This window comes from Oncorhynchus tshawytscha, linkage group LG06 (genome assembly GCF_018296145.1).
Source record: "Oncorhynchus tshawytscha isolate Ot180627B linkage group LG06, Otsh_v2.0, whole genome shotgun sequence".
In the NCBI taxonomy this organism is placed as follows: domain Eukaryota; kingdom Metazoa; phylum Chordata; class Actinopteri; order Salmoniformes; family Salmonidae; genus Oncorhynchus; species Oncorhynchus tshawytscha.
The window spans coordinates 51,916,661-52,051,000 of NC_056434.1; the positions used below are offsets into that span (position 1 = coordinate 51,916,661).

Sequence of the window (134,340 nt, forward strand, 5' to 3'; positions counted from 1 at the left end):
TGGATGAGTTGCAGAAAAAAAGAGATTGCGGTTGGAGACTGCAGTTGGAGTTGGCTGAGTAGAACAGGGTAAACAGGTCCTGAGGGAAACCCAAGGTAGTGGTGGTGAGTAAAATCCAGAGCAAGGTAGTTGGGTGGTGAGATGTGGAACTGGATGTGAACTGGAGCCAGAGACAGAGCGGTAACTGCAATGAGAGGATAAACGGTGTCAGGCAGGGAAACAGGCACAGCAGTGTAACAGGATCTTGAATAATCATAAATGGCTAGAATCATGAACTGACTGAGCAGAGATTACAATCTGGCAGAGTGGAAGTGGCAGGACTGAGTATTTGTAGAGGTCTTGATTATGGAACGAGTTGCAGCTGGTAAGGATCTGCTCTGACTCCAGCACACCTGTCTCCAACCACACAATCACACAGAGAGGGAGAGGGAGACCGAGAGAGAGTGTACAGGGGGAGTAACTGCAGGTCAAGAAGACACCGGATGAACACCAGAGGGCATAGCAGGGGCATATGTGACAAAACCATGAACAACAGTCCCAGACCATTATTCCTCTTCCACCAAACTTTACAGTTGGCACTATATATTGGGGCAGGTAGCATTCTCCAGGCATCCACCAAACCCAGATTCGTGTGTCAGACTGCCAGATAGTGAAGCGGTACTCATCACTCCAGAGAATGTGTTTCCACTGCTCCAATGGCTGCAAGCTTTACACCACTCCAGCTGACGCTTGGCATTGCACATGGTGATCTTAGGCTTGTGTACAGCTGCTCGGCCATTTCATGAAGCTCCCGACGAACCCGGTAGTGAGTGTTGCAACTGAGGACAGATTGTTGCACACTACCCGCTTCAGCACTCGGCAGTCCCAATCTGTGAGCTTCGCAGCTGAGCCGTTGTTGCTTCTAGACATTTCCGCTTCACAACTGTAATAGCACCTACAGATGGCCGGGACAGTTCTAGCAGTGCAGAAATTTGACGAACTGTCTTGTTTGAAAGGTGGCATCCTATGACGGCGCTACGTTAAATAACTGAGCCCTTAAGTAAGGCCATTCTACTGCCAATGTTTGTCTACAGAGATTGCATGGCTGTGTGCTCGATTTTATACACCTGTCACCAATGGGTGTGGCCAAATCCACTAATTTGAAGGGGTGTCCACATGCTTTTGCATATATAGTGTACTGTATGTGTGTGATCAGAGGCTTAGGGCACAGGCATTCAGACCTGGACTATTAAAAATGATTTAAACAAATGTATCTGCTCTTAATTGAGCTTGCCTGCTGCAATGGAACCAATAGAAAAGGCCCAAAGTGCAAACCCCCACCCACATGGCACCTCAGGTAGGTGAAAGCAACTGTTCAAAGTATTTGAAATATTTGAAATAGTATTTGAACCCAGGTCTGAACCATCTTCAGACACCCAGAGATGTCTGTCCCAGCCTTTAGGCTTCCTATGTGGATTAAGGAGACACCCTAGGTCCCCAAGCCAAGCTCTATGCCAGTTCGTGGGGAGGGTTTGATGGCCGCGCACCCATTTTAGAAGGCTGTTATCTAACGTTGATGGCCCTGGTTTCACTGATAAGTAACTAACCAACCGGGCATGGAGCAAAAGGAGGCTGAAACCCGACACTGTGGGTTCCTCCTCGAAATATCCTCCTCTGCATTCTACATTCTATCTCCTCCTCAGAGCATGATTTCACTGCTTGATTATATCAAGCCCTTTGCCCTTTTTTAGTAGACAGCATTGGCAGTCGGAAACTTCCAATACAAGCAAACCTGGGTTCAAATACTATTTAAAATATTTTCAAAAACATTATCTATGCTTGACTGAGCTTGTCTGGCTTTAATGGAGCAAAATAATATTTCCAAAACTGCAAATGCAACTCATCTCACTCTACAGGCAGGTTAAAGCAAATGCTCAAAGTATTCAAAAGATATCAAATATTATTTAAACCCAGATCTGAATCCAAGCCCTGCCTGGCATCTGTAAGTGGATCAGTTCCAGGACTGAGACGCTGTCCTCTTCACAGTTGTTAATCAGGGGGGGACATCAAAGGTCTTCGAGAATGTTCTTTTTTATTTGAGTAATAACTCATGTGTAGCCAAGTATCTAAACTCAGCAAAAAAAGAAACATCCCTTTTTCAGGACCCTGTCTTTCAAAGATAATTCGTAAAAATCCAAATAACAGATCTTCATTGTAAAGGGTTTAAACACTGTTTCCCATGCTTGTTCAATGAACCATAAGCAATTAATGAACATGCACCTGTGGAACGGTCATTCAGACACTAACAGCTTACAGACGGTAGGCAATTAAGGTCACAGTTATGAAAACATAGAACACTAAAGAGGCCTTTCTACTGACTCTGAAAAACACCAAAAGAAATATGCTCAGGGTCCCTGCTCATCTGTGTGATCTTGCCTTTAGGCATGCTGCAAGGAGGCATGAGGACTGCAGATGTGGCCAGGGCAATACATTGCAATGTCCGTACTGTGGGACACCTGAGACAGCGCTACAGGGAGACAGGATGGACAACTGACCGTCCTCGCAGTGACAGACCACGTGTAACAACACCTGCACAGGATCGGTACATCCGAACATCACACCTGCAAGACAGGTACAGGATGGCAACACCAACTGCCTGAGTTACACCAGGAACGCACAATCCTTCCATCAGTGCTCAGACTGTCCTCAATAGGCTGAAAGAGGCTGGACTGAGGGCTTGTAGGCCTGTTGTGAGGCAGGTCCTCACCAGACATCACCGGCAACGACGTCACATATGGGCACAAACCCATGATAGCTGGACCAGACAGGACTGGCAAAAAGTGCTCTTCACTGACGAGTCGCGGTTTTGTCTCACCAGGGAAGATGGTTGGATTCGCATTTATCTCAAAGGAATGAGCGTTACACCGAGGCCTGTACTCTGGAACGGGATCGATTTGGAGGTGGAGGGTCCGTCATGGTCTGGGATCTAAACTTGTTCCGTTTATGTCTCAGAGTAAATGTATCGTTAGTAAGCCACTAGAATAACTTATATTGAATAGACAATATTGTCCTTGTACAGCTCTGAAATTGACTTTGTGCTCTACTGTACATTCCCTATTTCTAAACAACAAAAGTGTGGAGAAGATACAATCCAAAATCTCACTGTCCACATCCAGGTCATGATTTAACTTTTGTAAAATTGCCCCAGTTTCAGTAACACTCTGCTTGTTTCTCCCACAACCATGTTGGTTCAAGTATTTATAGACAGTATGTCTAGTTTTCTCCAGTTGCAAACAGTGGGTTAATTGCCCGCATGTTTTAAATGTACTGTTGTCTGGCAACACAGCATCACATCAATGTGTACAGTCTGCACCTGAACACATCTTGTGCATACATGGGATCTGTATAGTAACACCACCAATACATGTGTAACAATGTTGCTTCCGTCCCTCTCCTCGCCCCAACCTTGGCTTGAACCAGGGACCCTCTCAACACATCGACAACAGTCACCCTCGAAGCATCATTACCTATCGCTCCACAAAAGCCAAGGGAAACAACAACTTCAAAGTCTCTATGCTCGCTCACCATAAAAAAAATACATTGTTTTATTTGACAAGTTTAAAAGATTGATGTTTCGGCCTTCAATGGCCTTCTTCAGAACAACTTGCAAACAATTGCCCATTCCTATAAGTGAGTACTATACTGAACAAAAATATAGACACAACCTGTGAAGTGTTGGTCCATACACACAAAAAGCTTATTTCTCGAAAATGTCGTGCACAAATTTCTTTACATCCCTGTTAGTGATAATCTATCCACCTGACAGGTGTGGCACTTTAAGAAGCTGATTAAACAGCATGATCATTACACAGGTGCACATTGTGCTGGGGACAATAAAAAGTCACTAAAATGTGCAGTTCTTCACACAACACAATGATCTTATATGAACTGTAACTCAGTAAAATCGTAGAAATTGTTGCATGTTGCATTTATATTTTTGTTTGGTGTATTTTAATAATATGTTAAAAAATAATACACCATGGCTGTTAAGTCAATTATACTTCATGACCGTTGCCTCCCGTTTTAGTTTATTGTGATGGTAGTCTTTAAAAAAAAAATAGTATAAGGCTGCGTGATGGAAATGTTTATGTTTGCGCTTTTCTAATAACCCATTTCTGTGTTCTATTCATGTGCTTTTCTAATAACCAATTTCTGTGTTCATGCAAGTGACTGATTGAACGAATCCTCACTATCAGTATTGGTATAATTCAGTTTCAAGGTCTCATCTTAGAGAGAAGAAGCCTCGTGGGGTATTGGTCATGCATGACCCAGTATTGCATGACCTAGTATTGTTTGTCACATGAATGAAGCAAATGTTAATGATTCATTAATTATGAATTATGAATAAGCTGAATCATGCAAATATAACTTATCTGTATATAAAAGAACTAACAGGACTTCCCCGTGTAGAGCTCCTGATCAACATGTGTACTTGAGTTTGTTGGAACCTCTCCAGCTTGCTGATAATTAACAGTGATTCATTTAAGATTGACTTCGAGTGTCTTTGTGTAGAATATCCATGACAATTTGGTGTCGTAAACATCATGATTGATTCTTCCTGCGGAGCTTTCCAGTGGTGGTCTGCGAGGAAAACCGGTGGCGCCTTTTATGAAATGTGAGGGAAATTCCAGTCTAACTAAAAGACGACGAGACCTGCCCATACCAGACCCTTACTGTGAGCTGCCCAGGAGGAGACACATCACCCGAAAACAACTGAGGGACTGAAACTGATTTCAGTAAGTCAATTTAAACGAATTATTTATGATAAAACCATTAAAATGAAGGCAATTAACGCATAAAAAGATACCCATAGTCTTATAGAGAGGAGGCTATACACTAGTCTTATGAGAAGACTAGAGCAAGGGTGTAACGGTATCATGGAAAGCCCCACTGACAGCTGTCTGTAGGCATTTATAAGAAGTGTCTACGTGGTCTGCAGCCACTAACAATAACACTTGGTGTTATTATATATGTACAGGAGATACATATGGTGCATAGCATATGGTGCATAGCAAGATGCACATGGGATAACAAGGGAGATTACTGAGTGTGTTAGGGAATAGTACTATTAACCTTTTCACACGTACCAACAAACGGGTGTGATCATTCTACAGTGGTGCCTGTAGCATACGCTCAAACCGGTGTGATTAGAACGCTTGATTAGAATGCTTATTTATAACGTCCAGTTTCGCTTGACACAACAATCAGCATTTGAGCTGGTCACACTGTTTTTTCACAGAAGTATTTTGCACAAACACAGTCCTTACAAAGTTATGTCCAGAATGTGACCAGTTTATTTTTGGAATCAATGTTCAGACATTCACAGAACTAGGTACAGCATAACACAATCATCCAAACTGGAAAATGTAAACAACCTTTGTCCTAGCGCTAACTGAGGAAAGATTAACGTAACACAAGTGGTCATATTTTTAGGTCATACTCTCAGCTGACAAAAACTACACTATGAATTAGCTAATAGCAATTACTATTTATAATGAATCACATCACAGCTGAGCTCACCATTGATCAAAAATATTTGAGTAAAACACTTTCTAGAAATCGGATGTAATCCGACGATATGTAGTTTGTGCACGCCGCCATGTCTGTTTTTTCGCATCAACCAAAGATAATAAGAGGAGACCAGATGAATTTGGTCTATAGTATGCATGTTGAAGGGGATGTGTCGTGTACCATTGTTCACATCACATCATTCACTTTCGGAAGATTATTCGAAAAATGAGTGAACCCTTCCTCACTTCATTTTGTTATAACATCTTTGGTCTGACAGACGTTTACGTGAAACCCATAATGCATTGTATGTCAACAAACATGGCTCCACACATAGCTAGAATTAGCTTAGCTCATCATAATCAGTACAACCTTCAAACAAGTATTTTACACACATAATATGTGTCCATTACAATCTATGCAAGAATCGGAATGCATGATTTGTCACCAGTACTTGAAAACGTGAATAAAACAGTAAATAAATAAATAATTACCACACAAAACACTTTCTGATGGTGATTTATTGATACAAGTGGTGTGTGCCGGCAGTCAATCATGTAACCTCTCACTCCCACTCTGAGCCATTCAGTGTTGTTGTTTATGTATGTAGCTAGTGAGCTAAGCTGTAGCATTAGCAATGTCTTCAAAAGGAGACAACTCATAAATGCGGAAATTCTGGAGATTTTTAAAATAAATTCTGACGATGAGTCTGAGTATGAAAGTCAGAAATTCAATTCTGACAGTGACAGTGAGGAGCTGCCCCCCAACCTTGTAGCCATTTAGAACTCTGAATCTGAGGCCCCCTTGTCCACTTGACGAAGTCCCAGGTCCATTTGAAGATGCTGGTGGTGATGGAGGCAGACCAACAGTGGATGCAGTACAGTACAGTGGAGTTCTGTGATAGCTGGAAGGACGCCAGCCATTTCACCCCTCCTGGCCCTGCTGTTTGCTTTGATGAGTCCCAGTCTGGAGTGCAAATCCCCTTGCCATTTTCCTCTGAGGCAGAGTGCTTCAAGCTGTTTCTGACAGAGGAGCTGGTGGGAGACATAGTAGAGGAGATTAATAACTATGCCTTGAAGCTACAGGAGAAGAGAGAGCCAGGAGTGAGGGGGAAACTCGCTAAATGGGAGACAACCACTATTAGTGAAATGTGTACCTTCCTGGTGACAGTCCTTCTCATGGGAATAGTAAAGAAGAACTCCCTGACAGAATACTGGAGCACAGATCCTATGTTTGCAACTCCCTTCTTTGCCACCCTCTTTTCCCCAAATTAAAAAGCTGCTTCGCCCACCCACTGGAGCAGGTTGTTCGTCGACTGTCAGATAAGAAATAACACAGAAGAATGATCACCTCAAAAGCACGGACCATTCCTTAATGGGCTGGCAGTGAAAAATCAGTATGAGTTTTACTTTGGAGAATTTACTGTGAAAAGGACAGAGGGAGACAACTGTGTCCTGTTACAAAACCAGGACATTGCTGTTGTACAGAATGTGGTCGTCAATGAAATGGGCAACACTTTCGTAGTCTACAAGAGGTTCAGGAAAATGGTTGATTTCTTCACCTACCCCTTTGCCGTCTTCCAAGATAGGCATTTTTCACCTCTCTGGATTATCAGATAATCTCCTCTTCACCAACGCTACGAATGTGCTGAAGAATTCTTCTTCCTTGCCAGAATGGATAAGCTGGCTTTCCATTGAGCCACTTGTAGACATGGCATAGCCCTGTTTGTTTCTGTTCGCCCCTCACAAGGTAAATATCTTAGGTTTTCACTGGGTATTGTGTGATTGGAGTGTAAATTATTATTTTTGATTGTAAGTGGTCTCTATGCTTAGTTTTCCCTCATTCTCTCCTGTCTTTAGATCAAGAAGTTTGCTGTAATTCAGTTCCTGGATGAAAAGAACGAGCCATATGCAGTAGCTCTACAAGTATGTATCAAAGACGACATCTGTTATTGGCCACCACTCAGCCTCAGAAAAAATAACAAAAGTAACAATTTAGCCATCGAGTGTACTCCACCAGACAGCACCTGAAAAAAAAGTTGCTTTAAGATCATGAAGGGAGCAGGTAATTTTGCCTAATTTATGTCTCTGATATGCTCTCATTTGAACTGTTAGTGTAATTAACTTGTCTGATGTGACAGTCTGTGTTTTGCAGAATGAATCATTCCTCTACCTTGTTATTCACTGGTCTAGACAATTAGGAAATGGCACAAATGTGATGTGAAAACATTGAGGTGCTAGTGGACAGTAGAGTTGGTATGTTAAAAAGCTTCACACCGCGAAAACATTGCAGTGCCAGCAGACTTTAGAGCTGGTATGTAAAATAGATTTTTTTAAATGCTTGATTGTATGCAAAGTTCCATTTCTGAACCATAATCAGCTTTCATGGTCAATTTCCAAAAGTATTTATGTATTTTTGTATTCTTAGAACTAGTTGTCTCCCCTATAACACATATTAGGGAAGCATTATTCATTCAAAAATCCATTGGAGGATATATCCTGTCCTGCTAAATGAACGTGGTACATTCAGGCGTTTGGAAATTGCTTCCAAGGATGAAACAGACTTGTGGATGTCTGCAATTTTTTTCTGAGGTCTTGGCTGATTTCTTTTGATTTTCCCATGATGTCAAGCAAAGAGACATTGAGTTTGAAGGTGGGCCTTGAGATACATCCAGAGGTACACCTTCAATTGACTCAAATTATGTCAATTAGCCTATCAGAAGCTTCTAAAGCCATCGCATCATTTTCTGGAATATTCCAGGCTGTTTATAGGTACAGTCAACTTAGTGTATGTGGACTTCTGACACACTGGAATTGTGATACAGTGAATTATAAGTGAAATAATCTGTCTGTAAACAATTGTTGGAAAAATTACTTGTGTCATAAACAAAGTACATGTCCTAACCAACTTGCCAAAACTATAGTTCATTAACAAGTATTTGTGGAGTGGTGGAAAAACAAGTTTTAATGATAACCTAAGTGTATGTAAACTTCTGACTTCAACTGTACTACATTTACACTACCTCTATCAGATTGGGGAGGGGGGCAATGTAGTATATTGTTTTTGACCCCCCCCACTTTGGTTCTGAAGTCACCATCACCTACTAATTAACTTGTCATTGTTGTAGATTAAGTGTTTGAGCTATTAATATATCAATATTTATCATTTACAAATTAGCTATGACATAGCCAATGACTATATAACACGATTTTGGATTTCACCCCCATTCCACAGGCCTAATGGAATGGTTTAAACCAGTTGGACATGTTTATGGAGTGAGTTTATTTTCTTCTCCCGCTTAGACCATGCACATTGCAAAAGTGGATTGCTGTGGATTGCAAAAGTGCAAAAGTGGATTGCAAAAGTGGATTGCAAAAGTGGATTGCATTGTCATGGAAGTATCAACTTTACCCTGTATATCTAAAAAATAACCATATACAGTACATAGATTTTTTTAAGCAAAACTACCAAAAATATTGCTGATGTGAACCTGAACAATCGAAATCAAATCCATTGTAAACCATGTCCACCAGGTATTGCCAGATTAGTTGTTTCTACTTTTATTCTGGTAAAACACAATTTTCAACAGCCCTTAGATAACTTATGTCATTTGCTAGGTTATTATTGTTGTCACTCAACTAATAAAGCCTAATAACACAAAAGCCATTTTAGCATTTGAAGGATGAAGGTGCTGCACAGATGTGCAAGAACAGGCCGCCTACCTCCCGGTGGCCAGCGTGCGAAGCTGGGCACAGTGCACAGTTTGACTGCAGTAGACCACTGATATCGCCTGGGGTTGCTAGGCATGCAAAAGGTCTTGTAGATCAATGACTGGGTGTTCCCTACATGTGTTCGTGCGTGCATGCGTGCGTGTGTACACTGCGAAGATGTTGCTGTGTTTTCGGCGTCCACCAGAGCAGTAGGTGTAACTCAATCCAGCTCAGAGAGCAAATGTCTGCTAGGGAACCTTAGAGGCACCTATAAATAAACACAGATGCATACCCCTCCAACGTTCCGTTGCACCAACGCTGGTCTTAGTGGCCTATATGCGCTCATGAGCTCATGGCAACAGGCGTCTTCTGATCCTGTGGGGGTGTATCTACATAGTCTGATCCTAACCGAATTGTTCCGTTTCACTTAATCATGAAGCAATTTGGTTTGGTTCCATGCTAGAATGTTAATGGTTCACTGTAAATTAAACGAATGCCAAGTAGGTTAATTCATAGGCTATTACGGCGTAATTACCATTTTACTAGGTGCCATAGGCTAAATACCTGGTCATATATTTTCCAACCCTGGGATAAGTGTTCTGAGAAGAGGTAGATCTTGTTACAAATAAAATTAATAACATCAACATCAATCATATATAATGGTGCAAGTTACATACAATATAGGTGTGTGTGCATGTGTCCAATGCAGTTGTCTTCAATTCCCTCCATATGACCTTTTCTCCTCGTGGCTCAAGACCCCTGTCAACAAAATGTTCCCTGCCACCTGGCAGGTCATTGCAGACCATTTCAAAATGAACAATGTATATGATATCTAGCGTGAAAGCAGCAGTGCATGATGAACAGGAGTGCCTCACGCCACAAGAGATAATGAAGGTAAGAGATGAATGAAGGTGATGTCGGTAAGAGTGTTCTAACGTTACCCTTTTTTTTGTCTGTAGCAAATGACTCTCTCTCTTTACCCTCCCTTGACACTTGACATTATGCACTTGGTTCAGAGCCAGCCAGTAGGTCTTGTAGTGTGGTTGAGAATTGACCACAAAGTTCCAGCAAACAATCCAAATACCTCAATGAAAATATGTGTTGGAAAAGGGAAACTTTTATCAGTTACCAGTTTTATCATTGGAATGTGATACAAAACGAGGTAATGGTGTGCTTTAGGACCGAGCGGTCGGGTAAGCTGTTTGGAGTGTTTATCCAACTGCATAGTTTTTTCTTTATTTCCCCCCGACTTCTAAAACTGAAGTTGCGCCCCGTCAACAATACATATTTAGCTATATCCCTCTCAACATGAAAGAGAGTCATAAATGAGAGTTGAGTGATACAGAATAAACGTGTAATTTTGCATGTTGTAACGGTTAATAATATTGGCTGCTGGCTCTCAGTCCGTCTGACCATGCACAGGAGCGCAGATTTGAAAAAACACTGGTGGTTCTATGGCACAAAGTTGCTTTGGCGTTCTTAGGTTGAGCTTCTGAATGAACTGGAATTGTGGGTGTTTTTCATTCAGGAAGGGATATTAGCATATTTTCCTAGTGCAACACTTGCTTGTTGGACCATATTTCAGGCTTGTCAGCACGCTAGTGCCAGCAGCATGTTGGACACTATGGATTATAATCACGAAAGCCAGCTCTGTCTACTGGTACATTTTTATACAGTAGAGTAACCTACATGCTTGTTGTAGGCTACAAGCAAACGAGAACCAATTTTCTGATACTGACAGATGGAAGGGTGGCTGGCCCAGCAGCTGCTTGAGAACTTTCAGATAGAGCACGTCTTGCGTCTGGCCTGGGTTTGTTTACATAGTCTTTTCTGGGTTTGTCGCCCTGACAGTTTAATATTTCATTATCACAAATGACATAATGAGATTTATTGAGTCTGGCTATAATGTCATAGAAATAACAAATGAATAGAAAGGCGTCTCCGTTCAAGTCAGTGGTGGCATAATGGGTGGACTGGCAGCCATTTTGAGTGTACCCATCCCAGGAAGTAAAATCAGGAAATGTACCCTTCAATTTGTGCTGTGATTTCAACTGACATGACAAAAACTGCATTCCATTGCATGAGCCACATCACTTAGCATCATTTGAATTAACATTCTGCATTACCATGGCAATCCAGCATCAGCTGTATTCCAAAATACCATGGCAATTATTGCATCACAATAGCAGGCAGCCATTGCCAGTGTACCCGTCAGTTTACCAGTCGATTGCCAGGGTTAGAGCTTCCAAGTCCGTTCTATTCATTCTTATTTCTCTTGTTAATGTGCTGTGCATGTTCTCAACCAGGTGGACAGGCCTGTGCTGGGTTTGATAAATTTTTCATGAAGCTATCATGCATTTCTATACATAAATAACAATGTGATACTTGTAACTTCATAGTCTTGTTGTTCTTATGCATTAACATCTTGATTGATACTTGTGTGCTTAGAACTAGCGGCAACATGGCGTCTTTCGATGTGACATCAGAAGATTGTGGGGGATTTCGCGCCATGTTGGTTTTCACTGTGGCCGTGTAAACGGTTCACTTTCCACTTGGAGGGTAGGTGCGTCCCAAAGATGCCGACTCTTTCCACTTCATATTTTTTAGCGTTTTAGTAATTTAGCAGACGCTCTTATCCAAGATGACTTTTAAGAGAAATTAGGTTGAAGTGCTTAGTCCAAAGCTCTTAACCGCTAGTCTTCACCTGAAACACAACACTCTGCCCATGATGCTGTTGCAGACGACAAACTGAGAGGCATGAATGATGATTTATTTCTATTATGCCGTAGATAGTGAATGCATAGGAACATATATTGACAGCTAGATAGACAGCTAAGTAGTTTCAGGCTAACCAAACAGTAACAAAGAAGATAGCTAGGTAGCTAGCAAGTTAGCGGCTAACCACAGATAGAGTAATGAGTTATAAATAATATACATTTGACTTAAAGTTAGCTGACTTGCCACTGAATGTGTGTTGTGTTGTTTGACAGGTGACAGCAGATGTTTACAAAATCCTGTATGAATTACATTTTTAGCTAAATTTACATGGTTGCCTTCTTGAATGGTTGGTTTAACCAATGAAACCTAGCTATCACAATATTAATGCATTTAAATCTAAGTTTTTGTTAGAAATAAGCTTTATTTTGCTAATTTCATAAGTAGCTACATGAAATCACAGGAAAACGATTGTCTGTTTAGCCTCTATCTGGAAAGTCTGGCTGGTCTTTTTGAATGTCAGTGCTCCAAAGTGAGATCAGGCCAGCAGGTTTTAACTGACGGGGTGCATTTCTGTGTAGTCAGGTGGAATTACAGTCAGGCTGGCAGCAGCATACTGAGTCCCAGTTAGCAATGAGCAATCGGGAGGCCAGCGTCCCTCCAGAGTGGTCGTGCACCTCGCAATTTCTTTTATTATTTAACATACATTGAATGCCATGTCCATTTGAAAAACGGTTTGTGATTTCCTATAAGTATTTACAAGTACTATAAATGATTGTGTGTGCGAAACATATCCAATTATGAGGGCCAGTCCTGGTTCACCAGATCAACAGGTGACCAGAAATAAATCCAGTCAAATCAAATGGAATCAAAGTGACATTGTAAAGGAATCAAATAAGTGACATTGAAAATATACTAAAAAATAACACTAAACTAAATCAAGTACAAAAGAAACATGCAGATCAAAGAAATAAGATGAAACAAAAATAGCCTAAAGGCATATAGTATGGAAATAGTTTACCAATGTGCAAAATAACTTCAGTGCATTAGCAGGATAGAATTATAATTAAAGTATATCTACATAGTGCAGTTAGGTGACATAACTATTGCACTAAAGGGATTTAAGTGTCTCTATTTATAAATGGTAAGTGTGTAGTAGGGTGCAATAGTCAGCCCAGGGTTGAGCTGTTAGATCAGTCTTGTGGCTTGGGGGTAGAGGCTGGCTTAGAGATAGGTGATCCAAGACTTGATGTTGAACCTCACTGTACATAGAAGTGTTTTGGAAATGTTGAATGGTTTGTGAGTGTCTGATTGAAACATATATATTTTTTAAAATGTTTTGATTAAAAAATAAAATAAATACTCCAGTCTGAATTTACATGACTAAAACCAGGTAGAAAGTGTGTAGAAATTATAATAAACCTATACATTTTTTAAATAATTTAGCCTCAGAACTGTTTTTCATCCTTCACAATATTTTCAATATAGAGTGTGCTATTTAGTGGATTTTGTTGATTTTGTGGTGTCAAACCAGTGAGCTTAACATTCTTCATCCAGAATATGAACAAAACTTAATTATTGACAATGAAATAGGTGGGATTAATTTATGACAGTTCTATATGTAGAAACAGTTCTGACGGACATGCATCTGCGATGAAAGGACGTATCCTCTCTGCAACAGGCAATATGAGGGTTAGAGTACTATCTTAATAGAGAGATTTTAACATAGAATTCATGCATGTTTATGAAAGCTAGCAATCTGGGTGAGTAACATTACCTTTATGTACATTAAAATTGAGATATAGTATCCTGTCATTCCAGAGGATGTGCTGGGGATGACAATGAGATGAGGGACGACATTCATGGGGGAACATACCACTGCTCTTTCAACAACGCATCTTTTAAAGATGAAGAGGAGGAGAAGGTGGATAAAGAACAGATGAAGACACCGGCAGTTTGATGTTGAGTAGTATTCACACAAGACTGGAAGTCAGATATAATCCAAGTACAGATGAACACAGCACCAACCATAGCTTGCTTGTTAGTTTTGATTGTCAGAGGTAAAGCTTGACATTTTTTGGTGTGTATTGTATCATTTAAGTTTCAGAGAACAATTAAACCACTGAATTAGCTACATGGTTTGGTAATTAGTTAAACTAACTTCCACCAAACCAATAAAAAAAATGATGTTCAACTTGTAGCTACTTCCGAAACTGCCGACCATGTTGGCTTAAACCCAAACGTCTTCCACACCAATGTGTGAGGTGTTTCTCCACTACCCAGAAGCACCCAGGGGGTATTTGAGATCCAGTCAGGAAGGGCTGTGCCTCGCCTGTGGGAGTCACGCTACCTGTATGGTGTGTCTGGACATGTGTCCCAAACACTCCCATGCTTGCCCCACGAGTGTGAGGTCATCCCGGGGGAAATACAGTATATTGGTGAGCCGGTTTCCTGTTTCATGTTCTCATCACAAGCTTTTTAGTTCAGGAGTAGACTTAATGAAAGCTAGACTTTATACCATAGAGCATTTAATGCCTGGAAAAAGCCATTTTGGATCCAAAGAGCACCTTTTTACATAAAAATGTTCAATTTTCCCTATTCTCTCTCATCTTTCCTGTGCTCCCGGGATGGGCTCCTCCCTCCCCAGAGCCCCTGTGCCCTCAGATGAGCACCAACGAGCAGCTTGGACCAGAGTCTGAGTATCTTGTTGTCTACGATACACAGAGAGGTATAGAAAGTGTCAATCACTGAGCGGCTCTTGCCTGGCACAGATATAGCATACAGTATGTTTTAATATGAAGGACTGCTTTCACGAACACAGATTAAATCTAGTCCTGGACTAAGATACACTTTCAATTGAGATTCTCCAGCGAGCAGGATTTAAGTCCAGGACGAGGCTTACTCTGTTTCTACTATGGCAGTGGTTCTCAAAGTGGGGTCCGTGGACCTCTGGGGCCAGATGTCAAAATACATTATTTTTTATATATATTTTTTTTACATCAGATTTAAAAAAAAAATGTTTTACTAATAACAGATTAAACAAGTTTTGGCCAAGAGATACTTGAAATAAATTTAGAGGGTATAATACAATATAATATGATTCATCTCCAATTTAGATTCTTATCCCTGGGCAGGCTCACAGGAATATTGGTATCCACAGTACTCCACCAATTATACATTTCTTCCCTGACCCCTGCTGCTGTCTCTTTCTCTGGGGCTGATGACACCACTCTGCTGTTCGAGGGACGCTTCGAGTGTGGCAACTTGCTGAAAGCAACAAGAGTGTGAGTACATAACATCCATAAGTATTGTCAAACCTCTCACACTGTCATTCAAAGTTCTGAGTGATTTACAATTTTTATTCTGTGTTGTGTGATTTAATTTCAATCCTCTAATATTGTCACTCATCCCAGTCATGAGTGAATGAATGCCCACAGCCATTTACATTCTGTCTAATCTTATTTAATTGAATTTGAGTGGTAAATTTAATTACGAGCTCTCTCTGCGCACCAACCTGTACACAGAGAAGCACACTCAGTGGTTCTACTTCCAGGTGAGGAACACCCGTGTGTAGGTGCGTTACCGCTTCAACATCGCCAAACTGCTGAAGGTAGGTTGTTATTACCATTTTTACTGTGACTCTTTTCCCTCTCCACTTTGGATTTTTTGTTGTTGTTGTGTTTTACCAGATTGTCATGTGATATAGCTAAGACTTTAAATACATTTTGATTTGAAGGTGACCAGCCTGTATGAGGAGGGGAAGCTGCCCCTGCTCTACTCTGAGGAGAAGGCCCAGGTCCAGGGGGTGGGCTGGCATCTTGTGGGTCAACAGGCCTCCTACCAATGTAACGGGTGCCAGCACAACAACCAGCCCAGCTACACCCTCTCCTGGATCTTCTGCTTCCCTTACTGCCAGGTAAAGAACATGAGAGAACGTGCTCTAGCACTCGAGCACCAAAAGGCAAGCACTCCCTTGATTGTAAATTGCAATTAAAGCTTTGTCTAAAGGCCCAGGCCCAAATGAGATTTTACTGTGTTTTACTGTGCTCTTTTGCTAAGAAGCTTTTTTTTTTTTTTTACATTTTTTTTTTTCTTCTAAACACGGTAAGGTACTTAATTGTTACCCAGAAATGTTATGATATTGAGATAGAACAGCTGCATTGGACCTTTAAATTCTTTTTCTTTATCTTATTCAAGCAACATGTCTTTAATACACAAAAATGTGTATACATTTTTCCCTTACAACCAGGATGCCTGCTACCTTTCCCACTGCTAGCCCTACACCAACCTGTGGGTCCACCCTAGGTTGTGTGAGGAGCGTAAGTTGCTGCTGTACTTTGATCTCCATACTCCTCCTTATTGTCTCTGTGTTTTATCCCCCTCCAGTCAAAGCCAGGGCCCATATCAACAAAGCATCTCAGAGTAGGCGTGCTGATCTAGGATAAGGTCGTCCCTGTCCATGTAATTGTATACATTAGGATCTAAAAGGCAAAACTGATCCTAGATCAGAACTTCTACTCTGAGATGCTTTGTAAATACCAGCCCAATTGAGATGAAACAGCCAACAGAAGATCAGACCGTTAAGCAGTTTGAGAATACATTTTCCTTGATTTGAACTGCCTAGCTTTTTCTCATATTGGCTGCCAGGGTTTCCAAGATTCAACTAATCTTAGCAAAAGACTGGCCTCTCAAACATCCGATATTTGTATGTCCTCCCCACAAGAAAAAATATTATAGCATACTATAGTATAAATACTATAGTACTAACTGTAGTGTTTTTGCAGACTTTACTGCAATTATACTGTAATATTTACAGTTAACTATAGTAAAAGAAAACTATATAGTAAAAAAATCCCTGTCTTAGGTCAGTTAGGATCACCACTTTATTTTAAGAATGTGAAATGTCAGAATAGTAGACAGAATAATATATTTCAGCTTTTATTTCTTTCATCACATTCCCAGAGGGTCAGAAGTTGACATATACTCAATTAGTATTTGGTAGCATTCCCTTTAAAATGTTTAACTTGGGTCAAACGTTTCAGGTAGCCTTCCACAAGCTTCCCACAATAAGTTTGGTGAGTTTTAGCCCCTTCCTCATGACAGAGCTGGTGTAACTCAGTCAGGTTTGTAAGGCCTCCTTGCTTGCACATGCTTTTTCAGTTCTGCCCACACATTTTCTATAGAATTGAGGTCAGGGCTTTGTGATGGCCACTCCAATACCTTGACTTTGTTGTCCTTAAGCTATTTTGCCACAACTTTGGAAGTATGCTTGGGGTCATTGTCCATTCGGAAGACCCATTTGGGACCAAGCTTTAACTTCCTGACTGATGTCTTGAGATGTTGCTTCAATATATTCACGTAATTTTCCTACCTCATGATGCCATCTATTTTGGGAAGTGCAGCAGTCCCTCCTGCAGCAAAGCACCCCCACAACATGATGCTGCCACCCCCGTGCTTCAAAGTAAGGATGGTGTTCTTCGGCTTGCAAGCCTCACCCTTTTTCCTCCAAGCATAACAATGGTCATTATGGCCAAACAATTCTATTTTTGTTTCATCAGACCAGAGGACATGTCTCCAAAAAGTACGATCTTTGTCCCCATGTGCAGTTGCAAACCATAGTCTGGCTTTTTCATGGCGGTTTTGGAGCAGTTGCTTCTTCCTTGCTGAGCAGCCTTTCAGGTTATGTCGATATAGCACTCATTTTACTGTGGATATACATACTTTTGTACCTGTTTCCTCCAGCATCTTCACAAGGTCCTTTGCTGTTGTTCTGGGATTGATTTGCACTTTTCACACCAAAGTACATTGATCTCAAGGAGACAGAACACTTCTCCTTCTTGAGCGGTATGACAGCTAGTGGTCCCATGGTGTTTATACTTGCATACTATTGTTTGTACAGATGAACGTGGTACCTTCAGGTGTTTGGAAATTGCTCCCAAGGATGAATCAGACTTGTGGACGTCTTTTGATTTCCCCATGATGTCAAGCAAATAGGCACTGAGTTTGAAGGTAGGCCTTGAAATACATCCACAGGTACACCTCCAATTGACTCAAATTATGTCAATTCGCCTATCAGAAGCTTCTAAAGCCATGACATAATTTTCTGGAATTTTCCAAGCTGTTTAAAGGCACAGTCGACTTAGTGTATGTAAACTTCTGACCCACTGGAATTGTGATACAGTGAATTATAAGTTAAATAATCTGTAAACAATTGTTGGAAAAATTACTTCTGTCATGCACAAAGTAGATGTTCTAACTGACTTGCCAAAACTGTACTTTGTGAACAAGAAATTTGTGGAGTGGTTGAAAAACGAGTTTTAATGACTCCAACCTAAGTGTATATGTTGTATTTTGCAGACTGTAGTATACTATAGTATTTACTGTAGGTTTTATGCAGACTGTACTATACTGTAAAAACAGACAGAGGCACCAGTCTCACCCGTCTGTAATGTTTTTCCTGTACATGTGTGAGAGAGTACGTGTGTGAGAGAGCTGCAGGAGATTATGACATCGGAGGCAGGTCTGCCCATAGACACAGAACCAACTGATACCTCACTGACTGACCATGAGGCCAGCCACAGGCTACCCCATTCACCACAGAACTTCCTTTAGGGCCCGATTCAGAGCGGAGTTAATCACGCACAATTTGGATTTTGGCATAAATCATTAATTGACAAGTATAGTTGTGTTTCAGCACCAGTGGATCCAACAGTTTAGAGTCAGATGGACCTCCTCCTCACCTCCAGGCCTTCAACAAGGTAGTAACAGTGGTAGTAAGAACTAACAGTAGTGTTATTGTATCATCAACAAAAAGTACTGTATCTAGTCTGATAAAAAGGAAAGCATGTCAGGTGAATCAGGAGCTAGCGGACAAACACGCTTGCACTGCTCTCCGACCAGGGAGAGATCTAAACGAGTGGTGTCACTTTCACTCCACCCTCTCTCTCTAGCCCCATACACACTTTGCAGACGTTGTTTTGCATAATCATTGTGTTTTGTCTCCACTACAGTTCTGTTAACATTTTTTTGTGCAAACTGCAAAAAAATGTGTTATCAAGCATTGTGTCAAATGCATTGTACAGTTGTAGAACCTGTTTGTGTTCCAGCTGATGGCTCCTCCAGCAGCACCCAGGAGGGAGCCTCCCAAATGGAGAGAGATACAAGTCCCCCCAGAGCCCAGCCTTCCAGTTAAGGTAGTCTGTTGTGGTAGTCTAAAGAGGGAGTCTTAGCAAGGCTACATTTCATAATTCTCTTACCTCCCTCAAGTGGTGTAGGAGAATACTGCATCTTCACATGCCCACAATGTGACACCATGTTAATTTAAATCCCTGAATGAATTAAATCCCTGCATGAATCTCTGAACATTCCTTGAAGCATTCAGCATGTTCAGGGCCTGTATCGCTGTTTTCTCCAGGTGTCTGTCCTATACCTGTTCTTCGACACAGAGAGGGGCCACGAAATCGAAGGTATATCCTCCTCTATGTTTTACAGTGTAGCATCGCTACTAAATAAATGTTGTTATTGTGAAAAGGGTTCTGAGTTTGAAACCCGGGTTGGGAAAACTGATTATTTGTTTGTCTTGTTTGCAGTCAGAGTAACTGCAGCAACTGATGGCAGAGTACGTGAGCAGCAGGAAGCAGTTGACCCTCGGCCCGACCCTCAATGGTAGAGTAATTAACTTTAGTAGACATAATTTCCGTAGCTTATAGCCCTCAAGGTTGCTTGTCCTCTCTTCTCTTCTCTCCTCTCCTCTCTTCTCTTTAATGCATAAAATATTCTAAACTCACGCAGAAACAGAAATGTCCCCTTTTCAGGACCCTGTCTTTCAAAGATAATTTGTAAAAATCCAAATAACTTCACAGATCTTCATTGTAAAGGGTTTAAAACCGTTTCCCATGCTTGTTCAAAGAACCATAAGCAATTAATGAACATGCACCTGTGGAACGGTCGTTAAGACACTAACAATTTACAGACGGTAGGCAATTAAGGTCACAGTTATGAAAACCTAGGACACTGAAGAGGCCTTTCTACTGACACCAAAAGAAAGATGCCCAGTGTCCCCGCTCATCTGTGTGAATGTGCTTTAGGCATGCTGCAAGGAGGCATGAGGACTGCAGATGTGGCAAGGGCAATAAATTGCAATGTCCGTACTGTGAGATGCCTGAGACAGCGCCACAGGGAGACATGATGGACAGCTGATCGTCCTCGCAATGGCAGACCATGTGTAACAACACCTGCACAGGATCGGTACATCCGAACATCACACCTGTGGGACAGGTACAGGATAGCAACAACAACTGCCCGAGTTATACCAGGAACGCACAATCCCTCCATCAGTGCTCAGACTGTCCGCAATAGGCTGAGAGAGGCTGGACTGAGGGCTTGTAGGCCTGTTGTAAAGGCAGGTCCTCACCAGACATCACAGGCAACAACGTCGATTATGGGCACAAACCCACCGTCGCTGGACCAGACAGGACTGGCAAAAAAGTGCTCTTCACTGACGAGTCGCGGTTTTGTCTCACCAGGGGTGATTGACAGATTCACGTTTATCGACGAAGGAATGAGCGTTACACCGAGGCCTGTACTCTGGAGCGGGATTGATTTGGAGGTGGAGGGTCCGTCATGGTCTGGAGTGGTGTGTCACAGCATCATTGCAGGCAATCTCAATGCTGTGCGTTACAGGGAAGACATCCTCCTCCGTCATGTGGTACTGCTCATTCTGTGCGTGATTTCCTGCAGGACAGGAATGTCAGTGTTCTGCCATGGCCAGCGAAGAGCCCGTATCTCAAACCCATTGAGCACATCTGGGACCTGTTGGATCAGAGGGTGAGGGCTAGGGCCATTCCCCCCAGAAATGTCTGGGAACTTGCAGGTGCCTTGGTGTAAGAGTAGGGTAACATCTCACAGCAAGAACGGGCAAATCTGGTGGAGTCCATGAGGAGGAGATGCACTGCAGTACTTAATGCAGCTCGTGGCCACACCAGATACTGACTGTTACTGTTGATTTTGACCCCCCCTTCGTTCAGGGACACATTATTCCATGTCTGTTAGTCACATGTCTGTGGAACTTGTTCATTTTATGTCTCAGTTGTTGAATCTTGTTATGTTCGTACAAATATTTACACATATTAAGTTTGCTGAAAATAAACGCAGTTGACAGTGAGAGGACGTTTCTTTTTTTGCTGAGTTTATGAGTGCCTAAAATCACCTTATTTCTCTGAAATACAACATACACACTTATTAGCGCATCATGTATCTCTTCCTGTACATGTTGTAACCTAGGCTATGACTGGGGCCCTGTTCAGTGCCCCCAGGCTGCCCCCACCCTACCATGTGCCCTTCTTCATGCATCCCACCGTGACCACTTCACAGCTGCCCAGGGACAGCAGGGACAGGGAGCGCCTTCCCAGTCATCCTCAGCGACTGCCTGGCCTGGCTGCAGGAGACAGGACCACCGGAAGGCTCTCCCCAGTCCAGTGTAAGCAGAACACTGAGCATGGACTTGGTTACTGGTACAGTTACTAGTACTGGTCTGAAACTGGCTGGCCTTAACTAATTATGTCTAAGATTAAGCAGATAGCAGCTATTTTGAAGGCTTTTACTTGCAATTATCGTAATATGATGTTGGATTAGCTACTTTAGTTGAATGCACTTATTGTGAGTCTCACTGGTTAAGAGTGTCTGCTAAAAGCGTGTTCTTCTTCTGAACAGGGAGAGGGCCACATTTCTATACTGCCCCTGCCAGTATCCAACCGGTAAGAAAAACACAACATAAACTAGGTTTCCATACAACCTTTTTATTGGAGTAAAGTACAATGTCGGATAAAAAAAATATATGTAATGACAGGCCTGAGGGAAACAGAAGATGTGTGTGGAAACTAAACATACTAGACAAGGTGTCGGTGAAATGTATTATTCGAGAAATGTCCATGGAAACGCTGATAAGTGCAAATATTGATATAATAACCATCATAACAAAGTAAACTTGGTGTCACGCGATGACATGCTGTGTGGTGGTCCTCCCACAAACACTCGTTGTTACAGCATACAGTTTATTAGGCTACAGATTAAATACATTATGATGAATTTAACAGGGTGGTGAAAGTCGAGGGTCTTTTTCTGGTGACTTGATCATCTTGCTCATTTGTCCATAATTATTGGATCATGTAGGCTATACCCGCACTGTATCTGCGATCTGTTGGCTAGAGCGCAGGTGCCAATACCAGAGTGGGCACACTCGCTATATAATGCAACATTCTTTGTGAGAAAAGCATCAGTAGAGTTTTAAATGCCATGGAGAGAAACAATTCTGGTAAATGGGAATTTAACCGCAAAAGGTGTTTTTATGTGCACTACGTCATCACGCACAGCATTTTATCCCCAACAAGTTAATTTGATGGAACCGTCTCTGGTGGGAAAATGTGCCTATTATTCTTTGCTGATTTTAGAATATTCGCATGAAAATCTGTCGCCAATTGGATGGAAACCTAGCTACTGACTAGATATTGATCATTATGCTGTAGATATGGATAGATGTACAAACAGACAGATGGTGTACCTAAACATACAATATGGTAGACATTATAGATCCGTTGAAATCACACACTGACTAAATCAATGTAGTGTCACCAATGTGTGTGTTTGTGTATGTGTGTGTGTGTGTGTCTGTGTGAGTCAGTACAGCTCAGTATACAAAACATTAAGAACACCTGCTTTTTCCATGACATAGACTGATCAGGTGAATCCAGGTGAAAGCTATGATCCCTTATTGATATCACTTGTTAAATCCACTTAAATCAGTGTAGATGAAGGGGAAGTGACCGGTTAAAGAAGGATTTTTAAGCCTTGAGACAATTGAAACATGGATTGTGTGTGTGTGTGCCATTCAGAGGGTGAATGGGCAAGACAAAAAATGTAAGTGCCATTGAACAGAGTATGATAGTAGGTGCAAGATTTGTCAAGAACGGAGTATGGTAGTAGGCACACCGGTTTGTCAAGAACATGGACATGCCCTGTCAAATTGAGGCTGTTCTGAGGGCAAAAGGGGTTGCGACTCAATATTAGGAAGGGGTTCCTAATGTTTTGTACACTCAGTGTATTATATTACATTACTCTAAAACATTTCTAGGATGCCCAACCTCTTTCCCTCTTGGGTGCATAGCCAATATTTGACCTGACTTCAACTTTCCCAAAAATACTGTGCTGCAGGATGACACGCACTCTAAAGTGCAGTCATGCACAGCAAAAAAAACGTTAGGACCTTTTAAAATTTGTTTGTATTTTTTGCGTATTTGTGTTTTTTCCCTCCAAATAAAACTTTCTCTGATTAGTTTTTCCAGGTTTCTCAAAATAACATTAGTTTTAAACCACATCAGGTGACTTTTGAGGTCTGCCAAAAATCTAAGAAACTTTGATTTTTTTGTGTCGTTGCCCTCTAATTCAGAGCACCTGCACTGTTTTTCGGTTAGCGGTGTTTCTGTAGCGAAGTAAGTGCACGTGATGGAGATCGCAAATCAAATGCTTGTCATGCTAAATAGTGTCCCCTTGACAAAAAGTGCCCTCCCCAGCATCACAATGGGATTCTGTAAACTATTAGCGTCCATCAGCTATCTCAATGGTGTGATGACCTAATGTGTAGAATTTTGGAAATCATTACAGCCTAAATTACATTATTTTCATCCCAGCTATACAAACAAAGCTGATTTCCACAGATCATTTTGCTGTTTGAACGAGTTTTGTTTTGCTAAAAATATTGAAATATTAAATGATAATTTCTACAACATGAAATCAATGTCTTGAATGTTGCTACGTTTCGGAAATGACAAAGAAAACCTCTGTTTGGCACATTGCTACTTACCTTGCAGATCACAAAGTCAGCTAATTTCCACTCAATTCATTTGCAAATACGATCGATTCATACGCTGGCTTGTCGGGTTGGCATGTTTTTATTTTTTAACTGCCCTTCCCTTATCTACACTGAAATAATATTACTTCAGTCTTCCTCTATTATGATTTTTTTTTAAGTGTCTGTCTCGCATAGCTCATTAGTACACCCATGTGGTTGAATATATATCTAGCCTCTCTATTGTAGGTCCTAGGAAACTAAATACAATCAAGGGATTCCTTACAATTTAGTCAGTACTTTGTTGAAGCACCTTTAGCAGAGATTACAGCTTCAAGTCTTCTTTGGTATGACGCTACAAGCTTGGCACACTTGGGGAGTTTCTCCCATTCTTCTCTGCAGATCCTCTCAAGTTCTGTCAGGTTGGATGTGGAGCATCACTGCGCAGCTATTTTCAGGTCTCTCCAGAGACTGGGCCACTCAAGGGCATTCAGAGACTTGTCCCAAAGCCACTCCTATGTTGTCTTGGCTGTGTGTTTAGGGTTGTTGTCCTTTTGGAAAGGTGAACATTCACCCCAGTCTGAGGTCCTGAGGTCTCTGGAGTAGGTTTTTATCAAGAATCTCTCTGTACTTTGCTCTGTTCAGCTTTCCCTCGATCCTGATTAGTCTCCCAGTCCCTGCCGCTGAAAAACATCCCCACAGCATGATGCTGCCACCACCATGCTTCACCGTAGGGATGGTGCCAGGTTTCCTCCAGATGTGACTCTTGGCATTCAGGCCAAAGAGTTCAATCTTGGTTTCATAAGTTTGCCTTTTGGCAAACTCCAATCCGGCTGTCATGTGCCTTTTACTGAGGAGTGGCTTCCGTCTGGCCACTCTACCATAAAGGCCTGATTGATGGAGTGCTGCAGAGATGGTTGTCCTTCTGGAAGGTTCTCCCATCTCCAAAGAAGAACTCTGGAGCTCTGTCAGAGTGACCATCGGGTTCTTGGTCACCTCCCTGACTAAAGCCCTTCTCCCCCGATTGCTCAGTTTGGCCGGGTGGCCAGCTCTAGGAAAAGTCTAGGTGGTTCCAAACTTCTGCCACTTAAGAATGATGGAGCACAATGTGTTATTGGGGACCTTTAATGCTGCAGAAATGTTTTGGTACCCTTCCCCAGATCTGTGCCTCGTCACAATCCTGTTTCGGAGCTCTACAGATAATTCCTTCAACCTCATGGCTTGGTTTCTGCTCTGGCATGCACTGTCAACTGTGGGACCCCAAGTGTGGGACCTTGGGCTCCCGAGTGGAGCAGCGGTCTAAGGCACTGCATCTCAGTTGCTAGAGGCATCACTACAGACCCTAGTTCGATTCCAGGCTGTATCACAACCGGCCGTGATTGGGAGTCCCATAGGGCGGCGCACAATTGGCCCAGCGTCGTGCAGGTTTTGCCAGGGTAGGCCATCATTGTAAAAAATAATTTGTTCTTAACTGGCTTGACTAGTTAAATCTAAATTTAAAAATATAGACAGGTGTGTGCCTTTTCAAATCATGTCCAATCAATTGAATTTACCATAGGTGGACTCCAATCAAGTTGTAGAAACATCTCAAGGATGATCAATGGAAACAGGATGCATCGGAGCTCGATTTCGAGTCTCATAGCAAAGGGTTTACAGAAATGTATAAAAACCTGTTGTCACTTTGTCATTGTGAGGTATTGTGTGTAGATTGATGAGGAATTTGTTTAATTTAATCAATTTTATAATAAGCCTGTAATGTAACAAAATGTGGAAAAAGTCAAGGGGTCTGAATACTTTCCGAATGCACTGTATGTTTATTGGAGGGCCAGAAAATAAATTAACAGAGGACAATCATTTTTACCTGGTCAAAAACCTCCACATCCTTCTCAGCCCATGGCTGAAGGTGGTACTCAAATGTTTTCTGGTCTGGTTTGACAACTTCCAGCACATCAGGTGGTTTCAGTGATCTGAAAGTACCTTATACAAAAATACCAATAGACAAACAACAACACTAAGTAAATCACAAATTTGAAAGACTACAGTATATGCAATAATACATTATGTACAATTACATCGTTTACCACAGTCAACAGCTGTGGCTCCCGTCCGTACAGCAGGCGATAGGGCGAGTACTCAGTGGAGGCCTGGACGCTGCTGTTGTGTGCAAAAATAATTACCTTCAGGTTGTCCTCCCACCGTTCCTGGTCCCCGTCCAGGGACTTGCCCATGGCAGTCTTGAGAGCGTCTGGTTGGTCCATTCATCCAAACCTGGAATAGGGGGTAGGAAAGGGATATCTATTGACAATGTAAGATATTGAAATATGTACCATGGAAAAACAAAACATTAGTGACAGAATATAACCTATAACATCCGTACCTTGTTCCGGAGTTCACAACCTTGGTCACTCAAGATGACCTCAGGAGAACCATGTGTTGAAGATGTCCATCAGCTTGGAGTTGGCATCGCCAGACATGTCCTTGATGGGTAAGCATACAAAACTAAAATAAATGTTTGGGTTACAGAAGGGAATTTAGAGTTAAGCACATTCTCTTCCTTCACTGGCCTTAAAAATGTCTTAAGGATTGTACCTTTTTTTTCAACTTCCGCCTAAAATTACCCAAATCAAACTGCTCAGGAGCAAGGATATGAATATTCTTGATAACATTTGACAGGAAACACTTTGAAGTTTGTGGATATGTAAAATGAATGTAGGAAAATATAACACATTAGATCTGGAAAAAGATAATACAAACAAAAACATTTTTTTGTGTTTTAAATATTTTTGAAACGCAAGAGAAAGGTCAAATAATCAGATAGGAGTTCAGGTGCAATTTAGATGTTGGCCACCAGATAGCAGCAATGTGTGTGCAACGTTTCAGACTGATTCAGTGAAGCACTCCATTACTACACTATATTTTGTATCAAGTCCGCCAGGAGTTTTTCCAAATGAGCCGAATTGGTCAATTGATACATTTTCAAGTACATAACTATAGAGAACATACAATAATGCTATGGTAATAACAATTTAAGTTTACACACTCCCAGGAATGTCATACATGATGGACAATTAGCTTCCCTACAGAAAAGACACTAACCATCTCTGGGACCCTCAGGATGACAAGTCAGAGTAAGATTACTGAATGTAAGTATATTATTTACCCGTCAGAGGTTAATGTATCAAACCAGTTGCCATGATTAAAGAGTTTTGTTGTTGTGCACTCTCCTCAAACAATAGCATGGTATTTTTTCACTGTAATAGCTACTGTAAAATGGATAGTGCAGTTAGATTAACAATAATTTAAGCTTTCTGCCCATATAAGACATGTTTATGTCCTGGAAAGTTTGCTGTTACGTCATTCTAGTCACATTAGCGCACGTTAGCTACAACTGTCCCGGTTTAGGGACACCGACCCTGTAAATGTTAATGGGTATTGCCTCTACCCACTTGGTAAAATCTGTCGCCATCAAATACAAGCTGTTGCGATTCCTGGATTTTGTGAAGGGTCCGATGGGGTCCACACCTAACATTTAAAGTGTTGAGAGAGGATTACTTCATACTTACTCGTACTTATCATACCTTATGTAAGGATACTATACACACACACACACACACACACACACACTATAATAATGTTGTCCTCCCCTCAGCAGCCTCCACTGAACTATATGTATAGCTAGCAACTAACTAAGGTTAGATGAGAATGGTTGTTGAAAAATGGTTATGTAGCTAAATCTGTCCAGTTATCTAATTGAAGCTAACTGCTTAACGTTACCCTGAATTTTGAATTTCTCTGAATGTTGCGCCTCTTGTCGAGATTAGTGATGACTTCATAGTACTTTGCCTGGATGGAAAGATCAAAGGCATCCCTAGAGGAGATTTTATTTTAAGTGCAAGCTACATACAAACAGAAAGGTGAAATAACAGTTACAGTAGCTTGCTTGTTAGCTAATGTAAACTCACCCCATTCCGTACAAATGTGCGTAACCGTAACATTCAAACGAGGCTACAAAGAAAACTAATGGGACTGTGTTGACTGTGTTGACTTCAAAATCAGGGGTGTGAACTACGTTTCTATTCAAGCGTTGATCGACATGGTGATGGCTCTATAGTATTGGAGAAATGTTGAAAAAAACTGACCCTCCGTTACATCGTGACATGTCATGTCGTAACGTACAGAACGCATAAAGCAACTATTTCTGTCTTACAATCTCTCTCCACCAGGTGTAGCACTTCTCTCATCCTTTAAAAACAAGAAAAGGACAGTGACGGGGTAAGAGGGGGATACCTAGTCATTTTTGCGTCATCATTGCAATGCGATCATCAATCTCAAAGCCGCTGTTTACTTCTAAGATCACTTTAGCACCGCCCTAAAAACCCGATGCAAATTCGACACAAACCTTCAAATAGGTATGTAATGACACATTATATAAACTCTTTATAGTGTTTTATTTACATTTTAGAGGCGATAAGGTGATAAGTTGGACAGATCGAGTGAAAAAAAGCAATTTTCCCACACAACATCGCTCCTTCTCACTATCACGCATTAGTTTCGCTTCCTCACCCGCAATTTTAAAAAAAGACCCGACTGTAACGTTTGTCGTCGGAATTAGACCAAGGTGCAGCGTGGTAAGTGTTCATGATTCTTTAATTACTCAGAACACCAAACAAAAACAACAAAAGAATAATGAACGTCACGTTCTGCAGGCTTCACAGAGCTAACACAAAACAAGATCCCACAAACACCAAAAGGAGAATGACAACTTATATGTGATCCCCAATCAGAGACAACAATTAAACAGCTGCCTCTGATTGGGAACCACACTCGGCAAAAACAAAGAAATAGAAAACATAGAAATAAAGAAACTAGAATGCCCACCCTAGTCACACCCTGGCCTAACCAAAATAGAGAATAAAAGCCTCTCTATGGCCAGGGAGTGACACAGACAGTGCTCATTACCTTCTTGAATCATGCTGAAACGGGCAGCGTGGGGGTCATGTAATTGATTCTGTTGGAAAGGGGAGAAATTGTGCTTTACAATGGTATTGACATTACAGTTAATCTGGAAGTATTACGTTTTTGGGGCGCTAAAATAAGGTCAATTGTACGAACAAAGGCGATGTACAAAAGTAAGTGAGTTTACGTTAGCTAGCTAACATTAGCTAAATCAAACTGTCTGGCTAGCTGACTAGGCAGGCTGGGGTATGTGGGGCAAAAAAGTATTTAGTCAGCCACCAATTGTGCAAGTTCTCCCACTTAAAAAGATGAGAGAGGCCTGTAATTTTCATCATAGGTACACTTCAACTATGACAGACAAAATGAGAAGAAAAATCCAGAAAATCACATTGTAGGATTTTTAATGAATTTATTTGCAAATTATGGTGGAAAATAAGTATTTGGTCAATAACAAAAGTTTATCTCAATACTTTGTTATATACCCTTTGTTGGCAATGACAGAGGTCAAACGTTTTCTGTAAGTCTTCACAAAGTTTTCACACACTGTTGCACGATTTAGCCAATTTGACTTTGTGGCTGAGCTATCTAGTGGACTCCCCCGATCATACTCCGACCTAGTGGGTTATGTCACATTATATTATAGATGCTTTGTAACATTTATGTAGTGCTTATAAAAGGCACTATGAAGGCTTTATGAAGGCTTTCTAAGCCGAACGTAATTTAAAGCGAGACCGGTTAGGGTCAAGGTTTTTAAATAACTTTTTCTTTAATAAGAAATAATAACACTTAGTTTATTTAGGGTTAACTTTTTTGAACTCGAACCACAAATAGGATAAATGTAAATTAATTTCCTTAGGCATTAATCATGCAAACCTATTCGTTTTTTATTGTGACATGGCCTCAGTGAGATTCCAACCTATCATTTTCTGTCGTTTATCCATGAAATTAGTCCACTTCGCCACCAGGAAGGAGCTAGCGTTCCATGATTTTTCATACATGCAAAGCTGTAAATTTTAGTCTATTCAAATAGACCCCATTTCAAAGTAAACAAGCACTCATTCAGTTTAGGTGCGGCCAATTAGTGGGTGTGGCCAACACACCTGAACACACTTAATGGATTTCCCCTTTTGAGTTGTCTCAGTGAAATCTTCTTACTCTTTCAAATGACTGCTCAACTTGTTGACTGCTTGATCCACACAGCAGACATTGTGGGCTAGGTTAGGGATGCTGTGTTGCACGTGTAGCGCTACATTTTACGTGGCGTCATTACATCATGTACCTACGTTAGATTGGTATGCACGTCAGCTTTGACATCGGTTTTTAATATCGGCGTTAAACTAGACATCGCGCCGATACCGATGTTGGCATTTTTAGCTAATATCAGCCGATTCCGATATGTTCACCGATATATCATGCATCCCTAATAGAGAGAGCTTTGTTGATGCTGAGAATGGAATGTATACATTTTTAAATAACATTCTTAAAACGTTCTCTTTTGGTTTTTATGGAAAGTTTTAACGTTCTTGGAACAATTTGAGAATGTGACTTTAAATAGGACGATGAGTAAACCTGTATGATATGTTATCTCGAAGTACTGAAATTCCTACAGAAGATTGTTGTATCTTAACGTTCTTGGAACAATTTCAGAGCATTCCCAATGTCAAACTAGTTGGAGAACATTCCTAGAATCATGTAACCATGTTTGAACTATAAGGAAACGTTCTGTTAAAGTAATGAAATACCAACAAAATAACGTTTTTTAAGTTGCTTAAATTTGCTGAGAATGTTCCAACGCCAAGCAACTGTTTTGCACCACTCCCAGAAAGTTGTGGGAAGGTTGTATGCAAAATAACCATAGGTCAACCACGCTCTCACCAAGCTCTAAGAAACTAATGGTTCACAGAATGTTATATGCTAATGTGACCTTCCTGGTCCCATCCCTCAAGTCAGTGAGTCAACACAGGAAGGAGCAATGGATGAATAGTACATTTATTTCCAAAGCTGCAATCATTACTCGACAGAATATAAATAGCACTCCCACAGCAAATCTCCATAAATCTGCTGTCTGACATACTAACAACAATAAAAAACTATCAATGTCTAGTGGATAACAATTTCCAATCATTCTTAATTTAATACAAATAAATACATTGTTTCCATGTGCAATCTGATATTTATAACATCAGAATAAACTATAATCTATTTTATTATTCAAAATATATCAAATTATCCCGAAATTACTCAATGTCACACTCTCGTGGCGAAGAAATATAATACACCTGGAATGTACCACATATTTTCCTAAACTAACAAAACCAGGCTAATACGCTGGCTGGTGCTTATGAGTTTATAAAACATATTCTTTACACATGTCATCAATTACCTGCAATGATGGGACACACACACTATAGATGAATGCTCATTCGTCGACGGGGTAATAAATAGCACTCCTAAAGAACATGCATTTTTGAGTTAGCTACCAACTTCAGAGGGAACTTTATTTAGCTAGCATAAAATCCACATGGAAAACTGAGATTCGGCAAATGACGCCAAACCAACATCAGTTGCTACTAATAACATAAATTGCTAATGTACGGTGTAAAATGTGGATTTTATGATGTAATGCCAACTTTTTACATTTCTATCCCGGGACCATTCAATTTTCAATTTACCCCCAGCAATTCTCAATAAATCTGCTCTGGATCACCCAGAATCCCATACCTTTATCACAGAGTGTGTTAGACAATGTAAACACACTAATCTACCAGGAGGTGGCATATACCCATTTTTATGCAAGAATTTAACAATGTAATTACACTGTTACACTAGCTGGGGAATTCAATAGTCTGGTCCCAGATCTCGTTGTGTTCTAAAAGTAATTTCTGCATAAAAAAACCATCTGAAAATCAGTCATAAATCATTGAAATGTTTTTTTGGGGAAAAAGTTTTAATTCATTAATCGAAATAATGTTTTTTTTTTTATCCCTGATTGTTTGAACACAATGGAATTTCAATTAAATTTTTTTTGTCCTAAATGACAAAGTACAGAATATCAGACAACAGAAAATAAAACAATTTTAACATTAAAACAATAACATTTTACTCGCTTTTTATCCTGCATACAGTACATGTCAATCTGTTCCTGCAAGAATGAAACACAAAAAGAAGAAGCGGAAAGTAACTGTACAAACTAAAATAAACAGATCGGTAAAACACCAACACAAAAAGACTGCATCAGGAACCTCACAGATGAATGTGAGCTAATGTACTGCACTGCAATGTAATGTGCTGTATTCATATTCAGACAGTATCAACATCATCCAATAATACGCACACCATATTTCGTCCTGGGTGGCGAGATTAGGCTTTCCACCATCTCAAAGCAAAGCCAGCTCCCCTCGTGACCAGTGCGTCTACACAGTCTCTGTAGTGATGCTGACAACCTGCGGCTGCACCCTATTCCTGTTGCAGTTAAACAACCAGGCACTCCTGCGGTGGCGGTACCTCTTGGACAGCAGCACATAGAGCACAGGGTTAACACAGGGATGGAGGTACTGAAGCACGGTGCAGATGAAGTAGAACATCTCCCAGGACTGGCCGTGGCGGTAGAGCCCAAGGTACACACACAGCTCCAGGATGTACCTAATAATGAAGACGAGTAAGGAGAAGAGGTATAAACAAGAACAAGTGTTAGAATTTCCCCTAACGTATACAATAAAGTTGTCATCATCTTCCTCATCCTTTTCATCATCGTCATCATACCCGGGAAGCCAGCAGATGGAGAAGGTCCCGGCCGCCAGGAACACCATAAAGGAGGCTCGGCGTGTGTTGCGGGCACTGGCCACAGACATGACTGGGCTCTTGTGGAGGAAGCAGGCCAACCGGACGTAGTTGAAGGCGATCACCAGCATAGGGACGAAGTAGTAGAGCATGAACTGGCTGAGGACCACCTGGTGGAGGAATGGATGGATGAATGGATTCAAAATGTTGTGTTTTCTCACATCAATTGGACACCATTTTCTTTCAGCGAATGAAAGTAACTGTCTTTTTTTTTTTTACAGACCTGGTTACTTCCAGTGACATTATTTTAACTAAACTTAATACCTTTTGTTACACATTGTGTGCATCTCAAATGGCACCCTATTCCCTCTAGTACAGCAGGTCAAGAGATGTGAACTATATAGCAAACAGAGTACAATTTCAGACCAAGCCATTGTTACCTGATAGTGGTGTTCCTGTATGGTGGGCAGGCAGAAAGTAAAATTACCCAAGCCGGGGCTCAGGCTCTCCTTGGTGGCGAAGATCCTCAGAGGCAGGCTGATGAAGAAGGCTGATGCCCAGACCAAGACGAACATCAGGACCACCAGGTCCATGGTAGGAGGATGGTAGGGGTTGGTGATGATCATGGCTCGTGTCATGGACACGGCACACAGGCTGTAGGTGCTGGCTGCCAGGGAGAAGGCCAGAAAGAACTGGTACACCTTGCAGGAGGTGTCCCCCAGCGGCCACGAGTAGCTGAAGAAGACGATAGGAGATGATGAAAGATTATAAGATTATTGTCACAGAGAGATGGTAATCCTACTTCTGCTTTCATACCAAATACTCAGAGACAAACACAGCGCTCATATCCCACAAGATTCTTCTGTTTGTCAAACATGGGATTCGATCTGCTGGCAACACTCCAGGTCCAGTGGCCCCTCTAACCTCTATGGCTATTGGCTAGGCTACCTGACAGTTGAGTAAACTAGCACAACTGATTCAACTAGTCAAGGGCATGATAATTAGACTACAAGGTGAATCAGATGTGCTAGGTCTTTAATAGCTTAGATAAAATACATGGCACAGATAGGGGTCCCCGAGAAGAGGTTTGCTACCTGACAACGGAGTGCAAGGTGAATGGTATCAGCAACAGGGTGAGGAAGTCTTCCAGGGCCATGCTCTAACCTCTAACCTACCTGACAGCAGAGTGCAAGGTGAAGGGGATGAGCAGCAGGATGAGGAAGTCTGCCAGAGCCAGGATCTCTGATCTCTAACCTCTAACCTACCTGACGGCAGAGTGCAGAGTGAAGGGGATGAGCAGCAGGATGAGGAAGTCTGCCAGAGCCAGGATCTCTGATCTCTAACCTCTAACCTACCTGACGGCAGAGTGCAGAGTGAAGGGGATGAGCAGCAGGATGTGGAAGTCTGCCATAGCCAGGATCTCTGATCTCTAACCTCTAACCTACCTGACAGCAGAGTGCAAGGTGAAGGGGATGAGCAGCAGGATGCAGAAGTCTGCCAGAGCCAGGATCTCTGATCTCTAACCTCTAACCTACCTGACAGCAGAAGGCAAGGTGAAGGGGATGAGCAGCAGGATGAGGAAGTCTGCCAGAGCCAGGATCTCTGATCTCTAACCTCTAACCTACCTGACGGCAGAGTGCAGAGTGAAGGGGATGAGCAGCAGGGTGAGGAAGACTGCCAGAGCCAGGATCTCTGATCTCTAACCTACCTGATGGCAGAGTGCAGGGTGAAGGGGATGAGCAGCAGGGTGAGGAAGTCTGCCAGAGCCATGCTGAGCAGCAGGATGTCCAGACAGTTCTTCCTCAGGGTGTTGTACTTGGCAAACAGAGAGAACACCAGTAGGTTGGCACAGAAACCGATGCCCAGGATCACCCCGCAGGTACAGGCAAAGATCAGGGAAAACATGTTGGGGACAGCCTGTTGTGTGATCAAAGATTTAGATATAATCTCAATCTCAAAACAGTTAGATAATCTCAGTTCTTGGAAACGTTTAAATATAGTTTAATTTATATCAAATTTGCCAATCCACTTTTTATCAGTGGAGGCTTTTTAGGGGACGAAGGGGAGGACCGTCCTACTCAGGGAATTTCATAAAAATACAAATAGTGAAACATAAAATATATTCAAATGTCACCAAATAACTGATTAAAACACACTGTTTTGCAATGAAGGTCTACAGTAGCCTCAACAACACCCTCTAGGGTAGCACCATGGTGTAGCCGGAGGACAGCTATTTTCCATCCTCCTCTGGGTACATTGACTTCGATACAAAACATAGGAGGCTCATGGTTTTCACCCCTTCCATAGAGTTGCACAGTATTTATGGTGACCTCCAGAGAACGTCCTCAAAACTCTTGCAATATGAACTGAGCACATCTAATAAAAGAATCAGAGACTGAATCTTGTACTGAAAGCATAAGCTACAGCTAGCTAGCACTGCAGTGCATGCTGACTCAAAGAGAGAGAAAGACAATAGTTGAACCCTTTTGAACAAATTCATTTCTTGAAAAAAAATGAAGGAGAACCAGCAGAGAGAGCGAGAGAGAAAGAGCTAACTATTTTCTTAGTTTACCTTTCACTTAGCAAATGCAGCTAAATTAGCCTACTCAACAACCTGACTCAGAGAGGAATGCTATTTATGTTAGCTAGTTAGCTAGCTGGCTAAGGCTATCCAACACTGCAACTCTTCCAACTGTTAAACTGCTTGCTGTACATTGTACTCTGTGATTGTACACATGGATTAGATTGTGGGTTTACTAACTCATTAGTTATAGTTTGTTGACTCTAACGTTAATACGGTGACAACGAAGTAGGCTGTTTTGTAGTTAGCGGTTATGATATGAAGGTTTGGCTTGGAGGTTTTTGCGCCTGGTCACAGACTGCTGTTGTGTTTTGCTCTGAAGCCTACAATGCGAAGGGAAAAGGTGAGAGGAGGACAGCGTGTAGATGTGAGAACGGAATTATACAACGAGCAAAGTGATGATGCTGTTTATGAAAGTGAACAGTGTGTGCGGGTGGTCAGGGGTGTATTTATTTAGCCATTTCTGTTGCAAAACGTTTCTTCAACAGAAGCAAACAGAATGAAACAGGGAGGGACTTACCTAAATTTGTCCAAAGAAACTCTTGTTTTTCTTTTTGGACAAAATGACTACACCCCAGATCAGCTATATGCAGGCAAGAGTGTGCAAGGCGGTATTGAATCACGTTGATTACTTCAATTTGTCTTCGGCATGTGCATTATAAACTTTCATTTGTAGGCTAGGTTGATGTTAAATTGAGCTGGGTGAGTGGAATATGATTGACAGTAATAGAAATAAGGCCATACTCCTCCCCCCAAAAAATTGTCCCAATCTTAAACGGCATTACCGCCACTGAGTTTTATATACATTACATACATATACATCAAGCTTGATCTAGATTTTATAACCACAAATAGCTAACAAAATTATTATTAGTGTTATTATTGTATTTAAAAAGTTTACCTACTACTGGACTACAACTGACTTGCTCTGTACCTGAAATAATTATTTGGATGACCCTGTTTAGCCCTGTGTGTTACTTACCATACTCTTGGGTTATTGAGTGAAGTATCCTCATGTGTACCAAGATAAACAGCATTATTCTCCGTCATGGGTAAATCCGTCAGCCATTCTTTGAATTTTAGAGTATCCCCATAATGAAAACTGTTAAAAGTGGCTTGCATGTGACTCTTAGTTTTTGTTTGCTGACTATAGAGAATGGCAAACATCACTCACTCAGGTCAAATTGATTCTGGTTGGATGAGTTTAAAGGGAGAGTACTCACATCTGACTCTGAATTTAGCACAGTTACAGTTTTTGAAGTACTGCGGTGTATGGCTATGTTCATTCATGTTGTCTGTGTTGTTGTTGTATCTTGTAGTTTTCCAGAGAATGTGTTTTTGGCAATTCCAATGGTTATTATTATGTAATGTACATACAGTAGCTTCTGAATGGAAGTGCGTGGGTTTATCACAAGAAGTGAAAAACCTGTCACAGACCTTTTCTGCCCTTTCACATGAGTAAAACGTAGACATTAGAGAGAGATAATCTATATTTTATTGATGTGTGTTCTGTGGTGGTTTCCATACAGTATGTGTTATGTTCAGCATATTTAACCCCCATGCAAACAGACCCTACTCGCAAAAGAAAACGTTCCACTTTCCTTTCCGTGTATTGTTTTCCTGTTGATTGTCTCCCACCCTCTCTCTCTCAGTGAGTTATTAATGCCTTTTCCATTGTTCCATTGATTTCTTCAGCACAGTAGTGTGGAACGCCAGTCTTCTGATGGGGTCTTTATCAGACCATTCCACTGTGTTTATGACTCTGGCTCTGGCTAATGGCCTCAGTACCGGCTCTTAGGACAGGATGTAGCTGCAGTACTAACGCTGCTGCCTGGTGCATTTACTCTCTCCCCTCCCAGCAGGTCCATAGAGTGTGTGACCCAAATGGCACCCTATTCCCTACATAGTGCACTAATGTTGACGGGCTCGCGCTGGTCAAAAGTAGTGCACTATATAGGGAATAGGGTGCCATTTTGGACATGTCCATTCAGTCAGAGACGGGTTAAAACACACCACATGGTTCTCTAGTGTGACATTAACAACCTTATAAGGTCCCTTGTTCATGCTGAATAGTCAACAAATAGGCTATATTGATGACTTTCTCATTGGTGATAGGCTACGGTAACTCTATGTAACTCATTGGCGCAATAATTGAATTTCTATAAGAAAATGGTATGGTACAGTATTTGATTGGACTACATTGTCTGTAGAGAGAACACAATGTATTCATGAAGCTTTAATGGTTTGTTTGTTGTTGTTGTTGAAATTATGGTGCTCTCAGTGCAAGTGCTTAAACTTGAAACAAGTCTGTGATTATACCAGCAGTTTAAACTCTGTCTTCTTTGATCAAAAATAGTTTCTAAAACTGGAGAGAGGGAGTTTGATGGAACAATCCAATAACATACAAGTCAATGAGGTGATAATGGGCAGTACTATAAATGGAAGAAAACAAAAATAAATACAAAATAAAAATGAAGCATTTATCAACAGGAAGGAAGGAACATTTTTCAAAAAACAAAAAATCAACCACAAAGGAGAACACTTGTGTAACTTAACAAAAACATAAGGATATCATCATTATATCTAAAGTGCATTATATTGTTATGATAAAATGACCGAAAGTCAGCAGCACCGTAATACATTCACAAAATAAATACACAGTTCAAATGAAATAAATTATGGGAGAAATATTTGTTATGGATGCTAAATACAGATTTTAAAAAATATTCACAAGAGCCACCAAGCATTAAAAAGAATAGTCCTCCCTAATTTTGTGAATTTAAGTATGTATAGTCAACAAATATTTTATGTGTAACGTTTACCGCGTAGCCTATGCTCTACTTTACATATGGGCATCTGGTTTGATGAGTGTGTGATCAGCCCCTGGAAGGCACCTGTCGTACATCGTTTTCTCACGAATTATAAAGGAGAAGGAGTAAAGCATAGTTTGTCATTTGACATATCTCAAAATCTGCATATTATTCACCTAATAAATACGAATACAAAAGTAATATGTGTTGTTATAAAGTATGAAAACACCTCTGATCTCTGGATATATAAAAGTACTTTATATCAAGGCAAAAAAAATAGAAAAAGCAGCTGATTAAAACAAGAAAGGCAAAGAACAATGTCCACTATGGTATGGGGAGACTGTTTCAGTTATTTGCTTGAGAGTCGTTGAGATCTCAATCAGTCATGCTGGAACTTCTCTGTCTGTCAGAGTTATTAGTTCAGCGCCACCCAAAGGCTACATGATGTGGTCTGTCTAGCGTCCTCTGTGACTCCCTATATGTCTCCCATGTCATGACAAGGGTTGTGTCGCGAGCCCGCCGCCTCCTCTTCTCGCTCTCCCTCCGTCTCCCTCTCTCTCCCTTCACCTTCTTTTTCCTTTTGGTGGACACCTTCAGCGGCTGGTCCTTGTAGGCCACAGACTTGTTGGTCTCCTGGGGGAGGTTGCCCACCTCCCCTCCCAGCTGGAAACTCAGAGGGAGGTTCTTGGTCCCTCCGGGGGGTTTGGGGGGGCGTAGGGCGCTCCCGCTGAAGGTGATGTGGCCCCCGTTGGCGTTGTTCCTACTCTGGGGAGGTGGGGCTCGCTCGCTGTCGGCTGTGTGGACTTTATCTAGTAGCCCTTGGAGCCAGAGCCGTCTCTTGAACTCCTCCAGAGACCGGCCCTTGTCGTGCATCAACTGGGCGTGACTCACTGACCTCCTCCTGAAGGGGGAGAGGAGAAGGAGATTGTCAATGAGTGTTTTAAACTGGACTCACTCTCTTTGTAAGAGTAGATGGTAAAGAAAAATAGTATCTTTGTGCCACACCACATCAGAAGCTCCATAGTGGTGCAGAGCCTGTGGCCAAGCGGTAACACAGGCTCTTTTCATTTAAAAAAATAACTACTTTTAACTACTCTTTAAGAGAGTAGTCCACCTTTCCCACTATCCTCTCCTGATCTATCTCCAAACAACCTATCATTTTCTCTTATAGCTATTATTTTGTGGCACCTACAGTATAGTCTAGTACAGTATAAACCTGACAGTACAGTGACTGACTAAACCTACTTGTGAGGTGTTGATAATTGAATGACAGCCAAGGTCATGTTCCAGTAGATCTCAATAGGTGGCAGCATAAACAAAGGCATGTAGTGCCTGGGAGAGCTCAAGGCTATCCATGTTACTGTATGAATGCTGTGTGAAGCCATCTGACCACCACAAAATGTACAAGAGAAACATAAGCTAACAAGCCACATATTCAACCACAAAGCATGTCACCTGGGCCACAAAAGTCAATCAAAACCTTGCCATGCACAGGGCTGAGTTTGACAGATGTTTTGTAGGTGTAATGCAAATCTATGTTCTTTATTAAAGGCTAACAATGTTTTACATGAGAAAACACAAATCCATGCTGGTCAAAAATATGTACAATTGACCCATTTTTGCTTGGTTTATTCTACATAATTTCAGCATAAAACTGAATGTAACAGAACTACAAAACGTAGTACTGTAGTGTGTCGTTTTATCTGTAGTTACTTTTGATTTTAGGTTTTTCATTATTTATACCATTGACATCCGTATCTACATCGATACCACGGTATACTTTTCAGAATATCGAGACCTCTTTTCCCAAATCATCAAACAGCAGTACATCAACCTTAGATGTGATTCAAGTGATCATGGTTTACACGTGACCATTGATTGATACACTGCCATTATTACCAGCCTTTTCCGGTGCTATGCAACATTCAACAATGGGAAAACCATGATGCTATACCAAAGGGTTTCTTAGTTGGTGCGTAAAACCATTTTTTTTCCAGAACATAGACTTACATTCTGTTAGTGAGAGCATCGATGGGTCTCCCGTAGAGTGGCACTGGGGAGCACAGCAGGAACACAACTAGACTCAACTGCTGGAACATGCCTCTGGGACACAGCATTCTGGAACAGTAACTCTGGAACACCCAACAGACAACGTTCTGTCATTCATTGTATCGCCATTCGCCAGGAACCATATGTACATAGTACATTAATGATGATTTACTTGAAACTGACCACCTGCAAACTTACATTAAAAACAACAACAAAAACATTGAAATGGAAGATGCAATGCCTATTTCATTGAGATCTAATACATTGAAGAACAAGGTTAAATGAGGTACTGTAGGTGGTACAGTAGGTCCTCAGAGAGTTGCAGCTTACCTTACTGCTACTTATCTAGTGGTTTTACTTGGCAGCATAGATACAGTTGCTGACAAACTAGACTTCTTTCTGAGCCCCCCTTGATTCCTTCGCCTGACATAATTTGTATCTACTGAACAAGACCACCTGGTAATACTGAAATACCAAGAAAAATACTGAAATATCAACAACAGAAATATCATGCAAGTAAAGAATCCATCGTTGCACAGAGATAGGCTTTTCTGGTACTTCCAAATACACATCAAATACACAATACAAAAATACTTACATGGAGTAGATTCCCAAAACAAGTTATCCACCAAAAGGTTTGGTTTAAGTCCACAAATTCCCCAAAAGAGATATCTTTCAAACTTTCCAAGATCCCAAAATGAGATCTCTACAATATAAAAAAAGAACAAACTCACATTTATTCTGCCAAATTCTATTTGGTTCAGAGTCAGACTTAAAAAGAAATCTGTCTGTCCGTTAGCGAGAGACAAGAGAATAACATGGGGAAACCCCCTTGAGACAGGTCCAGCCAGAGATCTCCCGATACCGCATGTATATTTAGTTATTTATTTCTCTCAAATCCCAATGAAAAAGGAGAGGGAATATGAAGCAAAAAGTGAGGCACAGACTGCAGCACATCAGCTTCTCTTATGCTGATAGCTCCTGTAACAATCTTGTGAAGTGCTCTCCTGCAGCATCATGTCTGTATGGCTCGAGCAGGAGCAGGGGAGGTGAGAAAGTGTGAAGCATGCTGCTGCATTGCCTGACCACTCCAAGCGACCGTGTGTGTGAGCGTGTGTATGTGAGTGAGGTGAGAGTGCTCCTCAGTGTGTAAAGCTGCAAACACTGCCCTTGCCCCTGCCCATCTCGGTCCAGACCTCCTGACACCCCCGTACACAGACACACACACACACACACACACACACACACACACACACACACACACACACACACACACACACACACACAAACAGACCACAATTGACAAGAAGGTGGCGATCATGCAACACTCGTAACAAAGAATAGAGGATATTAACAGCAGAAGAGTTCATTGGTGTAATTGTGTTATATGACAGCCTTATGGCATTTTAAAAAGGTGGACTTCAAAACTCTTGTCATCTCTGTCCCTTATTATCTAAATTGTTGGCTAAATAGTTGGTAACCAGTATGTAATATAATGGATTCTGATGACACTGCTGCATTTGTTCATAGAGACATGTCATCTCATGATGTGGTTTAAAAAGCAAGGTATCAGGTGCAACAACAGAAGCCCCCATGCGGAAGCCCCCCTTTGCTTCCGAGGTAAACAAACAGGCCTCAGGCCCTCACCACTGTCCCCTGGGAACATGACCGTAACCTCAGAGAAACCCAACCACACACTACATCTGACTACAGGCCTTCATGTCAGTAAACCAGACTGCCACATAATGGTCACAGTGGCCAGGGAGGTATCTTGTCTTTATTCCGTAGTGTAGACCACAAGGTTGGGGTCAATTCTATTTCAATTCAGAGAGTTTCATTTTGTGTCCTGAATCGACTGAGTTGAACTGGAATTGACCCCAAACCAAGACTCAAGATCCTAAGACTACACTCTTCGAAAAAAGGGTTCCAAATGGGTTCTGTGGCTGACCCCATAGAATAACCATTTTTGTTTCTAGGTACAACTTTAGACCCTCCGTGGAAAGGGTTTTACATGGAACCCAAAAGTGTTCTACCTGGAACCAAAAAGGTTCTACCTGGAACCAAAAGCGGTTAGTCAAAAGGTTCTCTTATGAGAAAAACAGAACAAACCTTAAATGTAAAAATCCAGGTATTTCTCTGTCAGAAATTTGTTGAAATCTATTACAGATTTTTGCTAGATGTCAGGTCTGCTACAAAGGCAGCATTGATCAGAAACTTGTAAAGGCTCAGTGACCTCAGCATCCAAATATTGCAATCATTCAATCAGTTTTATTACGGCATGAACACAAGTATATAAAAATATTATATAGATAAAATATAGAGGCGTTATAAATCGGTGTAGTATATTTTACCAGATGAAAATAGAAGGGTATACATTCGAGCTCAGCAAGTTCCAAATATATTGCTAGTCGCACATATAAAACATAGCATCAAATATGTCAACATGCAGCCTGATATTGCCCAAAATCTGGATTTTATAACATGCATCTCTTCATGTATAAAACTCATAAACCTGAATTTTGTAAGTGCTTTAGCTAAGTGAACATTAGTAAAAAGAAACACACGAGGGTATGTTCCCGGTGGGTGGTGGATTACTTAATACATTTTACAAGCAACCAATTCAGCAAGGGGTCCTACTATAAAGTAAGTTAAATTGGGGACAAAACAGAATTATGTTAAAGTAGGACTCCACTCCCATCCTCCCCAAAAATCAACTTGCTATAGTTTCCAACTGGTCTGCCTCCCCAACCCTAACTAATAACACTTTCACATTCGGTAGGAAAAAATACCTCATTTGATTCCATTCTGTAAAGTCCAACTTTTACCTGCAAAAAATATGAAAAAAATCTTCCCATTTCCTGGCAGACTCAGACCAGCATGCAAAATCTGAGCCAGGAAAGCTGCTTTTGATTCAGGCTAAATTGCTCGCTCAACACAGAACATCATTAGGTAGCTGTACGTTCTTCATCCTACAGTTCTTGAACAACACTTTTCCTTCCCACTTTTACACTCACCCACGTACAGTTCAGACGGGAACACACACACAAACACACTTCTCTCACCCTATTCAAAATAATGATATTCATTTTACTTCTGTGCTTTTCCAAAACAGCTCATACCCCATGTTGAAGCCAAAGTAACACCCTCATTTTATTCAGCACTTAATCCAGTCATCATTTTTATTTTGGGACCTGCTCTAATCTGGAATATATTTGTATACTTGTATACTTTCTCTGCACTGTCCTATATCTGGAGCACACATTGTATCCTAAATCCTAGCTTTGCTCGTTGTATGCGTTCTATAGTCCACCTTCTGCGGTTGAACTTTAACCAGATACATTTGCGAGCTCCATATCTTTTTATTGTGTCTCCTCGCCTGACTGACTGAAGTACCAAGCGGTTCTTCTTCTTCTTCACATATACAGTTGGTTTGCATGTCAGTTTGTCTTTAAAAAAAACAACGATTACACTCATTCGCAATGTTTAATCTAACCACTGTGTACATAGAGGTTATGGTGTGTTTGATTAAGGTTCATTTATGGTTTCGTCTGTGCTTCAATGGCTTGCCATTTATATGCATATTAACTCCTGGTTTGTTAGTTTGGAAAACCTTAATGTGAAAAATGGGTTTTGCAGAGGACTTTTACTTTACTTTCCCTCTCAGTGGTCTCTCAGAAATAAATTATAGGCAACTATAACTTAGTTCATTTGAGGTAAGCTGCTGTACTGTACAATGTCTCACTATGGCAGTAAGAATAACGTTTTGCTGCTCCTGCTCTACAAATCATTCACACCCATCACTCTTAGCTTTCAACTGGCAAAATCTATTTCTTTTTTTTATCTAAAAGAAATGTCTGTACTGTATTCCCCCTTGGCCTCTTGCAACTGCTCTCTATTCCAACCCTTCAACAACTGCCCTCTATTCCAACCCTTCAACAACTTTGTAATTATATCTCCAACATGTTTATCCTGAGACATTGGCATTGTGGTACCTAATCTATAGTGTACTTTCTAACGTATGGATTTAAATCTACCATAAAAATGGTACTTTGACATGTTTCAATGTTCCCTGACAGCATTTCAGTGGGAACAGCAATGACTTTCTTTATGTTCTTTCTCTTCCTCTTCTGACAAAACCAACTCAAAATAATCTAGCAGACAATGAACTTTACGTACTGTAATAGGAACAACTTATTCTGTCCATACTTTCTCTATTACATGACAAGAGTTTACCTGAGTTTTAGGGAAAGAATATTTGAACATATTCCAAGATACTGTAGCACTTTGACAATTCTTTCTCGATCTCACACACACACACACACACACGCACACTCTTAATTCATTACTTTTGGTACGATCGATATAACATCCACAGAATGTCATTCATTTCAGTGTGTTTTACCTAAAATTACAACAGGTTACAATACACAATGGGCTGACTTGGCAGTCCAGGATGTCAAAAGCAGGTCACTCTTCTAGTCTCACTCTGAAGCTCTGAAAGCCTTATATCCTGAACATTACGTAATGCCTGTTCAGGGTTACCATAACATGAGCTACGTCCTAAATGGCACCATGTTCCCTATACTTTACAATGTTCTATACATGCACTGTACATGTATGGACTACACATATACGGTGCATTCAAAAGTATTCAGACTCTTTGACTTTTTCCACATTTTGTTACGTTAAAGCCTTATTCTAAAATGGATTAAATAGTTTTCCCCCCTCATCAATCTACCTACAATACCCCATAATGACAAAGCAAAAATAGGTTTTTAGACATTTTTACAAATTTATTACAAATAAAAAAATGGAAATATCACATTTACATAAGTATTCAGACCCTTTACTCAGTACTTTGTTGAAGCACCTCTAGCAGCACACCTGTGTTTGGGGAGTTTCTTCCATTCTTCTCTGCAGATCCTCTCAGGCTCTATGAGGTTGGATGGGGAGCATCGCTGCACAGCTACTTTCAGGTCTCTCCAGAGATCGGGTTCAAGTCGGGGCTCTGTCTGGGCCACTCAAGGACATTCAGAGACTTGTCCCGAAGCCACTCCTGCGTTGTCTTGGCTGTGTGCGAAGGGTTGTTGTCCTGTTGGAATGTGAACCTTCACCCCAGTCTGAGGTCCCGAGCACTCTGGAGCAGGTTCTCATCAAAGATCTCTCTGTACTTTGCTTCGTTCATCTTTCCCTTGATCCTGACTAGTCTCACAGTCCCTACCACTGAAAAGCATTCTCACAGCATGATGCTGCCACCACCATGCTTCACCGTAGGGATGGTGCCAGGTTTCCTCCAGACGTGACGTTTGGCATTCAGGCCAACGAGTTCAATCTTGGTTTCATCAGACCAGAGAATCTTGTTTCTCATGGTCTGAGAGTCTTGAGGTGCCTTTGGCAAACTCCAAGCAGGCTGTCATGTGCCTTTTACTGAGGAGTGGCTTCCATCTGCCCACTCCACCATAAAGGCCTGATTGGTCAAGTGCTGAGAGATGGTTGTCCTTCTGGAATGTTCTTCCATCTCCACAGAGGAACTCTGGAGCTCTGTCAGAGTGACCATCGGGGTTCTTGGTCACCTCCCTGACCAAGGCCCTTCTCCCCTGATTGCTCAGTTTGGCCAGGCGGCTAGCTCTTGGAAGAGTCTTGGTGGTTACAAACTTCTTCCATTTAAGAATGATGGAGGACACAGGATGCACCTAAACTCAATTTCGAATCTCATAGCAAACGGTCTGAATACTTATATAAATGAGGTATCTGTTGTTGTTTTTTTTATAAACTAGCAAACATTTCTAAAAAACTTATTTTCGCTTTGTCCTTATGGGGTATTGTGTGTAGATTGATGCGGGGAAAAAATAATGTAATCAAATTTCATAATAAAGCTGTAACATAACAAAATGTGGAAAAAGGGAAGGGGTCTGAATACTTTACAAATGCACTGTATAGGGAATAGGGTACAATTTGGTTTGCAGCCATACACTCCTCTATAACTCATTCTACTGATCTGCAGTAGCTGGGCATGGGTTTTGTGGTTTCTCCTTTATGTCTTTGCTATTTGATGTATAAATTATCAGTTGTATGTAAGGCAATACTCTGAGGCCGATTTCTCATTTCTAGCTTCTATGTGAATTTGTTTTACGTTGTCGTAAATGTCAGGCTATTGGAGACAGTAAGCCGAGGAGGTCTTAGTGGGACAAAAGCATGTTGTTCAGAATCAGACCGGTGTAGAGCCCAGGCAGCACAGACAGGTACATTATATCCATATCGGCCATGGGACATTTCGCCTGTAAAATGTTTGGTTAAGAAAGAGTAGGATATTTACTGTATTTAAGATAAAAGGTATTCCAGGCAGGAATAATCTCTTCTCCTATGATTCATAGGCTTAAAAAATGTTTGGTTTCACCTTAAATTAAGTAGTATCAATAGACTGAGATTGTAGGCTAAAAGTGTATTGTTCACCCTATCATGTCTTCAAAAAGCACTGATCCACCCATGCATTTTTGCAAAGAAACCTCTTTGTAGTTGGTAAAAGCACCAACAACATGGCTTGGATTGGAAAATGATGTCTGCTATTTAATGCGTCCAAGCTTGTCATCAGACCAAGCTCAGATGAAATATTCTCTGTTTTGACTGCTGTTGAATGTAGCTTCCACCCAGTAAGTGGACTGGGACAGGGCAGAGAGAGGAAAGACGTCTTGCAGTGAGTCGTTCAGGTTCTATAGCTCATCTCAGCAGGCTATCAGGCTTTTGCCACTGGAGGATGGAGAGCACAGGAGCTGAAACCCTTCCTGCTGCTTTTATGGAGCACAGTAAAAGGACTGGTGTTTCTTCTGGCCATTCTCTTTCCTTCTCAATCCAATCTCTCTCTCTCAGCTGAAGTGAAATACATGGGCATAGTATATTTATTTTATAGCAATTCGCTCACTCACTGTATAGATGTAACCCTAACCCAATCGCCAATCCACGATCCATCCATTCTTCCAGTAAACTCTTCCAGCCGGTCTTTCATTCATTCTACTGTAGAATGCTGTACGGTGTTGCTTTGTTATAATGTACTATGCTTTCCTGCCCTACGCTATTCTTGGTCCTCCATCCCCAAGTCCACCAATTATTCCAGTCGCAGGGCTCCGCAGGCCGCAAACCTAAACACTCCCCAAACACTCTTACCTCCGAGTCAAGCCACAAAAGGAGCTCAACCCCTTCTTTATCAAAACACACTGTAAAGGTTTTAGAAAAATGGCACTGGGCTCCAAGAGACAAAGCCAACTTTACCACTGAAAAAGATTTCAATACATTTTTATGTCCACAGCTACTGTCCCCCATATTCCATAATGGTAATGAATTAGCAAACAAAAGCCTCAAAAAGAAAATGGGAATTCTCTTCAGTTTTTCTTTCTTCAATGAAATACCATCAACCACACAAGGAAAACAAAGGGGCCTAGTTTATTTTTGTGTGGTTTATCCATTTTCTTAAAGGACCAGTGCAGTCAAAATTCTGTGTTTCCTGTGTTTTGAATCATATTGTAACAAAGGCTGATGAAACTAAACTGTAAAAGTGTGAAACAATTTGGTCAGTGTTATTTCCTGATAGTTGCTGGTTAAAGTACAATCTACACAGGACCTTCTAATCAGCATGTTTGCGGGCAGTAGTTCCGGCTTTCTGTGGTGACGGAATAGACCATTAACAAAGAGCGTTCCGAACCCCCCCTATTTTTGCCCATTTTAACAGAACTCTATTACGCGCTTTTCAGTCAGCCAGCGGAATATTTAAGAGTACCCCGCCGAGTACACAACTTGTCCCTCTAGTCAAAGCGGCTAGTGCCTTACACACAAGGGTGACAGCCCACAGTCTAGCCGGCGGTGATCATAGCAACGAAGTAAACAAACTATCGACATGCGAAAACATTATAAACACCTAAACACCTTAAGCATGCAGAAAAACACATATACATGCAACAGAATGATTCATCCAAAAATGGATTAGAAAACAACTATTTTTATTGTCAGACGTGACTCTGTAAACTGATTGTGTTAGCCAAGTTATCTGTTCCTGCTGTTGGACGTATCAACACGCAGGAAACGTTTTCTGCTGTGATTGGTCAACAACGACAGCCCCTCTTCAAAATAGAGCAGAATCCTATTTTCTCCACCTCGGCTGAGCGGCTTTGCTGACCTCACGCTTGGATAGAATTTCACACCCCGCCTAGGCTTCATTGAAGATGAATGGTCAACCCCGTCCACCATGCACTGTCTGTCAGTGCCTTTACAGTAAGGTACTTCATTTCTTACCCAGAAATGATTTGATATTGATATAAAAAAGGCTGCATTGGGCCTTTAATTGGGGTTATTCACTGACACCACCGTCAAGTCTGCATCAATCAATGGTTTTCAAGCATTGATTACAGAAAATAAATTATAAGATTATATTCTTAAGAAATCTGCAGTTTGCAGAATAATGTTTTGATTTCCCTTTTACCAATCTGCACAATGTAAAGCTCAACGCAATCAATAGCACCATGGGTGATGTGATGCTGGTGAAATGGGTTTTACACAGAGAGATGGGGATGATTGTGACTTTTTGTGACCAATTGATTGTGGGCTACAATTTTATACAGCAAATTGTATGTGTGCCTGTGAGATTTAGAGTCAGAGAGTGCGTGTTGTGTGAGAGACAGAGTGGGTGTATATGTGTGTATAAGTGGCCTGTGTGTGGCCGGTTGGCTGGACTCAGCAGCCCTCTCTAGGCTGATCTTGGCCCCTGGCTGTTGCTTGGCATTCAGCTTGTCTGTAAAGAAACAGCTGGAGGCAAAGCCAACACCAGTCCCACTATGTGAGCGCCCTGCCAGCAGTGACAGATTCCAGAACTTTCCATGGTACTGCGTCGCCATGCCAACAGGGCTTTGGCAAGCCACTCGCCCGTCCTGATCTGCACACCTGGCCCACCTAGAGTCCAGAATCACCTCCCCTGTCACTGCCTGATGAACAGGTCATTTACAACCCAAGTGTTTGTGTGTTTTTAAGAGTTATGGGCCCAGGGAAAGAAAACAGTGTGGTTGCAGGACCTCCTGTGTGTTAGGCCCTAATCAAACAGGGTGGGAGAACCTGATAGAATAGCTGTATGAAACTTTAGGGCCAGAGTCAAGCAAACCTGCAATTCACAAATTCAGAGCATTTTATTCCACAGGATTGGGCAGTATACCGCATCCCTGGGTATTTTGAAATCACATGAGTTTGGTGGCACCTTAAGGAGCCTTTTGGACCTAGACTTGGCGCTCTGGTACCGCTTAGCATGCGGTAGCAGAGAAAACAGTCTATGACTTGGGTGACTAGAGTCTTTGACCATTTTTTTGGGCCTTCCTCTGACAACACCTTGTATATAGGTCCTGGATGGCAGGAAGCTTGGCCCCAGTGATGTACTGGCCACCTCCCTATAGACTGTCTCATCATTGTCGGTGATCAGGCCTACCACTGTTGTGTCATCAGCAAACTTAATGATGATGTTGGAGTCATGCTTGGCCACGTAGTGGTGTGTGAACAGGGAGTACAGTAGGGGACTAAGCACCCTCCCAGAGGGGCCCCCGTGTTGAGGATCAGCGTGGCAGATGTGTTGTTGCTTACCTTTACCACCTGGGGGCGGCCCATCGGGAAGTCCAGGATCCAGTTACAGAGGGAGGTGTTTAGTCCCAGGGTCCTTAGCTTAGTGATGAGCTTTGAGGTCACTATGGTGTTGAATGCTGAGCTGTAGTCAATGAACAGTAGTTTCACATAGGTGTTCCTTTTGTCCAGGTGGCAAAGGGCCGTGTGGAGTGTGATTGAGATTGCGTCATCTATGGATGGATCTGTTGCGGCGGTATGCAAATTGGAGTGGGTCTAGGGTTTCCGGGATTATGTTGTTGATGTGAGTCATGACCAGCCTTTCAAATCTCTTCAGGACGGGGCGGTAGTCATTTAGTCAGGTTACCTTAGCTTTCTTGGGCACAGGGATTATGGTGGTCTGTTTGAAACATGTAGGTATTACAGACTCGGACAGGGAGAGGTTGAAAATGTCAGTGAAGACACTTGCCAGTTGGTCCGCGCATGCTCTGAGTACACGTCCTTGTAATCCGTCTGGCCCCGCCACCTTGTGAATGCTGACCTGTTTAAAGGTCTTGATCACATCAGCTATGGAGAGCGTGATTACACAGTTGTCCAGAACAGCTGATGCTCTCATGCATGCTTCAATTTTGCTTGCCTCGAAGCGAGCATAAAAGGCATTTAGCTCATCTAGTAGGCTCTGTGCAGCTCGCGGCTGAGTTTACCTTTCTTAGTCCATAATAGTTTGCAAGCCCTGCCACATCCGACGAGCGTCAGAGCCGGTGTAGTACGATTCAATCTTAGTACTGTATTGACACATTGCCTGTTTGATGGTTTGTCTGAGGGCATAGCGTGATTTCTTATAAGTGTCCGGATTAGTGCCCCCCTCCTTGAACGCGGCAGCTCTAGCCTTTAGCTCAGTGCGGATGGTGCCTGTAATCCATGGCTTCTGGTTGGGATATGTACATACGGTCACTGTGGGGACAACATCGTCGATGCACTTATTGATGAAGCCAGCGACTGAGGTGATATAGTCCTCAATGCCATTGGACGAATCCCGGAACATATGTGCTAGCAAAACAGTCCTGTAGCGTAGCATCCGCATCATCTGACTACTTCTATATTGAGTGAGTCACTGGTTCTTTCTGCTTTAGTTTTTGCTTGTACGCAGAAATCAGGAGGATAGAAATATGGTCAGATTTTCCAAATAGAGGGCGAGGGAGAGCTTTGTATGAGTCTCTGTGTGTGGAGTAAAGGTGGTCTAGATTTTTTCCCCCTCTGATTGCACATGTGACATGCTGGTAGCAATGAGGTAAAACAGATTTAATTCTGCCTGCAATAAACTCCACCGCCACTAGGAGCGCCGCTTCTGGATGAGCATTTTTTTGGTTTGCTTATGGCCTTCTACAGCTCGTTGAGTGTGGTCTTAGTGCCAGATTCGGTTTGTGGTGGTAAATAGACGGCTATAAAAAATATAGATGAAACTCTCTTGGTAGATAGTGTGGTTTACAACTTATCATGAGGTACTCGACCTTAAGCAAAGTCTCGAGCAATACCTCGAGACTTCCTTAATATTAGACATCGAGCACCAGCTGTTATTGTCTTACCAGACATAGCTGTTCTGTCCTGTCGATGCACGGAAAACCCAGCCAGCTGGATAATATTCATGTCGTTGTTCAGCCACGACTCGGTGAAACATAAGATATTACAGTATTTAATGTCCCGTTGGTAGGATAGTCTCGAACAGAGATCCTCCAGTTTATTCTACAGTGATTGCACATTGGTGAATAGAACGGATGGTAGAGGCGGGTTACCCACTCACCAATGAATTCTCACAAGGCACCCTGATCTCCACCCCCTGTATTTCTGTCTTTACTTCATGCGAATTACGGGGATCTGGGCCTGGTCACAGAGAAGCAGTATATCCTTTGCGTTCAAGGTGAATAACAGCTGTTCTGCTATCCAAAAGCTCTTTTCAGTCACAAGAGATGGTAGCAGCAACATTATGTACAAAATAAGTTACAAACAATGTGAAAAAACACACAAAATAGCACAGCTGGTTAGGAGCCCGTTAAACGGCAGCCATCCACTCCAGCGCCACTCTTCCCCTCAGCAGCCTCCACTGTTTGAAATACCCTGGATATGATTTTATATTAGCGTCAGTATAATTTTTGTAATACATTTTTATATTTGTGCTTGTTAATAAATACCTGCAGTCAACTTGTGCACAAGGTAATAGATAAAGCAGATCGCAATCATAATTTTGCCTGTTAGATTATTTTTTATAATGAAGTTTACCGGTACTAGTTTCCCAAAACAGCTGTTTGAGCCAGTCACAGGTGTTTGTTTACAAAGAAGCACAATTGAGCTAAATGGGAGCTTCGTGAGGTAAGTCACTCCTGCAGCGCAACTTACTTTCCTTTACTGACTTTATTGTCCCCATGCAGAGTTGTTGTTGCAGTGTCATGTACACATTTAAAATGGCATTTAAATACAAAACTTTCATAACAGTTACATACCATTAAAAAGAGACTAGCCGGCTGACCTTACTGGGTCGATAGGAACATTAGCCCGAGCTATTTAGGAGGGATATCACACCTGGCACAAATTATTGTCTAGTTCTGTTTTTCCTCCAGAGGTGTGCCCTATACCTGTGCCTAGAGGGGAGTAGTTCAAAGTCCGGGTACAGGGATGGCTTGGGTCTAAAATTATTTTGTAAGCCTTGCAGAGGGCTCCAACCTTAAAGTCTCATCCAGGCCTGTCTGTTTGACTCCAAGTACCTTGCTTGCGGTGATAATCCTTCTCATCATATTTCTCTTGCTGACAGTGACATTGCCAAACCAACAAACAATACAAAAAGTTTAAAACTCTCAATGAAAGATTTGTAAAACAGAGTCAGTAACGAGGTGTCTGTCAGGATGGGAACTAGTACAACAACTATTAGTGTACAAGATGTACAGGAGTTGGGAGAGAACACATCCCTGAGGAGAGTTACACTTGTATGAAATTCACTACTAATGTTTGCCAGCTATATATCTTATGACTATTAAGGTAACTATCTAAGATGTGCCAAATAAATTCTCGTCAGCTGGGTTTCGCTAACTTGCTAACATTAGCTAGGTGGCTAACGTTAGCATGCAAAAGATCTTCTTGCTTACAGAAGCAGAGGCAATTCCCTCCTGGATTAAGATCCTTGCTGTCTAATATTTGTTTTGTGTTTTGAGATACTTGCCTAAATTGAACTGGGTTGTCTGTTTTAGCCTGCTCATTAGCATTTACCTAGATTCCGCTATGGGAATTCCTTAATACTTGTTAGCATTCTTTTATCATTCTGGTAACTGACTTTTTTTAGGCTTTTTTTTATATTTGAAAAATAAATGCCCCTTGTGTGCGCACTGCCGATGACGGTAATGGCACAGACATGGTATGAAGGTAAGGAAATCTGGATACTGCCCTACCCTATACGAGCTCCTGCACTGCAAAACAAACACCCATTCATTCAAATCAAAGCTTGTCTTGTCTTGTCTCATCCAGTGAACATTGTTTGAGTAATCATATTATTTAGAATGGACTTTATGTGGCGCAGTGAAGGTTTCCTACACTGTGGGTTTGACTGAATTCCAGCCTTAGCCATTCCTGTAAATGTAAACCACTTGGAGTAGGCTATATCATTTCCCATGTGATGTCACATTATGTGTAATTAATTTGCTCTTTTGTGTAGCGCTGATAGAATGACAAAATCTTATTGCATTAGACCAGTCAGTCACTATTAATGAAACAACTTTGTCCACTGATCTTGATATTAACTCCGATGATTCTGTATCTGCAGCAATTTCCAGCTGGTCTGTAAAGCTATACTGGAGCCACTGTGGGTTGAATGACCTTCTATGTGAAAGGCTGCAGAAACAGGCCCCTCAGCCTGGACAGGAAAGATATCGTATCCCCTGATCTTATACAGAAGGTGATTACTCCAGTTATTTCTCCTAGTATTTCACAGCTTTATGATCCCACAAGGTTCTTGGTCAGTGAATGGGGGCAATCTTCTTGAACAACCATGAACTTGTCCATCTGCCTGCACAGTAACAGTGCCCAACCAACTCTCTGCCCTGTCCTGTTCTGGCCTGGCCAACCAACTCTCTGCCCTGTCATGTCCTGGCCTGGCCAGCCCTAACAACTCTCAACCAACTCTCTGCCCTGTCATGTCCTGGCCAGCCCTAATAACTCTCAACCAACTCTCTACTTGGCAGCATTTGGGCTGGAAAGTCTCTGTGGATGTATTTTCGAGGCAGTTGTGACTAACCACTTTAATTCAATTATGGAAAAAACATTTCAAAACCTGATATTTAATAAGGAAAAATAAGGAGATTATGCACATCATAAAAATGTACATTTCCACTGGTGTATTTTGGCCGGACGTTTTAAACAAGAGGCCAGAAGTTATTGCTATTGGATAAATAGTTACGATTTCTAAAATGCCCTTTATGTAGAAGGTATTGGTGTACTGCTTCTTATGTTGCTCCCCTCTTTAGATTCAGCATGGACACCCACAATGTCTAAACTGACACTGACATTAACACCCAGATATCAAACATACTAATACCATGTTCATGAATGTGATATCTTTTAAGGGGTAATATGCAGTTCGAACAATAACGGCACTAACGACACTGTGTTGGTAAAAAGCTGAGGGATGGGGCTGGAGAAATATAACCATCCATGACCATTCATGATATCAACATTATACTTTTAACCATGTTGAGGCTATACAGTGTTTGTTTACATTTACATTGTTTACAAACATTGGAGTAAAACAAAGTTATCTATTTTGAGTTCTGATGGGGTACGACCATTGGACAATGGACATACAGTATATAATTAGTTGAAAACTACAAATATGGATGTACCATTCACAGATTGCCCCATTAACACTGCTCACTGTTAGAGGTCACAATGTCCTTATTAGACACTGTGTGAGCCTGCCAGGTCTGAGCTCCACTGTGAGGGATGCGTGGGCATGTCCACCTCAGTCCAGTAAGTGATCAGGTGTTTGACTCTGTCTGGTAGGAAGGAAGTTCTTATTAATGCTGAGACAGAAGGCAGAGTCTCAGCTACCTCAGGCATGCCTGCCCCCACACACACACACACACACACACACACAAATGTTCACGCACACACACTCTCTCTCATACACACACACACATAAATTCAGATCCAAACAGCAGCAGGCAGGGACTCGCTGTGGTTCATTACTGTAAGAGGGTGTAATCCAAGGTGTGCTGTTACAGGAAAAGGGGTGCTTGGGAACAGGTATAGTATTTAAAGCTGTGAAGGTGTCTGAAAATAGATGTGAAGACTGGACAACCACCCTTTCTCCCTACAGTATGTTACTCTGACTTTCCTTATCCATCCTCCTTTCCTCCCACCTTTTCTCCCTGCCACCTCTTCTCCCCCATCTCTACCTTCTTGCATTCAAAGCAGCTGCGTCAGTGTACTGTATCTCTACATCTCTGAGCTCAGTCGGAATGAAACACGACCTCGCTCTGTGCTGACTTGGGAAACCCCTACCCTCTTCACAAGCAGACTAGCTATTTATTGGCTATTTACAAAACTTGCTTTATGTTTTACTCCATTAGGTTTTCTTCAGTATGAAACATGAATCAGTGAAAACCCAAATCAGTGAATAGGCCCGCCTAGCCACAAACAACTCTTACACAGACAAAAGTCAGATAATGTTGAATACAAGATGGCACCGACAGACATGACCACCATGTTTCTAACTCTTAGCCATCTTTGGACATTAGATCGACGGTCACTCGCCAGAAATTCTAGCAGAAATTTGACTTCCCTGACCTGGGTCCTTTGGTCTGAACTTTCCGAGGCAGCTCTATTCATCCCGGGGGCTGCACCAAAACGCTGACGCCGGAGAAGAGGAAGAAGAAGTGGGGCACTGCATACCATCCATCGCTTCTGTGTATATTACTCTCTAATGTTCAGTCCCTGGACAATAAAGTAGATGAGCTCAGGTTGAGGATCTCCTTCCAGAGAGACATCAAGGACTGTAACATACTCTGTTTTATGGAATTATGTCTCTCTCCGAATATATTCTTCCTGTCGATTCAGCCAGCGGGGTTCTCCGCCCAGCACCCAGACAGGAAGAAAGAACTCTCCAGGAAAAAGAAAGGCGGAGGGGTATGTTTCATGATTAACAACTCATAGTGTGATTGTGGTAACGTACAGGAACTCAAGTACATTTGTTCTTCTGATCTGGAACACTTAACCATCAAATACCGACCACATTACCTCCCGAAATAATGTTCTTCTGTCATCGCCGTGTACATTCCCCCGCATGCCAACACTGCAACAGCTCTCAAGGAACTACATTGGACTATGTGCAAACTGGAAACCTCATTTCCTGAAGCCACATTTACAGGTATTGTAACTGGGGTCTTTAATAAAGGAAATATGAAGAAAACACTACTGAAATTATATCAACACATGTCCTGTGCGACACGTAGATCACAAACTCTTAATCATTGCTACTCTCCCTTATGGGATGGCTACAAGGCCCTCTCCCACCCTCCCTTCAGCAAATTTGATCACACCTCCATTCTGCTCCACTTAGATAGAAACTTAAACTAGAAGCACCCATGGTAAGGACTGTTCAATGTTGGTCTGACCAATTGTAATCTATGCTTCAAGGTTGTTTTGATCACACTGACTGGGAAATGTTCCGGGCCGCCTCTGAAAATAACGAGGGCAGTGTGCTCTCATCCCCTGTCGCAGACGTGAGTTAGCAATTTAAGCATGTTCACCCTCGCAAGGCATGTTTACGGACATATTCAATCGCTCCAATTTCTAGTCTGTCATCCCCACTTGCTTCAAGATGTCCACCATTGTTCCTGTACCCAAGAAAGCGAAGGTAACTGAACTAAAAGAATATCGCCCCATAGCATCATGAAGTGCTTCGAGAGGCTAGTTAAGGACCATATCACCTCCACCTTACCCAACAACCTAAACCCACTTCAATACGCATATCGCACCAACAGATCCATGGATAATGCAATCACCATTACATTGCACACTACCCTATCCTATCTGGACAATAGAAATATCTATGTAAGAATGCTGTTCATCGACTAAAGCTCAGCCATTGACTACAAAGCTCAGGACCCTGGATCTGAACCCTTCCATGTGCAACTGGGTCCTGGAATTCCTGACGGGCCGAACACAAGTGGTGAAGGTAGGCAACAGCACCTCTGCCACGCTGATCCCCCCCCGTACTGTTCACCCATGACTCTATGGCCAAGTAGGTCTCCATGCCTCTCCCTCAACGTCGACAAAATTAAGGACTTGACGTGGCCTACAGGAGAAAGCAGAGACAGTACGCCCCCATCCACATAGACAGGACTCTCACCATGCAGTGGTAAGAGTCAAAAGCTTCAAGCACCTCTGCGTGCACATCTTTGACGACCTCAAATGGTACCTTCACACAGACAGTGACGTGAAAAAGGCGCAACAGTGCCATTACAACTCTTCCACCACACTTTAAAGTTGGCACTATGATTTCGGCCAGGTAGCGTTCTCCTGGCATCCGCCAAACCCATATTTGTCCGTCAGACTACCAGGTGATTGAAGCAATATTCATCACTCCAGAGAAGGTGTTTCAACTGCTCCAGACTCCAATGGCGTTTTGTTTTATACCACTCCAGCCGATGCTTGGCATTGCTTATGGTGATCTTACTCTTGTGTACGGCTGTTCGGCAATGGAAACTCATTTCATGAAGCTTCCGACGAACAGTTCTTCTGCTGATGTAGCTTCCAGATCCAGTTTGGAACTCGGTAGTGAGTGTTGCAACTGAGGACACCTTCCAACAGGACAATGACCCTAAGCACATAGCCAAGACAACACAGGAGTGGTTTGAGGACAAGTCTCTGAATGTCCTTGAGTGGCCCAGCCAGAGCCCGGACTTGAAGCCGATCGAACAACTCTGGAGAGACCTGAAAATAGCTGTGCAGCAATGCTCCCCATCAAACCTGACAGAGCTTCAGAGAATCTGCAGAGAAGAATGGGAGAAACTCCCCAAATACAGGTGTGCCAAGCTTGTAGCTTCATACACAAGACGACTTGCTGCCAAAGGTGCTTCAACAAAGTACTGAGTAAAGGGTCTGAATACTTATGTAAATGTGATATTTCAGTTTTTAATATTTGATAAATTGGCAAAAAAAATGTTTTTGCTTAGTCATTATGGGTTATTGTGTGTAGAATAATGAGGGGAGAAAACATATTTAATATATTTTAGAATAAGGCTGTAACCTAACAAAATGTGGAAAAAGTCAAGGGGTCTGAATACTTTCCGAAGGAACTGTAATATATATATACAGTTAAAATCGGAAGTTTACATACACCTTAGCCAAATACATTTAAACTCAGTTTTCACAATTCCTGACATTTAATCCTCATAAAAAATTCCCTTTCTTAGGTCAGTTATGATCACCACTTTATTTTAAGAATGTGAAATGTCAGAATAATAGTAAGAGAGAATTATTTATTTCAGCTTTTATTTCTTTCATCACATTCCCAGTGGGTCAGAAGTTTACATACGCTCAATTAGTATTTGGTAGTATTGCCTTTAAATTGTTTATCTTGGGTCAAACGTTTCGGGTAGCCTTCCACAAGATTCCCACAATAAATTGGGTGAATTCTGGCCCATTCATCCTGACAGAGCTGGTGTAACTGAGTCAGGTTTGTAGGCCTCCTTGCTCGCACACGTGTTTTCAGTGCTGCCCACACATTTTCTATAGGATTGAGGTCGGGGCTTTGTGATGGCCACTCCAATACCTTGACTTTGTTGTCCTTAAGCCATTTTGCCACAACTTTGGAAGTATTCTTAGGTCATTGTCCATTTGGAAGACCCATTTGTGACCAAGCTTTAACTTCCTCACTGATGTCTTGAGATGTTGCTTCAATATATCCATATCGTTTTCCTGACGTCGTGGAGGTCGGCTCCAGTATCTGGTGGACTGGGAGGGGTATGGAGCACTGTTGGGTTCCGGTGGAGGACTTTCTGGACCCTAACATCATCCATGATTTCCACCTTCGCCCACCGACAAGCTCCTCATCCTCGGGGTCGTACCCCCAGTTGGCGTCATCCTGTGGCTGGCACCGCACATCAGAGGGGGGAGGGGTACTGTCACGTCTGCTCCTGATCCTCCCCTCCGATGTACAACATCGCCAGAGTACTAACCACCAGTCCTGGGATTCATCATTATGCGCACCTGTGAATCATTATGATTCACACCTGGACTCCATTACCTTCATCATTTCCTCACCTTTATCTGTCACTCTCCCATGTCCACTTACCAGTTGTTATTGTTCTTGTGTATCGGCGTACTGCCTTGTTAGTGTCGTGTTCTTGGTTTTGTTGTTTTATTAAAATGTTGCACCTGCTTCCGACTCACCGCCCCATCATTACAAGTCCTCATGACAGCCAGCTTGATCATAGCGCTTAATGGTTTTTGTGACTACACTTGAAACTTTCAATGTTCTTGACATTTTCCGGATTGACTGACCATGTTCTAAAATAATAATTGACCTTCATTTCTCTTTGCTTATTTGAGCTGTTCTTGCAATAATATGGACTTGGTCTTATACCAAATAGGGCTATCTTCTGTATACCACCCCTACCTTGTCAAAACAACTGATTGGCTCAAACGCATTAAGAAGGAAAATTCCACAAATGAACTTTTAACGAGGCACACCTGTTAATTGAAATGCATTCCAGGTGACTACCTCATGAAGCAGGTTGAGAGAATGCCAAGAGTGTGCAAAGCTGTCATCAAGGCAAAGGGTGGCTACATCGAAGAATCTCAAATATAAAATATATTTAGATTTGTTTAATACATTTTTGGTTACTACATGATTTCATACTTTTGATGTCTTCACTATTATACTATGTTGAAAATAGTTTTTAAAAACCTAAGTAGGTGTGTTGAAACGTTTGACTGGTAATGTGTGTGTATATACACATATTTCGGGCTCTGACATTGCTCATTCTGATATTTCTTTATTTTTACTTTTTGGATTATGTGCATATTGTTTTGCATTGCTAGGTATTATTAAATTATATTTATTTTGGCAACAGACAAAATGTGCAATGTGGACCCAGAGGATATCACTTAAAGGTATTAATTAAAATGTTTGTTTCCAAAGTGGTCCTTGACACTCGAATGAATAACACATATAATGATTAACAACCATCAATACATTAATTTATATTGACATCCTAGAAAGAGGCACGATTCACTGCACCGTAACCTTAACATTATTTTGCATGACCTGCATTCTCTTTCAGCTTTTTTGATAGCCCACTATACCAAGCAGAGCAGGCATAATTAAAATAAAACTGAATCAAGGTTGCAACAAGCAGTTTCTTAACTTTGATGTTAAAATATCTAGTGTTACGATAAACTGTACCTTTCAAAAGTTTGGGGTCAATTGAAATGTCCTTGTTTTTGAAAGAAAAGCACATTTTCTGTCCATTAAAATAACATCAAATTGATCAGAAATACAGTGTATACATTGTTAATGTTGTAATTGACTATTGTAGCTGGAAACGGCTGATTGTCTATGGAATATCTACATAGGAGTACAGAGGCCCATTATCAGCAACCATCACTCCTGTGTTCCAATGGCACGTTGTGTTAGCTATTCCAAGTTTATCATTTTAAAAGGCTAATTGATCATTAGAAAACCCTTTTGCAATTATGTTAGCACAGCTGAAAACTATTGTGCTGATTAAAGAAGCAATAAAACGGGTGTTCTTTAGACTAGTTTAGTATCTGGAGCATCACAGGCTCCAGATTACAGGCTCAAAATGGCCAGAAACAAAGGACTTTCTTCTGAAACACATCAGTCTATTCTTGTTCTGAGAAATGAAGGATATTCCATGCAACAAATTGCCAATAAACTAAAGATCACGTACAACGCTGTGTACTTCTCCCTTCACAGAGCAGCACAAACTGGCTCTAACCAGAGTAGAAAGAGGAGTGGGAGGCCCTGGTGCACAACTGAGCAAGAGAACAAGTACATTAGAGTGTCTAGTTTGAGAAACAGACGCCTCACAAGTCCTCAACTGGCAGCTTCATTAAATAGTACCCGCAAAACACAAGTCTCAAGGTCAACCGTGAAGATGTGACTCCGGGATGCTGGCCTTCTAGGCAGAGTTGCAAAGGAAAAGCCATATCTCAGATTGGCCATTAAAAATAAAAGATTAAGATTAAGAACACAGACACTGGACAGAGGAAGATTGGAAAAAAAGTGTTATGAACCGACAAATCTAAGTTTGAGGTGTTCGGATCACAAAGATGAACATTCGTGAGACGCATAAAAAATGAAAAGATGCTGGAGGGGTGCTTGAAACCATCTGTCAAGCATGGTGAAAGCAATGTGATGGTCTGGGGGTGCTTTGGTGGTGGTAAAGTGGGAGATTTGTACAGGGTAAAAGGGATCTTGAAGAAGGAAGGCTATCACTCCATTTTGCAACGCCATGCCATACCCTGTGGACAGCGCTTAATAAGAGCCAATGTCCTCCTGCAACAGGACAAAGAGCCAGAGCACAGCTTCAAACTATGCAAGAACTATTTAGGGAAGAAGCAGTCAGCTGGTATTCTGTCCACAATGGAGTGGCCAGCACAGTCACCGGATCTCAACCCTATTGAGCTGTTGTGGGAGCAGCTTGACCGTATGGTACGTAAGAAGTGCCCATCAAGCCAATCCAACTTGTGGGAGCTGCTTCAGGAAGCATGGGGTGAAATCTCTTCATATTTCTTCAACAAATTGACAACTTGAATGCCAAAGGTATGCAAGGCTGTAATTGCTGCAAATGGAGGATTCTTTGACGAAAGCCAAGTTTGAAGGACACACTTTTTAATTTAAATAATTATTATTATTTATAACCTTGTCAACATCGTGACTATATTTCCTATTCATCTTGCAACCCATTTCATGGAAAACAAGGACATTTCTAAATGACCCCAAACTTTTGAACGGTGGTGTAAAAATGTCAGTTTGTTCGCCAGGTCTCCAGAAAAAGGATTGATCTACGGATAAAGATAAATTACACTTGTCTTAGATTCAATCTCCTTGCCTGCACAGTTTACCTTTATCTTGTCAGCCCTCAGAAATCTACGTTTTGTTCCAAACAAAATCGATTCAGTTTTTCCCAAATGTAGACACAATTTGTTGTAAGTGAACCAATCTCTAACAGAATGCAATTCCTTACTCGGGGTCTCCTCTATGTAAGCCGTATTCTTCCCTGATACCAGTAAGTCTGAGTGATCAGCATAAAGCAGGAGTTTGCAAGTTACTGTATCTGGCATATCTTTGACGTATATAACAAATAAGAGAGGCCCTAAAGTGTATCCCTGCGCTACTCCACGGGATATTTCTTTGGCCTATGACAGATGATCACCAACATTACATACTTGTGTTAAGTTCGTCAGATAAGACCTAAACCAATTCACTGCTACATTATTTAGACACATGAATTTCAGATTCGTCAGGAGAAGCTTTCTGCAAGTCTGACATCACCATACCTGTACCGTTCCCCTTTTCACTTTCCTGCTTGATGTGGTCAAAAAGGTGGAGAAGGCAAGTATCAGTGGAATGAGCTGTTCTAAAGCCAGATTGGAGTTAATAAAGAAGTTTGTGCTCGAGAAGGTCTCTCTCAAGTTGACTAAAAACGAATCTCTCAACATTTAAGGTGCTGAGGATCCACACAGACCTGTAGTTTCCTACATTTGTTTTACTGCTCTTCTTTTGGAGCGGAACCACCCAGGCTGTTTTGAGATCCTTGGTGAATTTACAACTACTAATAGAAAGGTTTAAAATACGAGTTGTTATTTTAGCAGTGACAAGCACTATCCTTTATGAATCTTGCAGGCAGGTTATTGTTACGATTTTCTTCCGGTGAAAGAGAGGAGGACCAAAATGCAGCGTGGTTATTTATAAACATCTTTAATAAAGATGATAACGTGAACAATATACTTATACAAAACAAGAAACCGTGGAAAACCGAAAACAGTCCTAACTGGTGCAAAACACAGAGACAGGAACAATCACCCACGAAATACCCAAAGAATATGGCTGCCTAAATATGGTTCCCAATCAGAGACAATGATAAACACCTGCCTCTGATTGAGAACCACTCCAGGCAACCATAGACTTTCCTAGACAACTATACTAAACACAACCCCAGAAATCTAATAAACCCCTAGAAACAAAACACAAAAATCACCCATGTCACACCCTGGCCTAACCAAAATAATAAAGAAAACACAGAATACTAAGGCCAGGGCGTGACAGTTATCCAGCCCAGTTGCTTTGTTTGTGTTCATTACGCATAGTAGATTGGAAACTTTGTCCTGTGTTACCATGTACAGCTCGAACAAATAATTTGTGATATATTTGCTATGGTAAAAGTTGTTAATGAAAGACTGGCAATAGTGTCCACAGCAGATCGGTAACTTCTTAACCAGAGATGAGGCTATAGTGGGAAAAGAAATTGCAAACTTTGCCTGACATCATCAATATCCAGGGCAATATTACAGGATTTTACCTTAAGGGACATTTTTGAGCCAATGTTCTTTTAACATTTTCCACAGTTTACAAGGCTGATGTAAATTGCTATTAACATCGTCTATGTAATTTTGGGACTTGGCCTTATCCATTTTTGTATCTTGCCTGGTTTCTACAGTTAATATAACCATCTTAATGGAGTTGTAGATTTGTCCTTTCAAATTTGTCCAAGTAGCGATCCTTTTTCCCGATGAGATCTAAGATTTCGGAAGTGATGCATTTTTCCTTGATTCTAATTTGTTTGGAGCTAGAGAGTTGAGTGCAGACTGAAGCATCTCTTTAAAAAGATACCAAGCTTGATCAACATCACAGTTTAGTACATAAGACCAATCCAAATGTCCAAGTACTTCTACAAAACATTCCATTGAGTATTGTTTAATAGACCGTACCTTCATGCAGTTATTACCTAGCTCAAGTAGAATTTTTGATTTCTTACAAGTACAGTACAGTAGGTAACCAATATTTAAGACACCTAACTGTCAGACGTTCTCTTGGTCTGATACAATAATCAAATCCAAAGTTGATTTACTGTCAATATACACCCAAGTTGGCTCAACAATCAGTTGTTTCAGTCCAAATACCTGTTTAAAAGTTATACAGGGCATTTACTAGTGTACTTTTGTATTAAAATTGCCAAGCAGAATACATTCCCTGTCAGCAAATTTGATTCTAGTAAATCATAGAAATTATTCTGTTTAGGAGGCAGATGGAAATTGATGTAAAATATATCACTGGCCACGTTAAACAATGCTACTTAATATAATGTTTACATAACCTACATTACTCATCTCATATGTATATGTATATACTGTACCCTATATCATCTACTGCATCTTTATGTAATACATGTATCACTAGCCACTTTAAACTATGCCACTTTGTTTACATACCCTACATTACTCATCTCATATGTATATACTGTACTCGATACCATCTACTGCATCTTGCCTATGCCGTTCTGTACCATCACTCATTCATATATCTTTATGGACATATTCTTTATCCCTTTACACTTGTGTGTGTATAAGGTAGTAGTTTTGGAATTGTTAGGTTAGATTACTCGTTGGTTATTACTGCATTGTCGGAACTAGAAGCACAAGCATTTCGCTGCACTCGCTACACTCGCATTAACATCTGCTAACCGTGTGTATGTGACAAATAAATTTGATTTGATTTGACAAAATTTAGGAAGGAGTATATCTACCCATGCAACCTCAAGTCCATTCATTTTCAGTTCTGAACGAGGGTTAAAATGCACATCATTCCTAGTAAAAACAAACACACCGGCACACGCAGGCATCGCTTTGGTTGCGGTCAATTCTATGAATGTTATAACCCGGTAGGTCAACCTCATTGTCCTCAATTGACCCATAGAGCCATGTCTCAGTCACACCAACTACTGCAGCCCGGGTGTTAGAAGTGAGGAGTTTAAATTCCTCTAAATTTGGCAGCAGGCTCCGTGCGTTCACATGGATGAAGTGAAGTCCTCTCCGATTGAAACATTCAAACATGTCATTTCCCGTGCCCACTGCTGATACGTCGACTATCTCATCTAGATTGCTCTAATCGACCCCGCCTGTCTAGCAGCCCAATGTTTGTTACGGTGTTTGAACAGAATACATTGCAAACTTTACAGCTTCATCGTATGATAAGGGTTGGATATCTCCACACTTTGTGTACAAAGAAATCACAAATATCGCAAAAACTAGAAACATAAAGCATTTCACTGCACCTGTGACAACATCTTCAATTCTGTGTATACGGCCAATCAACTTTGATTTCATAAAAGCTATGTCAGGATAGTAAAGCATCTTTGACAGCAGCAACTGGAATGACAGATCGCACCCACTCAGCCACTGAAGGAGGTTCCTCCCATTAACGCTTCACTTTAAAGGCCAACAACACTTATTTCCCCCCGCTGTAATACATCTGTGCCACAAGCTCAACTCCCCCTTGGGACAACGTAGTATAAACTTACTTAACATGGCTCAATATTTCCAAAGCCACCCACACAAGCCGTGTGTAGCGTTAGTGTACCCCAGGCAGGGAAATGGTGCTAGGAGCTCTGAATCAGTGCAGCTTTACTTACAACCCTTTGAAAACAAACTTTCAAAACCTAATTCCCTTTTGCTCATGCATTACTGTAGAGGTAATGAAAGCCTGGCCTTATGCAGAGGCTTGAACGGACGAGACAGAGGCCTGAGAGCGTGTGCGGTACAAAACAAACAGTTAGCTCTAGCTGCTCTAGCCTTCCTTCTCGCGGCCAGGTTTTACGAGGGGACGCAGATTGGAGAAATATATGCTGGTTTGTTGTGAGCGAAATTCTGCCCTATGGATTTAGACTGTTGGAAAACCACAGTCGGACAGAAAACAAGTTTGTCTGGCGAGGGCATGTGTTTGGACAACACTGCATGTTGATTTATCTGCTGCCCAGAATGTGTAATCGAATGCCTAATGGACTCACTGTTCATTTGTGAATTAACACATTCTTACATTTACATCACTGACGCTGGACATATGCTTTCAATTTTAGCTAGTACGAATATATTATTTTTGTTTTTTGGGCAGTGGGGTGGGAATTTTTGTCATCTTGACAAGGATTATATTCTATATCCAGTATCCACTCCACCAAAGGCCAACGCAAAGCAGCTTAACTCCTACCCTTGGCCCTCTGTTAGGGTATGTTGACAGGGTTTGAGAAATCAATCTAACTTTTAAAAACAGTATTACCAGTCTTGCAATATACCTGTATTTGAATCATGCTGAAAGACTCAATTAGCTTAATGGCAAAATGACAAGACCTATAAAACTACCTGAAACAGAAGGGAAGCAATTGCGCAAGAGAAGGTATTACAGGGTGCTGGAAAATTTGAGGGAAAGTTATCCTTCACATCGATGTTACTGGATTCAGTGAAGCTTGAAGTAAAAAGCACAAAGAGGATAAAATGGAATGTACTTGTTGACAAATATGCAAGATTCTAATCTAGGAGGATGATTCCTATACAAACTGAAATTAGCTGGATGATTTCACTATTTGAATCATCTCATGTGCTCTATAAAAGCATACAGTACAGTACACCCAGGCCAGCCATGCCTCTATAGACAGACTAACTGTAACCATAGTACAGTCAGACAGACAACTCCACGGAACTCCACAGAAATCTGAAACTCCGTGGAATTCCGGAAATTGTCATGTCAGATAACAGACCAAAGTTTGACTCATGATCTTGAAAAAATGTTTAAGAAGTAGCGATGAGAAACTTTAAAGCACCTAAAGCAAATTCTAGCACGACTGCACAATCTTTAACTATTGGACTGATATCAAGATTTTTATCAATTTTGTTGAACATGTCTCCCCTTCCCTTTCTTTAACTGCCATTTACCAACCCTGTCCGTCTAAAACTGTTGACTTGATTAAACATGGCACATAACTTATGAAGAACTGAAAAGGAGACATCCATTTTGTCTCTCTGTCTTTATTAAAGTTGAACGAAGTCTACAGTAACACAAGGATATATGACCTCATGGCCTGGTGTAAAAAGCACTGAAGTCTGTTCACCACAATGGGGATTGTTTTCTTAGTTTTAATAATCTGACAAAAATAGTTACCGTATGCTCTAGGGGTTTTCCATGCACCACTCCACTCTTTGAGCGCTGCAGTGTCTTTGCTTTTTGATCAGAGACTGAATTATAGCCTGCATGAGTAACCAGGTGAGGGACATCTCTGGTCAAGTGTTAAGTAAGGTACTGACAATTCCTGACAATCAAATTCCCCTGTTCGGGAATTAATCAAGTCTTATTGGATTGAATTTGAAAAAAAGATCAAACTTGATTAGCTCGAGATTTCACTCATCAATCAATGACACTAGGCATAAATGAAAAACATGCAGGGGCATCTTTTATAAATTGTGTGTACGCACAAAATATATATCCTAAAATGTGCATGCGTCAGTTTTTACGCAAAGGTTTGCATTTATACCATTTTTACTTAACGTTAGAATGTGCTCAACTCCCCGCAAACTTTAGAACATGCATAGACACATCTGGTAGCGCTTGAAATATTGTATTGCAAGCTGGCAAGGAAGTATTTTGTGTAAATGGGGCATATGGTAGTTTTTTACCATATAGGCCATTTGCACAAAATACTTCCTTGCCAGTTTGCAATATTCATTAAAAAAAACAGCAAAAACATTAAGAAGAATGCAGCCATTTGACATTAGTGAGCATCTAAAATAATTTGACACAGGAATCTTTTTCCTATTTATTTTTATAACCATTGCAGAATAAATTATTTACCTTTTCTGGCCGTGATGGGTTCATATTCCCGAAGTAACCATACAACAAATTAATATGCACATCACTCATTTAATTGGATCTAATAGACTAGTAAATAGATAGGCTATATGTATTTCAAGTTTTGCAATCCCACAGGCAGTGTGGTTTATAATAAACAGTCAAATGTAACTTTGACTCGGATTCAAGTCTGGGCTCTGGCTGGGCCTCTCAAAGACATTCGGAGACTTGTTGGAAGGTGAACCATCGCCCCAGTCTGAGGACCTGAGTGCTCTGGAGATGGTTTTCATCAAGGATCTCTCTGTATTTTGCTCCATTCATCTGTACCTTGATCCTGGCTAGTCTCCCAGTCTCCGGGGCTGAAAAACATCCCCACGGCATGATGCTGCCAACACCATGCTTCACCGTAAGGGATGGTGCCAGGTTTCCTCTAGATATGACACTTGGCATTCAGGCCAAAGAGTTCAATCTTGGTTTCATCAGAACAGAGAATCTTGTTTCTTATGGCCAAAGTCTTTAGGTGCCTTTTGGTAAACTCCAAGAGGGCTGTAATGTGCCTTTTACTAAGGAGTGGCTTCCGTCTGGCTACTACCATAAAGGCCTGATTGGTGGAGTGCTGCAGAGATGGTTGCCCTTCTGGAAGTTTCTCCCATCTCCACAGAGGAACTCTCGTGCTCTGTCAGAGTGACCATCGAGTTACCTGATCAAAGCCTTTCTCCCCCGATTGCTTATTTTGGCCAGGCGGCCTGCTCTATGGAGGAGCCTCAGTGGTTCCAAACTTCTTCCATTTAAGAATGATGGAGGCCACTGTGTTCTTGGGGACCTTCAATGATGCAGAATTCTTTGGTACCCTTCCCCAGATCTGTGCCTCGACACAATCCTGTCTTGGGGCTCTACGGAAAATTCCTTCTACCTCACGGATTGGTTTTTGCTCTGACATGCACTGTCAACTGTGAGACCTTATATAGACAAGTGTGTGCCTTTCCAAATCATGTCCAACCAATTGAATTTACCATAGGTGGACTCCAATCAAGTTGTAGAAACATCTCAAGGAAGAGCAATGAAAACAGGATGCACCTGAGCTCATTTCGTGTTTCATAGCCAAGGCTCTGAATACTTACTGTATGTAAAATAAGGTATTTCTGTTTAAAAAATGTAAACTGTTTTTGCTTTAACATTATGGGGTTTTGTGTGTAGATTGATTTAGGATTAATTTTTATTTAATCAATTTTAGAATAATGCTGTAATGTAACAAATGTGGAAAAATATCATGGGGTCTGAATACTTTCTGAAGTCACTTAATGCCACTGTAAGTATTGTAAATGTAAGTACTCTAAATCCAAGATGGTGTAGCAATTGGACGCCTGTTTTGTTTGTCTTGTCCCGTACCATGTATATATCGTTTTCTTCTTATATATTTCGTATATATTTTTAATCTCAATTTCCATCTACGGACTGAACATACTCTCCTGCAACCCACCTCACCCAATGTGGTTTGGATCTGCTATTTTTTTATACTTTATAACCGGAACCCCCATCAGAAGCTAGTCAGCAAACTAGCTACTAGTCAGATATCCACTGCTAGCGGTCATCACCGTTAAATCGGACATCAGCCAGCCTCAGCCGGTCAATTCCTGTCAGTCTGCACAGTGTGATATCAACCCAGAGCATATTGGACTGCTTTTTCTCTACCACATCTCCAGATTCCTACCGCAAGCTCTGAACCTTTACACCGGATCATCGAAGCTAGCTAGCTGCTATCCGAGTGGCTACTCCTAGCTAACGTCTGTCCCGAAGCAAGCACCAGTTAGCCTGGAGACAGCCTCGAGCTAGGCCAAAACCCCGGCTAGCCAAAGAGATCCATCAGACAATTCCTGGGCTTCAATAACTCTTTTGGCAATTGGCCTTTACCCTTTCCTGCGACACAGAGCCCCGCCAATCCATCACGAGTGGTCTGCTGACATAACAGTCCGAGGGGGTTTCAACAGGCTCTTCCGTTGCGACGTCCCTGAGGCCTATCTGCTAGCCTGCTAGCCCCGGCCTGCTAGCTGTCTGAATCGCCATGTCAATATGCCAAGTCTATTGCTGTTTTGGTTTTCATCTTGACCAACTTGCCCTCTAAATACACCTCTGCTGTCTTCAACCAGGATCTCAGCAATCATTGCTTTATTGCCTGCGTGCGTAATGTGTCCTTGGTCAAATGAATCAAATCAAATTTTATTTGTCACATACACATGGTTAGCAGATGTTAATGCGAGTGTAGCGAAATGCTTGTAAATGACCACCCCTCATCACTGTCAAACGCTCCCTAAAACACTTCAACGATCAGGCCTTTCTAATCGACCTGGCCCGGGTATCCTGGAAGGATATTGACCTCATCCCGTCAGTAGAGGATGCCTGGTTGCTCTTCAAAAGTGCTTTCCCCACCATCTTAAATAAGCATGCCCCATTCAAAAAATGTAGAACTATGAACAGATGTAGCCCTTGGTTCACCCCAGACTTGACTGCCCTTGACCACCACAAAAACATCCTGTGGCGTTCTGCATTAGCATCGAATAGCCCCTGCGATATGCAACTTTTCAGGGATGTCATGAACCAATATACTCAGTCAGCTAAGGCTAGCTTTTTCAAACAGATTTGCTTCCTATAGCACTAATTCCAAAGTTTTGGGACACCGTAACGTCCATGGAGAATAAGAGCACCTCCTCCCAGCTGCACACTGCACTGAGGATAGGAAACACTGTCACCACCGATAAATCTACGATAATCGGTCGTTTCAAAAATAATTTTTCTAAGGCTTGCCATGCTTTCCACCTGGCTACTGGCTACCCCTACCCCGGCCAACATCTCAGCACCCCCCACAGAAACTTCCCCAGGCCGCCCCCCCGCTTCTCCTTCACCCAAATCCAGACAGCTGATGTTCTGAAAGAGCTGCAAATTCTGGATCCCTATAAATCAGTTGGGCTAGACAATCTTGACATTCTCTTTCTAAAATTATCTGCCGAAATTGTTGCTACTCCTATTCAACAGCTCTTTCGTATCGTCTGAGATCCCCAAAGATTGGAAAGCTGCAGCGGTCATCCCCCTCTTTAATGGGGGAGACACACTAGACCCAAACTGTTAGAGACCTATATCCATCCACCAACTTACCATCCTGAGACAAGGCCGAGTATAGCCCACAAAGATCTCCGCCATGGCACAACCCAAGTTGGGGCGCCAACCCAGGCACGAACCAGTAGGCCAGTGACTCAGCCCCTGTAATAGGGTTAGAGGCAAAGAATCCCAGTGGAGAGAGGGGAACCGGCCAGGCAGAGACAGCAAGGGCGGTTCGTTGCTCCGGTGCCTTTCCATTTACCTTCACACTCCTGGGCCAGACTACACTCAATCATAGGACCTACTGAAGAGATGAGTCTTCAATAAAGAGTTAAAGGTTGAGACCGAGTCTGCGTCTCTCACATGGGTAGGCAGACCATTCCATAGAAATGGAGCTCTATAGGAGAAAGCCCTGCCTCAAGCTGTTTGTTAGAAATTCTAGGGACAATTAGGAGGCCTGCGTCTTGTGACTGTAGCGTAGATGTAGGTATGTACGGCAGGACCAAATCGGAAAGATAGGTAGGAGCAAGCCCATGTAATGCTTTGCAGGTTAGCAGTAAAACCTTGAAATCAGCCCTTGCCTTAACAGGAAGCCAGTGTAGGGAGGCAAGCACTGCAGTAATATGATCAATTTTGGGGGGATTCTAGCAGCCGTATTTAGCACTAACTGAAGTTTATTTAGTAGAGTAGAGCATTGCAGTAGTCTAACCTAGAAGTGACAAAAGCATGGATTCATTTTTTTAATACCTGTGTGTTCGGTGGTGAGAGACGTGTGCTCCCAGATCAAAAGCCTATCCCTTATCCATATGGGAACGCAGATGTGCTCAAAAGGACTTGTAGTGGGTGCGTGCTCCCTCTCCAGAGCCTGGCGAATGTCCAAATCTATGTCCCAAACCACAGGGGCTACGACTCGAGACGGAAGGCAGGTCCTCCGGCATTCGTGTGCCCAGTCAGTGATTTTCATCCTCAACCATGAGATGGTGGGGTTCTGGCATTGGAGCCATGGGAGGCAGAGGATGATCTTATGAGCTGGAGCACTAATTATGTAGAAAGGAACATTTTCCTGATGAGTGGACTCCACGGTAAGGGGTGTGGTGATGTGTATAATGGTTCCGGATCCTAGTGGTCGATTATCAAGGGCTTGAACCAGAAACGGAGAGGAGAGTGGGTATGAGGTGATGTTCAGAGAGGACGCAAGGGTCTGGTCAATAAAGTTCCCAGCGGCACCAGAATTCACTAGCGCTGTAGAAACAGTACATGAGGGACAGAAAGCTAGTGTGATTAAAACTAAAAAGAGTTTGTCAGAAAATGATGAAGATGGGATACTCACACCTGCCCCAGGAGGTGGGACATCATGTGACCGTCCCTCTGCTCTCGTAGATCCAGAGTTGGGATGTATCTGAAACTGCTGAAGCTGGTGCCCTCCTTGACCACAGTAGGGACAGAGCCTCTGCTGTTTCCGTCTACGTTATTCAGCTGTGGGGAGGCGTGTGAACCCCTACCTCCATGGTTCAGGCTCTGATACAGAGTGGTCACTGAGGGAGGGAGAGAAGCAATGAGGGTACCGACGCTCCCAAAGTAGGTTATCCAGACAGATGGCCATCGCGATGAGTGCGTCCTTGACATCTTGACATGCCAGTTCCGTCTGGACCTCCTTGCGCAGTCCTATTCTGAATAGTGTACAGAGCGCTGGCTCATTCCATCCGCTGGATGCTGCTACAGCCAGAAGGTTAGCACGTCCATCATATTTATGCGGGAGGGACAAATTGGCATCGCTGAGCTGGGCAGACTGCTTTATGAACTGGTGTACTGGCTCACTGGGTCGACTGGTGGTAGAGTATCCTCCGCTAGTTGAAGGCAACGCCTCTCGGTTATTTGAGATGTTGCAGACAGCGAGGAACCTCTTCCATAGCCTTCCCCAGTTGCGCCAGCAGGTCGTGGTGTTGACGAAGTAGGTATCCCTGTTTGTCGTCGATCTGGGATATATCCTGATTTCCTGCTTCTTCCATTTGTTGAGGAAGTATTCTGTAACCTAGACACTGGGAGTCGGGAAGCAAGTGCAGGTGGTGAGTTTAATATTAAACAAAACATGGAACAATACAATAAACAAGAGTGGTGTATGTACATAAAACAATATCAATACTCTCTGGGGAATGAACCTAAGTGAGTTCTAGATATAGGGGCGGTAATGAGTGAGGAAATGGAGTCCAGGTGTGCCTCATAATGAGGAGCAGGTGCCGCGTAATGATTGATGCCAGGTGCGCGTAATGATGGTTGCCAGGGCCGGTGGTTAGTAAACCTACGACGTCGAACGCCGGAGAGGGGGAGCAGGAGTAGACGTGACAATCTCAGAACTGTTGTTTAGTGAATTCTTCTTTCATAACCCATTAAGGTCCTCACCTTAAAGGTACCTAAAGTTCAGAGTATTCGAATCCTAAGACATTTGTACATTTTTTAGGGGGGACATATTGCAGATAGAACCTTATGGCTCTGAAATATCAATCTGGATTTAGCCATAACGTTTATCTGGCACAGAATGTTAAAAAGATGAATTTTTCAAGAGAAAAGTACAGACATTTAATGATTAAATAAAGAGAATAACCTTCATTATTTCTAATCACATCATCAAATATATTAATTCATGTTCATCACAGATTTGTTAAAGCGATAGTTAACTAAAATGACAAATATACTATATCCCATGGATAACTAGTAACATTGCTAAAGCTTAGCTCTGGATGAGTAAACTGATATTTTTCTGGTTTCTGACACCCAAAGTCAGTAAATGACTTGCTATTAAGTTTGCCATTTTTGTGAAACACCCCTTCCATGGAGGTTTTCGTATTGATATTGAACAAGACAAGAACAGCACTGCTGTTTGTATTTGAAAAAGAGGACCAGAACCTATGATATGAATAATCAAGGACTTGGGACTATAAGGTACTATCTGCATAATGTGTAGTTTTGACATAATATTTTTCAAGTTCCAGATCTCAGAATTGTTTTGTGATGTCTTCCTCTTTCATGACTCAACAAGTATATCACCTTAAATACAATATTTTTGTATTAACAACTCAGCATTGTGTGATTGGATTGCAGACAGAATCTTATAGCACCAAGTTAAAAGGTGTTTGCTTAGATAGTACTTTCAGATTTGTCATTTTTCATAACTCATTACTTTTTCAAAAATCTGACAAAAGTACTCAAAGTATTGGGACAGTGAAATTATACAATGACTATGAGGTTTAAGTGCAGGCTGTCAGCTTTAATTTGAGGGTATTTTCATCCATATCGGGTGAACACTTAGAAATTACTGCACTTTTTGTACATAGTCTCCCCATTTTAGGGTACCAAAGGTATTGGGACAAATTCACTTATGTGTATTAACTTATTATCGTTTGGTATTTGGTCCCATATTCCTAGCACGCAAGGATTACATCAAGCTTGTGACTCTACAAACTTGTTGGATGCATTTGCTGTTTGTTTTGGTTGTGTTTCAGATTATTTTGTGCCCAATAGAAATCAATGGTAAATAATGTATTTCTATGGGACTATGTACAAAAGTACCCTCAAATGAAAGCTGACAATCTGCACTCTAACCTCATAGTCATTGTATCATTTAAAATCCAAAGTGCTGGAATACAGAGCCAAAACAATAACAAATGTATCACTGTCCCAATACTTTTGAAGCCCCTGTATGTGAATAACTCATGTTTCACCTACACGTCAGATAGAATCTTATGGTCACAATCTATTGCTCAAGATGGATAAGTTATACGGTACCTGAGGATAAGTACACTTTTACACTTTCCATCATTTGTAAATAGTTATTTTATGATCATAATCAGGAAATTATCTTTAAAAGACTGGAGGGCTTGTTGTCTTGCAAAGGAGAACCTTTGTTTGTTATGGGGAAGGTTCTGTCGTGAACTGCTCTCAAGTGTTGTGCTCATCAGGTCTTCAACTTCTCTTTCAAAACAACCACCCCCAAGTATTGGGACCTGCCCTGTAGTTAACACAAAACTTGTCAACAGTATATCAAAGCAAAATATTGCCATAGCAACCTCAAATGAGTAATAGCAATATGTATCATATTTATGCTGCCTTTGAATATGGCCAAGATCTCCATAAACTAGTGTACAGAATATATATTTTTTTTAAACTGATTTCTAAAATGAGCACAAGCTTATTGGCCCCTGCCCACCTGTTATTCTCATGTCAGCCCTAATGAGTGTTGTTATTCCTACAAAGGAATTAACAATGAGCTGCACTTTAGCACATGGAAAATGTAGGCCTAAGTTATCAATCATACAAGTCATTCGTCCAGCAGAGTTCCTGAATCAAGCAGTGGGTTATTAACTCCTTGGTTAAAGTACTTTATAACTAGAATACAATACATTTTCTTAAAGAAGTAGTCAAGTGAGCGGTTAAAACGGGTGCGTTTGGGAGAGAGCTCTGCCAGACAGAACCCTGGTGCCCCGGTCTGTGAGGCTTAGAGCGGGTGGCCTCTCCCCCCACATGCATTTGGCACTGCATGTTAAAGCTGTACAGAGTCTCCCTCTCCCTGCCTTCCCTTCAGCATCTGTCTTTGTCGGCCAGATGCTGCCTGCCTCGCATGTTCCGAGGTAGGCTGGGGGGCTGCATCCCAAATGGCACCTTATTCCCTATATCGTGCTCTACATTTGACCAGGCTTTATTCAAAAGTAGTGCACTATATAGGGTATACGGTGCCATTTGGGATGCAACCCTGGAGGCTAGAAGGACAAGGCCGCTCAACTCAACAGGGCCTGTATGTGCATTGAAAGTCGTCCATTTAAAATAACCTATGGATAAATAAATACAGAGCTCTAAGTTCACTGTACAGTAATTGGTCAGGAAGCCCATTAGAGGCAAAACTCATTTACAGTAAATGGATCAGCGTGGAGCTGCTGATGTGCACTTGGCTCCCTCTGTGCATTATAACTATTGGAAATTTCAAGTAAAGTCCTGGAGGTTTTTTAATGTGCAAATATTTATTGCGATGTCTCGCAGACGCTGTTTTCTTTTTCTTTTGGGAAAAAAAATCAGCACTGTTTGAGTGTGTGAGTACAGGTTTAGCCAAATAAAGCATTTTACAAATAGAAATATTACAGATAGTGGTTAGGAATTATGTCATTTCTGATCATATGATCGGTTCTATTATGTTGGTTTTCGTGGGCAGTGAGGTCAAGTTTGAAACTGAGGTTTTATTAATGCAGCCATTTTTATCTCAATATCTAATCATTTCTGGGTAACAATTAAGTACCTTACTGTAATTAACCTCACTGTTTTAAATTAAAATGGTCAAAAAGAAACAAAAATAGCAATTTCTCAAGCTTGGAGAGGGGTAAACTGAAAACTAGCTGTTATTGGCAGAGATGTTTGAAACTCTCTTTCTTATTGGTCTATTAACTCATTTGCAGCATGGTGATGTCACCAGGCAGGCCAAAACTCCAGCCCACCAAAAGAGGCTGAAATTTTGGCCGGGCTTTTCAAACAGCTCTTACACTAAAAGGGAATTATCTTCATTCTTATTTACAATGACTGCCTACTCCGGCCAAACCCGGACAACACTTGGCCAATTGTGCGCCGCCCTATGGGACTCTCAATCACGGTCAGATGTGATACAGCCTGGATTCGAACCAGGGACTGTAGAGACACCTCTTGGACTGAGATGAAGTGCCTTAGACTGCTGCGCCACTGCCCACAAAAATGGAGCCTGATAGAGCAGTTTACCCTGACGACCACACACACATACATACATACAGACAGTCAGATACTGTGGTTAGGCCTGCCAACCTTGTTGACCAACTGGCTTAGCGTGTGGTTACATGCTGTACGCAGAGCAGTCATTACCGTATTGAATCTGCTCTTCACATAAGCAAACAAACAAGCTCAATCAGTCATTAACATGTCAAGATAGAGGTGTGTGTGCGTGTGTGTGGTTGTTGGGGTAAACCTCTCTATTAGAATGCCCTTTTGAGTTTTAAGTCCTCAGTAAAACATCAGGAAGGATCTGTGAATTTACTTAAGTCTGTTTTTCTTTCTTTTAACAAATGGTCTCCGTACGCAAAAAGATTGCAGTTAGAGTGCAGTATAACTGCAGTTCAACTGCAGTACACTGTAGTTATTCTGCAATTACTGCGTACAAAATACCACAGTCGACTGCAGTTACTGCACTTTAACTGCAGTTTGAAAACAGCAAAAAACAATTGTAAGGGTTAAGAGTGACTCAATAGTCACTACTTGATATATCAGAAACATCTATATCCGAGGGTATAGCATATTTCTTAGCCATAATGTCATGTATGTGTAGCAGTACTAGTGGTTTAATAATATACTGTAACTGTACAGCAGTAGCAGTGGTGGCAGCAGGTGGTTCCAAAGGCAACCAACGCCATGGCAACACCACAAGCCACAGAACATAAAACAGCACGATAAGTTTTTATGCTGCATGTAAACTGCCACCACCAGAACCAACACAGCAACCACACGCATGCACGCACACAGCACACACACACACACACACACACACACACACACACACACACACACACACACACACACACACACACACACACACACACACACCACCTCCTCAACCCCCCCACCCTTGTCCCTCAGACAATACTGCAGAGCTATCCTTTCTTGGGCACAGGGATGGAGAGAGGGTCTAACTGTGTCTGACTCTGAGCTGTGCTGTGTGTTCTTTGGCAGCGTGGCTGAAGTTTATGGTAATGTTTTGGGTGATAGGTCGGTCGGGTGCAGTGGGGTGGCGGGTGGCAGGCCAGGCTAGGGCAGCCATTGGTGGTGGCAGCGTGGTGACTGTGTGGGGTTTCAGGCTGTGTCCAGCTGGCCAGGGTCCATTCTCTGAGGTCAGGGAAGTGAGATGAGGCAGGCAGCAGGCAGTTAGACCTTGGGCTGCTTGTGGTCAGGGTGGGGGGCAAGAGGGGGCGAGCCCCCCTCAACTGTAGACCAGAGCACAGGGCCCCTGCAGAGAGGGCACACCCACACACATAGGCACAGATTGCACAAACAAATGCAAGCACACACACAATATGCACACACACACACACGTACAATCATACACCCCCGATGCTCTCCCGTCACAGACAACATCTGACAAGACAGATAAATGGCACAGTGTCCATCTCATGATGCTCGGACTCTGGATTTATCACACAGGCATGCAGACACAAATGCAAACTGTTTAAAAAGAGGCAGGTTTACCGGCTAAGGGAAACTCCTTCCCTGACTTTCAATACAAAGTTCTCTGTAAATTCATACTAATAAAATATAATATTTACTGTAACTGTTTATTTTTAGTATTGCATACATATTACATTTGCAGTTGCCACCCCATGTTATGATGTTTCTCTCCAGTCATCATCATTCCCACCCATCCAGTCCCATTGTCCCTCAGGTTGCCTGCCTGGCAGCCATATAAGTGAGAGAGGAAATAAGGCATAGAGAAAGGTGACAACATATGTTCCTCCTAGTTTACCTCCCAACACCACACGGAGTCTAACAATATGACCGGCTTGAGTTTCACCCCTCAAAAACAATATGCTGTGAGGGGCAGCGACTGCTACCAACTGCGAACCCTGTGGTCGAGCCCTGTTATGTTTGGTCTGGCTCTTCTGAATATCATGTTGAGTGCCGTTGAAGACCTAGCTAGGCTTGGTATGTTCTACACTGTAACACCAAAGAACCACTCTGAGGCTGCATTCCAATTGGAACCCTATTCCCTACATAGTGCACTACTTTTGACCAGGGACCATTCATTAGGTACAGACCACACCTTCAACATAGTACAGTAGTTTTACAGATTGTATTGAAAGGGAATGGGGGGGGGTAGTTGAGTTAGCTTGGTAAAGGGGTGAGCATGATGCTCGAGGTAGGTAGAGACGTGGTTGTCTGTAAAAGGCAGAAGAGATGGTGCTCTTGGTGTAGGGGTGTGGTTGTCTGTAGGAAGATGAAGAGCGGGTGTTCTTGGTGTAGGGATGTGGTTGTCTGTAGGAAGATGAAGAGCGGGTGTTCTTGGTGTAGGGGTGTGGTTGTCTGTAGGAAGATGAAGAGCGGGTGTTCTTGGTGTAGGGGTGTGGTTGTCTGTAGGAAGATGAAGAGCGGGTGTTCTTGGTGTAGGGGTGTGGTTGTCTGTAGGAAGATTAAGAGCGGGTGTTCTTGGTGTAGGGGTGTGGTTGTCCGTAGGACGCCGAACAGCAGGTGCTCTTTGTGCAGGAGAGCGGGTGCTCTTTGTCCGTAGGACATTGAAGAGCGGGTGTTCTGGGTGGAGTGGTGTGGTTGTCTGAAGTGCTGGAAGAGCAGGCTGCTCTTGATGTTGGAGTGGCATAGTGATTCAGGTCGTAGAGATGTGGTCCTGGATGAGTGACGGGATTAGGTGGGGATCTGGACTCTGGGAGTTTGGTGAAGAAGTGTTATACAAATCAAAATATATTATACAGTTGAGGTTAGAAGTTTACATACACCTTAGCCAAATACAGTTAAACTCAGTTTTTCACAATTCCTGACATTTAATCCTAGTAAAAATTCACTGTCTTAGGTCAGTTAGGATCACAACTTTATTTTTAGAATGTGAAATGTCAGAATAATAGTAGAGAGAATGATTTATTTCAGATTTGATTTCTTTCATCACATTCCCAGTGGGTCATAAGTTTACATACACTCAATTAGTATTGGTAGCATTGCCTTTAAATTGATTAACTTCAGTCAAATGTTTCAGGTAGCTTTCCACAAGCTTCCCACAATAAGATGGGGGAATTTAGGCCCATTCCTCCTGGCAGAGCTGGTGTAACTGAGTCAGGTTTGTAGGATCCTTGCTCGCACACAATTTTTCAGTTCTGCCTACACATTATCTATAGGATTGAGGTCAGGGCTTTGTGATGGTCACTCCAATACCTTGACTTTGTAGTCCTTAAGCCATTTTTCCACAACTTTGGAAGTATGCTTGGGGTCATTGTCAATTTGGAAGACCCATTTGCGACCAAGCATTAACTTCCTGACTGATGTCTAGAGATGTTGCTTCAATATATCCACACAATTTTCCTACCTCATGATGCCATCTATTTTGTGAAGTGTACCAGTCCCTCCTGCAGCAAAGCACCCCCACAACATGATGCTGCCACCCACAGGCTTCACGGTTGGGATGGTGTTCTTCGGCTTGCAAGCCTCCCCCTTTTTCCTCTAAACATAACAATGGTCATTATGGCCAAACAGTTCTATTTTTGTTTCATCAGATGTTTCATGGACATTTCTCCAAAAAAACTATGATCTTTGTCCCCATGTGCAGTTGCAAACCGTAGTCTGGCTTTTTTATGGTGGTTTTGGAGCAGTGGCTTCTTCCTTGCTGAGTGGCCTTTCAGGTTATGTCGGTATAGGACGTGTTTTACTGTGGATATAGATACTTTTGTACCTGATTTCTCCACTATCTTCACAAGGTCCTTTGCTGTTGTTCTGGGATTGATAAGCACTTTTTGCACCAAAGTACGTTAATCTCTAGGAGACCGAATGCGTCTCCTTCCTGAGCTGTATGACGGCTGCATGGTCCCATCGTGTTTATGCCAAAACTATAGTTTGTTAAGTTAACAAGAATTTTGTGGAGTGGTTAAAAAATGAGTTTTCATGACACCAACCTAAGTGTATGTAAACTTCCGACTTCAACTGTATATATGAGATTCTTGAAAGTGGAAACTCTTTGCCTTGATACCAGCTTTGCACCTACTTGGCATTCTCTCAACCAGCTTCACCTGGAATGCTTTTCCAACAGTCTTGAAGTAGTTCCCACGTATGCTGAGGACTTGTTGGCTGCTTTTCCTTCACTCTGCGGTCCAACTCATCCCAAACCATCTCAATTGGGTTCATGTTGGGTTATTGTGGAGTCCAGGTCACCTGATGCAGCACTCCATCAATCTCCTTATTGGTCAAATAGCCATTACACAGCCTGGAGGTTTGTTGGGTCATTGTTCTCTTGAAAAACAAATTATAGTCCCACTAAGCGCAAACCAGATGGGATGGCGTATCGCTGCAGAATGCTGCGGTAGGCATGCTGGTTAAGTGTGCCTTGAATTCTAAATAAATCACAGACAGTGTCACCAGCAAATCACCCCCACACCACCACACCTTCTCCTCCATGCTTCACGGTGGGAACACATGTGAAGATCATCCGTTCACTTACTCTGCGTCTTACAAAGAAACGGCGGTTGGAACCAAAAATCTCACATTTTGACTCATCAGACCAAATGACAGATTTCCACAGTTCTAAAGTCTCTTCTTATTATTGGTTTCCTTTAGTATTGGTTTCTTTGCAGCAATTTGACCATTTGTGAAGCATTTATTTGGGCTGCAATTTCTGAAGCTTGTATCTCTAATAAACGTATCCTCTGCAGCAGAGGTAACTCTGGGTCTTCCTTTCCTGTGGCGGTCCTCATGAGAGACAATTTCATCATAGCGCTTGATGGTTTTTGCGACTGCACTTGAAGAAACTGTCAATGTTCTTGACATTTTCCTTCATGTCTTAAAGTCATAATGGACTGTTGTTTCTCTTTGCTAATTTGAGCTGTTCTTGCCATTATATGGACTTGGTATTATACCAAATAGGCTCGTCTTCTGTGTTCAACCCCTACCTTGTCACAACACAACTGATTGACTCAAATGCATTAAGAAGGATAGAAATTCCACAAATTAACTTTTATCAAGGCACACCTGTTAATTGAAATGCATTCCAGGTGACTACCTCATGAAGCTGGTTGAGAGAATGCCAAGAGTGTGCAAAGCTGTCATCAAGGCAAAGGGTGGCTACTTTGAAGAATCTAAAAGGTAAAATTCATTTGTTTAATGCTTTTTTGGGTTACTACATGATTCCATATGTGTTATTTCGTAGTTTTGATGTTTCCACTATTATTCTACAATGTAAAAAAATTGTACAAATAAAAAAATAACTTGAGGTGTGTCCAAACTTTGTAATGGTACTGCTTATTATGGACATTTTCTGAAATTACAATGCAAAAATGTCTTATGTGTAGCACCTTTAAATGCTGATTTTTGGTTGCGTTGTCAACCAAACACAATTCAAGATTACCTTTGTAATTATAGTCAATAGCCTAAAGTTAAGGCTCTCTTACAAATTAATGTAACATTCAGCCTTAAAATGAGTAACACATTTTGAGGTTACTGTAACTATGCATTTGTTCTTACAGTATGTAATCAGCAGCTAATCTTCCTGGGGTCCAGCAACATTAAAACAGTATATACAGTTTAAAATATTACATGATATTACATTTCATAACACTATACCCAATACATTTACTGTGTTCCCTGAGGCCACTACTCAACTACCACATATTTACAATACAACATCCATGTGTACGTGTGTGTAGAGTGCATGTCTTATCATGTGTATGTGTGTCTGTGCCTCTGTGTTTAAAAAATATATATATTTTTAGTTTTCATTTACAACTGCAAACTGGCCACGATAAAGCAAAGCAGTGCGACACAAACAACAACACTGAGCTATACATGGAATAAACAAACATACAGTCAATAATACAATAGGAAAAAATGTATATATACACTGTGTGCAAATGAGGTGAGATAAGGAAGGTAAGGAAATAAATTGGCCATAGTGGCAAAATAATTACAGTATAGCAATTAAACGCTGGAGTGATAGATGTGCAGAAGATAGGTGTGCAAGTAGAGATACTGGAGTGCATAGGAGCAAAATAAATAACAGTATGGGGATGAGGTAGTTGGATGGGCTATTTAGAGATGGGCTATGTATAGGTGCAGTGATGTTTGAGCTGCTCTGACAGCTGGTGCTTAAAGCTAGTGTGGGAGATGTGAGTCTCCAGCTTCAGTGATTTTTGCAGTTCGTTCCAGTCATTGGCAGCAGAGAACTGGAAGGAAAGGCGGCCGAAGGAGGAATTGGCTTTGGGGGTGACCAGTGAAATATACCTGCTGGAGCGCGTGCTACGGGTGGGTGCTGCTATGGTGACCTTGGTGACCAAGGAGGGGCTTTACCTAGCAAAGACTTATAGATGACCTGGAGCCAGTGGGTTTGGCGATGAATATGAAGCGAGGGCCAGCCAACAAGAGCACTGCATCCAACTTGCTGAGTAGAGTGTTGGGGGCTACTTTGTAGATGACATCTCTGAAGTCAAGGATCGGTAGGATAGTTCATTTTACGAGGGTATGTTTGGCAGTATGTTTGTGTGTCTCTTCACAGTCCCCGCTGTTCCATAAGGCGTATTTTAATCTGTTTTTTAAAATCGGATTCTACTGCTTGCATCAGTTACCTGATGTGGAATAGAGTTCCATGTAGCCATGGCTCTATGTAGTACTGTTTGCCTCGCATAGTCTGTTCTTGGCTTGGGGATTATGAAGAGACCTTTGGTGGCATGTCTTGTGGGGTATGCATGGGTGTCCAAGCTGTGAGCTAGTAGTTTAAACAGACACCTCGGTCCATGCAGCATGTCAACACTCCTTACAAAAACAAGTAATGATGAAGTCAGTCTCTCTTCCACTTTGAGCCATGAGAGACTTACATGCATGTTATCAATGTTAGCACTCAATGTTAGTGTAAATTTAGGGGCCAGCCGTGCTGCCCAGTTCTGAGCCAATTGTAATTTTCCGATGACCCTCTTTCTGGCACTTGACCACACGACTGAACAGTAGTCCAGGTGTGATAACACTATAGCCTGTAGGACCTGCCTTGTTGATAGTGTTGTTAAAAAGGCAGAGCAGCTCGTTATGGACAGACTTCTCCCCATTTTAGCTACTGTTTTATCAACATGTTTTGACCATGGCAGTTTACAATCCAGGGTTACTACAAGCAGTTTAGTCACCTTAACTTGCTCAATTTCCACATGATTTATTACAAGATCCAGTTGAGGTTTAGGGTTTAGTGAATGATTTGTCCTAAATACAATGCTCTTAGTCTTTGAAATATTTATGACTAACTTTTTCCTTGCCACCCATTTTTAAAGTAACTGCAGCTCTTTGTTAAGTGTTGCAGTGATTTCACTCACTGTAGTAGCTGATGTGTATAGTGTTACGTCATCCGCATACATAGCCACACTGGCTTCACTCAAGACCAGTGGCATGTCATTAGTAAAGATGAAAGGGTAAAGGGCCTAGAAAGCTGCCCTGGGGAATTCCTGATTCTACCTGGATTATGTTGAAGAGGCTTCCACTAAAGGACATCCTCTGTTTTCCATCCGAGTTGTCAGACCCCGGTGGCTTGTTATTGTTGATAGACAATACTTTTTTCACTTTTTCCACACTCACTTTACGGAATAAACAATTATAATGCTTGTCTTTCATAATTTGATCAGTTATACTTGGATGTGTAGTGTTAGCGTTTGTTGCTGGCATGTCACGCCTAAGTTTGCTAATCTTGCCAATGAGAAAATCATTCAAGTAATTGGCAATATCAACGGGTTTTGTAATGAAGGAGCCATCTGATTAAATGAATGACGGAGCTGAGTTTTTATCTTTTTGCCCAAAGGTGCCCCAAAGCTGTTTACTATCATTCTTTATGTAATTTATCTTTGATCATTGCATAGTTTCTTTTTATTCAGGTTAGTCACATGATTTCTCAATCTGCAGTATGCTTGCCAATCGGTAGTGCAGCCAGACTTATTTGCCATTCTTTTTTCCTCATCCCTCTCAACCATACATTTTTCAATTCCTCATCAATCCACAGGGATTTAGCAGTAATTTTCTTAATGGGTGCATGCTTATTAGTATCCATAATAAGCAATTTCATACATGTGTAAGCATCTGGTTGCTGTCATGAAAACTCGGGGAGAAAAAGGTGTAGATTCAAGCACAGAGCGTGGCAGGTGTTTATTTTGCCTTCGCTGAAGGCAGGAATCGTGGTCACAGGCAGGCAATGGTCATACACAGGTATGCAAAGAGGCAGGTGAATCAAAACTGGGACTGAAGGCTATAACTGGTTCTCACAAATGAGCTAGGAAAAGGCTTAGTAGATTCAAAACTGACAATACCTCACAAAGGCACAAACAGAATGAACTGAACTAAATTAAGGAGCTGATGAGACCAGGTGAGTAACTAACACAGGTGAAATCAATGAACAAAAATGAAAGACAGGGCTATGTTCAAGAACACAAAGAAACAGGGCTATGTTCAAGAACACAACGAAATAGAACACAAGGTTGACTAAGAAAATAAATACAGAACCTTACAGTTGCTCCTTATTACACACCATATACCAACACATATTCTTTACATCAACAACATAGGAATCACTACAAAACATGTTGCATGACCTCTTATTTACTATGTTAGGCCCCGCCTTTGGAACTTTGGTTTTCCTAGATATGGCTACTATATTGTGATCACTACATCCGATGGATTTGGATTCTGCTTTAAAGCACATTTCTGCAGCATTAGTAAAGATGTCATCAATACATGTTGATGATTTCATTCCTGTGCTGTTTTTAAAATAACCCTGGTAGGTTGACTGATAACCTGAACCAGGTTGCAGGCACCAGTTACAGTTTGAAGCTTTCTCTAGAGTGAGCAGCCTGATGAAAGCCAGTCAATATTTACATCACCCAGAAAATATACCTCAGTGTTGATATCACATACATTATCAATTATTTCACACATATTATCCAGATACTGACTGTTAGCACTTGATGGTCTACAGCAGCTTCCCACCAGAATGGGCTTTAGGTGAGGCAGATGAACATATCACTATATCACTTCAACAGTATTTAACATGAGATCCTCTCTAAGCTTTACAGGAATGTGGTTCTGAATATAAACAGCCACACCATGTGATAACCATGTATTGCTACCACTGTATTGTCAAAGGTATTATCTAAGTGAGTTTCAGAGATTGTCAGAATATGAATGTAATCAGTTACTTGCAAATTATTAATATCATGAACCTTGTTTCTTAATAAGCTACATATGTTAACGTGTGCTTTTATTAGCTATTTTCTTGGATGCTTGATTGTTTTCGTTGCTTTACTGGGAAGCTTAACAGAAGTAGACATGCTCATGTTATTTACATTAGTGCAGGGTGAGCTGCACACAGTGGATTTCCTACTAGGGCAGTCCGCCTTATTGCTAACAGTTTAACTCTGGTTCATAGGCACATGATTTCTCAATACAATAGCTGTAGGATCAGCAGAGGCATTCAGGGCAGTTAGAGGAACATAAATTAGATTACTTATTAAATCCCACAATGGTAGGGATTAACTGAGCTGGGCTTGGGTCATTGATAAGTAATTGTCTCAACTCAGCCTTATAACACTGTGAAAGGATCCAGGAACCCAAATGATTTGGATGAGTCTCATCCTCCTTATAAAATGAGCTTTGTTTCCAGAAGGTATCAAAAGTGTCAATAAATGTTACCCCCACAGAGCTGCAATAGTCTGGTAGCCAGTTATGGAGGGCTAAAAGCCTGCTGAAACGTTCAATCCCACGATTTAGAGAGGGCACGGGGCCAGATATTACGGGACGTTTGTTGGTGTCAAGCAGAGACCCAATCAGTTCCTTAAAATCCATCTTCAGTTCTGAGCTGCCCTTCATAATGTAATTGAATCCCAAATGAACTATGATAGACTACATTTCCTGATGCAAGTTTAAAATGTTTGGGAGCAGCTTTTTGATGTCCTGCACTAATGCCCCTGGATAGCAGAACATTTTTGCTCCAGGGACTGAGACATTTCTTACCATTGAACTACCCAATACAATGGCTGGAGATTTGGATGGAGAAATCCGCCCATTGCTACCTCTCACACAATTCATTGAACCTTTCATGGACCCAGGAGAAGCAGGATAGTGTATACACGTTGCTCCCGGCGATAGGTGTAGACCTCCAACAGCAGGCAGTGCCCCGTCAGATCCAGAGAGAGGGAAAGGAGCCGAACTCGATGACGAAGCAGCTGCTGGAGTCAGCGTAGTTGGAGTCAGCACAGCCGTTGCAGACACAGGCAAACCCAGCAATGAAGGCGCAGGTAGATCATGCATCAGTGCAGAAAATATATTTCTTATGTCGATCTGCTCTGACCCTCTTGCAGTCACTCCCGTCTGCTTAGTAGCTGACTTGTGACATGGGACCAGTGCTGTTGGAACAATGTTCAGGCAGTTGTCTGTCTACTCCACTACTAGATGGAGGAGGAGAAGCAGATGGAGATAGCACAGGCCAGGTAGCACAGGCCATTCTCATAGGTACAGATGACAAGGTGGGGAAATATTAATCAGGCCTGAGCGGCGTCCAGCCATAGGAGTTGAGAACGAGAAAATTACTGTTTGCGTTTTCCCCATAAGTTCGCACAGAATTGAGATTTGTTTGCTAAGCATAGCCACATCATTCCTGTAATCCTCCGCTAGCAAACAATTGCTGCATTGGAACTCCGGATTGTCAATATTGACCTGGACAAGAGCACACAGATTCTACAGTGCTGGAAACAATTGTTATTTTGGAATTTGCTCAAATTTGGCCCTAAATCATTGTGCATTGAGTTACAGGGATAGTACACTTTTATTGGAAGGGACGGAAAGACACAGTTACCGACATCAGAATGTTTGATTAGCATTTTCACCATAAACAACACAAAAGTCACTGTAACATACAGCTATTAATGCTCCGAATGTTTAAGTAGATCTACTCCCTCTTGTGCTTGACTTGGGCAGGAGCTCACCGGAGTTGAGTTCCGACCCCTCAAATGTTCTACTGCTTGAGCTCCTGCACCTCATATAGAATATTACCTCAAAAGTTAATTAACAAACACCATATCCTAAAACGGGACAGGTCAAAATAAAACAAACAATATTGAATTGACATTTAGGCTACACACATGCAGGAATTTCACCCCATGGCCTAAATTGTCATGATCAGTTGTTTCAAGTTTGTGTCTGTCCATTTGTGATGAGCTGATCATAGTGAAAAAATAAAATACTTCTGTTTATCCCAGTTGGGTTAACATATTGATTCTCATTGCAAATAACCTTTGGCAGCTGATACTCAAATAGGTAGCCAAATAGATTAGTCACCGGAATCAGGACTAATAAAGCTAACACAAAGTCCTGTTTTACAAACGGTAGGCCTACCAGATGGATGGGCATTCATAAAATTCCATTGCAGATTGGCACTGTAGGCTACACCCCAGTAAGCACGGTTCAATGCTTTTTTTGGTCCTGTCCGGACTAGGCGCCTATTTTTGGTGTGGTCCACAGGCCTTGATTTCCCAGACGACGGATGTTGAATTTTGGTTCAGTCCGGAACAAATCTGAACCAATCATAGACGTCTATGTTTTGTTCAGATTTGGTCCGGTTTGGACAGGCAGTGATTTGGTCCAAACTTAGACATCTTTTAATTACGTCTTTTGAACTTTAATTCCGATCAGAAAATGAACCTGATTTAAATGTCAGGAAAATATGTTATTTTAGACTTATTTTCAGCGTCTTTTGCTTACCGGGACTATTCTAGTTTCGGGGTATAGAGCCCCACAGCGGAGGTGTCATAATACCCATAAAACCTAGCAGTCAAACAGGGAATGGTTCCAATAATTTTTCCACCATTCAATTTTTCCATAGGGAATTTTAGAAACACTTCAAATAAGACTGTGTTTTTTGTGTAAATGTAAATCTGTCTCAGACAAGGTGTCTTTTATCGACATATTCGGCTATATTTACTCTCACATTCAAAAATAATAATTAGCATCAAAGTAGACATCATGCAAGACTACAATTCCCTGCAAGCTCTTCCATTTCATCTCTAACTGATACCTTTGCCTACAGTTATTGTGCATGTTTTAAATTGACACGACAGTTCACCGAAAATGTAAAATGGCGCCAACGGATAGGGCTGCCGTGCTTCAAGCTCTTAGGAAACTCTGCAGTATTTTGTTTTTTAGTATTTATTTCTTACATTATTACATACAGCCAGTGGCGATGCGTCATTTTGAGTCCCACATTCTTTGCAAAAAAATATATATGTATATATACACTAGCGTTTGAAGTTTGGGGTCACTTAGAAATATCCTTGTTTTTGAAAGAGTAGCTCATTTTTTGTCCATTAAAATAATGTAGAATTGATCAGAAATACAGTGTAGACATTGTTAATGTTGTAAATAACTATTGTAGCTGAAAACGGCAGATTTTTTAAAATGGAATATCTACATAGGCGTACAGAGGCCCATTATCAGCAACCATCACTCCTGTGTTCCAATGGCACATTGTGTTAGCTAATCGAAGTTTATCATTTTAAAAGGCTTATTGATCATTAGAAAATTATTTAGCAATTATGTTAGCACAGCTGAAAACAGTTGTTCTGATTAAAGAAGCAATAAAACTGGCCTTCTTTAGACTAGTTGAGTATCTGGAGCATCAGTATTTGTGGGTTCAATTACAGCCTCAAAATTGCCAGAAACAAATGACTTTCTTCTGAAACTTGTCAGTCTATTCTTGTTCTGAGAAATGAAGGCTATTCCATGTGAGAAATTGCCAAGAAACTGAAGATCTCGTACAACGCTGTGTACTACTTCCGTCACAGAACTACGCAATCTGGCTCTAACCAGAGAAAGAGGAGTGGGAGGACCGGTGCACAACTGAGCAAGAGGACAAGTACATTCAAGTGTTAAGTTTGAGAAAGAGACACCTCACAAGTCCTCAACTGGCAGCTTCATTAAATAGTACTTGCAAAACACCAGTCTCAACGTCAACAGCGAAGAGGCAACTCTGGGATGCTGGCCTAGGCAGAGTTGCAAAGAAAAAGCCATATCTCAGACTGGCCAATAAAAAGAAAAGATTAAGATGGGCAAAAGAACACATACACTGGACCGAGGAACTGCCTAGAAGGCCAGCATCCTGGAGTTGCCTCTTCACTGTTGATGTTGAGGCTACTGTTTTGCGGGAACTATTTAATAAAGCTGCCAGTTGAGGACTTGTGAGGCGTCTGTTTCAACAATAGACATAAACAGTGTTCTTAAACTAATAACACACAAATTGTTGTATTTTTCTTTTCTATATTGAATACATAATTTATACATTCTCAGTGTAGGTTTGAAAAAGTATGTGAACCCCCTAGGCTAATGACTTCTCCAAAAGCTAATTGGACTCAGGAATCAGCTAACCTGGAGTCCAATCAATGAGAAAATGTTGTAGATGTTGGTTAGACCTGCCCTGCCTTAAAAAAAGTTTGCTATTCACAAGAAGCATTGCCTAATGTGAACCATGCCTCAAACAAAAGAGATTTCAGAAGACCTAAGATTAAGAATTTTTGACTTAAAGCTGGAAAGGGTTACAAAAGTATCTCTAAAAGCCATGATGTTCATCAGTCCACGGTAAGACAAATTGTATATAAATGGAGAAAGTTTCAGCCCTGTTGCTATCTCCCTAGGACTGGCTGTCCTGCAAAGATGACTGCAAGAGCACAGCGTGGAATGCTCACTGAGGTTAAGAAGAATTCTAGAGTGTCAGCTAAAGACTTACGGAAATCTCTGTTACATGCTAACATCTCTGTTGACGAGTCTACGATACGTAAAACACTAAACAAGAATGGTGTTCATGGGAGGACACCACGGAAGAAGCCACTGCTGTCCAAAAAAAACATTGCTGCATGTCTGAAGTTGGGGCACTCTGTTCACAATGTTTACATCAGCATACCTCTTGCCCACACAACGCCATTCATGTGGTCTGTGGTTGTGAGGCCATTTGGACGTACTGCCAAAATCTTTCAAATGACATTGGAGGTGGCTTATGATAGAGAAATTAATATTAAATTCTCTGACCACAGCTCTGGTGGACATTCCTGGAGTCAGCATGCCAATTGCACGCTCCCTCAAAACTTGAAACATCTGTGGCATTGTGTCGTGTGACAAAAGTGCCCTTTTATTGTCCCCAGCACAAGGTGCACCTGTGTAATGATCATGCTGTTTAATCAGCTTCTTGATATGCCACACCTGTCAGGTGGATGGATTACCTTGGCAAAGGAGAAATGCTCCCTAACAGGGATGTAAACACATTTATACATTAAACATTTTTTAGAAATAAGCTTTTTGTGCATCTGGAAAATTTCTGGGATCTTTTACTTCAGTCATACTTTTGACCAGAGCCCTCTGGGTAAAATGGGGAATAGGGGGTATTTGGGATGCACACTATGTCAATTACAAAAAAAGAGGTCAATCAGATCAAACCACCCAGTAAGTATGCATACAGCATTCTCACTGTGAATTCATACAAATTGATTTCCCCAGCAAGGCCAATATTATTTGTTCTGCATGCCACTAAACATTGGGCGATTTATCATCCACACATCCCAGGCCAGGGCGAGGGGTTTTGTGTATAGGTACTCTTGGACCTCAGGACTAGTGGGTTTGATGCCCGGCCAGGGGCAATATGGCCGCTTTGCCAGGAGTCCAAGCTGTTAACGCTTGTCTGAGTTACCGTAAATCCTTCTTCCTGTACCACTAAGAAGCTCAGAAAGCTACAGCCCTGCTAATCGCCACCCTGAGGTCCTTTACAGGTAGCCCAGCCACTGAGACTTACTTACAGACCCAATTATGATCTCCCTACTCCATGTGTAAGAGGGAGCATTGCAACGACACACAGAGCTCTCAGTGGATTGTTTTCTTATTATCCATAGGTGATACAAGGAGCAGCATCTTTGCCTCATGGAATAATGAGAAGAAAAAAAAGAATTCGAAAAGCTTCTCTCTTCTTAGTTAATCAACAACCTGATCAACTCTTTGCGAAGGAGATGTGTTGCGCTGCATGAGGCAAATTGTGGTCACACCAGATACTGACTGGTTTTCTGATCCACACCCCTACCCTTTTTTTTAAAAGAATCTATGACCAACAGATGCAAATCTGTTTTCCCAGTCATGTGAAATCCATAGAGTAGTGCCTAATGAATTTATTAAATTGACAGATTTCCTTATATGAACTGTAATCTAGTAAAATCTTAGACATAAACATCACAAATGGTCCTTTTGTTCGATTAATTCCGTCGATATATATCCAAAATTTGATCCAGAAAAACACCGGTTTGATTCAGAAAAACACCGGTTCCAACTTGCGCAACGTGACTACAAAATATCTCAAAAGTTACCTGTAAACTTTGCCAAAACATTTCAAACTACTTTTGAAATACAACTTTAGCTATTTTTTTTACGTAAATAATCGATAAAATTGAAGACGGGATGATCTGTGTTCAATACAGGAGGAAAACAAACTGTAGCTAGCTTTCTGGTCACGCACCTATCTAACAGTACACTTGAAGTGACCCTCGTTCTGAACAGGGCTACTTCTTCATTACACAAAGGAAAAAAACATTTCTAAAGACTGGTGACATCCAGTGGAAGTGGTAGGAACTGCAAGAAGGTCCCTTAAAAATCTGGATTCCCAATGAAGATTCATTGAAAAGAGTGACCTCAATTTTTTTTTATCTGAATGGTTTGTCCTAAGGGTTTCGCCTGCTAAATACGTTCTGTTATACTCACAGACATGATTCAAACAGTTTTAGAAACTTCAGAGTGTTTTATACCCAACTCTACTAATAATATGCATATCTTATCTTCTGGGGATGAGTAGCAGGCAGTTGAATTTGGGCATGCATTTCATCCAGACGTGAAAGTACTGCCCCCCTGTCACCAAGAAGTTTTAATTGCTTAGGGTCGTGTATAAAAATACCTTGTGTGTGTGTGTGTGTGTGTGTGTGTGTGTGTGTGTGTGTGTGTGTGTGTGTGTGTGTGTGTGTGTGTGTGTGTGTGTGTGTGTGTGTGTGTGTGTGTGTGTGTCACAGCCACCAGTTGAACACTTATGGGAGATTCTGGAGCAGTGCCTGAGACAGCATTTTCCACCACCATCAACAAAAACAAATTATGGAATTTCTCGTGGAAGAATTCCAGATACTTGTAGAATCTATTCCAAGGCGCATTGAAGCTATTCTGGCACCTCGTGGTGGCCCAGCGCCCCAATAAGTCACTTGTTGGTGTTAACTTTATTTTGGCAGTTAGCTGTACATATCTTGAAGCTGTCTTCCATTGGATTGAAGACTAGCCATGTAACCAATGACTATTTAAGGGGCATGTCACTCAGAAATCCTGTCTCAGTTCTAGTAGCTGCTTTGTTCAATCACTTGATCGCTATTTGATTCCTCTCCCTTGCAAGTGCTTCTGATTTGCTGCTCATGTACCCAAGTGTTTTCTTTGGCAGACTCATACCATGGTCTTTATAGCATTCCTGGGTTCAAACATTTTGTCAATTAGGCCTGTCCTCTTGTTTGTTTGACTTATTTACTTTGACATAAAGGCTTTTGAATAACATGTTAGCCTTCCATGTTTAATGTTCAACTCTGGTTTTGCTTTGAAATATCATACTTTGAACGTGACATGTACGGTGCATTTGGAAAGTATTCAGACCCCTTCCCCCTTTTCATTTTTTAAAACATTACAGCCTTATTGTAAAATGGATTCAATCAAAACATTCCTCATCAATCTACACACAATACCCCATTATTACAAAGTGTAAACAGTTCTGTACATAAGTATTCAGACCCTTTGCTATGAGATTCGAAATTGAGCTCAGGTGCAAATCGTTTACATCGATCATCCTTGAGATGTTTCTACAACTTGATTGGAGTCCACCTGTGGTAAATTCAATTGATTGGACATGATTTGGAAAGGCACACACCTGTCAATGTAAGGTCCCACAGTTGAAAGTGCATGTCAGATCAAAAACCAAGACATGAGGTCAAAGGAATTGTCCGTAGAGCTCCGAGACAGAATTGTGTCGAGGTACAGATCTCGGGAAGGGTACCAAAAAATGTCTGCAGCATTCAAGATCCCCCAAGGAACACAGTGGCCTCCATCATTCTAAAATGGAAGAAGTTTTGAACCACCAAGAGTCTTCCTAGAGCTGGCCACCCGTCCAAATTGAGAAATAGGGGGAGAAGGGCCTTGTTCAGGGAGGTGACCAAGAACCCGATGGTCACTCTGACAGAGCTCCAGAGTTCCTCTGTGGAGATGGGAGAACCTTTCAGAAGGACAATCATCTCTGCAGCACTCCACCAATCAGACCTTTATGGTAGAGTGGCCAGACAGAAGCCCCTCCTCAGTAAAAAGGCACATGACAGCCCACGGAGTTGGCCAAAGACACCTACAGGACGCTCAGACCACGAGAAACACGATTCTCTGGCACCCCAGAGATGAGTCTTCAGTATAGACTTAAAGGTCGAGACTGAGTCTGTGTCTCTCACATGGATAGGCAGACCATTCCATAAAAATTAAGCTCTATAAGAGAAAGCCCTGCCTCCAGCTGTTTGCTTACAAATTCTAGCGACAAAAAGGAGGCCGGCGTCTTGTGACCGTAGCATACGTGGGGGTATGTACGGCAGGACCAAATCATAGAGATAGGTAGGAGCAAGCCCATGTAATGCTTTGTAGGTTAGCAGTAAAACCTATAGTGTGTAGATTGATGAGGGGGAAAAAAACAATGTAATACAATTTAGAATAAGGCTGTAACGTAACTCAATGTGGAAAAAGTCAGGGGGTCTGAATACTTTCCGAATACTTAAAAAAACGTTTTTAATGTAACCTTTATTTAACTAGGAAAGTCAGTTAAGAACACATTCTTATTTCCAATGACGGCCTAGGAACAGTGGGTTAACTGCCTTGTTCTGGGGCAGAACGACAGATCTTTACCTTGTCAGCTTGGGGATTCAATCTAGCAACCTTCCGGTTATTGGCCCAACGGTTTAACCACTAGGCTACCTGCCACCCCTCTTAGTGCCAGCATCAATTTGTGGTGGTAAATAGACGGCTACGAAAAATATAGATGAAAACTCTCTTGGTAGATAGTGTGGTCTTCAGTTTATCATGAGGTACTCTACCTCAGGCGAGCAATACCTTGAGACCTCCTTAATATTAGACATTGCAGACCAGCTGTTATTGACAAATAGACACACAACCCCACACTTCGTCTTAACAGATGTATCTGTTCTGTCCTGCCGATGCACAGAAAAACCAGCCAACTGAATATTATCCATGTCATCGCTAAGTCACGACTCGGTGAAACATAAAGATATTACAGTTTTTAATGTCCCGTTGGTAGGATAGTCTCCAGCGGAGACCATGCAGTTTATTTTCCAGTGATTGCATGTTGGCCAATAGAAAGGATGGTAGACACACAAAATAGCACAGATGGTTAGGAACCTGTAAAACGGCAGCCATTATCACAATTAGCCAACTTTCCTTGAATTGGATATCTAAGCACATCAATGCTGTGTGTAACTAACTGTCCTAACTGCACAGTGAGTCCTTTCGCTCGCTGCCACACCAACCTACGACTGCAGGATTGCAGTGTATACTTAACAGTCGGTGCATAAGAGAAAGATGTACATCACAAATAGCACCCTATCCCTCCGGCTGCGTTTACACAGGCAGCCTATTTCTGATATTTTTCACAGGTCAGCTGTGAAAAAGATCTGATGTGATTGGTCAAAAGACCAATTTAGTGGGAAAAAATATCTGCCTGTGTAAACGCAACCTAAGCAGTGCACAATTTATTTATATTTTTATGACTGGATGTGTATTTTTTTGTTGGGGGGGTACAATATTTAAATTCATATAAATGAATATTCCGTTCATAAACTCAGCAAAAAAAGAAACTTCTCTTTTTCAGGACCCTGTTTTTCAAAGATAATTCATAAAAATCCAAATAACTTCACAGATCTTCATTGTAAAGGGTTTAAACACTCTTTCCCATGCTGTTCAATGAACCATATACAATTAATGAACATCTGTGGAACGGTCGTTAAGACACTAACAGCTTACAGACGGTAGGCAATTAAGGACGCAGTTATGAAAACTTAGGACACGAAAGAGGCCTTTCTACTGACTCTGAAAAACACCAAAAGAAAGATGCCCAGGGTCCCTGCTCATCTGTGTGAACTTGCCTTAGGCATGCTGCAAGGAGGCTTGAGGACTGCAGATGTGGCCAGGGCAATAAATTGCAATGTCCGCACTGTGAGACTCCTAAGACAGCACTACAGGGAGACAGGACGGACAGCTGATCGTCCTCGCAGTGACAGACCACGTGTAACATCACCTGCACAAGATCGGTACATCTGAACATCACACCTGGGGCCAGGTACAGGATGGCAAAACCAACTGCCCGAGTTCCACCAGGAACGCACAATCCCGTTATCAGCGCTCAGACTGTCCGCAATAGGTTGAGAGGGGCTAGGCTGAGGGCTTGTAAGCCTGTTGTAAGGCAGGTCCTCACCAGACATCACCGGCAACAACGTCGCCTATGGGCACAAACCCACCGTCGTTGGACCAGACAGGACTGGCAAGAAGTGCTCTTCACTGACGTGTCGCGGTTTTGTCTCACCAGGGGTGATGATCGGATTTGCGTTTATCGTTGAAGGAATGAGCGTTACACCGAGGCCTGTACTCTGGAGCGGGATTGATTTGGAAGTGGAGGATCCGTCATGGTCTGGGGCGGTGTGCCACAGCACCATCGGACTGAGCTTGTTGTCATTGCAGGCCTTCTCAACGCTGTGCGTTACAGGGAAGACATCCTCCTCCCTCATGTGGTACCCTTCCTGCAGGCTCATCCTGACATCACCCTCCAGCATGACAATGTCACCAGCCATACTGCTCGTTCTGTGCGTGATTTCCTGCAAGACAGGTATGTCAGTGTTCTGCCATGGCCAGCAAAGAGCCCAGATCTCAATCCCATTGAGCACGTCTGGGACCTGTTGGATCGGAGGGTGAGGGCGAGGGCCATTCCCCCCAAAAATGTCCGGGAACTTGCAGGTGTCTTGGTGGAAGAGTGAGGTAGCATCTCACAGCAAGAACTGGCAAATCTGGTGCAGTCCACGAGGAGGAGATGCACTGCGGTACTTAATGCAGCTGGTGGCCACACCAGATACTGATTGTTACTTTTGATTTTGACCCCCCTTTGTTCAGGGACACATTATTCCATTTCTGTTAGTCACATGTCTGTGGAACTTGTTCATTTTATGTCTCAGATGTTGATGTCTATTTATGTTCATACAAATGTTTACACATGTTAAGTTTGCAGTTGACAGGAAGAGGACGTTTCTTTTTTGCTGAGTTTATATATTCAATTAATTATTTCACTGTACCTGTGAGCTGCCGCTCGTAAGAAGAAAACATGAAATACAAATAAACATTACAAAAGGTACATAACTACAAAGTATAAAATTTAATAAAAATAAACATTACTAAAGGTACATAACTAAAAAAGTATTGACCATTGTATCATATTTTAAAGTTGAAGTAATAATAAATTAAATATATACAGGAGAAGAAAACAAAAAAGAAGTAGGCCTTCACCCTCAACCTTCCATCCCATTCCCCCAACCCCACGCAGCCAACATGTCCCCACCCCCATTCTCAGAAACCATGTTTTCCCCCCTTCCCATCCCCCTAGCAACTAAAATTGCTTGTTAGTCACCCCTCACCCCACTACTTTTGACCAGAGCCATATGGGTTTTCCTATGTTCTCTGAACTACACAGGGAATGGGGTGCCATCTGGGACAGACCCAAAAAGGGAAGACCACCAGCAGTCGCCACCCGTCGGGCACTGGGCAGGAACTGGGGCTCATCTTTGTTGAACATGGCTCTGGTACCTGCTTGCTTAGTCATCTCCCACTGGGCAGCCTGGACTGCCGGAGACTAAATTTAGCAACAAACTGAAAAACAAAAACCCTTCATTCTTAAAAAGTGTTCTGCTTAGTTTTCTATTGAGACGGGCGGGTTTAAGACTAGAGGAGGTGAGGTGAGACGTTGTGGGACTCTGCACTCTGCTGCTTGAGTGGTGATTTGATTTGCACACGGTGGTGGACTGGTGATGGTGTAGATGTTTTTTCTCACAGCATTCACCTGTAAACACATGTTTATACTGCAGACAGTTGCCCTCTGGTGCAGCTCCTCTCCTAAGCATAGTTTCTCAGCTCTGATGGGATATTTAAAATTGAGTTTGGCCTGGGAGCTTGTTCCAATCCAAGGTGAGTAGGTAGCCTGCCTACGTACACTACCTCATGGGTGATGGCTGGTGTGTTCTCTTCACTCACTGACATTAGTCTAAGTGCAGTGGTGTCAGTTAACTCACCACTGGCACCAGCAGCACCAGGACTGCTTAATGCCAGAAGTAGCGAGCTGTCGTTGAATTCTTAACAAGCAAGACATAGAGAAACAAGCCCTTTATTCAGCAGAGGAGAGCGTAGAAAAAAAGCGGATAACTTAGCAAGGTTACCACAGAGTGTACGTTAAATCCCACGTAGGAAAATGGAGGGATAAAAGAGATGGAGAGAGATGGAGGGTGGGGGAGCGAAGTGAACTTGCAATTGCATTCCAAAAGTGGATAAAAAACAGTTGGGATGTTGCTGACTGTCATTTTTTTTCTTGCGTTCAAAATGCAGGCCGGGATATAAAACAAAGCCATGGTTGTCATGCTAAAGGATCCTGCTGCTGAAGAGGTGTCAAATTATTGTACCTCAGCTGGATACGTGGGTGTTGGAAGCCAGGGGGTGAAGACGGTGCCAAACCCAGTAGACTTTGGCACATCTGTCCCCTAACCGCTGGCACGGATGAACCTTGCTCGCTGTGAGGCTTCAGATCATCGATAGGCCTCTGGCAAATTGGCAACCCTACACACTACTACAAGAAACCATGCAAACCATGCAATAATATGACTGCCACGGACTCCCAACACTTAACCTATCATGAGGAGCCTATGCAACCTATCATTGGATTGAGAAAACAACAAGTAAACATGACAACAACACCTGTCAAGTCCTGTCGTAGGCCTATCTCCACCCAATCCCATTATAACTGACACCAACACTGACATACACTTCTTCTATGGTACAAAGAGGTCAGCGCTAAACTAAAGAGGGGCACGTCCAAACAGTATTGAGATGGAACGCAAGGTTTCAGTTTTCAGGATTACATCAATAAAATAATAGTGAGGCAAAGTGCTAGGCTGTTTTACCAGAGCGTGTGTTTGCCTGCTTTTGCACATTGCTTGAGCTTGAGACAGCTCTGAACTGAATGAAAGCTAATGGCTAGACTGGAGCTGTCCTGAGGAATACCTTTGAGTAAGCGAGCATTGTCTTAGTAGGGCCTACATTTGTATTAAGTACATTGTCAAAGTACATTGCACTAAGTACATTTAAAGTGTGTGACAAAACTGGCAAGACCATTGATAACCTTGAGTGTAAACCCAGCCAAAAAAACAGACAATGTTCTTTATTTCACAATATGCTGAATAATAATTTGTTGTTTTGCTGAAAAAGCAGTACTATGATAATTTTTCCAACTTTGCTCTAGTCAAAAGCAACTGTTTCTTTCTGTAGTTCAACTTTCCATTACCAGAACACCAATATCGGACGATTTGTCCATGGTGGCGGCTCCGGCGCGGGACGTGGACCCCACTCAATTAATGTCTTAGTCCAATCTCCTCGCGTCCCTGGATAGTCCACCCTCGCCGCCGACCATGGCCTAGTAGTCCTCACCCAGAAACCCACTGGACTGAGGGGCTGATCGGGACTGAGGGGCAGCTCGGGACTGAGGCAGCTCGGGACTGTGGGGAAGCTCAGGAGTGAGAGGAAGCTCAGGCATGTAGATAAATCTACCAGATCCTGGCTGGCTGGTGGTTTCGGCAGATCCTGGCTGACTGGCAGATCCCGGCTGACTGGCAGATCCTGGCTGACTGGCGGATCTGGCAGATCCTGGCTGACTGCCGGATCCTGGCCGACTGGCAGATCCTGGCCGACTGGCAGTTCTGGCAGATCCTGGCTGACTGGCGGATCTGGAAGAGTCTGGTTGACTAGCAGATCTGGAAGAGTCTGGTTGACTAGCAGATCTGGAAGAGTCTGGCTGACTGGCGGATCCTGGCAGACTGAAAGATCTGGCTGCTCCATGCTGACTGGCGGCTCTGGCTGCTCCACGCTGACTGGCGGCTCTGGCTGCTCCATGTAGGCTGACAGCTCTGGCGGCTCCGTGCAGACTGGCAGCTCCTTGCAGACTGGCAGCTCCTTACAGACTGGCAGCTCCTTGCAGACTGGCAGCTCCTTGCAGACTGGCAGCTCCGTGCAGACTGGCAGCTCCTTGCAGACTGGCAGCTCCTTGCAGACTGGCAGCTCCTTGCAGACTGACAGCTCCTTGCAGACTGACAGCTCTGGCTGCTCCATGCAGACTGACATCTCTGGCTGCTTCATGCAGACTGACAGCTCTGACTGCTCCATGCAGACTGACAGCTCTGACTGCTCCATGCAGACTGACAGCTCTGACTGCTCCATGCAGACTGACAGCTCTGGCTGCTTCATGCAAACTGACAGCTCTGGCTGCTCCATGCAGACTGGCAGCTCTGGCTGCGCTGAACAGGCGGGAGACTCCGGCAGAGCTGTAGAGGAGGAAGGCTCTGGCTGCGCTGAACAGGTGGGAGACTCCTGCAGCGCTGTGTCGGAGGAAGGCTCTGACTGCGCTGAACAGGCGGGAGACTCCGGCAGTGCTGGAGATGAGGAAAGCTCTAACAGCGCTAGATAGGCGGGAGACTCCGGCAGCACAGGAGAGGAGAAAGGCTCCGACAGCGCTGGAGAGGCGAGGCGCACTGTAGGCCTGCTGCGTGGTGCTGGTACTGGTGGTACTGGACCGAGGACACGCACAGGAAGCCTGGTGCGGGGAGCTGCTACCGGAGGGCTGGGGTGTGGAGGTGGTACTGGATAGACCGGACCGTGCAGGCGCACTGGAGCTCTTGAGCACCGAGCCTGCCCAACCTTACCTGGCTCGATGCCCACTCTAGCCCGGCTGATCCGACGGGCTATGCACCCGCACTGGGGACACCGTGCGCACCACTGCATAACACGGTGCCTGCCCGGTCTCTCTAGCCCCCCGGTAAGCACAGGGAGTTTGCGCAGGTCGCCTACCTGGCGTAGCCACACTCCCTGTGAGCCCCCCCCCCAATAATTTTTTGGGGCTGACTCCCGGGCTGCCATCCGCTCTGCCGTGCTAGCTCCTCATAATGCCGCCTCTCTGCTTTTGCTGCCTCCAGCTCGGCTTTGGGGCGACAATAATCTCCAGGCTGATCCCAGGGTCCTTTACCGTCCAGTTCCTCCTCCCATGTCCATTTCTCCAGGTGGTGCAACCTCTCCCACTGTAGCTGCTGCTGCTCCTGCTGCTGCTGCCTCTGTTGCCTCTTCTCCTGTTTCACCTTTGGGCGGCTACACTCCCCTGGTTTAGCCCAGGGTCCTCTCCCGTCGAGGATCTCCTCCCATGTCCAGAAATCCTTCTTACGCATCTCCTCTTTGGGCTGCTCCTGCCTGTTGACACGCTGCTTGGTCCGTTTGTGGTGGGTGATTCTGTAACGGTTTTCTAGGTGTGAAGGAGAGTCGGACCAAAATGCAGCGTGTAGATTGCGATCCATGTTTAATCAAACAAACGTAACACGAATACACACAAAACACTACAAAACAATAAACGTAACGAAAACCGAAACAGCCTATACTTGTGTCAACTAACACAGCGACAGGAACAAAGACACTAAGGACAATCACCCACACCAAACTCAAAGAATATGGCTGCCTAAATACGGTTCCCAATCAGAGACAATGATAAACACCTGCCTCTGATTGAGAACCACTTCAGACAGCCATAGACTTATCTAGAACACCCCACTAGCTACAATCCCCCATATATACACACCACATACAAAAACCCATGCCACACCCTGGCCTGACCAAATAAATAAAGATAAACACAAAATACTTCGACCAGGGCGTGACATATACAGTGGGGCAAAAAAGTATTTAGTCAGCCACCAATTGTGCAAGTTCTCCCACTTAAAATGATGAGAGAGACCTGTAATTTTCATCATAGGTACTTCAACTATGACAGACAAAATGAGAAAAAAAATCCAGAAAATCACACTGTAGGATTTGTTATGAATTTATTTGCAAATTATGGTGGAAAATAAGTATTTGGTCACCTACAAACAAGTAAGATTTCTGGCTCTCACAGACCTCTTTAAGAGGCTCCTCTGTCCTCCACTCGTTACTTGTATTCATGGCACCTGTTTGAACTTGTTATCAGTATAAAAGCCACCTGTCCACAACCTCAAACAGTCACACTCCAAACTCCACTATGGCCAAGACCAAAAAGCTGTCAAAGGACACCAGAAACAAAATTGTAGACCTGCACCAGGCTGGGAAGATTGAATCTGCAATAGGTAAGCAGCTTGGTTTGAAGAAATCAACTGTGGGAGCAATTATTAGGAAATGGAAGACATACAAGACCACTGATAATCTCCCTCGATCTGGGGCTCCACGCAAGATCTCACCCCGTGGTGTCAAAATTATCACAAGAACGGTGAGCAAAAATCCCAGAACCACATTGGGGACCTAGTGAATGACCTGCAGAGAGCTGGGACCAAAGTAACAAAGCCTACCATCAGTAACACACTACGTCGCCAGGGACTCATCCTGCAGTGCCAGACGTGTCCCCCTGCTTAAGCCAGTACATGTCCAGGCCCGTCTGAAGTTTGGTAGAGAGCATTTGGATGATCCAGAAGAAGATTGGGAGAATGTCATATGGTCAAATGAAACCGTGTTTGGAGGACAAAGAATGCTGAGTTGCATCCAAAAAACACCATACCTGCTGTGAAGCATGGGGTTGGAAACATCATGCTTTGGGGCTGTTTTTATCCAAAGGGACCAGGACGACTGATCCATGTAAAGGAAAGAATGAATGGGGCCATGTATCGTGAGATTTTGAGTGAAAACCTCCTTCCATCAGCAAGGGCATTGAAGATGAAACGTGGCTGGGTCTTTCAGCATGACAATGATCCCAAACACACCACCCGGGCAACGAAGGAGTGGCTTCGTAAGAAGCATTTCAAGGTCCTGGAGTGGCCTAGCCAGTCTCCAGATCTCAACCCCATAGAAAATTTTTGGAGGGAGTTGAAAGTCCGTGTTGCCCAGCAACAGCCCCAAAGCATCACTGCTCTACAGGAGATCTGCATGGAGATATGGCCCAAAATACCAGCAACAGTGTGTGAAAACCTTGTGAAGACTTACAGAAAACGTTTGACCTCTGTCATTGCCAACAAAGGGTATATAACAAAGTATTGAGATAAACTTTTGTTATTGACCAAATACTTATTTTCCACCCTAATTTGCAAATAAATTCATTAAAAATCCTACAATGTGATTTTCTGGATTTTTTTTCTTCTCATTTTGTCTGTCATAGTTGAAGTGTACCTATGATGAAAATTACAGGCCTCTCTCATCTTTTTAAGTGGGAGAACTTGCACAATTGGTGGCTGACTAAATACTTTTATGCCCCACTGTATTTAAATCTTTATATATAAATCCATATATTTTATATCTATATATCTATATATATCTATATATTTATATATATATATCTATCTATATATATATATATATATATATATATATATCTATCTATCATATATATATATATATATATATATATATATATACATGAATGCTTTCAATTCATCTCTAGAGTGAATGATCTATATATCATTCACTCTAGAGATGAATTGAAAGCATTCATGTTTCATACACGGAACCCTTTTCAACACTGACTTCCATTTCAATGCGAGACCTTTATTATTTCTTTAAATTGTGAAATAAATTATTGACATGCTATTTCTTAGGATCATTAACGTGTGAATAAAGGAAAATCATTTTCAATATCTTCATTTTTGAAAATAATTTCCTGTCTTTGACATCACCTCTCCACCTACATGTAGGCAAATGACCCCAATCAGACCAAACACATCTCTTACTGTGAGCTATTGTAGATCCATTCTCCATCCACTCTTAATCCACTCTCCAATTCATGGCTTAATTGTAAAATTGATGTTGGTCAGCAATATTACTTTACGTTTGTTCAACGATGGTTAGACAGGTTCAACTATGTTTGTCTAAATTACCCTGGACCATTTTAGTGCTATGTCGAAATACGAATATGACGTTAAATTTAAATAACATTTACAATGCTTAGAATCTCCATTGAAATATCTTTATAGCCCAGGACTAGGCATAATATGTGTCCAGGAAACAGTAATTTAGCAGACACTCTTATCCAGAGCGACTTACAGGAGCAACATCATTTTAAATTGTTTTGTCTTTGATATCTCCTCTCCATCTACACATAAGCAAAGGTCCCCATTCAGACAAGACAAGTCTCTTATTGTCAGCTATAGTAGATCCACTCGCCATCCACTCTTTTCATGGCTTGATAAAACAATTGAGGATCAAGCTCGGACAGAAATTACAGTGAAATTCTAAAGCATTGAGGTGTTGGCATGTCCCTCGATCTGGCCCTATGTGACTGTTAGTGCTGTTGAAGGTTTCTGCTGGTTGATTTATTAGGTAAAGTTAACAGTACAGTGAGGCTCCAGACTCCAGAACGACGAGCGGCATGCTCTGGTAGACAGGCTGCCGGCCCGGCAGACCTGGTTTCAAGTACTAGGTGAAATATTTGAATGTTTGCTGTTGCCTGCCTGCAGTGCCAGGTGGACAGGGTTTACAGTTTTGACGCTATTCTATTGGTTCCATTGTGCCGGGAAAGCTCAATCAAGCATCGATAAAGTATTTCAAAGTATTTCAAATAGTATTTGAACCCAGGGCTGCTGCTCCAGTGTAGGGCTGCTGTGCCAGGCCAATGAGCTCAGTGTCCAGACATCCAGGATGGAGAAAGGATAGAGAGAGAAAGGGAAACGGACAGAGCCAAAGGGCATGCCAGTGCCACCTGCACATCACAGCACAGGAGTCTTTTGAGAAAAGTCTCTGGCTCTTTGGTTCTTTGGCTTTTCCAGGCATCGCCGGGGCTGGGCGGTTGGTTGGGTAACGGTCTTCATTCCACCATGCAAGGCGGGCCGGTGGGTAGGACAGGGAAACTGAGCAGAAGCAGATCTGCTTGCCCTGCCTGACTGAGGTTCCTGGGCCAAGTTAAGCACGGAAATATTTATTTCCTGTTCATTCAAGAGTCTGGCAGTCACCTGTAGAGTTACCCTCTCTCTGTTCATCCTGATCCTGAGTTACCGGCCAGGCAGGCGGCCACCCGGTTTAACCGTGTCAGTCAGCCACAGGATTAGGCTATGTATGGTCAACTGGGTTCGTGACTAGGTTAAACCATGTAGGTCAGCAATATTACTTTACGTTTATTCATTGAAGGTTTAACAGGTTCAACTATATTTGTCTGAATGACCCTTGACCATTTTAATGCTATGTTGCTTACAAATATGATGTACAATTTCAATAAAATGTACAATGCTCAGTCTCCATTGAAATAGCTTCATAGCCCAGGACTAGGCATAATAGTTAACCAGGCAAGTCAGTTAAGAACAAATTCTTATTTTACAATGACGGACTACCCCGGCAAAACCCTCCCCTAACCCAGACAACGCTGGGCCAATTGTGCGCCACACCCTATGGGACTCCCAATCACAGCCGGTTGTCATACATCCCGGGATTGAACCAGGGTATGTGTTGACACTTCTAGCACTGAGATGCAGTGCCTTAGACCGCTGTGCCACACAGGAGTCCCAAGTTGTTTCTACAACTTGATTGGAGTCCACCTGTGGTAAATGCAATTGATTGGACATGATTTGGAAAGGTACACACCTGTCCTTATAAGGTCCCACCGTTGACAGTGCATGTCTCCAGGACAGGACTGTGTCGAGGCACAGATCCAGGGAAGGCTACCAAAAAAATTCTGCAGCATTGAAGTTCCCCAAATGGAAGAAGTTTGGAACCACATAGAATCTTCCTAGAACTGGCCAACCAGAAAAATAGAGCAGTCGGGGGAGAAGGGCATTGGTCAGGGAGGTGACAGAGCTCCAGAGTTCCTCTGTGCAGATGGGAGAACCTTCCAGGAGGACAGCCATCTCTGTAGCACTCCACCAATCAGACCTTTATGGTAGAGTGGCCAGATGGAAGCCACTCCTCAGTAAAATGCACATGACAGCCCGCTTGGAGTTTGCCAAAAGGCACCTAAAGCACTCAGACCATGAGAAACAAGATTCTCTGGTCTGATGAAACCAAGATACTGTGGAGATGTTTTTCAGAGACAGGGATTGGGAGAATAGTCAGGATCGAGCAAAAGTTGAACAGATCAAAGTACAGAGATCCTTGATGAAAACCTGTTCCAGAGGGCTCAGGACCTCAGACTGGGGTGAAGGTTCACCTTCCAAAAGGACAACGAACCTAAGCACACAGCCAAGACAACGCAGCAGTGGCTTTGGGACAAGTCTCTGTCCTTGAGTGCCACAGCCAGAGCCCGGACTTGAACCCATCGAACATCTCTGGAGAGACCTTAAAATAGCAGTGAAGCGAGGCTCCCCTTCTAACCTGACAGAGCTTGAGAGGATCTGCAGAGAAGAATGTGAGAAACTCCACAAATACAGGTGTGCCGAGCTTGTAGTGTCATACCCAAGAAGACTCTAGGCTGTACTCACTGCTAAAGGTGATTCAACAAATTACTGAGTAAAGGGTCTGAAAACATATGTAAATGCGATATTTCAGTTGTATATTTTTTAGACATTTGTAAAAAATTCTAAAAAACTGTTTTGGCTTCATCATTATGGGGTAGGTTGTGTAGATTGATGAGGGGAACAAACTATTTAATCCGTTTTAGAATAAGTCTGTAACGTAACAAAATGTGGAAAAAGTCAAGGGGTCTGAATACTTTCCGAATGCACTGTATATAGTATATGTGTCCAGGAACAGTTACATTTTAGCAGACACTCTTATCCAGGGCGATTTATAGGCGTAAGTGCCTTGCTCAAGGGCACATCAACAGATTTTTCACCTAGTCTGCTCGGGGATTCGAACCAGCTACCATTTCATTGAGAGCTCTTTAGTTATGGATACTATATCAGCTGTTGCCTAAACAAGGAATCGTTCACTTTGCAGGGTGGTTTTGTTGGCCAGAGAAAACCTTCCCTTAACTGTGCTGCAGATGTAGAGTTGCTGAGGGACGCTGAGAGGGTAAACGCCCTAAGCTTGTCTCAGAGAGCCAGGTCTGTGCTGGGGGACACAGGATGGATTTCTGCTTGTGCAGGGCTGCTGGGCTGGTGATTGTGTTTGGCGTGCAGCATAGTAGCTCTCCTGGCATGGGCTCTGCTTAGCTATGCACATAGTGCCCATGATCTCTTAAATTACAGCAAGTAGGATAAAAGATCTACGGGGTTGAAAGTTCTAACTCCTGTACTAACATCTACTGGGATGTTGGTTGTGATTCAGAGGTAGTTTCAGGGCCCATATTCAAAAAGTGTCTCTGAGTGTGTGCTGATCTAGGATCAGATCCCCTCTGTCCATGTAATCTTATTGATTATGATCTAAAAGGCAAAACTGATCCAATGTCAGCACTTTGAGACTTGTGAATATGTCCCTAGATCTTGAATATGTACAGTATTAAGGTTGTGTTGACCTTTAGTATTAATTAGATATGACTCTATTACATATTGGGTAGATGTTGGGTCAACATTAAGTTTTCCTCTAAATTACCTAAAATGCCATGAGTCGTCAGCAGCTTTGACAGGGATTTTAAAAACATATTTGTCATTCATTTTGAAGCGTGACAGTTCACCTCAAATTTGTCTGAACTGAAGCAGTCCAGGCAGTACGCACGGACATGGCTGTGTTTTCTGTGTTCGACAGCCAAACAAAACTGAAAAAAAACCTCCAATAATAATAATGCAAATATATGGAGTACTTAGTTGTTATGGCACCAGTACGTGGAGAGCCAAATGGGCATCAACAGAGGGGCCAAGAGAGGGAGTCTCAGTTTCTCCTGCAGAGAGAAATGTCCACAACTAAGTGTTTTTGTCAACAGACAAAAATATACTGTGTGAGCGGACTGAGCTGCAGCACTACTGGATGGATGGACGGCTGGCTGACTGTTCATAGGCCAGGACACACAAATCTCCTCTTCAGCTCCTGTGAAACACAGAGCGCCTAGCACCCGCATCCTACCCTCCTTTACATCCCTCCACCTCTCCCTCCATTTGTCCCTCCCTCTGGAACAGGAAACGACAGAGTGGCTGGTCTTAATTAGCTTGGCAGTTATGAATAACATCCTCAGTGGATTAAGGAGATTGTTGTTGTAGGTTTGTGCAGGGGGCAGTGAAACGGTGAAACAGTGAAACCCAACGGTTCTGATTCAGTTTTTGTATAATGGCACACACACACACACACACACACACACTTTGACTGTGTATCCAGCGTCACGGAACTGTTGGAACTTTTTGAACCCACCCAGGCAGGATTAAGATCACACAAGGGGACTATTTAATCAAACCCGGGAACTGGGAGCTTTGGGATACTGAAAAACATGTTTGAAGTAAGGTTAGTAGACTACCTGTTGGTTACACACATAATTAATTAACATTGTCTAAAGAATGTGGCCTCACACAATGTAATTTTGTTCACCTGTAAACTCAAATCCTCATGCAATCTACCTGGCTGTCTCCATGCATTGAACATATAAAACTGCTTTCATCATCAAGTTTAAGAACATTGAAATCTCACATCTTCAATCAATTTCACCAGTATTTATTTTGTTGTGTCAGTGGAATTTGATCAGACACATTCACTGGTTGGTAAAAGGTTGACTTTTCCTACACTCCTCCCGCGGCGGCAGTTGGCTCGATTGGGATTCAGAAATGTTTCAAATCCAAGATAAACTGGAGTCTTGTGTTAAATGTTTTTCCAAATGATACAAAATCTATTTTTAGAGGAACTTTGGATCTTCGAGTTGGGATTTCAGACCTCTGTGACTTCTACCAAGTCCCCACCCATCACGCTGTTTCATTCTTGATTATAGAATGTGTTACATTCTTGACTTTCTGAGTATGTGAATCTTATCTGGGCTATCTAGAAAAGACTACACAAGTCATATCACAAGGCTTATAATAATGTTATGCCTCTCTTTGACTGACTCCAAATGGCTTTGAGCCAGGACCATTATAAGATGATAACAACAGGTTATAAGGGGGTCATAAAAGCCCATGACAAGTCTTATGTATATACATAATGCATTATATCTACAGGCTTTAAGTGGAATGTTACCAAACTGTCTATATACAGAAATATTTAGGACACGGAGAGCCTAAACATCTCTTGTAGTTTGGTGCCAAACAAGTTCATTGACAAGGCTAAAAGGTGACAATCAAATGCTCTGCATGCTGAGATGAAGGTCTTGTGTCTGAAAGCTGCCTGGAACATTATAATATTACATTTGTTTTGATCTAAGTGTGCAGAGACTCTTCTAGAATTTAATTGGGTTATGACATGTCTATTGAATTCTGTGGCTCAGTTGGTAGGGCATGGATAGTGGGTTCAATTCTTGGGACCACCCATACGTAAAATGTATGCATGCATGACTGTAAGTTGCTTTGGCTAAAAGCCTCTGCCTAATGTCATATATTTAAGTGAGAAGTGCCCAAAACAAAGTCAAGGCAAACCATGCCAATGTATCCTCCTAACACCGGCTTCAAGGGCATTATCACTTCTATACATCTGGTTACTAAGAGTATTAAAATAATGATTTACATATTTTCATTAACTTAATTTTTTATCAATTTATTCACAGTATTTCATCTTTCCACAAGATATAGTCCCAACACAAATCTAGGGTTACTATCCAAGCCGGCTGGTTGTTCATTCTATCAGTTCGGTTGCCAGAGACACGACCCAGTCGTTAAGTCTTTTTGTTCTGTATCTATGGACGCGACCCAGTCGTTTGTTCTAAATGTTCTATTGCCATACTGGCTGGCAGCGTTCTTATCCCTTGCTTGCTAGCAAGCCAACTACGGCTAACTTACAGTAACGTCAAACAGTGCAGACAGAATAACAACAAAGTAGCTTCATTTGCATTTGTTTAAGCTGTTTTCCAGAGACATTTATTTGGATGCATCCATAACAATGAGCTAATGATGCACGATTTCACCCTAGCATAGAAAATGTTTTCTCTCATCTGGACACTGTTATTCAGAGGAGTTGGCCAACAACACAGCTAACACAATCATTTCAAACTCAAGGTGTAAAGACTGCAAACTAGCTGCACTTCATTTGTTTTTTACCTGTTTTTTTGTTATTGACATGTATTTGTATATATCCATAGAAATTATACTGATTCATGATTTAGACTGGCTGAGAAAAGCTGCCTGCCTGTCTGTCATCCCAACTCCCGACCCCTCCCTACAAGTTCATTGAATTTCAATGCTGAAACAATGTTGCAAATGTCAGAGAGACAGACAGCAGTCTACGCTAACCTTGCGGTTTATACAGATCTCCGCTATTGAAAACCAATTGCTAGTCTAAAAGCTTTTTACACTGGAGATCAAGTTGATAAATTGTCTGGCTGGGCTGATGAAACAGTGGATTGTGCAGTGAGATGGAAGAGAATAAATAGGGATTTCAACATCATAGCTTTAGCCGGTGGTAACTTGTGGAATAGACATGCGGTTTTAACCAATCAGCATCCAGGATTAGACTCACCTGTTGTATAATATATTATATATTACAGTGTATATATTATTGACTCTATATAGAGGCCTAGTTCTGTAAGTTTCCAAAAGTTAATACCATTGCAAAATCTTTATCTAGCCTTGAGAGTTTATAAACATTGATCCAAAAATATATATATTATTAGCTATTCACACCATTTCTGCATAGTACTGTAGGCCTGGTATTTCATTTTTACATTAACTCATTTTGAAAACATGTGATCGTTGATAATTGCAGTCTCCGCTTTGATCATCTTTCAGAGGGCACGACTGTTATGCTTGAGGCACTTACTATGATTCTTGGCCGGCCACATATTTTCTGTGTAAATGACATACAAAGAAAGCTTAAGAGGTGTTTCTCAAGGGCTCAAAAAAAATGTTCGCTTACACTCCATTGGCAAGTCGGCTATGGAAAACCTGAACTATAAACTTCAAGCACTGTATTCTGTGTGGTTTGAGGCTGAGGTCTGAGGTGGGCAGGGGATCCATTGCTTGGTTTCTGCTGCAGCGGCATCCCAGAAAGGCAAGGGTTGCATCCCAGAAAGGCAAGGCAATGGCACCCTATTCCCTGTATAGTGTGCACTACTTTTGACCATAGCCCATTTGGGACACAGACCAGGTCTAGTTGAAGGTCAGGTAGTAGGAGGCAACAATCTGGCACATCAAACCACTATCACTGTGGCAACATATAGGGTCCTCACCACCACAGAGTTAAAAAGCCTGTCATGCCCCAAGGACCAGCCAGACAGTGGTCAGAAATATATTTTTATGAACTTCCTCCTCGCTCTCTCTCTCTTTTGCTCAATCTCTCTCTCTCTCTCTCTCTCTCTCTCTAAAGAAATGGCTGCATACATTCTGCCTGGAAATGCAGCAGCCAGCAGATCACATTGGTCATGGACATTTCAGTGTGAGATAATGTCTGAAAAGAACCTTAGTGACCTCTTAACTTTATTTATAATGTATCCTTCAGAACGATCTGACCAGCTTGTACATAATGTTAATAATGTTCCAATGTACGCCTGTGTCAAACAATATTTGAAATGTTTAATGTAACAATGTTTATAATAACAGCTTTCCTTTGTCGCTTATGGTCTGTGAAATGTGAAGTGCTTAATGGCCTGCGCTCCACGAATACTTACAGGCGACCATATGGTGGATAACACTGCCATCTTCAGATGGGGGTGCAGTTTCATCAGTGTTATGACATTGAAAATGTACATTGGAAATGTAATTATAAAGAACTTTTAACTATGGCAATATCCATCTGGGCAGAAATCCAGAAATTCCGGACAGAATTCAACATACTATATTTTGACTGTCGATTACGCCAACGGATGTTGCAGGCTCCACTGGGCTCTTTCTTTGTGGCGGGGTGCGTTTGTTTTTTTCAAGACTGACCAATCACCATCTAGTTTCTTGGGGTCTAACGTCCAATACCTCTCCTCTTTGTTGCCTGATATACGGTCGCGGACTTTGCCGCGGACAGACAGCAACAACGAAAAGGGTCCGGGTTTTTATCTAATATCGTTCTTTAAATAGTTTGAATATGTATGTACTTGTTCGGTTTCAATATACCATCACAGTGCAGCTGTCGTTTAATCAAACAATCTCAGCCGGGACACGCGATGGAGAGTGAATATTTCTAAGATAAAAAATAATAATATGTACGTTAAGTTGAATCGGATAGCTAGCTCATGATAGCTGAATAATCGTTGCTGGGCACCAGTCTTTTCGTTTCCCAACACTTCCAACTCTGCACGTTCCCTTGTTGTTACGACCGAGCTTGCTAACTGCTCAATTTAAGAATTTACCTAGCTAATTTACACCCGCCTACTGTTTTTATCTACGAGAAAGGAAACGGGCATGGCGGAATTTCTCGAAAATCCGTCAGTTCTCACGAAGGATAAACTCAAAAGTGAGCTCACGGCCAACAATGTGCCGCTTCCCGTCTCCGAGCAGAAGAAACATGTATATGTTCAATTGTACTTGAAGAACTTGACCGTTCTGAACCAGAAAAGTCCACTTACAGACATGTTCTCCAGTGATGAAGAACTACCTACCCCTATAGTCTCCAACAAGAGTCTTTCTGGAAGAGTAAGTTATGAATATGTTATTATTGGTCATTACAGTGCTATTAATTGATTTTTGTAACGCATGAAATTACTAGGTACCTGTGTTAAATGATTGTTGCCTTTCCATTAGCCCATTAATCTGACCGAGAGCAACCTTTCCATATAACGTGAATGTTATTCATTTAAATATCACCCTTCCTGTTTCTTTCCCTCTTAAAACGTCTTAAGGATCTGACCCTTTTTTGCCTAAAAGGACATACCAAAATCTAACTGCCTGTAGCTCAGGACCTGAAGCAAGGATATGCATATTCTTGATACCATTAGAAAGGAAACACTTTGAAGTTTGTGGAAATTTGAAATTAATGTCGAGAATATAACACATTAGATCATTTTTGACATGCAAGAGAAAAGCCATAATGTATTATTCCAGCCCAGGCGCAATTTAGATTTTGGGCACTAGATGGTAGCAGTGTATGTGCAAAGTTTTAGACTGATCTAATGAACCATTGCATATCTGTTCAAAATGTTGTATCAAGACTGCCCAAATGTGCCTAATTGGTTTATTAATACATTTTCAAGTTCATAATTGTGCACTCTCCTCAAACAATAGCATGGTATTATATCACTGTAATAGCTACTGTAAATTGGACAGTGCAGTTAGATTAACAAGAATTTAAGGATTCTGCCCATATCAGATATGTCTATGTCCTGGTTTTGTTTTTGTTACTTACAACCTCATGCTAATCACATTTGCCTACGTTAGCTCAACCGTCCCGTGGGGGGGGGGACACCGTTCCCATAGAGGCCTCTTAAACCATATTCACACGGGACTAGTATTATGAGAGAACGTTGGTTATTATGGTATTATTACTCCAGAATGTCTTATTCCAGAGAACCTTTCGAACGGGATTAGTTTTTTTCCAAACTGTCCCCTGGAATTCTTACTTTAAAAAAAATATATATAAATGGACAGTTATGATGGAAGCCTACAGGGATTTATTCTAGGCATGAAGATATTTCAACATGTCCAGCTGATAGTGCCACACTGATAACTCGAGCTTGGTTTCTAAACCATACCAAACCATCTTTGGTATAGTGTCATAATAATCAATCCGCAGTACGTCCTAAATGCCTCCCAGCCTTTGGATGTGAGCTAAACAGTTCATTTGAGATGTGTTTTAAGGCCATGGATGAGAAAGTTAACTTCTCATTTCCAAATGTTTAGATCAGTTGTGTGCTGCTTTGCAATGTATTAGCAGCAAGGGTTGCATTAAATAAGCACAATATTTTTTACTGATTCATTTGGCTATATTCAATTCATACGCACGAAATGTAAACAAAAGCATTCGCTGTGAAAGTTGATGCATGTAGGCCATTCATATATAGCCTATAGGTAGCACTTCTTTCGATTTATCGAATCAGTTATTGTTTTCTTGCTCAAACTGTGATTAACACCTGTCAAACACAGACATTTCTCTCATAAAACAGGGATGTCGATTCGCACTGGACTAGTATTTTCAGAGGACCTTGGACTTTGCCAAAAAACACTAGGTTATTCTGGCTGGAATTATTACTCTCCTGCCATGTAAAAACGACTGAGATGGCAGATTCGGGCGGGACTAAAATTACAGATGTGGTGTTTTGTGCTCGTGCACATAATTACATTACCAGACCTCCCCAAGTAAAACGAATCCCGTCTGAATAGGGCTTTACTTACTGGTTCTCTAATGTCTGTGTTCTTTGTAGATAATCTTAGTTAAAACAGAGATAGGTTCATCTTCGGTCTCTAGATAAGATAAGCTCTAGATAAGCTTTACCCAGGTCTATGAATTGACACCCATAATCCATCCATCCACAGAAAGCCACCAGGCTTGACAAGCCTCGGTCAGAAGAAGTGAAAGTGACAGACCTTACAGATGCAGGCTTAAAACATGAGCTGTTGAAGCATGGAGTCAGTGTTGGACCCATAGTTGGTGAGTCTTCCTTATGTTTTACTCGGGGTGTGTCTTAAAATGGCGTCCTCTCCTTTCCTTGCTCCGCCACTTCATCTGCATTGATCTGAGAAGATAAGCTTTCACCTCATCAGTTCTTGTACATCTGTGCAGATTATCTGAATGAGACAAGGAGAGGAAGCCACTTTAGACTATTGAGATTAGAGGTTGACCGATTAGGATTTTTCACCACCGATACCGATTATTGGAGGACCAAAAAAGCCGATACCGATTAATCAGACGATTAAAAAAAATGTTAAAAAAATGTTTTATTTGTAATAATGACAATTACAACAATACTGAATGAACACTTATTTTAACTTAATATAATACATCAAAAAAAAAAAATTTAGCCTTAAATAAATAATGAAACATGTTCAATTTGGTTTAAATAATGCAAAAACAAAGTGTTGGAGAAGTAAAAGTGCAATATGTGCCATGTAAAAAAGCTAACGTTTCAGTTCCTTGCTCAGAACATGAGAACATATGAAAGTTGGTGGTTCCTTATAACATGAGACTTCAATATTTCCAGGTAAGAGGTTTTAGGTTGCAGTTAATATAGTATTTATAGGACTATTTCTCTCTATACCATTTGTATTTCATTGACCTTTGACTATTGGATGTTCTTATAGGCACTTTAGTATTGCCAGTGTAACAGTATAGCTTCCGTCCCTCTCCTCGCTCCTCCCTGGGCTTGAACCAGGAACACATCGACAACAGCCACACTTGAAGCAGCGTTACCCATCGCTCCACAAAAGCCGCGGCCCTTGCAAGGGGAATAACTACTCCAAGTCTCAGAGCGAGTGACGTTTGAAACGCTATTGGCGCGCACCCCGCTAACTAGCTAGCCATTTCACATTACACCAGCCATTAGGCTGATAGGCTTGAAGTCATAAACAGCGCTGTGCTTGCGAAGAGCTGCTGGCAAAACGCACAAAAGTGCTGTTTGAATGAATGCTTACGAGCCTGCTGCTGCCTACCATCGCTCAGTCAGACTGCTCTATCAAATATCAAATCGTAGACTTAATTATAACATAATAAAACACAGAAATACGAGCCTTTGGTCATTAATATGGTCGAATCCGGAAACTTATCATTTCGAAAACAAAACGTTTATTCTTTCAGTGAAATACGGAACCGTTCGGGTGGCATCCCTAAGTCTAAATATTCTTGTTACATTGTACAACCTTCGATGTTATGTCATAATCATGTAAAATTCTGGCAAATTAGTTCACAATGACCCAGGCGGCCCAAACTGTTGCATTTACCCTGACTCTGCGTGCAATGAACGCAAGAAAAGTAACACAATTTCACCTGGTTAATATTGCCTGCTAACCTGGATTTCTTTTAGCCAAATATGCAGGTTTAAAAATACATACTTCTGTGTATTGATTTTAAGAAAGGCATTGGTGTTAATGGTTAGGTACAGTCGTGCAACGATTGTGCTTTTTTCGCAAATGCGCTTTTGTTAAATCATCCCTCAGCGTTGCATCGATTATATGCCACGCAGGACACGCTAGATAAACTAGTAATATCATCAACCATGTGTAGTTAACTAGTGATTATGATTGATTGATTGTTTTTTATAAGATACGTTTAATGCTAGCTAGCAACTTACCTTGGCTTCAACTGCATTCGCGTAACAGGCAGGCTCCTCGTGGAGTGCAAGGAGAGGCAGGTGGTTAGAGCGTTGGACTAGTTAACTGTAAGGTTGAAAGATTGAATCCCAGAGCTGACAAGGTAAAAATCTGTCGTTCTGCCCCAGAACAAGGCAGTTAACCCACTGTTCCTAGGCCGTCATTGAAAATAAGAATGTGTTCTTAACTTACTCGCCTAGTTAAATAAAGGTGTAAAAAAAAGAAGCAAAATCGGCCATTCCGATTAATCGGTCGACCTCTAATTGAGATGCACCAACAGACTCAAACAGTCAGTGAGAGATCCTTGACTAAATGTAACCCCCTTCACTTCTAACTTGTTTCACCTTGTCTTCAGGCTGCACTCGCATTCTTTATGAGAAGAAGCAACTGGATACACCTGCCGCTGAGGCTACCCCTAGCCTATCCGAGACTGCCACAGTTACCGCTGCAGCAGTCAAGGCAGACGGCAACCAGAACGGCAACACACTCTCTGACCAGTACAGTGACAAGGAGGAAGGTGAGATGAGATATTATAACTGCACAAGAACCTGCACCATTAATTAAGCAGCACACTTATTCAGCGCATGTGACTAATACATTTTGATTTGATTTAATTCAGGGTTGGTTTCAATTTCAATTCAGGAAGTAGGCCTAAACTGAAAAGCAATGAGGAAATTGGAATTTCAGAAATGGAATGGATCCTTTTTTACTCCGTTTAGATGCCTTGATTCTCGCTGACTTGTGTTCGCTTTACCTCTGTCAGATGAGATTACAGCTGCTCCTGAACCAGAGCCAGCTGCTGTTGTGGAGAAGTCTGTGATGAGCAGAGGGAAGACTCCTGTCACCATCAGGACCAGCAGCAGACGGAGCAACAAGGTAAGCCTTTAAGTTCAAGTTGATTTAAGTAAATACAATGTAAAATCACACTCACCAGAGCTCTCACATTAAAACAGCATTCGTCTTCAACAGCAAGACAGTTCAGCACATGTGTAAATAATCTTATCTTGCACCCATAAACCTCAACCTCTCAATCATGTTGTCATTATCAATGTTCACAGGTGGTGGATGAGAGTCTAGCAACTGGTGACCAGACCCCTAAGAAGACGGGGAAGAATGTTGAGGAGATTCTCGCTAATGAGATCCTTTCACCCATAGGCATCAGGTAAGACCTTTTTAGGCCCTATCACTAGTATGTGGAACCTTTCACTTTTGGTCAAACTAAGACAGATCCCATATCCTGATCTTTTTTTATGTGTATGGCTCCAAGAACACAGGGGCACTTACCAGTAAAATCTTTACAGCAGTTGTTAAACATGACTTGTCAGAAATTACTTTGTCACATTATCTTCTAATCCTCCTCTCTCCCCAGCGCCACATGCAGGAGATCGATCCATGGTGCGGCTGGCCGACCGGTGAAACCCAGCAACTATTGGCTGAACAAGTCTCTCCTGGAGCGCTCCATCTACACAGAGTCTCACTCTGAGTGCAGCTCCCTGGGCTCAGAACGGGCCAGGCCAGGATTCCTCTCTGTCCTACTAAAGCTCATGGTGCTCATCACTGTAGCCGGTTCCATCTACATCGTCATCCAGCACCTTGATGCAGATCAGGTCCAGTCCGTCAAGGGTTTGATAAACGACGCCAAGGGTCACCTGTATAGCACGGTTGATAAGGTGGTAGATGCCGTGGTCGATAATGTGATTGTGCCTCTGGGCATCGGGGCCAGCAGCAGCCAAAGTGCAGGAGCTGAGGGTGGAGGCAAGTAAGCAATACACCTACTCCACCCTGCTCTCTTTTATTATAATTCTTTCTACTATTTTACCAGGCTGTCCAATTGAGGTCAAAAGACCCCCCTTCATCTGGTCACCAACCCCATCTTCATCTATTTATACATGGTTGACCATCTTGGAGGACTGACTGACATTTAATCTGGGCTGGTAGACTGTCTCACCCTGTCTCTTCCTTGTTCACTTCTCCTCGTCCCCGCTAAGGAGAGAAAGGAAGGGCATTCAACCTAACCAACATAAGCTTCTTGTAAAACAAACCAGCATTGTCTTGTCATGACAGTCTGAATAGACTAGTTTTTATTAAGTTGTTTTTAATCATAGTGTGAAGTGCATTTTGTGTATTCTTTGTGTGTATTTTTCACTTATGTGTGTAGATAGAACTCCCATGTGATATTGCGAGGACAGGTCACATACATGGTTGTAGTTTTTGAAGGACATGGTTGTAGTTTTCGGGGTGTCTGTTGTGCCAGGCACACTGTTAGAACTTGTATAGTGCCAGGGTTGAGGTCAATTCCATTTCAATTCCGGTCAATTCAGGAAGTAAACCAAATTCCAAAGGTTCCTCATAAAAAACTTTGGAGAGAATGAGAATTGGAGTGCACTTCCTGAATTGAAATGGAACTGACCCCAACCCTGCTACTGATTACGGAAATATCTACAAGTATTTCTGTATGGATTTTGAATATACACTGTAGTATTAATAATAGAGATATGTAGAATAATGTTTTTAAACTATGAATTGAATGGTGCTCAGGTCTATTCTAATTTGCTCTAAGTTAATTGGATCACTGCTGCGAGGAGTCATAATACTGTCCAATAGTGTTAAATAAGGTTTTGTCACTGAATGAGGAGAAACCCTTTTTCATGCTATAAACTATGAGTTTGATTGCTAAAACTATTAGTTGTCTTTAAACTGCTCGTGTAGAGCCATCAGTACATTGAAAAGCTGTTGGGGAGATGAACTGCAGTAAGTAAGCCTGGTCCCAGATCTGTATGAGCTATCTTGCCAACTCTCTTGGTCATTGTCAGGAGGAGTTGGCAAGACAGCAAAAGTAGATTTGTGACCTGTCTAGCAGTAAGTGGGCTGGTAGTTGAATGGCTCATCAGTCTGTGATGACCAAATCCCAGTATAGCTTTGTGTGAGTTTGTGTTTCATCTTTAGTGCTTTGCTGCTCTGAAGATTCAAGATCCTTCAGTCCTATCTAAAGGGCATGCTCACCATAGCAAAAAGTTTTGAAACAGGAAAACACAAGTGGGTAGTCCTTATTGGACAAATATTCTCTGATTCTGTGTTTTTTTTCCATGTGGTGCCGAATGAACACGACCTAGGACTGGCTGTCTTTATATTTAGTGCATCCACACAGCCCTTCTTAATGGTTCCATACATACTGCTACGGATCTTGGAAGAATTATATTTTTGCAAAATAAAGTTGAGCAAGTAAATGGCTCATAATCCTATTTTAAAGAGTCAAAAACTCAAATAGAGTTTGCCTCTTGTATACTTCATCTTGATAGCAGAGGTAATACTAATGGGGACAATAATTACCCGAGGAGACTAATGACAAAAGTGATAGCCACTTAACTTATGTTGACCAGTTACTGACATTCACTTGTAAAGAAGTTGACATGTTAGTCCACACTGTTTGAAAAAAAAGAAGAAAAAACGGTTATTTATTTTGTTCCGTATTTTTCAAATGTGAATTGTGAACTTTTTTATTATTTTATTGTAGAAAAATAAAGTATCATAGGTGAAAGTAGGATGTTGCTTTTTTTTAAAGTGCTATCCTAAATCTGAACCTCTTTGTTTACTTGTTACATGAGTGAATTGTCACGCCCTGGTCTTAGTATTTTGTGTTTTCTATATTTATTTGGTCAGGCCAGGGTGTGACATGGGTTTATTTTGTGTTGTGTTTATGTATGGGGTTTTTTCATAGGTTTTGGGATTGTGGCTTAGTGGGGTGTTCTAGCAAAGTCTATGGTTGCCTGAGGCGGTTCTCAATCAGAGGCAGGTGATTCTCGTTGTCTCTGATTGGGAACCATATTTAGGCAGCCATATTCTTTGAGTGTTTCGTGGGTGATTGTTCCTGTCTCTGTGTTAGTTGTCACCAGATAGGCTCAGTCACTTTGGTTTTTCTTTTTTCCTTGTTTTGGAAGAGAAGAGAACGAGCGCCATTCTCCTTGCGGAGATGGTGCTAAATCCATCAACACGGTCGGTCCCTGGGATTGGGCTGGCCAACACGATTCGGTTTGCTTGGAAGGAAAAGGAGTTGGAGCCTTTAGGATGGGAAACTTTTGGAAGGATAATATTGATGGGGATTTTAAAGCTGATGGTGAAGGACGTGTTTTGTCTCCAAGGCAACTCGTTGGAGGGAGCATACGACGTGGCACTATATACAGAGGAGAAACACGATGATATCCTGAGAAGGGCAAGAGCAGTGGGAGGTGAGAGGCCGATGAGCCACTATGAAATAACAAGCCTGGTGAAGAACAACTTTAGGGTTGTAACTGTCAACATTTACAACCCATACGTTAAGGACGAAGAGGTGAGGGCCTTTCTGGGGAGATACATGGATAACGTCTCCTCAGCAAGGCACCTCAAAGACTCCCTTGGGTTTTGGAATGGGAGGAGAGGCTTCCAGGCCCTCCTCAGGGAGGACCCAAAGGGACATGGTGGCTACCTCCATCCTCCTGCTATGTTCTCCCTAGGGGCTGACAGGGGGACGTTGTTTTATGCACGTCAGCCCCCATTTTGCAGGCGCTGTATGGCCTACGGCCACATATTCGCCTCGTGCAGCACAAGAAAATGCAGATTTTGTGGATCTGAGGAACACGAGGCGAGGGATTGTGACAAGCCTAAGGCGTGCCACGGGTGTGGCTCGTCAGCACACCTGTGGTGGGGGTGCCCGGCTCGTCAGAGGTCATATGCGGCTGGGGGGGAGCAGGAGCAAAGAAGCAAAGAAGAGAATGAAGAGGAGGGTGCGATTGGCCGACAGTGAGAGAGAGGGGATGGTCAAGAGAGTGATGGGGGTGGGAGAAACCTCTGGGTTGCTGCTGGTTTCCCCAGGCCCTCAACTTCTGTTGGGTGGGGACACACCTAACAAGACTCAGGACTGGGTACAGGAGGAGGTGGGGAGTTTTTTGTTTGGGGACTCAGACTCCCCGATTTTTTTTCCAAACCAGCTGCAGCACTGGGGAGGGGGAGGAGTGTGGGGGTAGACCCAGGGTGCAGGGCACCCCGGAGCCAAACACTATTCCTGCATCCTGGGTTGGTGAGATGGAGGAAGAGGGGGGGATGTCGGGAGTACGGATGGTGTTTTCACCGTTAGATATGGAGCAGGGGAGCATCGGGTGAGTCTCCTGTTTTTTTTTTTCTGTCTGGGTTTAGAATTTGAGTGTATTTCATGTTTTTATTTTATTCTTTCATGGGGTCTAATTTTACTTTTGTTAGTTTAAATGTAAGGGGTTTAAGGGATTTTGTTAAGAGGAGGGCGGTTTTTAGTTATTTGGAGGGTGTGGGGTTTGATTTTTGTTTTTTACAGGAGGTTCACCTGAGGGATGGAGGGGATGTTAGTAGGTTTAAGAGGGAGTGGGACAAGGGGGAGTCGGTTTGGGGTATTGGGGGTGCACTCATCGGGGTAGGGATTTTGTGTGGGCACAGGGAGGTAAAAGTGGAGGATTATTTTGTGGTAATGCAGGGGAGGGTTATAGGGGTGGATGTCACGATAGGGGATTGTAAATTTAGATTAGTGGTGGTGTATGGGCCACCGGTGGTGGCAGACAGGAGGGAGATGGTAGACTGTCTGACGCCCCTGTGTGTCACAAATAGGAAATTAGTGATAGGGGGGGATTTTAATACAGATTTAGGAATAGGGGGGGATAGCAGTGCAGGCGCCATTACCATATTCGTATAGCCTTTAGCCATACCCTTATCCTACTCCTCCTCTGTTCCACTGGTGATGTAGAAGTTAACCGAGGCCCTGTAGCCCCCAGCATCACACCTATTCCCCAGGCGCTCTCATTTATTGACTTTTGTAACCTTAAAAGCCTTAGTTTCATGCATGTTAAAGCCTCCTCCCTAAATTTGTTTTATTCACTGCTTTAGCTCAGTCCGCCAACCCTGATGTCCTAGCCGTGTCTGAATCCTGGCTTAAGAAGGCCACCAAAAATTCAGAAATGTCCATCCCCAACTACATTTTCCGTCAAGATAGAACTGCCAAAGGGGGCGGAGTTAGCCTGCAGAGTTCTGTCATACTATCCAGATCTGTGCCCAAGTAATTCAAGCTTCTACTTTTAAAAATCCACCTTTCCAGAAATAAGTCTCTCACTGTTGCCGCTTGTTATAGACCCCCCTCAGCCCCCACCTGTGCCCTGGACACCATATGTGAATTGATTGCCGCCCATCTATCTTCAGAGTTCATATTGTTAGGTGACCTAAACTGGGATATGTTTAGCACCTCGGCCGTCCTACAATCTAAGATAGATGCCCTCAATCTCACACAAATTATCAAGGAACCTACCAGGTACAACCCTAAATCTGTAAACATGGGGCACCCTCATAGATATCATCCTGACCAACTTGCCCTCTAAATACACCTCCTCTGTCTTCAACCAGGATCTCAGCGATCATTGCCTGTGTCTGTAATGGGCCTGCAGTAAAACGACCACCCCTCATCACTATCAAACGCACCCTAAAACACTTCAGCGAGCAGGCCTTTCTAATCGACCTGGCCCGGGTATCCTGGAATGATATTGACCTCATCCCGTCAGTAGAGGATGCCTGGTTGTTCTTTAAAAGTGCTTTCCAGGGGCCTCCCGGGTGGCGCAGTGGTCTAAGGCACTGCATCGCAGTGCTGGGCAAGTGGGAACGACACTGTGCCCGGGCGTTGTGCTGCCGGCTTGCCATGCATGCTCCCCACTCCCCATTGATTTAGTAGACTGTTGCAGCATTCAAAACAACTGGAAACTCGGAAATCTCCGACTTCAGAGCGTTCAAAACAACTGGGAACTCAGAACTCAAAACGGGCTCCCATTGGGAAAAATCAATTGGAACGGTCATCCAACTTGGGAACTTGGGCTTCTTTCTAGAGTTCTGACTTTCCAACCTGAAGATCACTGACGTCATGATTTGATCTTATATTTTCATAATCTTACCTAGATATCTCTTACCATTAAAATTCTCTTACTTTAACCTAAAAAAGTATTGAAACAAGTCAGAATATTTTTTAAACAATACAAACTGCATTTTCTGGGTAAGGTAAATCAACTGAAAATAAGTAAATGCACTTTCTTAGTCAGGGGGATCAACTCAAAAACATGACATTTCAACTTCATTATCTTAATACAACACAGGTAACATTTACATTGTTTGCAGTGTGGCAAAAGTAGCTAACATTAGCTAGTGTAGCCAATATGTGTGACAGCTAAAGGACCTTGATTGTAGTGATTTTCACGAGGACTGAATGATTCTTCTTCGATGAGGTTTAACGGCAGTTGGTATCCAATAAATGTTGCATTAAAATCAAATCAAATGTTATTTGTCACATGCACCGAATGCAACAGGTGTAGGCCTTACAGTGGAATGCTTACTTACAAGCCCTTTTTTTTACCAACAATGCAGTTTTAAGAAAAATACATACAGAAAAATAAGAAATAAAAGTAACAAATAATTAAAGAGCAGTAGTAAAATTACAATAGTGAGGTTATATACAGGGGGTACCGGTTAGTCAAAGTAATTGATGTAATATATACATGTAGGTAGTTATTAAAGTGACTTATGCATAGATCATAACAGCGTAACAGCAGTGTAAAAGAGGGGGGCAATGCAAATAGTCTGGGTATCCATTTGATTAGATGTTCAGTAGTCTTATGGCTTGGGGTAGAAGCTGTTTAGAAGCCTCTTGGACCTAGACTTGGCACGCCGGTACCGCAGTAGCAAAGAGAACAGTCTATGACCAGGGTGACTGGAGTCTTTGACAATTTTTAGGGTCTTCCTCTGACAACCCCTGGTATAGAGCTCCTGGATGGCAGGAAGCTTGGCCCCAGTGATGTACTGGGCCGTACGCTCTACCCTCTGTAGTGCCTTGCGGTCAGAGGCCGAGCAGTTGCCATACCAGGCAGTGATGTAACCAGTCAGGATGCTCTCGATGATGCAGCTGTAGAACCTTTTGAGGATCTGAGGACCCATGCCAAATCTTTTCCATCTCCTGAAGCGGAATAGGTTTTGTCGTGCCCTCTTCACGACTGTCTTGGTGTGCATGTGTAACGGATGTGAAACGGCTAGCTTAGTTAGCGGTGGTGCGTGCTAAATAGCGTTTCAATCGATGACGTCACTTGCTCTGAGACCTTGAAGTAGTAGTTCCCCTTGCTCTGCAAGGGCCGCGGCTTTTGTGGAGCGATTAAGCTCTCAACCTGCTCAACTACAGCCCCATCAATGAGAATGGGGGCGTCCTCGGTCCTCCTTTCCTGTAGTCCACAATCATCTCCTTAGTCTTGATCACGTTGAGGGAAAGGTTGTTGTCCTGGCACCACATGGCCAGGTCTCTGACCTCCTCCATATATGCTGTCTCGTCGTTGTTGGTGATCAGGCCTACCACTGTTGTGTCGTCTGCAAACTTAATGAGTTGTGCCTGGCCGTGCAGTCATGAGTGAACAGGGAGTACAGGAGGGGACTGAGCACGCACCCCTGAGGGGCCCCAGTGTTGAGGATCAGTGTGGCAGATGTGTTGTTACCTACCCTTAACACCTGGGGGTGTCAATGTCATCGTAACAATCCCGAAACATACTCCAGTCTGTGCTAGGAAAACAGTCCTGTAGCTTAGAATCTGCTTCATCTGACCACTTTTTTATTGACTGAGTCACTGGTGCTTGTAAGCAGGAATCAAGAGGATAGAAATATGGTCAGATTTGCCAAAAGGAGGGAGAGGGCGAGCGCCACCTATTGGACTGGAGTACAACTCCCATATACTTTGCTTGAAAAAAAAAAAACTACAATCTTTCACTACAATCACAAAACATGTTTTCCATACGAATGCATTTTCTTCTAATCTGAAAATGTTGTGATGCCACGCCCATTTTCTGAAGAATTGCATTATGGGCACTAAATGCACAAAAACAGTGTGTACACTGCCTGTATACTTTGTATTTTTACGAATGTTTACAACATCCAGGAACTTTTGGCATACTAACTATCCATACTATGACCAATAAGCATACTATATACTCAAATCACGTCACAGATAGCACGGTTAGTATGAGTATTCGAATACAGCTTGTATCTGGGTTAAATGAGCAGTGTATCAAGGAGCAATGTATCAAGAAGCAGTGCAGCTTGGCAGTGTCGTGTTTTGGAGGACGCATGTCTCTTGACCTTTGCCTCTCCCGAGTCCATACGGGAGTTGCAGCGATGGGACAAGACTAATTACCAATTGGGGGAAAAAAGGGGGGAAAATTACAACAATATACATTTTTTTAAAGAATTTGGATGAAAGCATCTGCTAAATGGAATATATTATTATTATAGCCATGACCAAAAATTACAGAGGTCCGGATCGCCTGGCAAAAACCAAACACAGCATTTCTACAGTAAGAACCTTACACCAACGATCAAGCATGGTGATGGTAGTGTGAAAATTTGGGGATGTTTTATTGCCTCAGAACCTGGACAACTTGCCTTAATAGAAGGAACAATGAATTATGCTCTGTATCAGAGAATTCTACAGGAGAATTTCAGGCCACACGTCTGTGAGCTGAAGCTGAAGCTGAAGCTGAAGCTGAAGCTGGGTCATGCAGCAAAACAATGATCCAAAACACACAATCAAGTATACATAAAATGGCTAAAAAAGCAACACATTTTAAGCTTTGGAATGGCCTAGTCAAAGTCCAGAACTAATCCCAATTGAGATGTTGTGGCAGGACTTGAAACAATCTGTTCATGATTGAAAACCCACAAATCACACTGCATGGAAGAGTGGGCCAAAATTCCTCCTCAACTATGTGATAGACTGCTCAACAATCACAGGAAGCATTTGGTTGGAGTCATTGGAGCTAAAAGTGGCACAACCAGTTATTGAGTGTAACAGGGCAATTACTTTTTCACACAGGGAATTGCATAACTTTGTTGATGAAATAAATGAAGTAAGTATGTAATTGTTGGGTTATTTGTTCACTCATGTTCCCTTTATCTAATGTAAGGTTTTGGTTGAAGATCTGATTACATTCAGTATAAAGAAATATGCAAAATCGATGTGAGATGGTTGGGTAACGATTCTTCGAGGGTGGCTGTTGTCTATGTGTGCAGAGCCCCCCCACGCGCACAATAGGTCAGGAGCCCGTAAAACTGCGCTATTCACTCCAGCGCCATTCTGCTGCAGCAAGAAAGGATCAAGCCTTAGTGGATTTTTACATCAATCTTGTGCAAAGCGTCTAGCATTTCACAAGTAGAAAGTTGTTGAAATGAAAACAAAGATTCACTAGAAGTTGACAGAACTTCCATCGAGCCAACTGAAGGCTGGGAGAGGGGCAGGCAGTCAACTGGCTGAACATGGTCAATTAAACCACAATTTATTTCAGATAAAAAAGCCTGCCAAGAAAAAATGCTTATTAAAATCATCACTTCTCATTTTTCTCAGTAGTGATGCCAGGGTCTGACACAATTTGCTTAGGCAAGGAAGAGGAATTTCCACACTTCAGTGCATTAACTGTTTTCCAAAATGTAGACAGATCATCAGCAGAGTCTGAGACACTGTAGAACTTAGCTAGTAGCTAGATTTAGTTTTCTTGACTGAGGAACTGCATCTATTTCTCAATTGCCTGAAAAGCTGCCTATAGAGTCCGTTGGCCCAGTCATGGCCCAGTCATGTTTTCTCATAACAAGATCTGAAAGTTCTATAGAAAATCATGGGAGATAAATCCCTGCAACAGATACATTTGTTTTTTGGCTTATGGCCACATCTATAACCAAAAGCTCGCATTTTGGGGGAATTAAATTAAATTAAAGAGCATGATGCAACAATAATTGATTTCACATATATAGCCATCCCTCACACTTTTTCAGTCTGTCACACCAAAAGACATTGTAATCAGCAATGCCAATGTCCTTCTCCGGGATCGAGCCATTTTGCCTTATTCCTTAACCGAAACATCCAGGCTCGTGCCATGCACCCATATATCAGGTAGGTCCTCTTTGACATCTTATCATCAGGTGAATTCTAATATGAAGTAGAAGTAATCAACATTTTAAAGTGAATAGATTTGGTAGACAATGTCATTATTTTGACCTCCCCACATTTCATTGGAAGAGTAAACATATTATATTAGCTACAAAGGCAACTTGGCAGGCTAGAGAAAATGTTGCCGTTGTAAAGATTATTTCCAGCAATTTCTAAACAGTTTGGCTTGGAGCTGGGAGTCCATTTTTGCAGTTTTAAACCCAATTTCCTGCAATACTATGCATTTCACCATGGCTAATGCTGTGCTCCTCTGCTCAAACATAACAAAAACCAATGGGCATGTGCCTGAATGCCCGGTTTTTGCAATTTTCAATTCTCCCTGACTGTCTAGCTTTAATTTTTGATTTGTTAGTTCTAAAATGGGGTGACTATGTACAGAAAGTGCCTTAATTATCCTGATATGGATGAAATTACCCTCAAATGAAAGCTGACAGTGTGCACTTTAACCTCAGTCATTGTATAATTTCAAATCCAAAGTGCTGGAGAGCCAAAACAATCAAATATCTTCACTGCATGCTTTCTCTCTGGTTTTGGTCTTTTTCCATCCAGAAAATTACCACTTAGATTAGTGGTGTCAAACTTATTCCATGGAGGGCCTAATGTCTGCTGGATTTTGTTTTTTCCTTTCAATTAAGACCTAGACACCAAGGTGAGGGGAGTTCCGTGGAACGAGTTTGACACGTGACTTAGATGACCCGCTTAACAATTTTCTATACAGAAAAAAACCTGTAATCAGCTCCAATGACTGTACTTTTCTCCATGTTAAATGAATAGGATGAGACATTGTCAATAAAGCCATTTAAACTACTTTCCCAGAGTCGGATGAACAGGAACAGCTTTTGAGCTAACTGTTCCTGTAGACTTACAGTCGTTGTGCTAGCGTTGGTCATTGTGCTTACGTTCCTACACCGCAGTAGCCATAGGGGGCGCAAAACCAGACAGGAAGATTACATCAGTGACTCAACCCACCCAAGGGAGTCGAGCATAGCGAACAAAGCCTGGCATGACATGATGCGCCCTCATAGGGACGGCATGGGAAAGCCAGTGACTTGGCCTCCGTAATAGGGTCAGAAGCAGAGAATCCCAGGAGAGTGGGGAGCTGTCCAGGCAGAGACAGCAAGGGTGGTTCCTCTGGCCACCGCCTTGCCATTCACCTTCGCACCCCTGAGCCAGACTACACTTAAATCATAGGACCTACTGAAGAAATTAGTCTTCAGTTAAGACTTAAAGGTTGAGACCAAACCTGCTTCTCTCACATGGATCTGCAGACCATCCCATAAAAGAGGAGCTCTCCAGCTGTTTCCTTCAAAATTCGAGGGACAATAAGCAGGCCTGGGTCTTGTGACTGTAGTATACATGTAGGTATGTATGGCAGGATCAAATCATAGACATAAATAGGAGCAAGTCCATGCAATGCGTTGTAGGTTAACAGTAAACCTTGAAATCAGCCCTGGCCTTAAAAATGAAGGCTAGCACTGGAGTAATATGATCAAAGTGTTGGCTTCTAGTCAAAACATTTAACAAGAAATTAAAACTATAGGCGCTGAGTGGAGGGCAACATAGGTGCTGTCTGGAGAGATATCTTGCGAGTCTGGTTTTAAATACAGAAATGAGTTGAGAGCAGCTGAGCTGAAGGTGCTGAAGACAAGGTTCCCAGTGACCAGGAGTCTGGTGTTGGGGGTGATAAGGGAACCTGAGTCAGATGAGTAAAGTGAGTGACAGGGGATTTAGGTGTGCAGAATGTAAGAGCAGTAAGAAAGAACCAGGACATGGAGAGATTTGTAGGTGAGCGGTGGAGAGTGAATGTGATGTTTTCACAGGTTTTGGCACAGATGTAGGGAAGTTTTAATTTCCAGTGGTGTGAAATAAAGGATCCAAGGATAAATCGAACAACAATGGACTTTAAGGTTTAATAGCATTCAGACAATATGCACAATGGTGAGAAGTTGCATACTTTACTTTATACCATAACATCAGATAAGGACCCAGAGGAGGGAGAACACTATATTTTACTCTCCCCTGCCAGCATCAGAATGGCTGCAAAAAGATTTTGCCTTAACGGTGTACCCTTAACCAAAATGGTGTACCCTTCAGGGTGAGCACTGAAGCAACAGAATTCTGAACATATTGAAGAGGGTTGTAACGGCTTTCTTCCGTCGAAGGAGAGTCGGACCAAAATGCAGCGTGGTTAGTTCGATACATGTTTAATAAATGAATAAACACAACAAAAACAAGAAACGGACTGTGAAAACCTATACAGCCTATCTTGTGACAACAAACACAGAGACAGGAACAGTCACCCACGAAACACACAAAGAATATGGCTGCCTAAATATGGTTCCCAATCAGAGACAACGAGAATCACCTGCCTCTGATTGAGAACGCCTCAGGCAACCATAGACTTTGCTAGAAAACCCCACTAAGCCACAATCCCAAAACCTACGAAAAACCCCCATACATAAACACAACACAAAATAAACCCATGTCACACCCTGGCCTGACCAAATAAATATAGAAAACACAAAATACTAAGACCAGGGTGTGACAAGGGTTGACAGAAAGGCTATGGAGATGAGCGTTGCAGCAGTCCAGGTAAGAGGTGACAATCTGACAAACTGTTCAACACAATACTATTCATAATGCCCAAAACCTGGCAGTCTAAATTTGCAGAGCAGAAAGTCTTATTGTTGTGTAAAACCATGGATTGGAACCACCTTAATAGGGGAGAATGGGCTTGTGGTAAGGACTGGAGCGGAATCAATGGAATGGTATCAAATACATCAAACACATGGTTTCCAGGTGTTTGATGCCATTCCATTTGCTCTGTTCCGGCCATTATTATGAGCTGTTCTCCCCTCAGTAGCCTCCACTGGGAACCAAAATTACTTGTTTTGTTCTGAACAGAACCATTATTCTTTTTCGTTCCGTTCCACTGTTTTCAACCAGTAAAATGAAGTTGTGAACCAGTTCGAACCCAAAGGAGTACCATTTTATATTGTTCCTTTCTGTTCCTTTTTAAACCTCTGAAATATGCATTTCTTTTACACTGTAAAAAATATTGTGCCCCTTTCACTTAAAAAAATGTAGGTAATGTAGGTAAACATCAGCCTTTTAAGTAAATCAAGGAGGATTTTTTAAGTACAATATACTTCGCTTTTAGTGTATTAAACTCAAATACACTACCGTTCAAAAGTTTGGGGTAGCTTAGAAATGTCCATGTTTTTGAAAGTAAAGCTATTTTTTGTCCATTATTCATCAAATTGATCAGAAATACAGTGTAGACATTGTTGATGTTGTAAATGACAATTGTAGCTGGAAACGGCAGATTTTTACATGGAATATCATATAATATCTACATAGGCGTACAGTGGCCCATTATCAGCAACCATCACTCCTGTGTTCCAATGGCACGTTGTGTTAGCAAATCCAAGTTCGCCATTTTAAAAGGCTAAGTGATCATTCAAATTTTTTTTTGCAATTATGTTAGCACAGCTGAAAACTGTTGTTCTGATTAAAGAAGCCTTCTTTAGACTAGTTGAGTATCTGGAGCATCAGCATTTGTGGGTTCGATTACAAGCTCAAAGTGGCCAGAAACAAAGAACTTTCTTCTGAAACTCGTCTGTCTATTCTTGTTCAAGAAATTAAGGCTAGTCCATGCAAGAAATTGCCAAGAAACTGAAGATCACGTACAACGCTGTGTTCACAGAACAGCACAAGCTGGCACAACTGAGCAAGAGGACAAGTACATTAGAGTGTTTAGGTTGAGAAACAGACGCCTCACAAGTCTTCAACTGGCAGCTTCATTAAATAGTACCCGCAAAACACCAGTCTCAACATCAACAGTGAAGAGGCGACTCCGGGATGCTGGCCTTCTAGGCAGAGTTCCTCTGTATGTGTTCTTTTGCCCATCTTAATCTTTTATTTTTATTGGCCAGTCTGAGATATGTCTTTTTCTTTGCAACTCTGCCTAGAAGGCCAGCATCCCAAAGTCGCCTTTTCACTGTTGACATTGAGACTGGTGTTTTGCGGGTACTATTTATTGAAGCTGCCAGTTGAGGACTTGAGGTGTCCGTTTCATTCAACTTAATTTTATCAGGTTCAGAACTGTTTTTTTTTACCTGCTTAAGGCCTTCAAGTCCCAGAACTAAGTTTCAGATACTTAATGTAATCAGTTACAGAACTAATATTGTAAGTTTAATTTGCTGAATTTACTCAGTATCGTGATTGATATTCTGTTTTATCTACAAATGTTTTTTACTCACTTACTTGTGGTACTCAGGTTAGTAAAATGTATTTAAATTGGGTTCCTACTACTCAAATATATACTAACAACTATACTTAAAAGCTGATGCAAATAGTTACCTCAATATACTTGGGATAATTTACAAAAAAATATTATTTCTATACAAGGGAATATGCTAAAAGAAACAGTGTTAGGGTGTGGTTTGGGTGGGCAGTCTATGTTCTATGATTTTCTATTTCTATGTGTTTGGCCAGGTGTGGTTCTCAATCAGAGGCTGTCTATCGTTGTCTCTGATTGAGAACCATACTTAGGTACCCTTTTCCCCCACCTGTTTTGTGGGAAGTTAACTTTGTCTTTGTTCAGGGAACATAGCATCACGGGTTGGTTTTTGTTCTTCGTTTTGTCGGCATCGTTTTTGAATAAAGAGAAAATGTACGCTTACCATGCTGCACTTTGGTCCAGTCCTTCAGCCAGCCGTGACAATCATATGTAAGCATTCTGGGTATAACTATACCTTGCCTCCTTAGGTAAAGTTACATCCAGATAGCTTGCATCTGACAAAAAAACTCAGATATCCACTAGTGCATATGGAGTAAGTTTTATAACCAAGTTTTTTTAAACAGGAATTCACAATGTCTCTTATGACTTCACCTGACAAAGAGCATCATGTAAACTGTAGCTCCTATACCGCCTAGCTTTTCAGCGTACTGAGTATCAAATCAAATCAAATTTATTTATATAGCCCTTCGTACATCAGCTGATATCTCAAAGTGCTGTACAGAAACCCAGCCTAAAACCCCAAACAGCAAGCAATGCAGGTGTAGAAGCACGGTGGCTAGGAAAAACTCCCTAGAAAGGCCAAAACCTAGGAAGAAACCTAGAGAGGAACCAGGCTATGTGGGGTGGCCAGTCCTCTTCTGGCTGTGCCGGGTGAAGATGTTCAAATGTTCATAAATGACCAGCATGGTCGAATAATAATAAAGCAGAACAGTTGAAACTGGAGCAGCAGCACGGCCAGGTGGACTGGGGACAGCAAGGAGTCATCATGTCAGGTAGTCCTGGGGCATGGTCCTAGGGCTCAGGTCCTCCGAAAGAGAGAATTTGAGAGAGCATATGTGGGGTGGCCAGTCCTCTTCTGGCTGTGCCGGGAGATTATAACAGAAGATGTTCAAATGTTCATAAATGACCAGCATGGTCGAATAATAATAAAGCAGAACAGTTGAAACTGGAGCAGCAGCACGGCCAGGTGGACTGGGGACAGCAAGGAGTCATCATGTCAGGTAGTCCTGGGGCATGGTCCTAGGGCTCAGGTCCTCCGAGAGAGAGAAAGAAAGAGAGAAGGAGAGAATTAGAGAATGCACACTTAGATTCACACAGGACACCGAATAGGACAGGAGAAGTACTCTAGATATAACAAACTGACCCCAGCCCCCCGACACATAAACTACTGCAGCATAAATACTGGAGGCTGAGACAGGAGGGGTCAGGAGACACTGTGGCCCCATCCGAGGACACCCCTGGACAGGGCCAAACAGGAAGGATATAACCCCACCCACTTTGCCAAAGCACAGCTCCCACACCACTAGAGGGATATCTTCAACCACCAACTTACCATCCTGAGACAAGGCTGAGTATAGCCCACAAAGATCTCCGACATGGCACAACCCAAGGGGGGGGGGTGCCAACCCAGACAGGATGACCACATCAGTGAATAAACCCACTCAGGTGACGCACCCCTTCCAAGGACGGCATGAGAGAGCCCCAGTAAGCCAGTGACTCAGCCCCTGTAATAGGGTTAGAGGCAGAGAATCCCAGTGGAAAGAGGGGAACCGGCCAGGCAGAGACAGCAAGGGCGGTTCGTTGCTCCAGAGCCTTTCCGTTCACCTTCCCACTCCTGGGCCAGACTACACTCAATCATATGACCCACTGAAGAGCTGAGACTTCAGTAAAGACTTAAAGGTTGAGACCGAGTTTGCGTCTCTGACATGGGTAGGCAGACCGTTCCATAAAAATGGAGCTCTATAGGAGAAAGCCCTGCCTCCAGCTGTTTGCTTAGAAATTCTAGGGACAATTAGGAGGCCTGCGTCTTGTGACCGTAGCGTACGTGTAGGTATGTACGGCAGGACCAAATCAGAGAGATAGGTAGGAGCAAGCCCATGTAATGCTTTGTAGGTTAGCAGTAAAACCTTGAAATCAGCCCTTGCTTTGACAGGAAGCCAGTGTAGAGAGGCTAGCACTGGTAGTAATATGATCAAATTTTTTGGTTCTAGTCAGGATTCTAGCAGCCGTATTTAGCACTAACTGAAGTTTATTTAGTGCTTTATCCGGGTAGCTGGAAAGTAGAGCATTGCAGTAGTCTAACCTAGAAGTGACAAAAGCATGGATTAATTTTTCTGCATCATTTTTGGACAGAAAGTTTCTGATTTTTGCAATGTTACGTAGATGGAAAAAAGCTGTCCTTGAAATGGTCTTGATATGTTCTTCAAAAGAGAGATCAGGGTCCAGAGTAACGCCGAGGTCCTTCACAGTTTTATTTGAGACGACTGTACAACCATTAAGATTAATTGTCAGATTCAACAGAAGATCTCTTTGTTTCTTGGGACCTAGAACAAGCATCTCTGTTTTGTCCGAGTTTAAAAGTAGAAAGTTTGCAGCCATCCACTTCCTTATGTCTGAAACACATGCTTCTAGCAAGGGCAATTTTGGGGCTTCACCATGTTTCATTGAAATGTACAGCTGTGTGTCATCCGCATAGCAGTGAAAGTTAACATTATGTTTTCGAATGACATCCCCAAGAGGTAAAATATATAGTGAAAGCAATAGTGGTCCTAAAACGGAACCTTGAGGAACACCGAAATTTACAGTTGATTTGTCAGAGGACAAACCATTCAGAGACAAACTGATATCTTTCCGACAGATAAGATCTAAACCAGGCCAGAACTTGTCCGTGTAGACCAATTTGGGTTTCCAATCTCTCCAAAAGAATGTGGTGATCGATGGTATCAAAAGCAGCACTAAGGTCTAGGAGCACGAGGACAGATGCAGAGCCTCGGTCCGATGCCATTAAAATGTAATTTACCACCTTCACAAGTGCCGTCTCAGTGCTATGATGGGGTCTAAAACCAGACTGAAGCATTTCGTATACATTGTTTGTCTTCAGGAAGGCAGTGAGTTGCTGCGCAACCGCCTTTTCTAAAAATGTTGAGAGGAATGGAAGATT

At 42.2% G+C, this 134,340-nt stretch overlaps 3 protein-coding genes across 4 annotated transcripts; 1 reads left to right on the top strand and 2 right to left on the bottom strand.

Moving 5' to 3' along the window:
* Nucleotides 1-14,461: 14,461 nt before the first annotated feature.
* On the top strand, nt 14,462-119,407 carry LOC112252699 (lamina-associated polypeptide 2, isoforms beta/gamma). Of its 2 annotated transcripts, XM_024424170.2 has the most exons (13): nt 14,462-15,256; nt 15,526-15,582; nt 15,709-15,888; nt 19,079-19,165; nt 19,387-19,438; nt 19,562-19,637; nt 21,255-21,450; nt 21,684-21,727; nt 114,097-114,211; nt 116,222-116,383; nt 116,630-116,742; nt 116,925-117,028; nt 117,236-119,407. In XM_024424170.2, the coding sequence occupies exons 6-13, from the start codon at nt 19,635-19,637 to the stop codon at nt 117,627-117,629; spliced, it is 1,131 nt and encodes a 376-aa protein (XP_024279938.1). In that variant the 5' UTR covers nt 14,462-15,256; nt 15,526-15,582; nt 15,709-15,888; nt 19,079-19,165; nt 19,387-19,438; nt 19,562-19,634; the 3' UTR covers nt 117,630-119,407. The 2 variants fall into 2 exon arrangements, with proteins under 2 accessions (XP_024279938.1, XP_024279939.1); XM_024424171.2 differs by lacking the exons at nt 14,462-15,256; nt 15,526-15,582; nt 15,709-15,888; ... (3 more) ...; nt 21,255-21,450; nt 21,684-21,727 and adding an exon at nt 111,612-112,260.
* Nucleotides 30,984-36,270, bottom strand: LOC121846685 (galanin receptor 2a). Its single transcript, XM_042323372.1, has 5 exons — nt 36,114-36,270; nt 34,259-34,467; nt 32,991-33,285; nt 32,533-32,720; nt 30,984-32,412 (listed from the first exon to the last, which is right to left on the bottom strand). The coding sequence occupies exons 1-5, from the start codon at nt 36,114-36,116 to the stop codon at nt 32,184-32,186; spliced, it is 924 nt and encodes a 307-aa protein (XP_042179306.1). The 5' UTR covers nt 36,117-36,270; the 3' UTR covers nt 30,984-32,183.
* Nucleotides 36,647-41,083, bottom strand: LOC112252700 (parathyroid hormone-related protein-like). The gene is made up of 3 exons (XM_024424172.2): nt 40,589-41,083; nt 39,952-40,073; nt 36,647-38,842 (listed from the first exon to the last, which is right to left on the bottom strand). Exons 2-3 carry the CDS (start codon nt 40,056-40,058, stop codon nt 38,362-38,364), a joined length of 588 nt encoding a protein of 195 aa, XP_024279940.1. The 5' UTR covers nt 40,059-40,073; nt 40,589-41,083; the 3' UTR covers nt 36,647-38,361.
* Nucleotides 119,408-134,340: the final 14,933 nt, after the last annotated feature.

Coding starts and splice junctions, on each gene's coding strand:
- LOC121846685 (XM_042323372.1), bottom strand. Junction 33,286..34,258: donor ACCCTGCACTCTGCCATCAG/GTAGGTTAGAGA, acceptor CGTCTTCTTCAG/CTACTCGTGGCCGCTGGGGG. Junction 32,413..32,532: donor TCCATCTGCTGGCTTCCCGG/GTATGATGACGA, acceptor CTTCATTATTAG/GTACATCCTGGAGCTGTGTG.
- LOC112252699 (XM_024424170.2), top strand. Junction 21,728..114,096: donor CCCCTGCCAGTATCCAACCG/GTAAGAAAAACA, acceptor ATCCATCCACAG/AAAGCCACCAGGCTTGACAA. Junction 116,384..116,629: donor GTACAGTGACAAGGAGGAAG/GTGAGATGAGAT, acceptor TACCTCTGTCAG/ATGAGATTACAGCTGCTCCT.
- LOC112252700 (XM_024424172.2), bottom strand. CDS start 40,058: ATGCTGTGTCCCAGAGGCATGTTCCAGCAGTTGAGTCTAGTTGTGTTC. Junction 38,843..39,951: donor GATGCTCTCACTAACAGAAT/GTAAGTCTATGT, acceptor CTCCCCCTTCAG/GAGGAGGTCAGTGAGTCACG.